This window comes from Antechinus flavipes, chromosome 6 (genome assembly GCF_016432865.1).
Source record: "Antechinus flavipes isolate AdamAnt ecotype Samford, QLD, Australia chromosome 6, AdamAnt_v2, whole genome shotgun sequence".
Classification (NCBI taxonomy): domain Eukaryota; kingdom Metazoa; phylum Chordata; class Mammalia; order Dasyuromorphia; family Dasyuridae; genus Antechinus; species Antechinus flavipes.
This window is the reverse complement of record NC_067403.1, coordinates 13735090-13879268: the sequence shown is the minus strand read 5'-3', so window position 1 is coordinate 13879268 and position 144179 is coordinate 13735090.

Sequence of the window (144179 nt, the reverse complement as noted above, 5' to 3'; positions counted from 1 at the left end):
CAAAGTCAAGTGGAATCATTTTCTTCCTTTCTGAACATTCTGCTCCTCAATACTGTCTGTGTTAGAATTAATTTTTTAGGATGCTGTGTTACTGGGTTAGCGCTGCATCTTTAGGATGCCTAGGTACTCTGTTCATTCATAGTGAAACTTCAGCCTTTAAAACTCTCAGATGTTTTTCACAAAAACTATTTTATCTCTTACTTTATACTTGCCAAGTTGGCTTTTTGAGCTCAAATTTGACCTCCAACTTTATATTGCACCTTTAAATTTTATGTTATCTCCAATCTTCATCTAATATACATATTTGGTATTCAGTAATGATGCATTTTGTACCTTTATCCATAGCATTGGTAAAATGTTGCATAACCTAGGATCAAGGATAAATCTATGGGTCATCCCATTAAAAACTCTCCTCCAACTTAACATCGAGCCTCCCCACCAATTTGGTTTTACTCAGCCAATACTAACTGGAAATAATTACATTTGCTCCTTATCTTTCTACCTTGCACACAAGAACAATGTGAGAGACAGTAAAAATGCTTTGTTAAAATATAAGGTTCTTATATTTCCAGAATAACCCTGCCAAAAAAGGAAATGAGGTTAGTATGGCATAATTCTTGGTAAAGTCATGTTGGATTTTAATCCTTACTGCTTTCCTAAGTGCTCAAGAATCAGCCGTTTAAAAAATGTTTTTTTGAATTTTGCTAGGAGAAGAAATTAAGCTAACTACCCTATGGTGTACAAATTACACTCTCTTCTATCTCATAAAGAGGGGGATAACATTTTTTTCTTCTCCAGTGCTGTGACACTTTGTCTGCTATCTATCATTCACTGAATATCAGCAATGGAGAAACTACTTGCCATTTCTTTTAGTAACTAGGGATTTATTTCAACTAGAAATAGTAATGTAAATTTATTGAAGGTAGCTAGATGCCATCTATTTATCTTGGCTATCCAACCAATGCTCAATTTTATTATTCTATCTTTCCCAGTCTAAATATAGTTTTTTTTTTTCCTTAGAAAGGGGGAGAAGCAATATCAAAATTGTTCTATTTTTAAAAAATCATGCGAACCCCCAAGCAGAATTTATTTGAATCTCCTGCCTTGTCCCCCAATTAGAAAGAAAACACAAAAACCTTCTTTCTTTTTATTATCCTGTGAAGTCATTTATTAATCTTAGATCATTGGCAGAGAATGGGTATTAGTACCTATGGGAAGGTGGCATTCATATTTAGCATTAGTTACTTGTCTTTGTATCTATCAATTATTATATATACCTTTATGATATGAAATGGTTCATCCATATTGGTTTCTATTCATTTCGCCTTTTCCCTCCTCATCTGTCTCTTCTGAATTTCATTCTTAAGAGCTTCCATTCTTCTCGGATTGAATCCCTTGAACAATATTAAGCCATAAAATAATATTCCTATAAATGATTTGAAATCTGTCTTCATGCAATATAAACTATAGGTCAGAATAACCCGTGTTTCCTTTCTTTCTTTATCATGAAGACATGCTGCATATGATAGATGGATGAATTGACCTCTTAGTCAAAGAATATCAGGTTCAAGTCTCACCACTGATACCTACTGGCTGTGCAACCTTAAGCAAGTCTATTAATCTCCCAGTGGTCAAGGTGACTCTCCCAAATACTAAATAACAGAAAAATTATGACCTGTGTGGTAGAGAGAGGTCACCGCCTTTCCAAATAGGAATCACAAGATTATTCCCTAACTCTCAATCATCAGCTCCATGAAGTAATTTTTATGTTCACTGTTCAGTCATGTGTGACTTTTTTTGTGACCCTGTTTGGGGTCTTTTGCTTCTCTAGCTCATTTTACAAATCAGGAAACTGAGGTAAACGGAGTTAAGTGATTTGCCCATGATCACACAGCTAGTAAGTGTCTGAAGATAGATTTAGACCTTCCCATTACCAGACCAGCACTCTATCCACTGTGCTACTTACCTGCCCTGAAGTAGTGTTTGCTGGCCCTAGGGTTTTTAGCATGTCTACTTCATTAGCTTTCATTACTTCTTCAGAATGAAGTTCAAATTAACAGTTATCTCTGTTGCTTTCCATTTTTTAAAGGACTAAGCTACTATTAAGGTAAATCATAAATTTATCATATGTTCTATTGTGGTTTCTGCTATTATACTTCTATCCTAAGTTTATGATCTTTCTCCTAGGCTCTTTATCTAGCTCTTTTTTCTCTCTAGCTGGTATATTATATACTCCAACAATGATGAAAATTTTTCTCTTCTTTCCTGAGAGCCAAATGTTCTACAGAATGCTTGTTTGATTGCCTCACATGAATATACAGTTTAAATATACAATTTGATATATTTTATTTTCCCTAATTATATATTAAAACACTTTTTAAAACTTTTTTTTAATTGAGATACAAATTCTGTTTTTCTCTTCCTTCTTCCCTTCCCTCCCTCTCTGAAATGTATAAGCAATCCAATATAATTTAAACATGTACAAGCATGTAACATTTTTCCAGTTTAATATACAATGCTTCCTTCTAACTGTTCTATTCCTTCCCTCATCTGCAAGTTCCCAAAGATAATCTCTAGAGCCACATTCCAGCTGTGAGAACTACGCAGTAGGTCAAATTTGCCTCCTCATGTTAGCCCCTCTAGTTTTACTTACTTATTAGCTCTGCTTTGTGAATTTGTTTATAGACATCTGCAGTCATTTGGGTTTATTGTTGTCCCTTCTCGGGGGAATTTATCTGCTATGAATTTCAGGCCCTATCTTCAGCTATCCTTTTTCCTATTTAGAACTTGCTATTCTTTATGCTACAAGGCTTGTCATATTTATGTGGGCATTTTTCTACCTCCCCCGTCTTCTTGATTGAATTTGCAAGACTTCAGGCAAATATATTTTTACTGGCCCTCATTAGGTGCACATCATCCCTGGCCAGGAGCCCATCATTCTTATATATTAAGCCATGGTCCAGAAATCACAATCTCCATCTCAAACATATTCTTACTAGTCTGATCAGCTTTCAAAATCTGCTTTTCTCTTTTGAATTTCTTACCTTCAATTGGTAATAGACACAAACCCACCATCTATGGACCCAAAGTCTCTTTTACCCCAGGGTTTCATAATCCTTAGAAATGCTATTCTTTATCTTCTAGTAATATCATTTCCAACCACATCTCCTCCTTCCCTTCAGAACTCCCATGAATCACCAGAAGTGGATAATCGGATTAAATAATTTTAAGGAAGAGTGCCATCATGCTCCAGGAATATACCCAAGGAAAACACTATGCTCCTGTGTGGTCTTTGTATCCGGCTTCATTAGATGGCATAGTAAATCACTGTTGTTGTTGGTTCTTCGTCTTCAAAGAAGACCAAAGATATCATGGGTACCATATTGACTTATACCAGAATAGGGACTCAGAGTCAGAAAGATCGGAATTCAGATCCAGTCTAAGGTACCTGTTAATTGTGTGAATGGACAAATCACTTAACCTTTATCTGTCTCATTTTCTTCATGTACAAAATGGAGATAATCATAACATCTAGTCAGTCACTGACTCACATGAGATAACAGTTATTAAAGACTTTGTATAAATGCTACCTATCATCATTAGATTTTTTATGCTGATCATTATTGACTGACTTTGTATTTATTGTTATAAAACAGAAACCAAGGTGTACTTTTAATATATCACCTAAGATGGCTGAACTTTTTTAAAAAGCTAATTATTTTTAATATAATTGGTTACCTCTGTAATTACATATTTTATTTGATTTATTTTAAAAAGATTATCCTGAGAGAAGGACTATAGGTTTCACCAAACTGTCAAAGGCATCCAACACCAAAAAAGGTTCAGAACCTCTGGTAAATCAATAATCATTTATTAAATACCTATTATGTGCCAGGCATTGGTCTATATGTGTAACATATAACATATACTGCTAGTTGCATTGTTTTACATATAACAGAATACTGATAGCAATCACCAACATAACACATTGCTTGAAGTCACTAAAGAATCTTATTGTCCATATTTGTTTAAGGAAAAATCAACAATATTTTTCTTGTTTTTTGAGAGTTTGCTTGTGGCTTAACTGCTATGACCAACTGTTTATGAGAAGCTTAAATTTGATGACATCCACCTGCCTTGTTTTAACTTGCTGCTATTCTCTAAAGCCATTCTTCTAACTCCTAGTATGCTAGACTCTGTGCCTACTTAGTGAAAGAAAGGAGGCTTAAGGTATTTGGAAGCAGAAGTACACAAGACACAATCCATACATAATTCTGGGATCTCCTCTAGAAGCTTGTACCCTAGTGAAAGAGGCAAGTCTGTATCATGTCTTGAAAGTGAACTGGCTGTTCTAACTGACACCAAGAAGTAGCTTAATTCAAGTATTCCCTGATATCACAAAAAATGGCATAGTGAACTTGTTTGGATTGGAAAAAGGATCACCTTCTAAATGGCCATATTCAGAGTTTATAGAATACACACACACACACACACACACACACGTGTGTGTGTGTATATATATGTACATATATATATGTACATGTTAAAGTTCAATCGGATGAATAATCTGAAAATTGATATAGAGTACTTTGTACTTTGGAAGGACTATATAAATGTATATAATTAATATTGTTGGTTTTGTGCTTTAAAAGATGATGATAATGATGATGATGTTATAGGAAAATAAAGTTAAAATTCAATTGGGTGAATAATCTGAAAATTGATATAAATTACTTTGTACTTTGGAAATGCTCTATAAAAATATATATATATATATATACATATATATATATATATATAATTATTACTGTTGTTGTAATGCTTTAAAAGATGATGATGATGATGATGAAGATAATATAGGAAAATAAAAATGAGCTATGTATCTGTGAATCATAAGATATATAGATAAGGGGGTAGGAAGGGTATGAGGGGTGATGCAATGATGGAGAAGAAAAAAAGTTTGTTATTTTGGGGAACAGGAATCTTTTCATTTAAACATTATCAGTTTATAAAATAAAGTCCATTAAAAACAGACTGTGGGTAATATGAGCTGTTTATCCAAGTAACTTCAGGATCCTTGAAGAGGGACTATATTCCCTTCTTATTTTTCCTACAGCATCTATAATATGCTCTTTCAATTTAGTAGGTATTTACCAAGATTGGATCTGGTACAAAGTAGGCGCTTAATAAATGTTTGTCAGATGATGAATAAACCATTCAGGAAATGAAGGCTTACCTTTGCATATATTTAGGGCTTATTCTCCAGCAAGATCAAGAGTTCCTTCTTGGCAGGGAGAAGTTTACAATCTGCTTTGCATTCCTCCCTGCACCTAACCTCATGCCTTGCACATAACAGGAGAGCAATATATCTTTGTTGATTGATTAATTGATTGATTGAGAGAAGTTAGAAGTGAGAAGCGGGGCAAAAACAAGCCAGTTTGATCTGGCAGTTGTCTAGATTTTTTAAAGATGTTGATTTCCTTTTGGGCTGAACTCCATGATTTCCCAGGCCTGGATCCAGCAAGCCAGAGCCACTTCTCAGGTTATATTCATACAGCATGGAACAAAGCAGAGATAGCAAAACTATCTAGTTAATTCGATCAATGTGGACAAAAAGTTCTCTCCTGTCCTCCCACCCTCTATTCTCCCGCCCCCAACCCACCCTCCATGATATGTGTTACAGCCAAAGTCCCAATGTCCAAAACAAACCGGAGAACTCTCATTGTGGAGTTTGGAAATGATGAATGGAAGGGAAGGCCCAAAATGAGCACTGTGAGGTCATTGGAAGCCTGTTAAAGTAGAAAAATAGAGCTGAACCTGATATCTGGAGGGATTGGATTCAAATCCTTCCTCTGATCTAACTTGGATGCCTTACCATATAGTGCTTAACCGTTCCAAGCTCAGTTTACTTATCTGTAGAACTGAGACAATAAGTCACGAGGCAGATATAAGGCAAAAATGAATGAATGTAGAATTTATTGTAAACCCCAAAACTTAGATAAATGTTAGCTTTTTGCTATTCGCGACTCTAAGGCCAGTGCTTACAGTAGAAGGAGTCATTTTTGGTGGCTTCATGTTGAAGTCATATAGCTATTTTGAATATAATCTATTACTGCTTCTATATTGGTGGTGATGGCGGTGGGGGGGGCAGCGATGCAGGATGGAGTTGGGAAGGAAATGTGTTAGTTTCTGGCATGGAGATCTTTTCATTTAAGCATTATCATTTTATAAAATGAACTCCATCAATCACCGACCTTGTGGAATGGGAGCTATTTATCTGAGTACCTTCAATCATAAAAATGAACAGGGCTCTTTGAGAGGCCTCATTTGGGTAAGCCTATTTAGGAGATGCAGAAAAACAGTCACCCTGAAGGCGTGTATTCCTTTGTACATGCTCAAATGCTCCCTGACCACTCCAACTGTGCTAAACCTTTGTGTCCTTCTTCACCCAAATTATATCTAACTAACTCAACTTTTGACCCTACTCTCCCAAAGTTATGATGGTCCAAGGGAGAGAAAACTGGGGAATTATTGAACTAGTCAACCAGCTGATCTCCAACTGTGGTTCTGTGTGATGTCTTGGAGAAGACGTCCAACCTCATTCTCTGGGTACCAGAAAGACGTCCGCCCAGAGGATGCCCAGTGCTTTCAGGAGAGGATCATAGGATCTAAAAGTGAAAGAACTATGTGTTCAAAGCTGAAGAGTATCTCAGAAGCCATCTTGCCATATCTATTCATTTTACAGATAAGGAAAATAGGGAGTGTGGATTTACCCTAAATAGCTAGGTCACAGAACTGGGGTTGAAGCCAGGAAATTGACTCCCAATCCGATGCTTTCTACCCACTATTTCATTCTGTGACAGATTCAGGATTTTTTTTTTCCATCTTTCTCTCTGTTGACACAAAGAAGCCATTCCAGACCTATAAACTGAGTGCCTCGGGATGCATTTTTAACTATATTTTGTGACAAATCTGAGCATGCCCCAACCCAGCCACCTGGATAAAGAAGCTTTGGGCAATTTAGAGGTGAATTTTTATTTATTGATAATTTTTTTGTTTGTTTTTCACATATTTTCCCTATATCTCTCCTTCCCTTTGCTCTTCCAGAGTCATCTATCCATTATTAGAAAAAAAAATCTTTTAAAAAAGGAAAAGATATTCAGCAACATAAAGTTCAACAAAATAATCATAAAGCATCATATAAATGTGTCACAGTTGGGAAATCTCACCTCTGCAAAAAGAATATGGGGAAGTTTCGGCTCAAATGTCTTCTCTCTGTATTTTTACCACATAAAATTGTGAATGATTGAGGTGTTCTTTTTGTGATGGTTATTGCTGTTGCTTTTCCATAGCCTAGGATGGACTGCCAGGCTAGGAATTCAAATCCAACCTTAAATATTTACAAGGTATATAGTCCTAGGCAAATCATTTAATTGCTCTTGGCCTCAGTTTTTCCATCTGTAAAATAAGACTCATAATAATAGCATCTTTCCAGATTAATGTGAGTATTAAATGAGATAATAATTATAAAGCATTTTACAAACCTAAATGTATTACATAAATACTATTAATTGTTATTGTTGTCATTATTATCATTATGTATATTGTTTTCTTGGCTCTGCTTACTTTGTAGCAATTCATTTAACTCTTTCCATATGTTTTTGTATGGAAAACTAATTAGTTCAATGGATGGAGTTCTGGGCTTCCATAATTTCTGGGTTCCAGGAAGATTCATCTTCAAAACCAGCCTCAGAGTCTTCCTAGCTATATGACCCTAGCCAAAATTCCATGTTGAACTCATTTCATCTTCTATAAAATAAGTGGGCAAGAAAATGGCAAATCACTCTAATATTTTGGGCAAGAAAACCTCCCAAAAGGAATCATGAAGAGTTGGACACCTATGATATAACTGAACAATATTGTTCTCTGTATGGATAACAATAACTATATCCAATAATATCTATGCACTACAATTTGTTTAATTACTCTTCAACCTATGGACATTTTTTTTTTTTTTTTGGTTCTAGTCCTTTTTACCACCAAAAAAAATATGGCTGCAAATATTTTGTTGTATATGGAGATTTTATTTATTTTTATCAATGTCTCTTAAAGGGCTTGGATATGTTAATCATTTATTTGCATAATTCTAAAGCACTTGCCAGAATGGTTATACCATACACAGATTCCCCAGCATCTGTCTTATTGGATCTCCTCCAACATGAGCTACAGCTACCTCTGACATTTTTTTTTTTGCTGATGCAATTGGGGTTAATTGACTTGCCCAGGGTCACACAGCTAGGAAGTGTTAAGTATCTAAAGCTAGATTTGAAGTCAGGTCTTCCTGATTTCAGAGCTGATGCTCTATCCACTGCACCACCTAGCTTCCCCTACTTCTGACAGTTTGCTGAGTCCGGGGATCTTGGTTTGTCAATTAGTCTGGACATTTTATTCAGTTGAAAGTAATCTTTTTTTTTTTTGTGGGTTTTCATCTTGTTGGCAATTTACTGAACACAGTAGTTAGGTTCTGATAATTCTATTTCTTCTGGTTTTGATGTGATTTCACTTTGTTTATTTATTTTTAAGTTTGATTTTCAAATACTTTCTTTTTAATCAGGTGGGCTTAAGGTTTACAATTTTGTTGGTCTATGAAAAATATTGGCTTTTAAAAGTTTTAATAGTTAACAAGTCTTTGGTTTTCAATTAATTGATTTTTCTAATTTTCAAAATTAACACTTTTGTGCTTAATTATTTTGGTCTACTTTGTGAGCTACATTTTAAAAATGTATATATAGAATTCATTTACTTCCTCTTTTCTATTTTGTTAAAGCATTTAAAAAATATATGTGTATGCTTATATATGTATACATAAATACACATATGTATTTGTATGTGTATTTCTGCATGAAGACAGTTTCACTGCATATGAGAAATTTTGGCATGTTCTCTTCTCATTATAATTTTATTTCATACAATTATTCATTGTTTTTATGATTTGTTCTTTGATTTACTTGCTATTTAAGATCTCATTATTAAATCTCCATGTATGTGCATTTTGTTTATGCACCCTAAATTGATTACAATTTTTAATGTTTTATAGTCTATGAAGAATGTTTTGACTTCAACATATATTTGCAAATTGTGCCCTAACACAAATCACTTTTTATAAAAGATGCTACTCAATGATAAGAAATATGTGTGTTGTTCAGAGGTCCTAGCAAGAGGTCACCCTAAAGTGTTTTTTTTTTTAAGCTTTAAATTCTTGGATAATTTCTTCAATTTTAGAATTTCCTATTGTTTATCTTTTCTTTTTCTATTTATAGGAGAAACAGTATCTCAGTTTTATTTTGTTATTATCTAGGACTTTTTGGTCATTTAGCTAATTTTTCTTTTATGATTTCAGATTACTATGTCTTTTGGAGCACATAAGTTTAATATTGACATTACACTTGGATTTACATAGCACTGTAAGTTTGGTGAAGTATTATACAAATATCTCATTTGATCCTGATAGAATTCCTGGGGAAAAGGTTCTATTATTATCCTTATTTTACACATGAGGATATTGAGGTAGACAAAAGCTAAGTATCTCATCCAGTGTTACATAGCTGGAAATACTTGAAACCAGGTTTAAAACCAGATTGTCCTAATGGTAGGTCTAGCATCCTACCCACTACACATCCTATCTGCCCCACTGTCACTCAAAGCAAAACAAAATATAAAACTTCAAGGAATATACTGTGATGTTGTGATATCTTAGTCAATCTGTCACTCTTTTCCATTTTATTGGATTGTTTAATTCATTCACATTTAAAGTTATGAGAGAGACATTTTTGACTATCTGTGTTTCTGGTATTTATTTTTATTGGGAATTTTTGTTTTAGTCTCCTTCTTGCTCTAAGTTAGGATTTGTCACTACAATTATGTTCTAAAATGTGTATTTCTGTGTGTGTGTGTGTGTAAAATGCATGTATATTTATACATACTATTCACACACCAGTGTGTGAGGACACTTTAATGCACATACTTTCTTCTTCCATTGACTACTTTTTCAACTGTTTGCCTAATTTTTTTGTAATGTAAATTAATTTACATTCATAATTTATTTTTCTTTCTTTTTTGTGTGTGTTTAGCTGTCAAATTCTTTCCCTGTTTTTCTCCTCTCAGTTTTGGTTAGTTCAAAATCCCCTTTCCTCATCTTCCCTCCAACTTGCATTTGTTGTTAATTATTTTTCTTTTTCCATACATTTCCCTGTGATTTCTGTACCTTTTTCCTCTTAGTTCTCTCTTAATTTTTTTATTCTTTGATTGATAATTTTTATTTTTATTTCCTTCTTTAACATGTTTGGAATTGAAGCTTCCAAAATACTGAGGTTAAACTCTATCTTCTAACCAATTTCTAAAATATTGCTTTTTTTATATCTTGCTGATCATTTTTAAATTTTTTTCTATTTTTCTGTTTTGCCTCAATCTTGGAAGTATAAATTCATGAAGGAAATAATGAGGATATAATCATAACCAATAATAGTTACTTTGCATTTTAATTCTGAGCATATTTGCATTCCCTTCTCTCTCTTCATTGATCATTTCCTTTCCCATTTATCATGAGATCTCATCTCTGTCTACTTGTCCTCTCACCTTCTGAATGTTGTTGCCTTTTTCCACTCTTCTAAGAGAGACTATTATTATCCATGGATGAATAAATTTGTCTTAGAGGAAATGGTCTACCTGTATACCTTTTTGTTGTTTAGTCATTTTTGACTCTGTAACCCCATTACTAGATATTAATGATACCAGATACTAGAGTGGTTTGCCATGTTTGTCTTCAGTTCATTGTAAAGATAAGGAACTGAGGCAAATAGGGTTAAGTGACTTAGTAAAAGTCTGAAGACAGATTTGAACTCAGGAAGAAGATGAGTCTTTTTGACTTTAGGGCCAGTATTCTATTCACTGTACCATCTAGGTGCCCATCTGTATACCTACTCTTTCTATATTAGATCCATTGGAAAGTTTCTCAGTACAGACATATACCTCTTGAGTGTACTTTTTGTTGTGACTCTTTACTCCATTGGATTGAATGCTTACCCTTTTGCTTCACCTGTTTATATCCCTTCTTCCATATTTACCATTTCCTATTGCTTCTTTTCTTGTAGAAAACTAAAGGAGTTTTCTTTCCTTTGTGTTCACTCATGTATTTAAAAAAAGTTTTATCTATCTAGCTTTCCCTTTATATCTGCTATATTTCATTTTCAAATATATATACTGATTTAGTCTATGACATTTTATACCTTCTTTACTGCCATAACTTCTTAGATGTTTTTAAAATTTTATTTTCATTCTTATCTTCTAATATACTTTAAAAAAATCTAAACAGTTCCTTTTAATTTTTAGTCAAAAGGTCAATCTGTCTTTTTCTTTAAAAAAATAATCTCCAGAGATTGGGCAATTTATTTCCTAACTTATTTTCCTTAGAAATGTTATCATCTGCTTTGTATTATTTTTGTTTGAAATATTTATAGGTCAGGTATTCTTCTCAAGTCTGTTTATACCTCCACAAGAATGTTTCAAGTATTTTTCATGCTCTTTTTAAACATACAACTTTTCCCTTAAGTTCTTTTGCTTTTTTGAGTATGCAATGCCATTCTTTTCTATGATTTCTTGTGAGTACAGAATAGTCTTGTTTTAGTCAAATTTCCTTTCATTTGTTATGGGAGGGTTTTTTTTATTTAAATACTTGTAGAATTTGAAGTTTGTTGTTGGAATTGTTATGTTTAATCATTATATGCCTTGGACTTTGAAGCACGAGTTTTTGTCTTGTTTTTGTCTTTTCTTAAAGTTGACTGTGGATTCTTTCAATTTCCACTTGTTTTCTGTATTCAGAATTTCTAGGGAGTTTTCCTACATTATTTCCTGCATCACAGTGTTCAGATTTTTCAATTTGTCATGTTATTTTGGGAGACTTGTGATCTTTAAATTGTCTCTGCACATTCTGTCTTCAAGATTAATGGTTTTTGCTTGAATAGAGATCATGTATTCTTTTAGGGTTTTTGCTTTTGCTTCTGTTCTTTCAGATTTTTATTCACTTCATTATATTTCTGTTCCAAATGTGTTGTTCTCCCTTTTATTTTTTTGGAGAGACATCTCTGGGGATTCATTTTATTCTACTCTCTATATTATTTCTGCTGTTATAAGTCATCAATTCTTATATCTGTTGTCTTCTAACTTCTACATTTTTTCATTGATCCTCTGAACCGGTCTGGAACATCTAATTATTTCTTGTTCTCTTGGGATTTCACAGGATTTTCTGTTTCATCAGGAATTGGTTCAATTTCCTTTGTTATATTTATTTAGAGAAGTATATAATCTCCCCTACATCTTAGTATTCTTTCTTCTTTTTAACTTTAGTTATTCTGTTGGTTCAGTAGTGTCTGAACTTTTATGACCTTATTTAGGACTTTCTTGGCAAATATATTTAAGTGATTTGCCATCATTTTCTCCAGATCATTTTACATATCAGAAAACTGAGGCAAAAAGAGTTAAATGACTTACCTAGAGTCTAGTAATAGCTAGTAAATGTCTGAGGCCAGGTTTGAACTTAGAAGAATTCATTTTTTTTTTGACTCTAAGTGTGACAATCTATCCACTCTATCATCTAGCTGCTCCCAATTTTAGTATTCTATTAATTATTCTGCTTGGACTCTAAGTTTAAATGAGCTTTTCTTCCTCTTGAGATCTTTGGTCACTTTAGATTTTTTTTTACCTCCTTATTTCCCCATGTTACTTATTTTCTGACTCCTTCTTTTGATGGGAGGTATATCTTGGGACTAAACTGCAAAGCTTCCTCACCCTCCTCCTTTATTCAATTAGGTAAAAGGGAAAAATGAAGGTAATGAACCTTTATTTAGTTTTTTTTTTAAACTACATTCAAGGCACCACATTAAATGCTTTACAAATATTTTCTCAATTAGTCCTCACAACAATCCTCTGATGCTATTCTGAGCCCATTTTATAGTTGAGAAAACACAGGTAGACAATACTTAAATGACTTATCCAGCAACACATAGCTAATAATTGCCTCAGGTTTATTTTCAATTCAGGTATTTTTGACTCCAGGTCCAGTCCTTTATCTGTCCCACCTAGATATTACCTTTATACCAGTCTCTGCCTTAGGTAGTTTATGGGGAATCCAAGACTGGTACTAGTTGATTTTTTTTTCTTCAGGCCTGGTGGAGTCACTCATATTGGTTCCATCTAGCAATTTCCCCCCTTGTCTTTTTATGTCCTTCTCTAGGTGGGCTGAATCCACTCTACCACTTTTTGAAAAATTGTAGGAAAGTGGTTTGAGTGTTCTAGGGCAAATTTTAGGCTTGGAATCCCTAATCTAGGAGCCATTTCAGAAAGAAGGAAGACCAATTTTGTCATTTCAGATGCCTCTAGTGACCCCTTATGTGCATGTACAGTCAATATAGATTGTTTGTTGCCATGGGATAAGGGATGGGCAGCGAGTGCCATGCCATAGTGGAGTTTCTGAAACAAAAGGGGAACTCTTGCATAGGTCCCAGGTACAAACCTAGGGATCAGGGTGTGCACCTTGAAAGAATATGGAGTATGGGGAAAGGGATAGAGGAGCTGAATGAATTACACATTAATACACTACAATGTCAATTCATAAGGCTGTTACATTGTTGGGTTTCTTGTTTTGTGAAGTCAGCTGTAATTATTTTATCTGTGGTGTACATAACATTTTCATTGTCTGCTCCTCTTCTTCTCTCCCTATTCCTTCTCCTCTTCCTCTTCCTCCTCATTATTATCATTAGTAGTAAGGACTGAAAGAAAATGTCTAGCCAGCTATCTTGTTGAACACTGACCTTGGGGATTTTAAAATCTGTCTTTTGAATTGCTTTTCTTTTTCCCGGATTTGAATCCCCTGATCCTATTCTCTCATCTGAATTGGATTTAGAAAATTCCATTGGACTTCTGCTGTGCTCTTAGTTATTAATCTGTATTCTTTCACAGCATCTTTAGCACTCCAATTAATGAAATGATAAAGTTATTATATATAATTGGGGTAAAAGGGTTCTCTTCTACTCCCATGATTCCACTGGTGGCCATTTATGCTCTTTTAAAGTGTACAAAATGCTTTATGTATATTATATCAACCGAGTCTCACAGCATCCTATGGCAAATACCCTGGTTACAAACATCTCTATTCTAGATAAGAGGGAATAGACTTCCAGATTAGCTCATAAAAATACAGCAAGTAGGAGCTGGGATGGGGAACTAAGACCAGATGTTTTGACTTCAGATACTGTGTGGTCTTTCCATTATACTATGCTTCTTCTCTATCTAGGAAGAAAGTTTGGTCAGGTCGACGGAGGTGTGACAACCTTGAAGCCTTGCCCAAACGTCCTCCATGCCACGGGCACAAAGGTAATAGCTTTGCCAAGGGTGCCTGCCCGCCCAAATGCCCCCCTCCCAGATTCTGAGCATTAATAGGAATAAACTGGCATGTTGGTCAATACCCAGGCTCTCAAGGAAGTAAAAACCAAAATTAGTGAAGCCAAGTGATATTTTTCAAAGCCTCTAATGATGGATCATATTTCTGTGGACGTGAAAGATTTATAACCCACGCACCATACACCTGGTGCTTTCCAGATGAGAGAGTGCTAGGTGCTCAGAAGTGAACAGGGAAATGTGCAGCATTGAATTTGATTGATTTTCCACTTTGCTTGTATAGCTTTTATGATGTTCCATTTTCCATTTCTCTTAGTTTGGAAATTGTGGTTTTAGTTATTTATTTTCTTCTTTCACTTTACATTTACAATGTATATTTAACGCTACCCCGGTGTGTCTATTTACTAACGTTTGTGTTCCCGGGCCAGGGGACCTTGCCTCCCTCTGTGTCGGCTGAATACTTTATTTCTTTGTCTTTGGCCCAATCGTTCAGCCAAGCAAAGGAGGGGTTAATTCTCTCAGCAGTTAGCTGTCCCTCCAATTCTCTCACGGATTCATTATTCTTACATTGTCGGAATGCGTTTATAATTTGCTTTTTCATCTCATCACTTTCTAATTTTTAGCCCTGAAATCTCACTTTCAGAGATTATATATTGATAGCTTTGAAATTTTTCATTCGTATTCTGCACCAGTTCCTTTGGATGTGAACTATTTCCTCCTCCAACTTCTTGATATAACTCATCTTGCAATAAGACTAAACAGCTGAATTATAATGGGAATGGGGCTTGTTTCTGTGGACGCCCGGTGACTGATGAAGACCAGGCTCCACAAACAAATCTGTTGCTGCTCTGTTCCTTGTTCAGATCTCCCTGTAGTTTTAATTATAATATTATTCCACTTTGTATTATAAAGTGCCTTTTCTCCAATCTCAGATTTTTGGATGCTTCAGCTGATTAGAGACTGAAGTCATATTTGGGCATGTGGCCCATGGCACAGAGTCAGCTTCTAACTTTTCAGGGCCCTTTTAATATCTGGTGAGTTCATATGATAGATGAGAAAACCGAATGGTTCCCTACTGGATCCAGGGTTGGGACTGGAGTGAACACAGCACTCTTTGTTAAAGTAAATTATTTGAAAACATAAAAAGAAAAAGAAAGATGGGGGGAAAAAGAGTTTCTTACTGTCAAATGCTTATTCTGTGAATTGAAGGCCATTGTAGTGGGCACATGATACATAATTTTCTGCTTTGGGCCAAGGAGGGCCCCCCGATTGTGGAAGCTAGTCATATCTCCCCATGCCATTGTTTAGTGTTCGGTCGCTTAGAAGATTGAACCGGAGGAGTTGTGATATAAAAGAAAGAGGTCTGGATCTGTAGGCAACAGTAGGCTCAGCCATTCACTAGCAGGTGACCTTGGCTAAAGTACTGTAAAATGGGGATAATAATTCTTGCATTACTAACCTCCCAAGCTTATTTCAAGAAAAGTGCTTTGTAAACTGAGAGGCACTATATAATTGTGAATTATTATTATTACCTCTATAATGGAGATTCATGTCTGCTCAAGGCCCATTATGGGACCTGACCAGAGTACTGAGGTCATCCTGGGTTTTTGAAGGCTATGCTGATAAAGTGCAAGGTTTTGTGGGGCTTATTAACTTAGAAAGTCTTTGGAGAGTATTGCACCTGGAGTGCAAAGGGACATCTTGCAAGGGCTAAGTGAGGTATTGCTCCAAGGGCCAACCATTCTGACCTTCTTGATGCAGGACAATGGACCATGCAGCTGTCCCCATGACACTCTTTTCTCTTCACCGTGACACTCTCTTACTGTATCTTTATTTCTCCTCAATCACCCTGTCCCTGGTGTGATTGAATCCGTGGTCAAACTGTCCACTGTACCCCTAATTACACTATCCCCTGCACCGCCAGAACCTCTGATAGTCTTTTCTCCCCCTCCCAACTATTTTTGTCCCAGGGAAAAATAATCCTATTTAATAGCTTGGACAGACAATATATCTGCTGCCTGAAGACCATTAAGGTAACTGAATCTTATTATTTTCGTTATGAGAACATTGGCCCCTAGATGATGGATTTTTTTTCAGCCACAACTCACGAGGGTCACCCATTGAAGAGCTGTGATGTGCATGAGTGAAGAGGTTGAATATGACAAGACTTAAGGAAGGAAAGGAAGTTATCTTTTAGTATTTGTAGGATTGTCATCTAGAAAAAGGAATTAGACTTACTCTTTCTTATGCAGAAATAGTAATAGTGGGTGTAAATTAGAGGGAAGCTGATTCCTGCTGAAGGTAAAGAAGTGTTTCTATCTATCTATCTATCTACCTCTCTCTATCTCTGTCTTTCTACCTATCTATCTATCTATCTATACCCCAGTCTATAGTAGGTTACATTGTGAGGTACTGAGTTTCCTTTTACCAGAGGAATGCAAGTGTCAGATGAATACCCAATTGGAGTAAAATATTAAAAATGTTGAGCTGGGTCAGTCAAAGGAATCTTCTCAGTAGAGGCAACATTTATGGAGATAGGAGCATTGGTTTTGAAATCACTTGATATCAGTTCAAAATCCCATTTCTGAGCCTTTACTATATAGGTAACCTTGAAGAAAACACATTACTCCTCTATACCTCAGTTTCCATCTGTAGAATAAAAAGTTTGGAATGGACGATCTCTAAAATTGCTTCCATTAACATTGCTTCCATTTCTATATTCCATGATCCTATAACAGGTTGAACTACCTGACTTCTAAGGCTCCATTCAACTTTATGATTTTTACATTGTATATGCTCAAAGAGGACGCTGTTGTTCAACTATTTCAATTGCATGTTTGTGACCCCATTTAAGGTTTTCTTGACAAAGATATTGGAATAGTTTTCCATCTCCTTCTCCAGCTCTTTTACAGATGAGGAAATTGAGATAAACAGGGTTAAGTAGAATCACCAGCTAGTTAGTGTCTGAGATTGGATTTGAACTCAGCAAGATTAGAGACTTCTTGACTCTATTCACTCTATTCACTGTTCCACCTAGCTGTTCTGTCTTATATAAAACTATCTCCAACAGTTTTGCCCACAGACTTAGTTTGTTGATAAAATGAGTAATGAGTGAATGAATGAATGAATGAATGAATGTTTCTGTGACTCAAAGTCTCCCTTATGATAGGACCATTCTAGGCTTTCATTCCATACTACCAGAAGCCTCCAAGCACATAGGCAATACTTTTTTTTTTTTAATAGATGGAATAGTCTATCAATCAATTATGAATCTATCCAACTATAGTTTTATCTAGGCCATGAATTTCTTGTCTGAAAATGATCTTTAAGAAGCAGAAAAAAAATTCTCAGTCTTTTTCAGAAACCTTAGAGGTAACTAGTTCAAGTTCCCCCTTTATAGATGAGGAACTATAGAGACACGAAGAGACGTGACTACATCACACAGTTGGCAGACCAGAACCCAGAATCAGAGTTTCCTTAATCTTAGTCTCAGGCTTTTTTCACCATGAAGATCCTGGTTCTAGATTGAAGAATATAAAAAAGTGTGAAAAACCAAATATATCGGCAAGGTCAAATAGAATAGTGAATCTAGTTATCACTATGGTATCCCTCCTACTTATCAAGGACTCAATTTAACCCACAATCCATATGTGTAGGGTTCTGTGGTTTTTGCTAAAGTGAAAAGGCTGGGAAAAAAGATGTAGTTCCTGCCCTTAGTGAGCTTACATTGTCACAAGAGAGATGTCATAAGTACAAATAACTGGAATACAAAGCAGAGTGTAATTGGAGTAAAATATTAAAAATGTTGAACTGGGTCAATCAAAGGAATCTTCTCAGTAGAGGCAACATGTTATGGAGATAGGAGCATTGGTTTTGAAATCAGTTGATATCAGTCTAAAATCCCATTTCTGAGCCTTTACTATCTGGGTAACCTTGAAGAAAACACATTACTCCTCTATACCTCAGTTTCCATATCTGTAGAATAAAAAGTTTGGAATGGAAGATCTCTAAAATTGCTTCCATGAACATTTCTTCCATTTCTATATTCCATGATCCTGTATGTCACCTGAGCTGGACCTTAAAGGAAGGGAAAGTCAATTGGTCAATATAAGAGTACTCCATTTTTGATATGGGAAATGACATAAGAATGGCCTAAAAGAGGAAAAGGTGAGAGTGGGGAAGAGCATTTGCCTCAATTATAGAGTAGATGAAAGGAACTAGTGTGAGATAAGGCTGAAAAAGGCAGGTTGATGTTATTGTAGAAGGAATTGAATGCAAGATAAAAATATGTTTTTTTTGATAATCAATGGAAAGCCAATGCAAATCAATAGATTTTTAGATATGATTATACGAGGAGTCGCCTATGTTCAAAAGCAACTATACCCCATTGGTTCAGGGAGCAGGGCATTGATGAAAGATTAAGAACTTATAGATAAGAAGGCTAAAGGAAGGAATCTGGGCTGAGTCAATGAGACTTCACAACTTGTTTCAGGGATTTGTTTTAGAGATGTTCAAAGGCTCCTGGGATGCTATGAAAAAAGCCTTTCCCTTCAGAAAGGAAGACCAGTAGAATGAATGTCACTAATGAAGATTGACAGTTTAATTATCTAATTGTATCTTTTATCATTGTATTATCAGTTAAGCTATTTCCAACTTAGTCAAAATCACAATAGGCACTTAGGCAGTACCTCAAAGTATGGGAGGTATGGACCTACATTATACCATTTAAGCCTCGCAAAACCCTCTGAGGTTAGTACCATAACTTATAGTCTGTGAACTTAAAAAAACAAAAACAAAAACTGATGGCTATATTTCAATATTATTTGCTCTTTTAATCCAGCGTATTTAATTTTATGCATTTAAAAACAATAATCTGAAAAAGGGACCATGCTCTTCACCAGATTGCCAATATTATCCATGTCATAAAAAAGGGTAAAAAGTTCAAATGGAATTATTTTTCCATAGGTGAAAATCAGACTTTATACAAAGACTTGCCTCTGGTACATACCTGCCAAGTGTCAGGTATGAATTTCAAATTCAGGCCTTCTCAAGATGGTACAGAGACAGTAGAGTTTCTTAACCACTTGTTTTATTTTTTTTTTTGGCATCATGGACCCCCTTTTAAAGACTAATGATTCCCCAAAAATAATGTGCTGAGTGCATAAAATAAAATAAAGAAGATTATTAAGTAAATCAAGTTAGTGAAAATGAAGGTTTAATTTTCCTCTGGTCCAAATTCACAGACCCCCACATTAAGCTCCCCTGATGCCATGAAATGACCCAGAGTCTAGAAAATCTGTGTCCCAATGTTGTGTCCCATCCCGGCAAGTTTCCTATTCTCTCTGCTTCATTTTCCTTATTAATAAAAAGGGGATAATAATATCAGCCTACCTCTGAGGGCTGTTGTGAGGATAAAATTAAATAACACATGTAAAGCACTTTACAAATGCTAAGGCAAAATAGTCTGGTGCTTTATCCTCCAGGTGCCTAATGTGAGGGAAGAAATTTGGGGGAAAGTTCTTTGTAAAATGATCAACTCTTTAGACTTCATAAGTATTTGCAATGAAATGGTCTGGGGATAAAGAGGCCAGGCTGCCCAGACTGCTGATGATCTTTAGTATGGCACTTCTTACATTCATTAAAAAGACAAGATCACTTGACTGAGAGAGTACACACGGCGTCACTGGCGCTAATGCATTTTGGAGATTGTTGAGCCCAATCAGAAGATGGAATCAAATCAGATGACATTGCTATTGCACACACACACACACACACACACACACACACACACACACAAATTAAAATCCCACACCTGAATATCAAGCAGCCTTTTCAGCTTAAGGCTTTGAATAAGCTGGATTTACAGTAACAAGGTTTTAGAAGACATCCTTTCAGGTACATGTGGAAATAGAACTAATATGTCTTAAAATAACTCTCTCCATAATCACAAAGAGGAGCCATTTTGGTTTGAATCTTGTATGATTCTAGAGAGGAGAACATGTTGACCCTCCTTTCCAAGACTGAGCGGGTCACCCATACTCTTGCCCATCTCCCTCTCCCAACCTTGCTCCTTCAAATCCATCCCCTCCATTTAATATATTAAATCTCTTTCTACCCACTAACTCTTTTCTTCTTTGTCTACAAACATGTCTAGCCCTCCCCATCTTGAAAAGCAAACCATTTGCTTATCTCTGTCTCTCGGAGTAGTTCTTTTTGACCTTTTTCAGATTTCTGAAGCTCACATTCATTCCTAGGTCCTGGAATATTAGTTTCTGTTCTCATCACTTTATTGAGACTACAAAGGCCTTTCTTATTCCTCATGTTTATTCTTTTTGACTAGCAGCTGGATGCTACAGGGGACAGACTGTTGGAGTCAGAAAGATGCAAGATAAAATCCACCCCTCAAACACTTTCTAGTTGAAAGTTTGGCTTTGCCACTTCATTTCTTTGTGCCTCAGTTTCTTTATCTATAAAACAGGGATAGTAACAGCCTCAACCTCCCAGGGTTGTGAGAATCAAATAAGATGACATTTTGCAAACAATATGAGAAGCAAATGCAAACCTTAAAGTGGTAGCCAAATGCTATCATCCTCATCCTCATCCTTCTCCCCTCTCTCCTCATCTAACCCCTAAGCTTGACTTACAGGACATGACTTACAGGACAATAGCAGTTTCTTGAAACTCTCCCTCCTTGAGCCCCTGGGACATTGTACCCTTCTTATTCTCCTTTGACTTCACTGCCCATTCATTTTCTGTCTGTCTCTTTTCTATTCTTTCTTTCCCTATGGGTGTCCCCCAGAGTTTAATCCTTAGCATTAGCCCTTCTGATTCTAGCCTGTATGTCTTGGAAAATTCATTATATCTAACCTTTATGAAATTATCCTAAAATGTGTAGGTCCAGGGGTGTGCTAGAGTCAGCTCCAACCAGCTTGTGTCTACCCTTAAAATTTCACTGTATTTACTCTTCACCAATAGGCAAATGCTATAAACCAGGGCTTGTTTTTATTCATTATCTAGACTTCAGAAAGTGCTGGAGAAAATATTAATAATAGACATCAAACTGAAAAGAGCATTATAAATACATTCACTCTCTCCTTCCCCAGAGAGCCAGTTGTTAAACATTTAACTTCTCCATAGGTCCCCATCTAACCTCTCTTCGGAGTTCCAATTGCGTATCTACAACTACCCACCAAATACTTCCACTTAAATGTTCCATCAAACTGACATGTTTCAAAATGAATTCATCATCCCTGCACTGAAACGATTTCCACTTTCCGGCTTCCATCTCTTTATCAGCAGTACCATCATACTCTCTGTCACTTGGGCTCAAAATTTCAGTCATCTTTGAGTCTTTTCCACCAATCCAAAATCTATCTGTCATTTTCAGTCTGACTCAAACCCTACTTCCCCCCATAAAGCTGCATCTGACTGTCTAGGGGATAGTGATTTTCCCCTCTTTTCGATTTATTCATGGAAAAAGGGAAATATATAATAAAAGATAGGACCACTGTTTGGGGTAGATGGGATGATGTGAAAGGAGAACTCTTGTGCTGTTATTTTATTTTTATTTTCAATGGAGAGGAGAAAGGACAGCTAGGTGGCAAATGGATAGAGAACTGAGTCTGGAGTCAGGAAAAAAAATGAGTTTAAATCTAGCCTCAGATACTTCATTGCTGTGTGCTCTGAATAAGTAACTTAACTGCTGTTTGCCCCAGCTGTGTGCCTTGAATAAGTAACTTAACTGTTGTTTGCCTCAGTTTACCCAATAGCAAAATAGTGAATGATAAAGGCATCTACGTCACAGGGTGCTGTGAGTACCAAATAAAAGAACATTTGCAAAATGCTTGGCACAGTGTCTGGTACACAGGAGGCTTCTTCTTCTTAAATACTTCTTCTTTTCTTTCCTTCTCTTTGATTCTGGGTTCCATATTTAGGAAGGATATTGAGAAGTGGGAGAATATCGAGAAAAAAAGGTGACCCAAGTTGGTGAAGGATCCCAGAATTTTATCACATGGTATCTAACTGGGAAAAAAGAAGACCTAAGGAGAACAGGTCCTTGTTTTCAAGTATTTAGGAGCCCTCATGGAAGGAGAATTTGTGATGTTTAAAACCTGAGAGAAGGGACAGCTAGTAGTACAATGGAATGAGCTCTGGCCCTAAAGTCAGGAGAACCTGAATTCAAATCTGGCCTCTGATGCTTAACATTTCCTAACTGTGTGACCATGGCAATCTCATTTCCTTAAAAAAAAATACTAATAATTAATTAACATCCTAGAGAAGAGCTCTAAGCAATGGGTAGAAAATGTGAAAGGGCACATGAATTTAATGGAGGAAAATTTTCCTGACAATTAGAGCAACTGCAAAGTAGACTTGGCCATCGCAGAAAGCAATGACTAGAAACCCCCGAGTAGAGACAATTTCAAGGAAAGCTGGATTGTAACTTGTCAGGTATGTTTTATAGAGACTTCTTGTGCACACCTTGCTTAGACCTCTGAGATCCTTGCCAACTCTGAGATTTTTTGATTCTCTGACTTTTTGATATGTCAATTGGATTTTTTCCCCTGTACCATTCATTTGGAACTTAATCATATATTGCTTTGTATTTTATTTGACTTGAGATTGATTTTGCCATCCATATTGAAAAAAAATAAAGTGGATGAAGAACACGTATATGGCCAAGATTAAAATTTGCAGTGGAGAAGGCAAGATGGGGAGGGTGTGGGGAAAGCACTGAATTTGGAGCAGAAGGGCCTGATGTCAAATCCCACCAAATGCCTCTGTGTTCATGGGCAAACCACTTGAGCTTCAGTCTCCTTGTTTGTTCAACGAGGGGGTGGGATTTCATGATCTCAATGGATCCTTCCATTTTAAAATCATATTGATGTAGAGTTAACATGTTTCATCTACAATCAGGCATCGATAACTGTATATAGAATCATCCTAGGTTTGGTTCTGCCTTAAAATGTACTGTATGACCTTGGATGAGCAAATTAACATCTTCAAATCTTAGTTGTTGTTGTTGTTTTTCAAATTTTTAAGCAGGTTGTAACTATACTAAAAGTACATGCGTCACAGTACTGATTAATGAGATAATCTATGTAAAGCACTTTCCTACTCTTAAAATAATAAATAAATGTCATTTGGTAATATTAGACTACTAGTAGTATGAGCCCACTGAATTAATCTGCCTGTCTGCTTCTATCTATCTATCTACCTACCTATCTATCTTTTTTCCATCCATCCACCCACCCATAAGTAGCTTGTATTGATATATCTTGAATACATTTAACAGATTAAAAAAAATCACCCAGGTCAGAACTGAATAGGAGGAGGAGATTAGTCTGGGTTTCATTTGAAAAATCGTACAATGATTCCAATTATCTTAGTATCTCACTGCAATAAAAAAGTCCATCATTTAAATGCTAATATTTTCCTAGGGATGTCAGATTGCTACAAGTGGTGATAGAAACTATATTCTCCAGCCCTCTCATTTTACAGATGAAGAAACGGAACCACAGATTGGTTAAATGATTTGCTTTTGGTCGGACAGGTGGCAAGTGATAAAGATGGTATTTCATCTCTGAAGATTCTAGTGGTCCAGCAGAAAAGGGAAAGACAATCTATATATATACACACACACATACATATATATATATATATATATATATATATATATGTATGTATGTGTGTATACATATATGTGGGTATACATATGTGTGTATATACATACATGCATACATACATACAGATATGTGTGGTATAAGTAGACCACAGTGTGTTAATGATGGTCCTCTGCAAAAGAAAAAAATCATCACCAGGGAGAATGGATGATAAAAAAGAGGCGACTCCCATATTACAAAATGTCTATGAAAAAACAAAAGAAGCAGAGGAAGGTATTCCTCATAACTAGTAAGGCCAAAATAGTATGTTTGTAGAAAGGCATGACTCTGAATTTAACAGAAGGAGAAGGTGTGGTGAGGTTGGGACTAAAATGTGTAGGTTAGTGATCCAAAGAAGCCTCTCTGTTGAGATTTTTAAAAATCCACTGGAGTATTAAAATACATTGGATAGAGTGCTAGACCTGGAGTCAAGAAGGTCCAGCTGCAAATCCAATCTTAAATTCCTGCTAACTCTCTCTACCTCAGTTTCCTCAACAGTCAAATGGGATGATAATAGTTTCTATCTTCTGAGGTTGTTGTGAGGATAAAGCTAATTAGTATCATAAAACTCTTTGCAAATCTTAAAAGGCTATATCAATTTCAGCTATTATTATTATTAATTGGCAAAGAGACAACATCAAATATATTCAAGATAAAGAAAGAAGTATTTCTTTTCTCCCTGGACATATCAGATATTCTCTAGGTGAGAAAAGGAGCATGGCTTTTGTTTGATGGAGGTTAAGTCAGCAGCTGTGTAGCTTTAATAATGCAACTTCAAGGTCTCTGAATTTGTTCCTTCATAAGAATTTTGTTTCTTGAACTTATCATATATCATAAATCAGAGGATGCTAAAGATGGAAAGGACCCTAGAGATCATTTTGTCCAGCCCTCTCATTTTATAGATTCTGAATGGGTATGTAACGAAACTCTTCTGCTGACAGCAATATTAAGCTGCCAACAGCTGGGAGATTATTATCCTTGTGGTCTGACACAAATGAAGATTCTGGGGGTGCATGAAAGCCAGTTTTCTCTATCAGTTCTTGGTCATCCACAGGGACTCGCAGTCCCAAAGGGGAGAATGAAATTGTTGGTTGTCAATATCCTTCTCTTAAAATAAAATGAGTTGGTCTAGGGGGACTTGGGGTAGTATATTCTGAATAGTTTGAGTGGATTGTTGATAGTGGAGTCCAAACAAATGCTTTCCCCAAGATGCAGGTCAATGGAAATGGAAGAGTTATGGAGTTTCAGAGCTAGATGAAATCTTTGAGACCATCCAGTCCAATCCTCTCCATATTACAAATGAAAAATGTGGAGAATAAGTGAAGTGACTTCCCCAAAATAGCCATAGCTGGCTATTGACAAAATTGAAATTAGAGGTCATGTTTATGATTCCTAATCTGGGATGATAATTATCCCAATTTAACACGTGTATATGGCACATTAAGGTTTGCAAAATGCTTTAAAGTATTATCTCAGTTCCTCCCAATAATAACCCTGGGGTAAGGGGTGGGTACTATTATCATCACAATTTTATAATTGAGGAAACCTTGGTGGACAAAGAGTGTGACTTGTCTGATGTCACCCAGCTAATAAGTATCTAAAGTAGAATCAGAATTCACTTTCTTCCTAAATCCATGTCTTCTTCTCTATCCCTGGTATCATCTTGATGATTCCCTTTAACTGGGAGTGAAATTCAAGTGCTTTGGGGATACTGGTATTTATTCTTATGGCTGAGATATCCGGTGAGCTGGAAGAAAGAGCATCCTGCTATTCCCCAAGATCAGAATGGGTGACACTGCTGAAAACACCCACAGCAGTGTTCATTTACAAGGACCCAGGGGCACTCAATAGAGTTTATCCTGCATGTACACCTTCCCATGACTTGAGCCTTGTATTTGATGTACGATGTGTTTCGTTAGTCTGCAGAATATTAACCACCTGGCTTGCCATCATGAGTCTCGTGTATTATAATAACATGGGGCTGACTGGATCTTTAAATTACAACTCTTTTAGTTATCAGTAAGGCAAGCCGTATAGATTTTTGAGCTTACTATAGCATTCTGACATTAAGGAGCAAAGACTGGTATTGGGGTTTAGTTGGAACAATAGCACCAGTGCCATGAATTTCATTTCAAGGTCATGATTAACTATGGATTAACTTAGACTCTGAGAAGTCTTCTAGAATGTTTGACTAATGTTAATAATCATGGTATGTAATACATCAGAATGTTTATTTGGGCTTATTCCATAAACAAATAGACATCAGGGAAATGTGACAGCCATGCACATTATTAAGAAAGTAAATTCCCTAATGTGGCAGCAGGGTAATAGGCTATGGCACAGAGAAAGAGATGAGTCTCTAACTTGGGGATGAAGTCTGTGAGAGACTGAACTCAACTGTATTCAACAAGCATTAAGCATCTATTATGTGTCAGGTATTGGGGCAGGCTCTACGGGTATGGGGGCAACTATTTATTAAGCAGTTATGATGTGCCAGGCACTGTGTAAAAATATTGTTATCTCAGTTAATCCTCACAACCACTCTAGGAGATAGGTACTATTCTGATCCTCATTTTACAGTTGAGGAAAATGAGTCAGGTAGAAATTAAAATGCATTTTTCAGGTCATACAGCTAGCAAGTACAAACCACTGGACCATCTCTTTGTCTCTAACCTCAAAATGCTTACATTTTACTAAAGGTGGTATGGGTAAGGATTCAACATGTAAACCTATATGTCAATATAAATATAATTTGAGGCATGGGGAGAACTAACAACAAGGAAAAGGGGATCAGGAAGGGTGTTATATATCAGATCACCTTTGCTTTGAACCTCCAGTAGAGCCAGGAACTCTAGTGATCAGAATTGGGGAGGCAGATATGGCAAACAGCCTGACCAGTAGAGGACTGGAACTTTTGTATTTTGAAAGTGATAAGCTGATTTTGTTTTTGAGCTTCTTTTGTACTTTTGAAAGTGATAAGATGTTGAGACAGAATGGGATGTTAGAGAATTTTTCTTTTACAAAGCTGAATCTTCTTAGCATTATGGATCCCTCTCAGGTTGGAAAGCCTAGCTTGTTTGTCCAGAATTGTTGGTATATTGGCTTCTCCATTGGAACGCTCCCTGAAAGGGAGAACTGCCTCTTACCTTTTTTTTTTTTTTTCCTTTTTGTAACCTCAGCACTTAAGGGCAGGGCTGGAGATGGGCAAGATATTTAATAAACAACAGTCAGCAGACTGCCAGATTGTTCCTCTGGAGTTGAAGTTGTCACCACAATGCTTAGAGTGTGTGATTCTTTCAAAGTTGTTTGTTGCTACATAAATTGTTCTCCTAGAGAGCCATTTGCTTCCAGAGAGAGGACTGAGTAGAGATCATAAGATAGTATTTGCATTCTTTTTGTTGTTGTTTGCTTGCATTTGATTTTCTTTCTCATTATTTTCCTTTGTGATCTTTTTTTGTGTGTGTGTGCAGCATGATAATTATGGAAATATGTGTAGAAGAATTGCCCATGTTTAACATATATTGGATTGTTTGCCATCTGGGGATGAAGTGAGGGAAAGGGAGGGAAAAATTCAGAACACATGACTTTGCAAGGGTGGATGTTGAACATTATCTATGAATATGTTTTGGAAATAAAAAGCTTTAATAAAAAATTATTCTCCTAGCTCTGCTCACCTGACTGTATCAGTTATCATAAATAGTCACTAGTTTCTCTGAAACCATGCCTTTTGCCATTTCTTATAGCTCAAAACTATTCCATTGCAGTTGTACACCTTAATTTATCCAGCCATTATGCAATAGTTGGATACTCCCTTAGTCTCTAGCTCTTTGGAAGTATAAATGCTACAGCCTTCTCTTTTTAGCAGTATGGTTCCCTATGGTGATACAAGAGAATCCCAAGGTCCTCAGCTAATGATGATATAGAGAATAAGAGTAACAAGAACAATAATGACAGAATTTTAAGTTCTCCAAAACACTTTACACGCGTCGTCTCATTTGATTAAGTGAGAGAAATTCTAGAGCAACATGGAGGCACCTGGAATGTGGTGAATGAATTCAAAGTCTTCAGATCAAAGAGGAAAGGGAGGTGGGCAGGGGTGAGAAAACAAGGTTTTGTGGAAGGAATACAGAAATACAAAGAGACTTTTGTACATTGGTCCTACATGGGGTTTTATAACCATATAAAAGCCAATAAGCTTGTTTCATTGCAAGCAGGATGCTGCTGTATAAAAAAGTAGGAAAACAGCATGTATCTCATAAATGGCCTGCAGTTTAACTTTACACAGGCATCCATCATGGGATAGTGCAAACCAAAAGGCAGCCTGAGACATTTAATGGAAATAAGAGGATGCCTTCTTGCCCTATCGTAGGGGACTCTTCAATGGATTATATTGCGTCATTCCTGAACCTTTGACACCAATAGAGAGCATTGATTCCCATAGGCTAGGTCTTGGCTGTTGAAAAGGGAAGAGAAAGTGAGGAAAGGATGCTGGGATATTTGGAGGGATTGTAATTCCCTTCCCCCTCTACCATCTTGTAGTCTGAATTCCCCCAGATCTGAAAATGTCGTCTTCCTGGTCTCCATCTATTCGAATGTCTAGTTTCCTTCAAACCTCAGGTGCCTCCTTCTCTACTCAGGGATAAGCTAGAGCCAGCTCAAACCTAAGGCATCTCTTTAGTTTTCAGTAGAGAATTTATTGATAAATGCTACCTATCAGGGCTTGATTTATGGCTTTGTTGGTTGTTCAAACTTGAGAAAATGATGGACAAAATGTTAATGCATGTTAAACTTAAAAATACATCCTGTGTACATCTATTAACACGCCTTTATTATGGATATCTATTTTTTCTCTCTTCTAGACCAGTTATTGACTCTTATCATTTGTATCCCCATTTCTCTTCTGTTTTCTCTCTTCTCTTTCTCTCTCTCTTTCTTTCTCTGTCTCTCTATCTCTGTCTCTGTCTCTCTTTCTCTTCTCTTTTCCCCTTCTTCCCTCCAACCCTCCTTCTCTCTCTGTTTCTCTGTTTCTGTATGTGTGTCTCTCTCTGTCTCTGTGTTTACTGATCTATCTATTTATCTATCCTCCTCTCTCTTTCTCTGTGTCTCTGTCTCTGTATGTGTGTGTCTCTTTCTTTCTCTATGTGTCTGTCTGTCTGTCTCTCTTCTCTGTTTACCTCTCTACCTATTTATCTATCCTCCTCTCTCTGTCTCTCTTTCTCTCTCCCTCCCTCCCCATGTTGTTTTCTCTCATAGAATGTAGGCTCCTTGAGCAGTTCTGCCTTTGTACTCCCAGTACCTAGCACAGTGTCTGCTATTTAGCAAATACTTAAATGCTTATGATGGATTGGTTGAAAGCTAGATAGTAGCCCAAAGTATCAGGGGAAATGCATTTTGACAGCAAAGCTATTTTTGAGGAGAGACAAAAATATACCCCATCTCTATGGCTTTCTAGGGCCCCCAAGTAACCCTGGGATTGGGGATGAGAGGGACAAGCAGCATGAAGAGAAAAGGCACTAAATCAGCAACCAATTCCCCCTTATAAGATGTCTAAGCTGCTTCTCTAGGATACCCTCTCCCTCCTATACTTGGGCTCCATCACCGAGATGACCTCTGACTGTTTGCTCCTGAAGTTTGCACCCTAAGCCCTATTCCCCAAGGATACCTTTCATCATGATTTGAACCTGACAGGTTCTTTGTGACAACGCTGGGACAGGGGAGAGACGGTCCTGGAATGATGTGCAGGATGCTCAATTCTGTGTGGCTCCATATCAAAAGTTGGTGCTTTGGGGCGGGGTGGGCAGCGCTTCTTAAATCAGCTTCTGTACTGCAATGCTTTAACTCTGGGCAACTAAAGGATAAATCAGATCATTTGCTCAAATGATGCTTCCCTTTTTCAGAGCAAATGCTTCTCGCCTGTGTCCCAGGGATAGTCTAATTTCGGAGATTAAGATTGTTGTTAGGTGATTGTAGGGGAAATCTGAAACCTGCCAAAAAGCCAGCCCGCTGTGTGAGCCCTGAGAGTAATGTCTTCCCTGTGGCATGAGGGAATTTCACTCACCAGGGAATGGAATGAATTCTGTCGCATTATGTCCAGAGACAATCTTAATGTCTCTGCCTTTAAATCACACTCTATGGATGCAAACGGTCACCAATGAAGGGCACATTGATTTTGGTAACGGGAAAGAGCAGGGCTATCTTATTAGGATTATCAGATCACAGATCTGGAGCTGGGGCGGGGGTGGGGGGAGTGGAACTCTGAAGGTCTCTGTACAATGTGAGGACTATTGTTTGCATTTAGTAATTTCCTTATTTTGTTGGTTGGATTTTATTTTGAGAAAGTGCAAGATAAATATCAAACGCAAAGCCTTCAAATCCTTCTTCAGGCAATTATTAGTTATGTGACCTCGGTCAGATAGCTTAACTTCTATTTGCCTCAGTTTCCTCAAATGTAAAATGAAAATAAGAATGAACGTCTGCTTTGCAAAGTTGTTATAAAAATTAAATAAGTATTTATAAAGCACTTAGCACAATGCCTCCTGGCACAGAGTAGGTACTATATAAATTCTAGCTATTATTGTTATCATTATTCATTATTAATTTATTCAGACTATTTTTATTAACATTTCTAATGGTAATTATGAACATCACCAATGTAAATAATAATGATAAACTGAGGATTTGCTTTCTCCAGAGAGGTTTCTTTTCTTATTTCACATCCCTGCTCACAATGCTACAATGGCTCTCTAATACTTACAAGTTCAAATCTAAATGATCATATTTGTAAAATTCAAAGACCTCTATCTGTCCATCTATTTAACCTTTGATCCTATTACCCTTCAACCTAAATGTGAACTTTTTTACTTTATGACTTAGGGGATGATAATTCTACCCCCTGAATTTAATAGATTTTATTTTTCCAATTATATGTAAAGATAGTTTAGGAGATAATAATTCTACCCCCCCCAACTTAATATATTTTACTTTTCCAATTATATGTAAAGATAGTTTAGGAGATAATAATTATACCCCCCCAAACTTAATATATTTTATTTTTCCAATTATATGTAAAGATAGTTTTCAACATTATTTTTTGTAAGATTTTGAGGTCCAAATTTTTTCTCCTTTCTTCTAATCTTTCCCCTCTCCCTAAGATAACAAGTCATGTGATATAGGTTATATATATACAATCATTTAAGATATATTCCACATTAATTATGTCATAAAAGAAACATTACAACAAAAGGGAAAAATCCTGAAAAAGAAAAAAAAAATGAAAAAACTATGTTTTGATCTGTATTCATTCTCATAGTTCTTTTTCTGGATGTGGATGGCATTTTCCATCACATGTTTACTGGAATTGCCTTGGATCACTGTATTGCTGAAAAGGGCTAATCGATCAAGATCATAGTTACTCATGACTCAAAGTTTCTGTTACTGTGTACAATGTTTTGCTGGTTCTGCTCATTTCACTTAGCATCAGTTCATGTTCACATCAAGTTTTTTTCTGAAATCCACCTGCTCATCATTTCTTAAAACACAATAGTATTTCCATTACATTCATATGCTAATGCAGCCACTGTCTCAATTTCCAATTCCTTGCCACCAAAAAAAGAGTTGCTACAAACATTTTTTTTTTGCACAAGTAGATCCTTCCCTTCTCCCTTCCTCCCCCTCCCCCCTCTGCCATTTTTTCCCATTATTTGGGAACAGTTGCAAATTGCTCTCCAGAATGGTTGGATCAGTTTACAACTTCACCAGCAATGTATTAGCATCTCACTTTTTCCACATCCCCTCGATTATTCTTCACTTTTCTAAAATCCTCCAGCATCTTATACAACTGTGGCACCAGGTGGTAAGTTGAGATTTTTAACCATCAGGGGCTAATGACCATCTGACCCACATAGTTTATATTATTGTGATATCCATAATTTTGTTTGCATTATAATCATCTCCTCACCAATTCTGCAACTTAATGATTAGAAACATCTCATATACATTATCTAATAGGTGTTAAAAAAATACTTGAAAGATGACAAGATTAAGAGAATATCAGTACATAGTCTAGATTTTCAACCTATGGGGCATTATTTATGTGAATAGGGATGGGAAAAAAGGTACAATTCTCACTTCCATATTGTGACTTTCTCCATCATAACTTTTCTCACTGCTACTTTCTCTGGTTTTGATTTATCCCAGGCAGATAAAAAAAATTAAATGGAAATTTGGGGGGATTTTGCAGAAAAAGTAAACCATATAAGAAGGCCAGCAGGTGACACAGAGTCTATGACCAAATGGATACTGTAAACACTCCATAAGAGAAAAGGAAAGAAAAAAATCTGACTTTTTTTCTGGCATGAGGGGAGCACCAAAAATATACAAGGATTTTACAGATCATGGGGGAAGTGCACCCTTAACCCCTGAAATGTGAAAAGGCTAATTGGTACTTTTCTTCCCCACTAAATTCTATCTGAAATTTAGCCTTTCTTCAATTATGATTTTTAAAAAAAGCTATTCTGAGAAAGAATCCATTAGCTTCCCCAGACTGCAAAAAGGTTTAGGACACAAAAAAGTTCCATGTTCTATAGTAGGTCACAATTAATAATCCTGCTACCATGGGGATGCTGAACTGAACAAAAGTCCAACCCTCATGTCTCAGGACTCTTGGGATCGCCAATTCGGGACATCAAAGCATTTTTTTTTTTACCAGTGTTGGTTGTTACTATTGCCATTTCATCATTGTTGTCACCATTGCCGTCATCCTCCTCCCCTTCCTTCCTGAGTGAATGTTCACAGTGATGCAGCAGAGCAGGTGACAAATAATGGGAAATGAAAATGGTGACTGTGACTGATTTCATCTTCTTCTCATGTCATTCGGACCTCAGACTGAATGATCGAATCCTCACCTCCCTCAGTAAATAGAGCCAACACCTCCTGCCACTTATTATGTGAGGGTGGATTTTGGATACTTTTCCCTATCGGCTTTTACTTGCTGCGCTGGCAAACAGAAGCAAAGCATCTCAGAGTTGGAATCTTAGAGCCATTATGTCCAATGCAAGTCTGAGCAGAAAGTCTCTTTCCTCCATCCTCTGCCCATGATGCTTTGGGCTCCAACTGAAAACTTCTAGGGAAGTAGAAGTCTACTGCCCATGCTTGTCCATTCCCTTTTGGAATAGTCCTAATTATTAGGAAATGTATAGCTCTGGGGATATATTATGATAGGATTAAAGCTAGAAAATATCTTAGAGACCATGTCCCATTCATTTTTAAAAAAGAGATTATCAAGTATGTCCTTACCTCCCTTTTATAAAATTCCTATGCAGTCTAATTCACATACTATTTCTTATATGGAATCTTTCCTGACTTTCCTTCCCCCTAACTCTAATGAAGGAAGAAAGGAAGGAAGGAAGGGAAGGAGAGAAGGAAAGAAGAAAGGAGGGAAGAAAGAAGGAAGGAAGGAAGGAAGGAAGGAAGGAAGGAAGGAAGGAAGGAAGGAAGGAAGAAGAAAGAAGGAGGAAAGAAAGGGGAAGAGTGGGAAGAAGGAAGGAAAGAAGGAAGGAAGAAAAGGAGGGAAAGAAGGGAGGGAGGGAGGCAGAAGGAAGGAAAATGGTCTTTGGTTTCTAGAAGCTTATATTATATAAGGAGAGGGAACTCACACAAACACACACACACACACACACACACACACACACACACACACACACTATTCAATGTAATAAGGGTTGAGCACTAGCAATTGGGAAGGGATCAGGAAAGGTTTCATGTAAAAAGCAAGACGAGCTGAGTTTTGAAGGAAATGAGAGATTTTAAAAGACAAAGTTAAGAGAGAGTATGTTGAAGAAGTGAGGGGGACAATGAATGCAAAAGTTTAGAAATGGAGTTTTGTTTACAATTAAAGCAAGAAGGGCAGCTTGGCTCTCTCTCTGACATCTCTAAAATCAATGATCTTATCAATTTTACAGAGGAGAAATTAAGACTAAGAGAAATTAGGTGACTTGATTCAAGTCAGGATTCCAGCCCAGGCCTTTAGTTTCACAGCCTGAAGCTCCCTTATTATCCAAGTTAGTTCTGGCCCAGAAGATAGCAGGTCAGAAGCTGACCTTGGCCACTTTCTAAATCTGGGTAGGTAGAACATACCTTATTACAAGTGTTTTTTGTTGCCTCCAGACCTTTTCCCTTTGATGTCATCTTCGGTCCAGACTAGAGAAAGTCGGTTTGTCTGCTCCCTGTGTCCTGACATTGCTTCTTGAAGTCTGCTTGCCTTCATGTCCCCTCCTAGCTTTCAGCCACCATGATGGGCAGTTCTGAGACTGAAATGCACTGGTGAAGAGGACTCAGAGCCGAGCTTCCACAGAAGCAGCAAAACTGGCCACTTCAAACGGGCATAAAGGCCCCAGGGAATAGGTTTCAAAACCAACAGGAAGATCACTTCACAGCCTTGAGCCCTACTCTACATCACAGCAGCCAGGAACACAACTAACCTTGGAAGAGATATTAAGGGGAAACCACGAGGTCCCTAAAAAAGTACTCCGGGAATAGATGAATAACACAAGAATGTCAATATTTCCTCAATGACAACATCAGAATTTACTGACAATAAAAATAGGCCAGACAATTCTTTTTTTTTTTCCTTGTCATATAACTATCTGGCAGCTGGTGGGGAAATTTTCTGGCCTCCAGCTAATTCATCTTTTAAAGTGAATTTCAAAAAAAAATTAAAAACCAAAAATATTCATTCCAAGAAAAAAAAAAGTTTACCTCCTATGTAACAAGCCAGCAGGTAGTTTTCTCTAGGACAAGAAAAGCTCTAAGTGTGTCCCTAAGAGAGCAAGGGAGAATCTGCTAGTTATTTTGCAGATAAGAATAAATTGGCAAACTGGAAATCTCTGGAGTAAGTCATAATAGCCAATCTAATATGAAGATATAAGAAGGTATTTCCCATATGTGTGTGAATGTGTGTACTGTTTCAGATGCATAATTATGACTAGATCATTATATCAGGGAGTTACTGAAATGAAGAAAAGGTATTAGTTGGCTTAGTCTCATGGTAAAGGTCTCATTCGGCTCTAGCTGTATTATCCAATGTGTCATTCCACTGCTCTGGGACCTGGGCCACTTGGACCTGTGCTTGCAATCCTTTGTTTTTACTGCTATCCACTTCAGGACTATGGCTCCAATTCCATTTATTAGCATCAGTACTAACTCAGATCAATCTCATCCTCTGCCTCTTAGGATCACTTGTTTTCCTTCAAAACTCTGTTCAACCTTTCTGATACCTCCCCAATCGTTCCTCTCCTCCCTAACCAGCATCTAGTTGAACTCTGTATATTTAAGAGCCAAACTTGGTAATGTGCAAGACAGATGCCATTATTATATCCCTACCTCCCTTCTATAAGCATTTATTTTTTCTTCAATTTCCTTAGGAGCCAGCTCCACTCTTCATGTCATTCCGGTGAAATCTGATCGAGAGCCTCTGTCTGTTTCTTTTATATAAGAGGGAGGAATTGTGGGATATGAGAGAGAGGGATTATGGGTTTTCTCCCATAGTGCTCTCTGGCCCAAAGAGCTTTAAGGGAGGTGTGAATTCCCAAAGTTACAAAGTTTACTTTGTGAAGCTGGCATACTTGTGAACTCCAATGAGTAAAGGTGCAAACACAAGCATTGTACTAATTAGTTCTACTTAGAACCTTGTTTCAGGTTCTGCCCAAAACATCTTCTTGTAAGATTAGATCAACTCTAATGAGTTAGCAGTTTGTAAAGATTTCAACACTTAGGATCTTTGCTTTCTCCCTATCCGCCTGCTCCACCCTATCACCTCCCAGGTTTTGGGGAAAAGTGAAAAATAACGAAGTGTACTACAATGGAAGGAGCATTTGACTTGGTATCAGAGAAAGTTAAGTTTGAATCTTAGTTCTGCTATTTACTGTGTCACTTTAGCTAGCCACCTTTCTGTGCCTCCTTCCACATTTGTGCCCTGAAAGCACTGAAATTAAATTATCTCCAACATCCTTTTATACCCGATGAATTTCAATCTTATGAAAAACTACCTATGAACCATCCCGTCTTTTCAGGATCTCAAAATTATTTATCTTCCTTCACCTGGAAGGTTATCAAGCCTGGACCTACTATAACCTTCTAAATACTTCCTTTCTGATTCTGAACTCAAAATCCTGCAGCAATTTGGACTCCTAATATGTTTATCATATAGGAAGGATTTCATAGGCAAAATAGGATTCCCAGATTGTCAATAAAAAAATCTGACATATAAGCAATGCTATATTCCTTCATAATATACCGTGCTTGTCAATGAAAGTTATGTGAAGAAGTATCTGGATCTTCTCTTGAAGAAACCTGAAATCTAATTGGGGAGATCTCACACACACACACACACACACACACACACACACACACACTTTGTAACTTTGGGAATTCACACCTCCCTTAAAGCTCTTAGGGCCAGAGAGCACTATGGGAGAAAACCCATAATCCCTCTCTCTCGTATCCCACAATTCCTCCCTCTTGTATAAAAGAAACAGACAGAGGCTCTCGATCAGATTTCACCGGAATGACATGAAGAGTGGAGCTGGCTCCTAAGGAAATTGAAGAAAAAATAAATGCTTATAGAAGGGAGGTAGGGATATAATAATAAACTATAAAAGTTAAATTGATTTATAGTCATAGGGATGGTATTAGTGGTAGTATATTTAGATTACATCCAGTTAGCAGGAGAGTCAGAATATAGTTGAATTGCATCATTAGATGAATGAATGAATTATTTGGAGGCAGTAGAATTATTTTTAGTTTTAATTTTATCATCTGCATCATTCTGATGACTGAAATGACTCAACAAAAACAAAAACAAAATCCAGGCAAATGTGTACGTATGTTTATGTATCTAATTTGTCATTATCATTATGGAAATGTCAATCTACTCTATGTATGTATGCATGCATGTTTGTATGTATGTTTGAATCTATCTACTTATCTATGCATCTATTTGTCTATCTAGCCATCTATCTATCTATCTATCTATCTATCTATCTGTCTGTCTGTATATCCATCTATCTATCTATCTATCTATCTATCTGTCTGTCTATCCATTTATCTATCCATCCATCTATCTATCTATCCTATCTATCTATCTATCTATCTATCCATCTATTTATCTACTTTTATGACCTTCAGCTGCTTCTGAAAATGAAGAGTTTACGATATATGATCATCATCCCAATAACTCTAGTGCTTTTCATTCTAATACATTTCATGATAGAGATTGCTTTATTTTGTCTTTGTATCCCCAGAAGCTTATGCATAAAAAGGACTTAATCAATGTTTCTTGAATGAATGGATGCATGGTTGTTTTACTGTTTCATTTTTGAAAAACAAAGTTGAAAATCACTTGATGGAAAACTCAAATCTTAGGGGGTGGATAAGGAGTATTTCTCTGTCTCTCTATATCTCTGTCTTTGTCTCTGTCTCTGTCTCTCTATATCTCTGTCTTTGTCTCTGTCTCTGTCTCTGTTTCTTTCTCTCTGTATATGTTTCTGTCTGTCTCTGTATGTTTCTTTCTCTATGTCTCTGTCTCTTTCCATGTCTCTCTCTGTGTCTCATTTTTTTTTCATAGATGAGATGGAAAAAAAAATTTAAGAAGGCAAATACCTGTGGGAATTCTTTTTTCAGTTTTATTCTGTTAAAAGTAATAATTAGAGGAGTAATTCCTTATTCTGAAATATTTATAGTTGGCAATTGTGAGAAGTTACAGAATCTGAAATCCCAGGAGGAACTTAACTGCGAAATGATTTCAGGATTTGTCTGAAAGAAGCATTCTAATCAAAGTCTGAGGATACAATAAAATCAGTTAAATTGAGTTTTGATAACAACAGTTAAGATTTTGAAAGAAATGTACCAATTTATACTTAGGTGATTTAGAAAATATATATTTTTAAGGATTAATAGAAGTTGTACATTTTTAGTTCTACTAATAGTAAAACTATTCAACTAATAGTAAAACTACAATATTCAAAACTAAATGTAAACTCGATTAGTAATGAAAGTTTACATTTAGTTTTGAATATTGTAATCATTTTGCTAAAATTGTATGGTGATTTAAAAAAAAAATCAAAAGTATAATGGGAGATTTGCCAAAGAAAATTTCAACCTCAAAGAAAACCTCTCATTTGCAGTTTTAACTCCCCAACTATCATTCGAGTGCCCTCTAGTTAAAGTGCTACATAATTGCAGGAAAAGCACCTGAAAGAATGGAATCATTTATCTAAGGGCTAAACTCAGCAGTGTATAATTTAAAAGGTGAATGCAGACCAAGGCTTATTGGAATTTAAAGAAGGCAGAGATTGGTGTGTGTTGGAGTAGATGAATAAGGTTTTGCTGAGGAGGTAAATCAGTGTAAATCTATAAGTTCAACTTCAAAATGATAAAACATATTGTGAGCTAAGGTTATACTGCCCAGAATTGGAATGGTACTTCTTAGGAATTATAGTTAGCCTATAAGAGTTAATGATGCATACTTGACTTATTTCTAGGAAGTAACTTCCAATAGAATAAGCTAAATCTTTGGGCGCTGACCCTCGATCCTGTGGGCTGGAGGATGGACTTGAATAAATCTCTTGGAATAGAAGATTTCTTTGTATGGCTCAGTCCGTATTTTGCTCCTGTGCTCTTCAGAGATCTCCAGTTAGTAGCTACAATAATACAGAATGACCAGAGGATGAGAGAATAACTGAAAAGTTGAGGAAGTCAAGATATTACTTTACTGACTTTTATGCTGTCTAATTTTGTGATGTACTTTTACCATCCTGACTGAAGTCCACAAACTGGCTAATTTGTTAATTATCAGCATATTAAGGAATTGTGGCTACAATTATAATTAAGTTTCTAAATTAATAGTATCTAACTGATTTCTGATGTCTTCATGAAATGCTAATAAATTAAAATGAAGCTTAGGGAATCTGTGCTCATTGAGGGTAAGGATTGTCTCACTTGTATTTGTATCTCAGGGCCCTGACAGACAGCTTGACTCATAGTAGGTGATGAATAAATGCTTGTTGGTTGGGTTATTGATTGTAAAAGTGATAGATTGTGCTGATATTAATTCCTCTGTTAATTAAAAAATATGAGCTCTTTGATATGCTTTAAGGCACTAGTGCTATTAGTCAAAGAAACCATTAAGTGGGGAAAAAACTCAAATAAGTACAATTCATTAATTTGCCAATCACTGATAGATTGATAATTCTCTGCTATCTAGTTATTCAGAATCAAGTAAAAGGACCAAGATAACAACACGCTCCTCTTCATACTTGAATCTCAACCAAAACAATAGGTTTCAGAACATGGAGCCACAGTAGGTTGTGTGACTAGACTGAGAAATCAACATTCTGTTGATAATAGGGAAGGGATTTCCTAATTTAAAATTGCCCCTGAAATAAAGGGAGAGCTTTCACTGATAGTCACATGGGACATAGGACTTGTAAGGCACAAGGTATACTATGGGAACTACAGCAAAGGAGGTAATGACATTTGACCCATTGAGTTGGAGATCATGGAAGAGCGTATGGAAGGAGGCAAGAGTACACCGATTAGCTGTTCTTCTTTTCTCTCTTCCTTATTCCTTTTCTGACAGCCATGTTAAATAACTCTCCTTTCCTCTTCAGAAGCAACTGGATGGTTCAGTAGAGTGTTGGGCCTGGGGTCAGGAAGACAGGGTTGGAATCTTGTTGTGATTTAGGGTTAGTCATTAGGGCAAGTCATTTTTGCTTCAGTTTTCCCATCTGTAAAATGGGAATATTAATATCCCCTACTCCTTATACTTCTTGTGGAGATTAAATGAAATAAAAATTGTAGAGTACTTAGCATAATGCCTACTGTATAATAAGATAATAAATGTTTATTATTATTATCATTATTATTATTATTATCTCCTTTATTCTCTGGCAGAGAGAAAATAAGTAGCAACTGTCTTTTCTTTTTCTGGTTGGATGGTATCTGGTGACAGTTACCAAACATGGCTATTGATTTGTAGTCTAATTACACCCTCTTTGTGGGAATGCTTGTGTGACTATATCTTTAGAGTTACTGTTAAGAATTCTAACCTCATTTTATAGCAGTCATTTCTAATATATCTTCATGTTTGTACTGAGCTAGATATTTCCCTGAGTGTATGTACTTACAAAATCTTACTTACCTCTCTCTGTTTCACTCAAACAAAGTTGTTTTTATCATTCAGATTCAGTCTACCATGGCATTCCATCAGCCACCGCTTAAGGAAGCTAAGTGACATATGGGATACTGAGAGAGAGACCTTTGGTGGGAGGGCTCGCTGAGCCCTTTCTAGGCTTTCTCATCCACCTTTGGTGTCTACTTGGCATCCAACTTTCATCTGGGTCTCCAAGAAATGGTAGCATACAAAGCAATCACACTCCACTAAGTTGTTTGGGCAAAAAGACTAAACCAAGTTGAGGGTAACCAACAGCAAATTGGGGGGATATATACTTCAATTATGTGAAGACTTTCAACAGAATGGGCAAATGAGATTGATTTGTCTCAATGGCTTTTTAAAGCAGGTGATGTGAGCCTATGGAGCTTGGTTAGTCATTGAAGACGCCAAGGTCATCCACTGAATCCTGGCCATCTATCATCGTCTTGACTTTTGTCTTGCCTCTGGATTTTTTTTTTATTAAAGCTTTTTCAAAAGATATACATTAATAATTTTTCACCATTGAACCTTGCAAAACCTTGTGTTCAATCCCTCCCCCTTCTCCCCTAGATAGCAAGTAATCCAATATGTGGTAAACATGGTAAAATGTATGTTAAATCCAATATATGTTTATACAATTATTTTGCTACACAAGAAAAATTAGATCAAAAAGGGAAAAATGAGAAAGAAAATAAAATGAAGAAAAAACAACAAAAAGAGTAAAAATGCTATGATGTGATCCACACTCAGTTCCGAGTCCTCACTCTGGGTGCAGATGGCTCTCTTCATCACCAGGTCCTTGGAACTGGCCTGATTCATCTTATTGTTTAGAAGAGCTATGTCCATCAGAATTGATCATTTTACAATCTTGCTGTGGCTGCCACAATGATCTCCTGGTTCTGCTCAACTCACTCAGCATCAGCTCCTGTAAGTCTCTCCAGACCCTTCTGAAATCATCCTGCTTATCGTTTCTTATAGAACAATAATATTCCATAACATTCATAAACCATAACTTATTCAGCCATTCTCTGACTGTTGGGCAGCCACTCAGTTTCCAGTTTCTTGCCACTACACAAAAGTTCATCACAAACATTTTTTGCCATTGGATTTTAATGACTCAGAAAGAAGATGACAACTTTGAGCAATTCTGTCTCACTTAAATCCAAATCATGTAAAAGTCAAGTCATCATCTAGGATGTCATTGGTCCTCTTCAAAATGAAGGACAAATGACAGTAACAAAGAACCTAAGAATTTCTACTGGGAAGAAGAATTGATTAACAAGAGTTGTGATCAGTTTGAATCTCTCAGAATTATTTCTTGCTTATCCTTCCTATTTGGACATTTTTTAAAAGAAATCCATGTCCCAGTAGTCCAGAGTACTTTCAATCATCATTTGCTTTCAGATATCTTGCTCTTCAGGAATCGCTCCTCTTAGCGATTCTTAGACATCTTTCCATAGACCTTACTGGATTCTGGTTCTTGAGGTCCGCTTACACAGATTGCTTCTGCCATCCAGAATCATATTCTTGGCAGTTCCCAGAATAGACAGTTTTAGGATGCTCTTTCTGATTGATGAATTAAAGAAAATCAGAGCTAGAAAGAACCCAAAAGAGCATTTGATGATGATGATAATAACTAGTATTTATATAGTGATTTCAGATTTACAAAGTACTTTACATATGATCCTCACAAGAGTCCTCTAAGGTAGCTCCTATTATTATCCACATTTTAAAGACAAGAAAACTGAGGCTGAGAATGCTTCAGTGATTTGCCCAAGATCACAGAACTTTTGGGGCTATGAAGGAGTATTTGTACTCTCTCTGCTTGACTCTATGTTCATATAGTAGGCTTATACACTGCATTACCTATCTGCTAATTTAGTCTGATCGCTTAGTTCAATGCTCTTATAGTATAGATGAATGAGCCAAACTTAGGAGAGAGAGGTTAAATGATTTTCTGAAGACCACAGAGTTAGTCAGTGACAGACATGGAATGAAAATCCAGGTGTTGTAGCAGAATCCAGTCATGGACCTACACCACTGGTCAAGAATCCCTGACCATGGGATTTCATGTTTTTGCTATTGGTTTTGTGATGACATACAGTTTAATACTGTATTGGACAGTCCTTTCCTTGACTTTGGTGTTTTTCACGATGGCTTGAACTAGAGACTTTCAAATTAATTTATTAAGTACCTTTAATTCTAGGCTTGATTAATAATTGAAATAAATTTTAATTAGTTTATATACTCTAGGGTATCATATTAATAACATAAATAAACTAGCTGCTTTTTTTCTGAGAAAGGCTCTAACTGTATACCCATCTCCTGCTCCCTGATATATTCTTTTTTTCTTGAACTCTGTAATTAAACCTGATTTCATCTTTACAGTTTTAAAGATTTTCTTCTGCTTTGAGACCAGGTCATAGAAATTTCCTGCCTGGGATGCAATGTCTTGAAGTGTCATTATTTTGATCACTGACCACATCATTTGCCAGGGAATTAATAGCTTTACATGCCAAACAGAACATTTTATATTTGATCCTGAAAGTAATAGGGAGCTGCTGGAGTTAATCGAGGAGAGAGTAGCATGGTCAGACCTGAGCAGCTGAGTGGAAGATGGATTGGAGCAAAAACCAAGCAGAAGCCTATTATAATAGTCCAGACATAAGGTGAGGAGGACTCTAAGGTCATAGTGATTGAATAGAGAATGGGATTTATGGGAGATATGCTGGGAAAATAGAGATGACAAAATGTGGCAAAGTATTGGGTATAGGGAGTGAACGAGAGAGATTTGTTGAGAATGCCTCCAAACTGGGATGATGACGATGCTCTATACAGCAGTACGCAGGTTTAGAGGGAGGACAGTTTAGAGGGAAATCCATAAGCTCCATTTTGTACTTAGTGAATTTGAAATAATCTTGGGAAATCTGCTCAAGGTGTCTATGAGATAATTGTGATGTGGGACTAGAGTCAGGGAGGAATTCAAATCCAATCCAATACTTATTAGCTGGGGGACTGAGCAACTCGTTTTGTCTCAGGCAGCCTAAGGTTCCTCAACTGTAATAGAGGGATAATAATAGTACTTTTATCCCAGAGGTGTTAAGAAAATCAACTAGCACAGTGCCTGGCACATTGTTGTTATTGTTGATGATGAGGATGTTGTTGTTGTTGCTGTTGTTCCTCAGTTGTTTCAGTGAATTGCCCAGGGTTACATGGCTAGTAAGAGTCTGAGGCCAGATTTGTATTCAGAATAATGAATCTGGAAACATAGTGGGCATTTAAAATGTTAATTTCCTTCCTTTCTTCCTTCTTTCTTTTCTCCCTTTTCTCCTTTCCTTCCTCTCTTTTTATCCTACCTCCCTTCTTCCCTCCTTCCTTCTTCTTTGTCTCTCTTTCCCTCCCTCCCTCCCTCCCTTCCTTTTCCCTTCTTTATTCTTTCCCTCTTTTCTTCCTTCCTTCCTTCCTTCCTTCCTTCCTTCCTTCCTTCCTTCCTTCCTTCCTTCCTTCCTTCCTTCCTTCCTTCCTTTCTTCTTTCCTTCCCTCCTTCCTTCCTCCCTTCCTATGAATCTAGAAGCACAAATACAGATACATAAAGAATTTAACCCTATAAAACATTTGGATCTTTTCTACAACTTCTAATCTTAAAGGACTGTCTTGGTCATTGCAAAATTAAATGACTTGGCCAAGATAATGTAGCCAGTATGTGAGAAGTGGGGCTTAAAACTGGTCCCCAGACTCTGAGACTGATTTACTATTCACTTTTTTTATGATCTCCCTTTCCCTTCCTGTCTCTCCCCCCTTTCTCTGTCTGTTTCCCTCTGTGTCTCTGACTCTCTGGCTGTCTTCCTCCCTCCCCCATCTCTCTGTTTCTCTCTCTCTCTCTCTCTCTCTCTGTCTGTTGCTGTCTCTCTATTTCTTTTTCCTTCTTTATCTTTATCTCAGTCTCGCTCTCCATCTCTATCCTTACTCTCATTTGGGTTTTGCTCAGACGTCTATGTATTTGTGAATCTCTATGTTTTCTGAGACTCCATTCTTTTCAAAGACTTTCTACCTCAGGCCTGACCTTTTATTAAAATACAGGTGGAGGGAAAGCAGAGGCAGGGGGAATCCACTATGCAAATGAGCTGCTAAACCTATGCTTAGCATCAGCATATAGTGAACAATTCACCCTGGCAACGATACTTCTGGCCCTACCATGTGGACCACCAAGAATTCACAAAGCTCATGGCAGAAAATATTGTTGTGCTTCAGGTAGGCCATTTCCCAGAACCCCAGGCTGCTCAGAACATCACAGAGCAGCTGGCACGCCTGGTAAGTGTTCCCATTCTCTTCCAGGGCCCCATCCATGGCCATTTCATTACAGATAATGGGGCTGCAAAGCTATAGAAGGAAACTGTGGTAGGCAGCCTTGATGGGCAATATTGCCATGACTTTGGCGCAGATCTGCCCTTGACTTCTTGCTAATGAACTCTGACTGCCAGTCATGGCAAGGGGTATCAGAATCCTTTCTAATAACTTGTGACTCACTTTTTCACATTCAGGTGGTGTCTGTACTCTGGAGATTGGCTAGAAACCAAAAACTCTTTTCACTCTATAGCTATTTGGGGACTGAAAGTCTCAGTCATTATGATTATCTGGTAACAAGGACTCCGGGATCTGCTTAGGTGGCATTTTGTTCAGTGGATTTGGACAGACTCTTTCTGCCATCCTTGAACCTTCCACCTGGGCAAAGCATTACTTCTGTTGACTTTCCAAAAAGAGAAAAAGTCAAAAAGAATTATCTGTTCTGATATTATGTTGTACTTGTTTCAGGACTTTTTGTGTTTATCACCTTACCTATTACAAGCTCTCTGGTGCTTTGGGGATCCTGTCTTTTCTCCCTCAACACTCCCCTGTGATGCTGTGAGTTCACATACACACATGCATATGTTGCATAGGTTGGGGAAAAACATGACGTATAAGATCTTTGAAGACAGGAATTCTAGTAAATATTTTTTTCCTTATATGCTCAACACGTAGAACATGTGATTGCAGATAATAGATCCTTAAAAGGGATTTACTGAGTGAACGAACAAACAAATGAATGAATGAATGAAAATTTTGGATGCTACATGTTTAGGTATCAGCTTGTTTCTATCATTTCTAAGGACCAGAGAATCCAGTTCCTGAATGTTTTAAAGAAAGGCTCAGCTCTCATCTTGGTACAGACTTCATTAAGGTTGATCCATTCATTCATTTAATTAGTCATTGATTCATAAATTCATTCATTCTACAAATATTTATTAAGCCTTAATGTTACAAGGCACTGTGCTAAGGCACAGGGGATTTCAGAAAGCCATAATATAGGCCCTGTTCTCAAGGATCTATTCTTTCTGTGGGGTTTGGGAGGTGGAGAAGGAAGACACCTATATAAATCACTGTGATCTGTATATGATCCAGGAGGAAGTGGGGAAAAAAAAAGTAGAGGAAAGATGGCAGCTTTCTCCTCTCCCTGTTACTGGTGGGAAACTTTGCCTCCTTGTTGGACATTGACTTGTCTATCTTGACTCAGCTATGGACTAAATTTTGGTACATCCCAGAGAAGGAGCATGTTGGGAAATCTGTACTTCTGACCTTCTAAACTTTCTCTACAATGCTACAGAAATCTTTTAACGTTGGAAATTTATTTCACCCCCACACTTCTTATACCCTCCAGCCCTGGGGTTTTCTCCTCTCACCTGGATTTTTCTATTTCCTAGAAGTTATTTTCTAACTGCAAAAAACCTAAGAGAGAAAGAAGACTAGTCTGAGGCTAAAGTTGTGAAGGAAGGTAACTAAAGACATATAAATAGGTTAGAAACAGGGAAGATATTTAAATTAAGATGTGAAGGAAGAATCAACAGGACTTTGTAACCATGTTGAATTGGGAAGGAAAAGAAAGGATCAAAAAATAACAGTAAAGTTTGGGGTGTTAGAAACTAAATGAATAGGGGTCCCGTTGACAAAAATAAGTGTCAGAAGGAGGAACTGGCTTAGAGAAAATATGATAAGCTCTGGCTTTGAACTTGAAATGATAGAGGTTTCTAATAGGTGATTGGATTTGTGAGTCTGGAACTCCAGAAAGAGATGTGGGATAAAGATATAGAATTGTTAATCATCTGGATAGGACTAATGTTTGAAATTGGAGGCATGGATGGAATGTTCATTATGGGACTCTTTAAAGCTGAATGGAAATGAAGAATATCCCCTCTTATAAGTAGGTTTCAGTAAGGACTCAACAATACAGTAAAATGAGTTTTCTGATAATAAATTTGTATTTATTATAACAGTCACATTTCCTTTGACTTTTTCCTTCTGGGACCTCAGGATCTGATCTAATTCATTCATTCATTACACAAGCACTTATTAGGCTCCTACAGTTTGTGGAACACTGTGTTGCTTGAAACTAAGGGCTTATATATATACTAAGGTGATAAGAAAAATATAGATAATTATAATAAGACAAGTTAAATGGATAGCAAAAGTATATAACAAGGCTGATGGGGAAGATTATTGCTGGCAGTTTGACAGAAAGGGCTTCATATGCATTTTAAAGAATAGGCAGGAATTCATTTGGAAAGGTAGATTTTAGGCATGGGCAACAACAGGAGAAAAGACATGAATGTGAAGACATTATGGATTTTGGGGGGAAGTGAGGGAATGGTAATTTAGTATAATTGGGGGGAAATAGTGTGGCATAAATGGAAAGAGTAGTGTTTTTGAGATCAAATTCCAACTTTTCTTTCCTCCCAACTCTAACTCTAGGCTCCTTTGGCTGAAAATGTCTAGTGGAAGAAATTTGGAAATTTGAGGGAAGAGATTTGAATTTAACTTGGGAGGTGAGGAAGCCACTGAAGTGAGATTAGCAGAGGAGTGACTTGAGAGATCCATAGGGAAAGAGAGGATGGAGCAGAGAGAGGGTGGAAGTGAGAGACCTGTTACGAAGATATCACCATAGACCTTAGCAATGGTAATATGGCCCTAGGGTGATGGTGGTGGAAGGAGAAGGACCAAAATAAGAGAGCTGTTGTATTACTATGACTCTAGAATTTCACTTATTAAGTGCCTACTAGGTGTTTGGTACAAGGATAAAAAAAGACAAAGATGAAAGTCTCTGACCTTACATTCTATTGGAGGCAAATAATATGTTTTTAGAAAAATAAGGACCTAAAAATAAAAAAAAAGTAATTTGAGTATTTAGAAAAGAACATTAACAGTTAAAAATGTGGTCCGTCACTTAGCCATTATTATATGCTAGGAACTCTGCTAATTCTGGGAATTAAAAAAAAAAACAAACAACTCCCAACTTTGAGGGGTTATTAATTGAATGGGTGGGGACGCACATGGAAACTATATATGGGAGAAATTATAGATGAGAAATTAAATGGCCTGGGATAGAGTAGAGTTAAGAGGAGCTGAGTTCTAATCTGATTTCAGAAAATAGTTTGTAATTCTGGATAAGTCACTTAACCCTGTTTTCCTCAGTTTCCTCAGCGGTAAAATGAGCTGGAGAAGGAGATGGCAAACCACTCCACTATTCTTGCCAAAACAAGAAAAATCTAAATGGAATCATGAAGGGTCAGACGCAACTAATTGACAAAACAACAATAACAAATTGCAGATTAGATGTGAGGAAAAACACTAGAATTAAGGGCCAATCAGCCAATAAGTACATATCCAATTTTGGACCATTGGTTGTTGTGATAGAGACAGAGTGAGGAAGGAAGACCTTCCAGGCAAAATCAGGAGAAGAGAAGAAGGGATGCTTATGAGAAGTAAGGAAGAGGACAGAACCAGTGCTTCTTGTTATTTGTCCTTCGTTCTTCAAGAGGACCATGACTTCAGGGAGGTGATGCCATAACATGCAAATGAATTGGATTTAAGTGAGGGAGAGCTGGGCAAGATCCCCTGCTTAGATTTTGAATGAAGGAGACTGAGTGAATGGGAATGGGAATATCTGTGACAGAAAGAGCCATAGCAGAAGCAGAAACAAATTTAGAGGGGAAAATGATAAAAAAAAAATTTGGGGAATCGAATTCTGAATTTGTTATAAACAACTGGACTTTTGCATCAGAAGCTGGTAGAAGATCTTGCTCACTTCAGAACGCTTTTCCCATCTTCAAAGCCCCACATGTGAGAAGAGCAGATGTTACTTCCTTTGCTGAGCACTGCTGAGACAGCAGAGCCAAGCTCTCTACATCTGTGAAGAGCGCTTTGATGACTTTAGAGCAGTTCGTCAAAAAGAACTTTCCATTTGTGCCCAGCTCCCACTTCCTGAGAAGTCTATCTCTGTTCATTTCAGGAGAGTATCGTCAGCACAAGTTGGCTCACCCTTAAAAGAAAGCCAGCCTGAGACCCAAATTGCCATGTGTGCACTTGTTTTCCCCACCCCAAAGCCCACTTGATGTAACTCCCTGTGGCTCTCAAAAAAAAAAAAAAAAAATCTAAGACTTCCCTTAGCTATCATAATCTCTTGCTCTTAGTTCTTCATAGATTCATGTCCCATTCCTCTCTGGTCACCAGATTCAGAGTCACCAGCTCTCAGGGGCCATTTTCTTCAATCTGTACCTGGACAAAAATGTCTTCTATAATAAACCGAGTAAATCATTATCCACCCTCTGCTTTGAAACTCGAAGTGAGAAGGAAGTCCACCTCCCCATCGCAAAAGATAGCTCTTTTAGACATTCTGATGGTCAGAAAATGTTCCTTTCCAACTTTCTGCAATTCCCACTATATTGCTACTCAAGGTGTCCAACAGCCTCCTTGTGCAAGGCAGCTCTTCGAAGTCTGAAGAGAGCTTTCCCTCAAATCTTCTATTTTCCAGATGAGAAGCCCTTAGTTCCTTTAGGAAATTGTCATCTAGCACAGTCAGGAACTAAGGTTCATCCTCAGATTAGGGGCTTGCTCTGAAGGATTGTGTATCTTCAGATGGCGGGTTGCTGATTTCTCATGAGGGGAGGGTAACGGTACTCCTAAATATGATGATCTGCTAGAGGGAATAGCTTAATTGATCATTTTTCATGGATGTAATGCCTATGTATACCAACATATCATATCTTATGTAATATATATATAGATTATATATTATGTACAATATGAGATATATTAGGTAAAGATATGCTTGTATTTAATGATTATTAGTAATACTTATATTAATGTATTTAGTAATATTTACTTAATATGTATATTATTATATGATAGAGGACTGTAACTGCAGGCTCTATATACATAAATATTTATTTATACATAATATGTAAATTACATGCTTATATGGTAGGGGAATATAGATGAGTGTCCTATGTATAAGTATTTCTTGTAGCATAAATATTACGTAATAAAATTTTGCATTGACCTGGTCAACTCTCCTCTGATACTCTCCATGCTAGAAATATTCTCCTTAACATGTGATACCTAGAACCCAGCATATTTCCTTCTCCAGTGGGTGACACAAATCAAGGCAGAGTATATATATATAAAACATTATTTGGGGATAGAGCACTAGACCTGGAATCAGGCATATCTGAGTTCAAATTCAGCCTCAGGCATTTCTTAGATATGTGACTCTGGCAAGTCACTTAACCTTTGTCCTTATTTTCAAATGAGAATAATAATAGCATCTACCTCTCAGGGCTATTGTGAAAATCAAATGAGATAATATTTTAAAAGGCTAATCACAGTGCTTGGCGCATAGTAGGTAATTTATAAATGCTGATCCCTTTCTCACCCATGCACCCAGAAAATGACTAGTTAATCCATTATCCTCTTGCCATTTCAGTTTGGGGCACCACAGTTTCAGAAAGATTTTGATAAATTGGAGCATGTTCAGAGAAAGGTAACAGAAGTAGTGAGAGGCTTTCAGAAAGGTGGTTTTCAGACCATATGAAAAATAGTTGAAGAAACTGGAGATCTTTTGCCTGGATAAGAAAAGACTTAGTGTAGAAATAAGAACTGAGTAAGACTTATCACACAAAAGGATATAAATATTTATCTTCTGTTAATTTTCTTCTGCTTGGAAAAAAAAAGAGGGTAACCCTAGAAGCAATAGGTAGAGGGAAAAAAAAACAAAACAAAACAACAACAGATATATGGTCTTATGTAAACAAAAGCTTCCTAACAATTATAACTCTCCAATATGGAATGGGAAGTAGTTCGTAAGCTCCCCATCATTGGAGGTCTTCCAAGAGGCACTGCATGGTTGAATAATCTTTTAGTATGTTAGAGAGGGGATGTTTTCATGTGTCATGATGGTTGGCTTCTGGGATGCCTTCTAAATCTCAGTTTCTGTGAATCTGGAAAGTCCCCAAGGCAGAATTAAGGTTAGAACCAATATTTTCTCAATCTTTAACCAATAGCCTTCTTGCTATTTTATTCTCTCAAAAAATATCCTAATGCCAGAGGCAGAACCCAATGAACTCAACTAGTCAGGTTACAAGGAACATCCTGTGGTCTGTATAGAGAACCCATTCACCAATGACTTATTGGAATTTATATAGATTGGGAGATAACTAATTCAGTAACTGAATAATTTCCCAACCCTACTTCAAACTGAGTTCCTTTTTCTTACCCACCCACTCATAGTAACTTACCAGGACTCATTATAAACTCATTTACTCAGGAGCTCATTATAAACTCATTTCCTAAAACTTCTGAGTTAAGTGGTCTGGGCTAGAACTGGCCAGTGGATGGAGTGTAGTCAAGGGTACATTGTTCCGTTGGCTTGGGGAACTTCCCTAATGATCTGTAAATGCTCAGAATGTGTGTTTGTCTCACTTTCTCTCCTTTTCCTAAGGTAAAAGTTGCTGTCCCTATATAGTCCTTCCAAAATGTTACTGAGACTTCCAAGGGGTTAAGTCAGCACTTTCCCAATGTGTTTCTCATGTTTTTTTTTTTACTATGTTGTTATTCACTTCCTTTATTGCTCAATTGGAGATGTCCTTCCCAAGTATCATTATTTGATATGGGGAAGAAAGTGCTTTTCTTTATTTATTTTTAAGAGTTTTTTTTTTTATGTCACCCTCTAAGTTATAGAATTCTAAATTGTTTTTCCCTTTGTTTTTAGGGTTCCTGATTCACCCAGAATTCTGACTTTTCACTTGTTCTGTTTGTGCATCTTCAAATGACAGTTCTTATTTTGGAAGTCTTTTGAAAGTGAGGCTCCTTGAGTTTTCTTCATATCAATCCAAAAGAAAAGAAGATCTAATGAGAAATGAAGAGCTTCCTTTAGGTGTCTGAAGAATGAAAATCTTTGACTAAACATGCTACTATGTTGGTCTCATTGTAGCAGAAAGAACACTATATTGGTAGGAGATAAGGGCTTTCTTTCTAACTCCATTGTGACTAGGTGACTTCTCAAAAAATGTAAATATAAAGGGGAGTAGAGATATAAGATGATAGAAAGGATGGTGAGATCAGGTAAGGGTTTGTTTGTTTGTTTGTTTGTTTGTTTATAAGAAGAGATGGACATCCTTATAGGCATCAGGATAGATTAAAGATTAGGAGTAGAATAGATTAGAAATAGATAGTGGGGGTAGTCCATTTGAAAAGATGTGAGAGACTGGGATCAAGGAAACATTTTTGATGGGATCAAGGATTAGCCTTGGAAGAGAGAAGGGTTATCTCATCATTTAAAACCGGAATGAACAATATAGTGAGAAGATATTTCTGTGATTGGAGATGAGCAGGAAATAAAAAGAACTTTTGACAATCAGACTCATTTTGGTTTGTTTGCTTGTTAAGAGAACTAGTCTGAAACTGGAAGGGTATAATGATGAGGTCAGTTGATATATTGCTACTTTTCAAAGGGGTTCCACTAGATCTGGCTGCACATGTCCTAGGGGAACATCAAGGTCTAGGGGAAGGACAATATAGTAATGGTATCCTATGCGGAAAGTTGAGGAGAGATTAGAAGTTTAGAACACTGTCAACAAATGAGTACCTCCCATTTCCTTTCCTCTGGATCTCTTTTTAGGGCAGCTAGGTAGTGCAGTGAATGGGGCACTGACCTGAGAATCAGAACAACTCATTTTCCTGAGTTAAAATCTGGCCTCTGATACTTATTAGCTGTATGATCCTGGACAAGTCACTTGACTCTGTTAAATATTATTGAATCTAACTTTAATATCTTTTCTCTCTTTCCCTTTCTCTCTTCTAACCCTTCTACTACTATCCTGGTGATGACACTTATCAGCAGGATTACTGAAATAGCTTTTTGGTTGGTCTTTTTGTTTCAAGTTTCTCCATAGTCCAGTCCATCTTCTATTTAGCTCTAAAAAGTGATCTTCCTCAAAGGATAGGAACAGACAATTTTCAGATGACAAAATCAAAGTCATCTATAGTCATAAGAGAAAATTCTCTAAATTATTATTGATTAGAGAAATGCAAATTGAAATAATTCTGAGGTACCACTTCACATCTCTCAGATTGGCTAAGATGACAGAAAAAGATAATGAGGGTGTTAGAGGGGATGTGGGAAAACTGGGACACCAGTGCATTGTTGATGGACTTCTCAAATAATCTAACCACTCTGGAGAGCAATTTGAAACTGTCCCCAAAGGGATATAAAACTGTGCATACCCTTTGATCCAGCAGGGCTACTTTTGGTTCTGTATCTCAAGGAGATCATAAATGAGGAAAAAGGACCCACATGTGTAAAAATGTTTGTAGCAGCTCTTTTTGTGGTAGCAGAAAATTAGAAAATAAGAAGATTCCCATCAACTGGGATATGGTTGAACAAGTTGTGGCATATGAACATAATTGTTCTATAAAATATTGTTCTATAAAAAAATGATGAACAAGCTCATTTTAGAAAGGCCCAGAAAGATTTACAAGAACTGATGCTGTGTGAAATAAGCAGAAACTGGAACACATTGTACATAACAGCAGCAAGAATGTGCAATGATCATCTATGAAAGACTTGGTTCTTCTCAGTGGTTTAGTGATCCAAGGGAATCCCAATAGACTATGGATAATAGAAAATGCCATCTGCAGCCAGAAAATCAACTATGTAGATTGAATGTAAATCAACAAATGCTATGTTTACTTCTGTTTTTTTTTCTCCATAGTTTTTTTTTTCCTTTTGTTTTGATTTATCTCTGCCATTATGCTTCACAATGAAATGTATGTATTTAAATGTGTATTTAAAATATGTATTTAAAAAGTTAATATACATGTATAGCCAGAAAAACTACAACAATTTATAAAAAATGTGGTCTTCCTAGAGAGCAGTCCTGAACTTGTATATAGTAAACTCTAGCTACATCCTATTACTTCCTAAATCAAATACAAAATCCTGTTTCATTTTTAAAGCCTTTCATAACCTTTCTTCTTCCTATCATTTTTTATATTATATCTTACTGCTCTCCATATACTCTATGAGTCAATGGCCTCCTTATTTTTCTATGTAACAGACAATCATTTTCCAACTAATTGCATTTTCAGTAGCTGTCTCCAATTCCTGGATTTTTCCCCTTCCTCTTTTCCCCCTCCTGGTTTCGCTATTTTCTTTCCCATTTCAACTTAAAATCCCACCTTCTTCTATAAGGTTTTCCTCTTCCTCCTTTGATGCTAAGGCTTTCCTTTGGATACTGTCTCCAATCTCTTTCAAGTCCACCTTTGGACATAGTTATTTGTACATTTTCTTTCCCATTAGGCCCCTAGATCCTTGCAAATAGCAGCTATTTTTGCCTTTGTTCTTATCTCCAGCACTTAGCACAGTATCTGGCACAGAGTAGGAATTTAATAAATGCCTGTTGACTCGATTTGTGGAGAGTGGAATTAGTTACAGAAGGGGAACCTGGAGTGCCTTGGTAAAGGAAGGTCTCAGATAACATATATTTGTAAGGGTCACAATCAACATAATTTGGTGATTCCATCTCTTTCTCATCATCCTGATTTGTCCATTGGCCCACTAGTAGTCAGAGACAGAACTTGATTCTAAAGCAAGCCTTCGATGCACTAAGCCATGATGTCTCCATATCTTTGAATGCCAGAATTGGATCTGTTATTTCATTAAGGAATTCCCATGTGAGGAAATACTTTCTACCAATATCTGTCAGCACCTTTTGTGCAACTTTGGTCTCAGAAAGGCTCTAAGAGATCTGAAAGTGAAATAGTTTGTCCAGGACACAGCTACTTGAACCCTTGCCTTTGAGACCAGCTCTCTGTCCACTATGTCAAAGTTTATGTCTTTTCCCATATAAAATATGAATCATAGTATTTTAAAGAGCACTTTATTCAGCCACTCACTTCAATGCGAGGATCAATTTAGAGTGTTGTTCCTGTTGTTGTTGAGTCATTTCAGTTGAAAATGACTCTTTATGCCTCCAGTTAGGGAGTAGTTTGTCCCTCCCTCTTCCAGTGGATCTACTGTGTCAGGCAATAAGAAATTAAGTGATTTACCTAGGATCCTACAGTTTTAGAGCATTAACCAACAAATTGTCATCCCATGTTTTCTTTAATGATGGAGAGTTTGTCATCCAACAAAGAAGCTCATTCCATTGTTGAACAGTTAGAAAGTTCATACACCAAATCCAAATTGGTTTTCCTTTCTTCCTGTTTTGGAACTCTAGAGAAACTAACTCCTCCTGTTTTTTTTTTTTTTTTTTTTTTTTTTTTTTTTAATGAAACCTCTTCAAGACAATCAGAAACTCTGTCTTGCTTGTTGGGTTGTTACAAAGATAAAATAAATCATAGAAGGAGAACGTGTTTTATAAAAACAGATTTGCATGTGTGTATGCACATATGTGTGTGGGCACATGTCTGTGTGTTTTTAAAGTGGATTGACCCTGTCATAGCAACAGGGTTGCCATTCTGGAGAAAAGACATCAGCCAGACTGGCTGTCTAAGGGTTAGGGTTACTATCCGGAAATAGCTTCCCAAGTCAGTCATGAGTCAAAGTGGAAATTCAATATGGAAAGCACTTTGGGTCATTCATAGATCTTGTCTTAAAAATCATTATAAATGCTTATGATCAGAGGGCATCTTTTTTCGGAAGGTTTTAAGCTTTTTTGGACTACTTTTAGATTGATGACCTTACCCGATCCAGGGAAGCAGGCTGGGTCCGTGATTATTCTTTCCATTTGATAGATGAGTAAACCAGTAATCAAGGAGGACCTGCTAGGTAATTGCAGAATGAGGATGAGATCCCACGTAGCCTGGCTTTCAGCCCAAGTTTTTTTTTCTTTAGGAACTATGTTCCCAACACTTTGGAATATCAGTATCAATAATCTACATTAATGCAACTGTTGCATTGCCAGATCGGTGTTTTTAGCTGTTGTACTCGTGCATGTACATGTACACACACACACAGACACACACAGAGATTCAGCTGTTTATTCTTTAAAGTAGTGAGGTATCACTTTTGCTAGAGTGCTAGATATCAAGTCAGGAAGATAAGGGATAAGCACAGATTGCCATGAGAATAAAATGAAATTACAAATGGAAGGCACTTTGTTAACCTTAAAGCACTCATGCATGTTAAGTATTATTATTATTATTATCAAATATTTATTGATCATCTAGTATGATCAATGTGTTGTCTTAGGCTCTTAGGAAGAAAAAAAAAGGCAAAGAAAAATAAGATATGATCCCTGCCCTTAAAGAACTTCGAATCTTGTAGGAGAGATAATGTATTCAAGCAAATAAATATTCTACTCCAAATTAGAACAAGTTAAGGGCATATAAAACAAGCACAAGAAAGAGTGAAAACTCTATGAGGATGTCATTTCTTTCTCATATTCAGTGTCTACTGATGTCAACAAATTAAAGGAGGAGAATGTAGTGTTAGGAGATACTTTTTCATTCCAAAGCCAAATTCTCAGTCAATTATCCAAAGTGAATTTGAACTCTGAACCATCTATGGCTTCCCCTGTTCCAACTGGACCTCCATGGCTTTGCTCTAGCTCAAAAACTGTTTACTGCTTCCTTTTCAAGAGGTTTCCTTGAACCTGGCCACATGTGTCTTAGGGGTACATCTGAAGGAAGAAGAGCCCAGGCCGGGGTGCTATGTACACCAGCAGGCTATAGAAAGATAGCCAGGGAGATCTCTTCTGAAATGAGATTTTTCTGAAATTGGGGGAATTGAATGATCTAAATGGGAATTGGAGTCCTCAATCTGGCAGGGCAAGGTGGGAAAAGAAGAGTCCTGTTACAGCTCACAGGTAGGGAATATCCTAAGCCTCTTATCACCCTAGTGGGTGATAGGAAGGGAAGAAGGGGCAAAGGGAACATCAAAGACCATGGAGCAGGTTTTACCAACTCACTGGCTCTCCAGGCTCGGCAGCTAAAGATGCAGGATTTTATGGTGAGTTAGGGAAAGGAGAGGATGAAAAACCAAGGCAAACTTCCCTACCAAGTAGACTTAACCAAACATAACCATCCAACAGGAAACTCATCCACATGCACTGACACATATACATATGTGAACATTTCCACATCAGGTTAAGGGAGCAGTTGTGCATCAGAGTGAAATCATCAGTACAGTATCTGAATATTTCATACACATGTGTTCTCTCTCTCTCTCTCTCTCTCTCTCTCTCTCTCTCTTTCTCACACACACACACACACACACACACACACACACACACTCAATTCCAATGGATCTGTACATAATCTTATTATGATAGGTTTATACTGCAACTCATCCATGACTCCTCTATGGTAATATGATTACCTCTTATATCTTTCCATAAATCATCCATAGGGAATATATCAAACATACTGAAGGCCTTTTTCTAGCCTTCAAATATTTCATGGAGTAGATGTGATATTTGGGCCATCCATCCATCCATTATCCCCTCGTCTCGCTACATGAATGGTCCATCTCCTTTTTTAGCCATACATGGGACTCTACACAACTCAACTGGAACTCTACACAACTCAACAATGAGAGCTGTAGTGATTTAAAAGAGATTGACATAGCTACCCACAGCACAAAACAAAGGGAGAAAGAATGCTTATTGCCAATTTGTGACATGCCTCTGTATCGAGCAAATTAACCAGCATTATACATTTATTTTGGACAGGTATGACAAATGGACAAGGAATTGGGATAAGACCTAAGTTGGAGGAGATTAAGTTAGGTCATATTTATTTATATCTACATGGATTTTTTTGGTTAAGTTAAAGAAAAGTAATTAATCAATTAGCAAAGACCAATAACATATAAAGTATTAGAATGAAAAGACTTTCATTTTTTGCCTCCAAAACTTTGTGCCTAATATTATGTCTAAAACATAGTAGGTGAATGCTAAACATGTTTCAACTGATTTGCATGGGGATTAATAGATGTCTAATAAATTCTTGTTGAAAGAACTGATGAATTTTCATGATGTAGTTAACTGAGTTTTGATTATTTGTACATACGCATTCACACACATGGGTGAGGTGTGTATGTGTGTGTATTTAGACATATTATATATACCTCTCTATATAATATGCATATGTTTAAATATGCATATATACGCACAATATAATGTATACATACATCTATATGCAGACACAAAAGCACAAAGATATGCTTATGTATATATCTATATCTATCTATCTACATATTTTAGGTATGATTAATACCTAGAGCTCTGGTTTGACTATATATGATTACATATATTTTTGAAAGGTAGCTAGATGGCACAGGATTAGTTTCACGAAGATTCCTTTTGGGTTTAAATCTCATCTCAGATATTTAGTTGGATGATCCTGGGCATGTTTGAATCAGTTTCTTCATCTGTAAAATGATCAAGAGAAGAAAATGATAAACCACTGTAATATCTTTGCCAAGAAAATCCCCAATAGGATCACAACTAAAAAATGACTAAATAACAGCCGCATATTTATAGATACAACACATACTCACACACACAAACTCACTTGCCTCAGCTCACATGTATCCTAAAGTAATCATGAAATTGAACTACAGAGAAACTAACATGGCACCTGTACAAGAATGACATCCACCTTAGTGACGTATTTCCCTTTCTTTAGTTTTACTCCATGACCTCATTAGGAATGGAGAAATGGGGAGATTCTTGAGGACTAGCACCAAAGAAAGCAAGCTCTATCAGATTCTCCCTCAGAACTAGGAAAAGACAGACTGGATACTGTCCATAGCCAGCCTTTCTCTCTTCAGAGGAGTTCCTGTCTAGTTTCACTTCAGGGGAATGAAATTTTCAATCATGGACACTAATATATCATAATATAATATTATATTATATAGTTATATAATATAATATTATAATATAATAAAGTTAAAGCATTTAGATTTAGTTAGGACTGAGCAAGGACCCAGAGTGACAAAAGTCACAACTCTGGCGTATCAAAGTATGTGATTTGTTAGTATTTTTGCCTGTATTTCCCTTATGATTAATGTTCAGTAACAAACCATGCACATGGCTGAAACTCGATGGAAACTCAAATATCAGAAAAGACCCCGTTGAGAGATATATGTTTATTTTGGCTCTGTTAATGTAACTTTCCAATTGAACTCATTAAATTGCTTGTGTGTATATATGTATATGGTGGTGGTTAGTGGGGTAGCTCTAGAGAGATATGATTGTGTATGTTTGTGTGTGTGTGTGATGGTAGTTAGTGGGATAGCTATAAAGAGATATGACTGTGTGTGTGTGTGTGTGTGTGTGTGTGTGTATGCGCGCGTGTGTTGTGTGTATACAAGTACACACTTGCATTGGGTGATTGGATTTGTGCTTGGCTTGGCTCATAGTGAATGTTGATCTGCACTCAAGCCCTCAGGCTAATGCTGTTGAACTATTACCCTTCACAGGCAAGCATAACTCAAGGCAATGAATTAGTGACTTTCCATTAGCTCCCTGAAACACTGAAAGGGGGAGAATTTTCTGTCCTCAAAGGGACAGTGCCATCTGGTGCATACCCTAGGTTAGGCAAGAGGGGTGGCCTGAGCACTTAGCAGATTGCTTCTGTTTGCACTGGAACTGCTGCTTTTCTGTGTAAAAGATGTCAACCCATTCATTGTATGGTCTAGAAGCTATGAGGCCATTTTATTTCCCCAATTGGTTGGAATAACTATTTGGACATTTATGAAGTGTTTTAAAATTTCTAAAGCATCTAAAATGCATATTCCATTTGAACCTCATAAAAATCCTATGGGGTAAATAGTCAAGGAAGACGGGTTCTAGAATTTTATAGATGAAGAAATTGAGGTTTGAAGAAATTGATTGCTAAACCCTTTGACTTTAGAAAATGTTAAATCATTTGTTGAGAACACTATTTGACTGTTTTGGAAGTTTATTCTAATTTGACCATTCACATGATCAGTGAAATAGATATCACTCATCTGGGCCACGGTTGAATGAATGTGTACTTTCTTACTGTCCCTCAACGTCCTTCCCCACACCTCACCTAGACCATTTCAGGATAAATGTTATTTCTTCAAGGTAGACTAACAACAAGATCAAAGATTTGTTAATGTGACATAAAACATTAAACCACCCAACTCCTAGCCTAATCCATAGCCACAGCATTTTTACAAGGTTTGGCAGGAGGGAGTCATTAATATTTTAGAAGATTCCCTGCTTTTTGGCCAAAAAAAAAAATCTGCCCTCTGCTTTCCAATTAGCATGTTTTATGATGAGGGAGAAGCTGATTTCTTCCTTTTAAGTGCCTTGTCTCATGGAAGCCATCACCCACTAGATAAATTATAAAATGATAAACAACTTTCCACGTACTTATACTCAAGCCCAATATGAACACAAAAATGGAGGCCTCCCAGAAGTCTCTTGCCGGGCTCTTTGGAAAACACGCTTCATTCTACCTTCCAAAGGCTCTGCTTTGTTCATAAAACATTAAATGCCGTTCTTGCCAAAAGATGTGGGAAAATCAGCACAATTTTCTCCAGCAAGAAATTGAGATGTGACATACCATTAGGGAATGGGAACAAATGAGTAACCAGGGCACAGCCTGACTTAATTTCTACTAGATGTATGTTTAAATATATTTTATATATCTCGGTCTGTGGAGGGCTGTGCCTTAACCAGAAGAGACTCCACCAAAGGATCTCTTTAGTTTTCCTGTCAGTGTTCTTCCCATGACGTCCCTTAACATAAAGAGAATATTTTTCAAACTAAACAAATGTCTTTTTACAGATATTTTCAGCAAATGATCTAATATGATTACCTTCGCAAGTACATATTTAGGACAAATTGTGATGATAAAAGATTCTATATTTTCTCCCAGCATTAAAAAGGGGGAAATGACATGGATCTACCCTGAGTGTTTCTTTTCTTTTCCAATTCACATTCTAGACAGGCTTTTCCATCAGCATCAACTAGTATTTACTGAGTGTCCATAGGGTGCCTGGCATTTTGCTAGGTGCTGTGAGTCTGCAACATCTAGGTAGAAAATGTCGCTTTCACTGTGGAACTTTAAAATCTAATGGGGAAACAGGACTGATAAACAGAAATGCCTCATGAATACTGGATATTGAAATATCTTTGGAGGACCCCTCTCGCTTTAAAGTCTATAATTTTCTGATTTAAAATAATGCTGCCCTACGATGCAAAGTGGGAGAGTAGGAAAAGCACTGGCTCTAGAAGCTGGGTTCAAATCCTCTCTGAAATAATGATTATCTGAGTGACCTCAGGAAACTTCTATAACCACCTCCATAAAAGGAGGCTTCTGACATCCTTTCTAAAACTTTGGCTTCTTCTTATACTGCCATACTCAGTTGATGTATTAGTTTTGCCTAAATGCTTCTTCCCCCACCTCTCCTTTCTTCTTTTTGTGCTTGTTCTTGTACTTGCTTTTTTTGTTCTTCTCCTCCTCCTTCTTTTTCTTCTTCTTGTTCTTGTTTTTCTAGTTCTTTATGATCTTGTTTTCCTCCTCCTCTTCCTTCTCCTCCTCCTCCTTTTTCTTTTTCCTGTTCTTTTTCTTGCTCTGTCTTGTTCTTGTTTTTCTTTTGGGCTTTGTTGTCTTCCTTCTCCTTTTCCTTCTTCTTGTTCTTGTTCTTCTTGTTCTCCTTCTATTTCTCCTCCTTTGTTCATACTATGTATTTACTTTCTTATATGTATGTTATATATCTTTAGTAAAATATGACTTTCTTGAGTTGAATTGAACTGAATCAATCAAAAACCCATCTATCAAACAGTAATTATGTTCTAAGTACTGTGGTAAGTTCTGAGGAATGACAAAAAATGAAATACTCAACCCTTCTGTCAGAAAAAAAAATGTATATAAAATAAATAAAATGCAATATGGAGGGGGAAGACCAAGACAATTTTGGTGATTTCATAGAACTTGTCTTATAAGAGATTATCCAGAAAGATCAGAAGAAAAGAGATAAGTGATGGTAGTTGATATCTTTCTGCTTAAGCATATCAATGGTACCACCTGATTAATTAGTCCTTAGACAGGTTCTTTATTTCATGAGGAACTTTTAGCCAAACTGAATTCATTCCTAGCTCATTCACTTTCTTCACCTCACCAGCTATGTTGTGCCCATAAATATGCTTCCTTTGTGTATCCTTCCCTCATCTTTTGTCTTATTCTATTAGACCATAACTTCTTGAAAGCAGGGACTATTTTATCATATTGTATTTGTACCCCCGTTGTTTAAGAGATGTTAGGTACATTTCATTCTATTAATCTATCTATCTACATATTTACCCATCTACCTATTTATCTATTTACCTCTCTCTCCCTCTCTCTCTCCTTCTCCTTCTCCTTCTCTCTCTCCCTCTCCCTCTCCCTCTCCCTCTCCCTTTCTCTCTCCCTCTCCTTCTCCCTTTTCTTCTTCATCTCCTCTCCCTCTTCTTCTTTCCCTTTCTTCCTCTCTCTCTCTCTTTCTCTCTCTCTCTCTCTCTCTCTCTCTCTCTCTCTGTCTCTCTCTTTCTTTCTCTCTCCCCTTTCTTTCTGGGGCATGTATACAAGATATGATAAAGGATGTGCCAAATCTTGTCAAAACTGATGACTCTTAGCCACTTCTGGAGATTCAGATAAGTAGAAATGATATTGCCAGCAGGATTCTAGATAGCATTGCTAAGGATTATGAAATCTTGGGCCAAAAATTGAAGACCTTAGGGACACAGGTGGTGTTTTCATCTCTAGTACAAATTAAAGACATGAGTTACAAAAGAGAAAGGCACATTAGAGAACTGAACAGCTGGTTAAAATGATGTGTCTGCATATGGGTTTTAGATTTCTGGACCACAGCTTAAAATACAATAATGATAGGATTTTGTTGCGGGGTTGAGTAAATCTAGCAAGAGCTGGGGGGAGAAATCTGCCAGTAGCACAGTGATTCCACTCAAGAAAGTTGTCCAAGTTAGACATCATAGATTCCACAACATGGTACGGGAGGAGAGTGAATACAAAGGAGAAATACTCAGAAATTCCCAGGAGGTAAAAAATAAACAAACAAACAAATAAAAAACCTACCAATACATTAACACATGGTCTCAGATCGTATACATAAATGCACTGGGAAAAAAGAACTGGCAAATGAGATCACTAAGCAACTGTAAGTGATCCTTGAAAGATGGGAATTATAAAAAAAAAAAAAAAAAAACAGAAGACAAAGTAAGATTTTAATTTAAAAAATAAAGGGAATATTATTTGCATTCTATATGGAATCTAATGAACTTTTTTCCATTCTCATCTACCAAAAGTCATAGACTCTATTAATAAGACTCTATTATAATGGTTTGTGAATATCTGGCAAAGAAAAAGTGATCATCAAGGACAGATCACATCAGACAAACATATTAAGATTATTCGACCAAGTTTCTTAAAGTTTCTTAATTTTGGTTACAATGGAGAAACCAACTAGATGACAAGACACAAAATTTCAAATTGAAGGACTTATCATACCTTAAATATAGCTATATTTCATATCAACTTGAAAACAGGTTTTTAGAGTAATATCCCAAAGATCTCTACTTGGCCCTAATTTTATTTTTGTTTTTCTCAATGAATGGTAAGTAGTATTCTTATCAAATAATAGATTTCCTAGAGCTGGGAGGGATGGATGCCTCATTGGAAAGAAGAGTCTTGATAGGCAAGAACATTGATCTGATTGAAATTGAATGGATTGTAAACTGTTGTAGTAATAAATCTGAAAAAAAAAAAAACAGATCTTGAATACAAACTCAAAATTTGTCAACAGAGTTATATGATAGTCCCACCTCCCCCCAAAAACCCTACTTTTAGGTTAGTAGCAGAAGAATGTCCATACTTAAAGAAGTGATAGGCTTCTTGTATTCCACCTTGGTCAGACTCCATATGGGCACTATGATTAGTGTCAAGTTGTACATTTTAAGAACATTGGCTAGTTGTAAAACATCTAGAAGAAGAAAATTGGGATGATCACATTAGGATTAATAATGGGATTATTTAAGCCTAAAAAGAAAAGACAGCAGGGAATAAAGTAGCAGTTTTCAAGTACTTGAAATATGTACTAGAGTTGTTCTGATTGGCTTCAGAAGCCAGAATTAGCAATAATGTATAGAAATTGAAAAAAGGCAAGTTTTGGCTTGATGTTAGAAAAAACATTTAGAGGCATTCAAAAGTTGAATGGGATTCCTCAGTAAGAAGTGGTTGGCTTCCCACACACGAAAAGCCTTTATTTTGGTAATGTTATAGAAGGGTTCTTGGTTGAGGTATGGATTGGAATACATGGTTTTTTAGATGTCTTTCAACCTTCAAATTCTGTGTTTCTGAGAGTTCAAAACAAATCACAATGAGATACATGTGAGAAAATATGTTAAGTGAGTAGGGGAGAGGGCAACATGAAACAAGATTCCAAGAGGATCTAGGAGCTGAGCTGATCCTTTATGGAAGGGACACCTTTCAATATGTAGAGATGGGAAGTTGCCTTTTTTAAGAATAAAGGATAATATAAGAAAAGGCTCATAGATGGACAGACTGAATAAGAATGGGGAATGATGAGTATACTAATTAGCTCTATGTTATAATGACAATTGTGGCTAATATATGAAAGCAAAATATCATGAAGTAAGTTTGGAATTTGATTTTCTTTAGATTCAGATCTGACCTTGCTATTCCTTTAGTCAATAATTAGTGGGTTCTTATTGTCTCGAAAATAAAATATACTTTCTTTGGCTTTTAATGTCTTTCACAATTTGGCCCCTCTAGTTTTCCACACTGATTATATACTGCCATCCTTCCTTTTCTTTGTCAAATTTTTGTTAATTTGTCAAATTATCAAATTATTGTCAAATTAAATTATTCTTTCTCTGTTTTTCATATATGACATATCTCTTGTCTCTGGGCCTCCTGCATAATGACTCTCTTGATCACCTCAACTTCTACATTTCCTTTCCAACTACCTTGTATTTATTTTACATGCATATTTTTTTATTTATATGTTATCTTCAACAATAAAATGCAAGATTCTTGAAAACAAGTACTACTCCACTCTTGGCTTTATCTTTCTAGCACTTAGCACAGTATCTGGCATGTAGTAAGTGCTTCAAAAGGCCTAGGGATTAAGAGATATATTATAATTTCATTTGAGATGGCTTTTAATAATTATGTATTATTTGGTGCAATAATAAAATAGCTTGAAATTGTGTCCATTGACTTTGTGTCCTCAGTATGTTTTGTAGCTCCTGGCACACAGTTGGCATTTAATAAATGTTTATTGATTAATTGATTGCTATAATATTGGATAACTACTGATCTCATAGCAAGGGGTTTCACTAAGTTCAGATGTAAAGCATGGACTTCCCTACCAGTGATAGTAATAGCTGAGAATTCTAGCGAGCCTTCTTAGCCTCCTGTATACTTAGAGATAATTATTATGATTGATAATAAGTATTATTATTAATATAGTGCTTTAATTATAATACTTTGAGGTTTATTCAAAGCTTCACAGATGTTATCTCATTTGATCCTTAGTAAGGAAATTGAGGTTGGTAGAGTTTAAATAATAACACACTGATAGTGTTTGAGATAGGAACCAAACTCGTCTTCCTGCCTTTAAGCTCCAACATTATTCACTATACCAGCTTTAGTTGTCATATGATAGGGAAAGTCAGAAAGTCATGGGAAAAATTGTGAAGTTGACAGAATTTGTGGTGCTTTCCACCTCCTCTTTTGGGGTCCCTTCCCACTTTTCACTGCTCCTTCCCTTGTTACCAATATTGTTTTCTCAAAATCTTTGCGGGTAATCAGTACCTATAAACATAATTCTCCCTTTTTCTGCCTATGCTATGAAGATACAGATCTAGCTGACTTTATGACCTAGTCTTTACTGTCCCTTATTTTAGTATAACCTATACTGCAGGCTTGGGGCAACATAACATAAGTATCTTCCAGGAAATATATTGTATAGGGAGACTCTGACACAAATGAAAAGAATTCCCTGGATTTGTCTCTCAGTAATTTCTTATAGCAATGCTCCAATTCGATTTCATTGCCTTTCTTGCTGTGCTAACAATGCTTCTGTTCTGTAGCAGCATTCTTTAGATAAAATGGGTGATCCAGTCATTGCCTAAAGGGATGCTCTTTCTAGGACATATGGGACTGGATTCTAATTCCATTCCAAAAGAATGAAAACCAGAGGCCACATTATTCTAGGAAACAGTTTCTCAGACATATAAAAATCCTTGGGGCTGAGAAGGATGAAGCACCCTGGGAGCAATGCCAAAGTTTTAAGCTAGAGTTAAGGGGTTGTTTCTGCAAGAAAAAGTCAGATTGCTCACAAAACCCAGGGGTCTGACAGAATCATGATTGTCCAACATCTTCTTTATGCTAGTCGGGGGTTAAACTTTTTTTTGCATGTTATGGAACTCTATCATTGGAAAAGCTTTGGACCCTTTCTCAGAATCATAAAGGCATAAAATAAAATACAAAGAATTACCAAGGAAACTAATTATACTGAAATGCACTTATTAAAATAGATTTTTTAAAAATAACAAATTTCACTCCATTCTACCTCAAGAACCTTTAAGGTTTCATGATCTTCTGGGCAACAATGTGCATTATTTGCCCTTCCTGATTGTGATGTTGTCACATTTTCGTGAGTCAACACGTACATCATTCCAGTGTTACTATGGGATAAGACATAGTGTCCCCAGGAAGGAAAAATCCTTCCTGAAAAAAAAAAAAAAGTGAAATGATTGTTAGATACATTTCTTACCCAAGTGTTTGAAACTGAAAGCAAATGAAAGCAAAATTGCCTCAAATATATGTAAACAGAGAACTGAATACACTGGTATTTGAAGAAATATAAAAAGAATTGATTTCACCATGTAAGAGAATGACCTTCACTACACCCTAAAAGCAATCTCCCTTTTTCAGAAACTGAACGGCCCGTCTTCAGTTTAAACAAAAGGTACTAATCCATTGCCTCCCATTAAGCATGGCGATGGCTTCCTTTGACACAATAAAACTCAAGCCAATGTAATTTGTGCTGGGGAGTAGACTACTTGCCAAAGGCGTTTACCCCGCTGCAGGAGAGAAGTGCTTAGCTTGTGTCACACTTGGAAGTGAAACAAGGAATCGTGTACTATCCACGAATGTATAAGTAATTTCATGGAGTGTGTCTTCTCTCCTTTGTCCCTGGAGACCTGAAAGTCCCACTTCTCCATTTCTGAGTCCCTGAATCTCTGTGAAGTGCAGAACATAGAACATTTCGCTCGACAGAAGCATATCATCCCCAGTCTGCCATTCGTGTGGGAGGAACGCAAAATGCCACAAAATATACCATTAAAGAGCTCCGAGGTCGTAGTGCATAATGCATTAGTAGAATAGACAACTGTGATAATAAAGAGTGAGTTTCTCTATGCCCACTCATCTTTAAAGCTAAAACAGGCCAATTAGCACTTGGGAAAGGTTTTGCATAATGTGAAATCTGCAACTTTCAGATCTCTCTCCCATCCTTGATTATCATTGTGCGACCAGAAAAAATACACATGCATGGCACCGAGACTAACAAGAACAGCAGAATGTAAGGAGCCGCTGCATATTTGCATCCGTTTTCATTCAGAATCACCTTTGTGGAGAGATCTGTGCCTTTCCAGGGGGGAAGATGTTCATAAAATTGCTTGAAATTCTGCGACTCGATATCTGGTGGCTTGTGTATGTGATGGGAATATTCTCACAGTTGGATTGTATAGCATGCAAGTCTTAAAATTTGCGCGTATGTGTGTGTTTATATATACATATGTATGTATGTATGATCTAGTTCTCTTAAAGGTCTTTTCCCCCTTATTTGGAGAAAAATCAAAATATCACATTAACCATTTTGAATTAAGTCCTCATCTTGACTCAATTCATCATGTGATATAGCATCCCATTCCCACACTCTTGCTCAGACTAAAAATGAGCCTATAGCTCATGAAGCACACTTATCTAGCTAAGGAAGAGGAAGCTTTTTGAGGAATGACACAGGAAAAGAAAGTAGATTTTCATTCAGAATGAGACATTGACATCTTGGGACAAATTAGGAAGATGCAAGAGTTGAGGATCTGGAATTTGGAGGCAGAAAAATTCCCAGTTCAATGATAATGGAAAAAAGAATCACTGGCAAAGAGGATGAGGGCAAGATTGTATCCAAAGAGATATCTAATTCTAACCATACTAGAACAGCAGCCCGTTGTTTAATTTCTCTCCCTTCAAGCTCCTAGGCTTTCAAGTTACTTATCATAATTCAAGTTCCATCTCTCTATTCTTCAAAGACTTCCCAAGACTTTTTTTTTTTTTTTTTTTTTTTTTTTTTTTGGCAAAGCTTTCCATGAGTAACACTGGGGCCTCAGAAGACTTGAAGGCAAATATTTCCCATATTAATTTGGCCACAGAATATCTAGGGGCATGAAAATTATTTCTAGAACCCATATCAATATGAAATTTCTTGGTTAAGGCCATGGGCCTCTGAAGGAGCAGGTAGCAGAGTCAGAGGATGGGTGCTTATGAAATTAAGTCACAGGGTTTGTTTCCTATCTCTTCTTCCACAGCTACTCAGGACCATTTTCCACAGTGCAGAGAACATCAAGGTTCCACAAAGCATCTCTTGGAAAATACTGATCTAATTCAAGATGGGAAGATAGCTACATTAGATCAAGTATTCAACGAAGAGGTCTGTTCTGGAGGTGACATAATTTTTAGGGACTAGGAAGGTTGGTTCTCTTGATATCTGAAGGGGAAGAGTATACCAAAAACTTGAGAAAATATATCAGACTACAGTATTACTTTAAAAAAGCAACTGAGAAAATATTAATAACTAATAATTCATAATTTATTTTCCCAGAGCTACAAAATCTTTAAGAAAACAAAAACAATCTATGAAATCTAGGGGATATCCATGATGAAAGTTGGAGAGGGGAATAGGAAAGGAAATGTCTCTCACGGATGATATTCTCCAGCAGATAACATTTTTATAGTCATACCACTGACTGAACAATGCAGAGAATGCAAACTCCCAATGCATTTTTTGTTGACTATAAAAGCAAAACAATCCATTTCATTAGTAGAGTAAAAAGCAGCCTTAAAGTCTCATGTATAAATATTAAAATCAAATGAGATTTCTTGACAGGTATAACAAAAGGAAACTTTAATAATTATCTCATTATTAATATCAAGCAAATCACAAAACACGATAACATATGTTCACCGAATATATGACCCTCCATCGTAAAAGATGTCCAGTACAGATGCTAAATGGGAATGGGACTCTCTACAGATGATGATACTGGCAGCTGGGTGGTACAAGGCATAGAGTGCTGAATCTGGACTCAGGAAGACTCATTTCCTGAGTTTAATCGTGGCCTCCAACACTTACCAGCTATGTGATGATGCTAAGGAAGTCACGATCTTATTTGCTCAGTTTTCTCATCTGTAAAATAATCTGGAGAAGAAAAGAGCAAGCCACTCCAGAGTCTTTGCCAAGAAAACCATAAACAGAATTAGAAATAGTCAGACATGACTGGAAGGGCTGTGTACCACCAGAGAGATGATGACATCCTCTAGATGTTCTCATTTTTAGATAATATTGTGCTGATTGTATCCAGCTTTTGAACATTGTAGCAACAATGAGACTCATTGTTACTGAGAAGATTTTGGCTGACCTATCCACATGGGGGGGGGGGGGGCAGGGAGAGGAAACAACAAATAGACAAAGAATGCCTATTGTTTACAATACTGGTCCCACAGTGGTGGCAATGGGTATTACTTCCAAGGGACATCACTTAAACCTAAGAAGTATGAGATCCATCAGTTAGAGGGTGGGTGAGAGAAAGTATTACATCATACTCTCTTTTCCACCTAAGGCTTGCTTCCAATATAAACACACCTGCCTTCTACCCATTAAATTCCTTTTTTTCCCCTCAATGCTATTCTATTCTATAGAGATACAAATTCTTAGCCTCCTCACTTTTAAGCAGCCTATTGACCCTTTTGGGAAGTCATAATATAACTTTAACTTACTTAACTAAAGAAGTTATAGTATTATATATATATATATATATATAAAATACAAATTTTATAATACATAATTTATATATACATATATAACATATATGAATATAGATATGTGAGTGTATGTGTGCGTGTGTGAGTGTGTGTGTGTGTAAATATATGTATATATTTATGTATTCTCACAGGGACATCATTACCCACCTGTGTACAAGAGTCAGTATGGCAAAGTGAATAGAGAATTACTCTCAAAGTTAGGAAGATCTGACCCTCTTTCCTAATTTTGACAGATGTTGGCTCTATGACCTAGTCACTTAAAGGTTCTATCCTCCAGGCAATTCTCAGAAACTATTAAGTAGTTGACTTACACTGTTAGAAGGAAATTCTTCATTCAGGAGTTCCCTATGCCAATGAAATCACAGGTTTATTCCCTATTCTACGGCAAGAAGCACTGAGGGCACTTGTTGACTGATTGCCCAAGTGATTTTTACAAATTGAACCTATTTCATTTTAATTGTAACAGCAGTTACATTAGACTCACTGAGAAAATTTATACATTTTCCCATTCCCCTTCACCCCTACTAAAGTAATAGCAGGAGAAATAAGGTAGTTATGGGTACATAATGAAAAATTATTGGAAACCACTAGTCGAGATTATGAGATCTTGTTGAATAAACAAGCAATAAATCCCATCCATGAATACATCCATCTTGGACTATACTAGACAATGAGTTTCAATCACTGAATAGTGAGAGGAAAATGGGTGAAAAAGCCCTTAGGAAAATTTTCAGTACTTCTAATGACCCCAAGATTTTTGATAAAACAAAAGGTCCAACCCCATCATAAAACAATATCAGCAACAACACAATGTCATGGCTGTGGTACTACATAGCTAAAAGTCAGAAAATGTCAATCTTTGAAGAATTAAAACGTTGGTCACCAATGAAGGGAGATGTGATAAATAGAAGTACTTTATAATGTGTTGTTAATGAGAAATCACAAGGGAGAAACAATGCAAAAAATATTATGAGTATAAATTCTTTGTAAGATGTATATTTGGGTGATTGGAGAAGGAAGATCAGTCATCGGATGGGAGGGGAGGAAAATCTTGATAGATAGTTCTTCTGTTTCCCTGGTGATCTTGAGGAAGGACATTAGGTGAGTCTCCCTTGGAGGATTTTTTTGGAGAGGATATGAACAAGAGTAGAACATAATAAAAAGGTGATCTGTACTATTGGAAAGGACATCCACCTTGGTGAAGTCACAGATATATTACAGTATTGATTTATCCATCACTTTCTAGTGACATAAAGAGAACAGTGCCCTCAAGGAGCTTATAATTCTACTGGACAGGCACTTAGATTCAGATATAAGTAAAATACAAAGTAATTTGTGAAGAGTAAGGCCATTATTAATTAGGTCAATAGTTCTTAAACTATTTTTGTCATACTTATTTGGCAGTCTGGTAAAAATCTTAGGACCCCTTTTCAGAATTTTGTCTTTTAAATACATAAAATAAAATACATACAATCACCAAAGAATTCAATTAAGTTTTCAAAAGGTTTATTGAACTGTTTCATTGAATCGTTTCAATATTTCATGGGGTCTGTGAATGAAGCTATATATGCCAAAGCTTGGGGAGGGGAAATAATAATTCCCTGTCAGTCCTGAATAATACCATATTTTAGGAGCCCTATATGGGCCTAAGTTGCTGCAATGTAATTTTTAAATGTTTTAATTACTTGGGATCTCTAGTTTTTAAGGTATCATTTATTATGTTTTAACTGTTAGATCATAAGTTACTTAAAGATAAAGTCCATATCATGCAATAAAAAGATCATAGCTTTAGAATTGGAAAGATCTAATTTCTCACTTTATCGATGAGAGCATGAATGAATAAATGCTGAATGAAACATTTATTAAGAGCTTACTATATACATAGCACTATGCTAAGCAGTGGAGATGCAAGTAGAAGAGCAAGGCAGTCTCTACTTTCAAGGAAAAATGGATTATTAAGGGAGAAGACAAAATATATGGAAGGTTTCAGGTAAAAAAAAAAAAAGTCCCACAGTCCTTTGGGTACAAAGGACAATAACTTCAGTTGACTTGTTCAGAGTTACCTGAGTAGCAAACATCCTTTGTTCCCTGACTCCAAATTCAAGATGGTTTCATATGACTATACCTATCTCCTATAGAGTATAGTAAAATCCCATAACCAAAGGGAGTGCTCAGTAAATATTGTTGACTGACTGAAATAAGATGAAATAATTCAAGACCTTTTTGAGTCTAGATGCTAAATACCGAAGTTGAAATTGTTAGAAGATAAAGATGAGCAGTTGTTGTTTTTTTGTTTTTTTGTTTTTTTGCTTTTGGATATGAAAACTAGTTGCAGAGATATCATCACTGAAATGTTATTGAAAATGACTGTATTTTGGAACAATCTCCTCCGAGTGCTCTCATTTTGGGTTAGGATTGTTCTTTTCCCAATAATATCAGACAATTTCTGGAATGCTCGTTCTTTAGCCTTTTTATTGATTTCTTAGCCTTTAAAAAAATGTATGAATTAAAGTCCCAACAGTATTCATCATATTATTTTCCATAGGGCAAGAAATTCACTTCTGCCAGTTGCGCTATAGTGCTCAGGGTCTGTCAATTCAATTCACCTTCAATTTCGATAATGACATTGGCATGACAAGGTAGATCTAAGTTGCCAAAGTCAATCCATCAATACTTCCTATTCAAGGGTGAGTTTTTATAGCTGGTTTCATCTTTACTCTTGCTGTTCATGTATGATCCAGTGATAACTTTCATGGATGTTCATCTATTCAGCATTTAACAAGCAAATTAACAAACCAATATTAAGATCTTAGCATAATGGTTAATAAATGTTTATTGATGGATTGATTATTATACATGAAGCACAGTTCCGATACTGCCTCTGTTTTGGCCTCTGATAAAAATAATACAGAAAGATTGAGTCTCCTCTTTAGTCTTCCATAAGAAACCTTTCCTGTTCCTCTCTAATGCAATAGCCTTCATTCTATTGATTAACCTCAATATATCTATCCTGTATCAATTTTGTTTATATCTGGTTGTTTTTATATGTTCTCCCTCCTTGCCAGAGGGAGGTAAGGTATTGTTTTTTGCCTTCTATATCCCCATTGCTTATATGAGTTTAGCTCATAGTTGGTCATTAATAAATGTGTATTAACTGACCAGCTGTTCTACATTAGGAGGCAGCTAAGTGACTCAATGGATAGAGTGCTGGACCTGGAGTCACATTCAGTCTCAGACACTGCCTTAACTAGAATGCTGGGCAAGTCACTTGATCTCTTTCTGCTTCCATTTTCTCAACTGAAAAATGAGGAGAATAATAACCCTTACCTCCTAGGGTTATTGTGAGGAACAACTGTGATAAAATTTGCCAAGTGCTTGACACAGAGCCTAATACATAGTAAGTGCTTAATAAATGCTTCATGCCTTCCTTTTTTTTCCCTTCCTTCTCTCCCAGGGACCTGAGAAAGTATAGTTATCCTAATTCTTTTTAGATCTATGTTTCTTCTTGGGAGCCATTTTTGGCTATGCCATTCATAAATCTGTTCAATCCTTTTTGGAAATGTGGGGCTTGAAGAAATAAGTCCTAGAGGTTCACTATTGTGTCTATTACTTAATTGTGTTTGTCCTAAACTTCTTCAATTAACTTTCAAAGGGAGCCTCTCAACATGGGATTTTAGGTTTTACCAGTCAAGGTTAACCATGTCCATAACCAAAGTCAACTCTAGGAGTATCATCCCAGGTCATGTACTTTTTTTTTCCCTTTATTGGTGCTGTTTGGGAGTGAGCCAAGAAAGAATAAGGTAAGGGATAAAGGGAATGGCTCTGCAAATTGGTACTAAAAATGAAATGAGGTTCAATTCGTAAAAGTCACTTGGGTAGGCAGTCAACAAGTGCCCTCAGTGCTTCTTGCCGTAGGATAGGGAATAAACCTGTGATTTCATTGGCATAGGGAACTCCTGAATGAAGAATTTCCTTCTAACAGTGTAGGTCAACAACTTAATAGTTTCTGAGAATTGCCTGGAGAATAGAACCTTTAAGTGACTAGGTCACATAGTCAGCATCTGTCAAAAGTAGGAAAGAAGGTCAGATGTTCCTAACTTTGAGAACAATTCTCTATCACTTTGCCACACTGCCTCTTGCACACAGTAAATATTTATGGTTAGGTAGTGATGCCCCTGTGGGAATACACAAATATACACATATATTCACACACACTCACATGAACACATCTACATTCATATACATATATATACATCTATATTCACATATATTATATATGGGTGTATATACAATATACATATATTTATTTATGTATAAATTACATATTATAAAATTTGTATAATGTATATAATTGCTTTTGACCCACACAAAAACCCTAATAACATTTGGCTTTGGTATAAGACTTTATAGTTTGTAAGATATTTGACATTATCTTCAGTGACACTCATTGGAATGACACCCATTGGAAACAGAATTGCTTATGTCATTTCCATTTTAAAGAGGAAGGAACTGAGGCTTAAAAACATTTTAAAAAAATACAAGAACAAGTATCTTGCTAGGGTCAAAGCAATGAGTGAGAAATAAAAACAAAATTCATCTCAACCTCATAAGATCATGATTCTAGTATTAGAAGGGACCTTAGGACTCTGAGAACCCACTTCCCACAATTGTTTGATGAGTAAAAGTCAATCTAGGTCTTGATGACCCCATGTCCAGTGCCATATCCACAATCTCATGCTTCCTGCCTCTCGATTCTGTCTCATTTTGAGATTATAAAACATTTTGTTCACTCAAACATTTACTTGAATGATTTTGAGTAGAGGCAGTTAAAGAATGAACCAACAACAGAAAAGATTTTCCACAAGATGCTTGGAAAATATCTCTATCTTCCAACAGTTTGAAGATAGAACTCGCCATCCAAAAGTAGTCAGTCATGAATGTGCCAGCTAAAACTTTTAATAAACACAAATGGTGTACTCAAAACTCAACGGTGATATCCAACAACCTTGTATCAAATATCCTATTTAAAACCCAATGAAAAGAAACTCCATCACTCTAGTTGAATGAACATAGTCATCACCAGACTGAAAATGGAAATTAGTTAGCAGAGGGTCCCTGGAAACCTGTGGAGAAATGACTTAATAATCACTGGGACCGAGACAGAGCTTTCTTTTTTTACCGCTCCAAATAAAAAGAAATGTGAAAAATATACTTCCTTGGGTTTTTAGAAAGAGCTTACTTAAAACTTACTTACTTACAATAGATACTTACAACCAAAGGGCAGCAATGAAAATCTGGATTTAGCAGAGGAGCAACAAGAGCAGAATTCTTTATTAGTGACATTATATAAGTGTTATAATTATGGTAGATGGTCTGTTGTCCAGCAAGGTCAGGGGAGGAAGTGTTTGGCTCAGTAAATATTCTGTCCAAAAAAAGGAAATTCCATCAATTCTAAAAAAAATTAATTTTTGTGCTATTTCTAACACATGGCAGAGTTTTCTATTTAAACTAATTGCTCTTGCTAACTGGGTGCTAATCTCTGTTGCTCTTATGTGCAGAAGGAGTACAAGTGGTATTAACACCCTCCAAATTCTGACATCCTGAGACAAAACTGTAGTCACCTGGCCTTAGTGATGGCTCAGATAGCAGGTTATTGAGTATGTGAGAGTTTTCTGGGAGTCATCAAAAAAAAAAAAAAAAAAACAACTGCTAGTTAACAATTATGAATGTCTTCCATAATTTGCTTTAAAATTTGAAAATCTAAATGTGGAATACAAGGAAATAATGGGTAGTGAGTTCAAATTATAAGCGATTCCTTGAAATGTGGAGTTGTTCTAGGATTTGCATTAGCTTAATACTTAACAGAGTCTGGATTGTAGCAAACCAAAATCTAAAAGGGAGGAGATGGTCAAATAGATATTGATCAGAAATGAAGATGGACTTAAAAAAAAATCTACCTATGATGTTAATGATCAAATGTGATTCATTGTATAAACACTAGATATACTAGATAATATTTTAGGGATATGGCTATTTTAAGAAGCAAGAAAACCCACATAATTTGCTCTATGAAATCTCACCAATGTGTAAAGTATGGTCGATTGTCATTTTAAGTCATTGATTCTTTACAATGTTCCTTCATCTAAAAGATCTTGATCACTCTTCTATTCAGCCTTCTGGGTTCACTTTCAAGTTTCACCTCTTTCTTAAAGCTCCTGGACTCTGTTTTTCCATGTTTAAATCTTTCCTTTTTGAAGTAATTACTTTTATCTATCATAAATGAAACAAGAAGACCTCACACAACCTTGATAAATATTGCTGTGGGGCCAAATCATTTAACCTTCAATGTTCTAAACAATTTTTAAAGATTGTAAATTGCAGAATAGGTACTTCTTTACTTGTATATTTCCCCTAACCTATGAAATCATGTGTTCCCATCTATCATTCAGAAAGGCCCTACTGCAATGAGGTTAGAGTGTAAGATCAGATATCAGAAAAAAGAGCTAGGTTCAAATTGTGCCTCAGATAGTCCCTCTGATTCGACTTCCTTGAGCTTCTATTTCCTCATCTGCAACATGGGCTTGATAGACCCCTTAGTTCTAACTCAGAAGCCTCCTAAGGCTCAAAGAAGCTAATGTATACAAAAGGATTCCTGTACCTTAAAGCACATAATATTGGTTATTATTTTCTCCACTATATTCAAGATCTGTACAGATGGAAAAAATTGTCACATAGATAAAATTATAGAGTATGACCTATATATCATTTGGTAAATTTCTTTTTTGCTTTTTATTTTATTTATTTATTTATTTGTTTGTTTATTTATTTATTTATTTTGATGGGACAATTGAGGTTAAGTGACTTGCCTAGGGTCACACAGCTAGGAAGTGTTAAGTGAGGCCAGATTTGAACTCAGGTGCTCATGACTTCAGGGCTGGTGCTCTATCCACTGCACCACTTAGCGGCCCCTCATTTTTATTTTAATGTGATTTTTTTTTCTCTAAGGAGAATATACTCTCAAGGAGGGAAGAGACCATGCTTTATACTTCTTTGTTTCTTACAATTGCCTAGCCCAGTGGCTAGTTATTAATGGAATTATTTATTATTAATTAATAATCATTTATTTAATTAAGTTATTAACTGAATCACATTAATCAATTTGCTTATTTCCTGTCTGCTCAGTTATTAGAGAATGATTCCAGCATTAAAAATTCTAAAAAAGAAGAGGAAGAGGAAGAGGAAGAGGAAGAGGAAGAAGAAGAAGAAGAAGAAAAAGAAGAAGAGAAGAAGAAGAAGAGAAGAAGAAGAAGAAGAAGAAGAAGAAGAAGAGTAATCTAGCTGAAATTCTTCACATTAAAAAGTAGGAAACTGCATTTAGTCCAGAGAGGGAAAGAACTGTTCAAAGTACAACAGCTAACAACTGATAGATTCAGGGTTAACTTCCAGGGCTCCTATCTATTACCTGCCCCAAATCCATTGAGTTTATGTAGCCCAATGGTCGGTGCTTTCATATTGTTTAGTTACTGGGGCACACTGCTGACATACACTTTCATCTGCCCCTCACATCTACCTTGCAAATCCTGCCAGAATGATCTAAGTACCATGAAAAAAAAAAAAAAAAAGGAGAGAGGAGCACTTGGTCTTCGGATCAGCTCTATGGAGCAGGTTATGTATTAGGCATTTTCCTTTGGAGTGGTTTAATGGGAGCCCTGGGCTTGGGCACTGCTCCAACAGAGTAAGTAACCCATCAAGGTATCTATTAAACTCTGGAGATTTGCATCCTTGTCTCACTCCCTTTCCCGCTTGAAGGCATCCGTTTGAGTGTTACTTATTTCCATCCTTCAGTTGATGGATTGGTCCAGAAATGTAATTACGTCATCCGTTCTCCTCCAGGTTCATTCCCTATTGTAGCAGGGCTAGATTCATTCCTGGTGCCAGATGGAGTTCTAGGCGATTTCCAAGTGTAATAAAACAAGGCATGTTCCTTCCTCGCTTGGATTTCTTTGTACATGTTTGTTAATATGCAGCAAGCGGGGACAGATGAAGTCTGTAGTTCATTTTCAAGGGAGGAATCCAATTTGGCTTTTATGGATGTCGCTGTCATTGGTCAGATATTGCTTTAGTCTTTCACCAAGGATGCAGCCTCATAGTTTACTGCTGCTGCTGCTAATGCAGATATCTGGAGCTGTTTGGGTTGAGAGCATTTCAGTTTTTATGTATTGGAGTAATTAGTCCTCCTGACCATATCTCAGGAAGTGTCTGGATTGGAGGATTAGGATAAACATCTTCAGTCAGGCTTCCTGAGCATGATCAATGCTGGGCTTTAGCATCTCATTTGATATGTTGCTATCTGGGACACTGGCTTTCCAAGACCTCCTTTTTGAGAGGTTCTTATTCATTTCTGGAAGGACAGAGTCATAGATGGGTTGGAGCTCTGAGTCCACAATGAACTAATTGTATGACCTTGAAACACTCATTTAATTTTTTTTATTCATTTATTTACTCATGTAGGATTTATTAAATGTCTACTCTGTGGAGAGCAGTATATTAGTCAAGGAGAGAGGGAACTTCAGAGTTTACATAACATCAGTTTCCTGCCCTTGTGATGCCTTCAATCTAGAATGGGGATAATGCAAAGAAATAACCTTAATGTACATTATTATATGATAAATCATTAGAGAATTAAAAAAGAAAATACTCTGTAAATAGTTCACAGAAAACTACTGATATGGGAATCAGGAATGCTTCCGGGAAGAGGTTGCATTTGTATTGGGCACACTGAGATTGATGGGTCACTGAGAGGCTTCCCAGGTCTCCAAAATTCTCAGTACTGGTAAGTAGTCTGTGCAGGAGATGATTTTCTTTAAGCTCACCTCCTCAAGATCATCCATCAACTTATTTAGTCTCTTAGAGTATAAAGGTTTAAACCTCCCTCAGATTTGGGCCTTAGACTAGTCTTCTGCCAAAAAATTGAGGTGGCCATATAACAAAAAACCTCCAAATTAAGATCAAGTGTTTTCTTTTTGTTTAGAGATCAAAGCTCTCTGCTACAGATAGCAATCTAACTTCTGAATAGAAAGTCCCTCGATCTTTTCCAGTTTAGCAGCCAAAGGAATCTGATCTAGAACAAAAGATATGCTAAAAAGGCAAGATAATTATTCCCTACTCAATTACTCAACAATCTGGTCTTTATTCTGAATACTTGTCACTGAATGCCTGTCAGCCTTCTATAGCTAAGGTGCTGTATTTTGGCCAGAGACAAACCTTGCGATGTCTCTACAAAGCAATCTTTTACAACACTTTTGGCATGCAATTTGCCTTTTGTAGCGTGCTGCAGCCTATTTAAACCCCCCATGTTTCTGTCCGTTGCCCTTGGGATGACTCACCATTTTAATTCCTTGGAATATATGGTATCCTATGATTTGCAGACATAAAGCATCACTAAGAGAATATTGGTTTTAAAAAGATGGGATTTTGCTCCAGTAAGAATTTTGGGGGAATTGAAAATGCCATGCAATTTTTCTGAGACAACCCAGCCTACTCTGCTCTCCTTTTTCAATTCTGTATGCAATTAAATGTCCACCCAAAGTGCCTATACAAGTTATATACAATGATGGGCTAGTTCTCCACTGTCTATCTAGCTGCATATCATACACTGGACATTATGCAGTCTTTCTCTACTTTTTTTTTCTTTCCCTCCGTAAACAGTTCATTTAAACTCTATTGAGTTATTATTTAGGAACTCTGCAATGTTCTAGGCATTGAGGTAATTGGCATACTGCCATCTGTAACCAGGAATATCAGTGTTAAAACCTTGCCATCTCTAAGGTATTCTTATACCACTTTAACTCAACACTGGATGTCCCTCATGACAGTGGGAAAATGTCCCTAATTATCTTTGGATAATTAGGTGATGATAATAATCAGTAACCAAATTATCACTTTCATTGTCTATAAAGGAATTTTTAATGATCTTATATGGGACCATATATATGGGAAATATCTTGTTGGGGACTTTAAGGTAACATTTCCTTCTCCTGAATCAAGTGCTGTTTTATAATCAACAAATGTTCATGGGAAGATTTTGTATTCTCTGTACCCTTCAGTCAATTATGTAGCTATAAAAATGTGATCTGCTATAGAATATCATTTGCAAAAGCCTGCCTGTGCCTTTCTTATATCTTCATACCCTTGATACAAGAATAAATCTCATAAAGATTTCACAGAACTGGAAAGTAAGCCTTTTGGTCAGGTGATTAGGTAATAAGACCATAGATTATTATTTTTTTGGTGTTTTTTTTTTTTTTTTCTTCTTTTTTTTTTTTCTTCTGCTTAGTATGAGGAGAGACTTCTATCTGGCAGGAGACATTACATTGCTGATTTTCTTTCAAGGCATGATGACACCAAGTTTATTGACTTCTTCTTTTGGCCTTTTTAGAACCTGGGCGTCGTACTTCCATTTAGCTGCAACTTACTTGGTTTCATGTTCTTGAAAAGATCTATATTGATATGATTTCATAATTCTAGTAGTCTATTGACTTGCTCATTAGAGAAGGTTCTCACATTGAGAGTTGCCAACAATTGAGTTAACATTTTTAATCTGTGTAAAAACTGTGATCCTTGGAAGCTTCTTCTTCCCTTTCTTCCTGTTATAGTGCCATTGTCACTATAGAAGTCAGAGGCAGCTGCACAGGATTATGGGTCATTTTGTATTTCTCATTTTATTACCATAACCAAAACTTCAACAATTAGTGGCTAGTTTGTTACAAAAGAATGTTTTTTTTTTTTTATTCTCAGCTAAGTATATCCTCAGAGAATAAAGTCCATTGCTTAGATCACAACTGAAGGGTTTTCATTAAGAAGAACCTGCTAGTCCATATTCTACAATGACATTGATCTTGAAGAATGCAATGTTGTTAATGGACAATAATGAGACACAAGAGTTGGTCTTTCATTTAGGACTGAGTTACAATAAGAGCAATAAGAGGTCATATGTAAAAAAAAATCTTGTTTTTTAGTCATTTGTGACTCTTTTTGACCCCATTTGGGTTTTTCTTGACAAAGCTATTGTTTGCCATTTCCTTCTCCAGCTCATTTTAGAGAGGCAACTGAGGCAAACAGTGTTAAGTGACTTGTCCGGGGTTATACAACTAGGAAGTGTCTGAGACCAGATTTGAACTCAGGGAGATGAATACTCAGGCTTGATCTTCTCTCCACTGGACCAATTAACTGTCTTTGAACTACAACAGTCTTTTTTTTTTTTTTTTTTTTTTTGTAATGACAAAGAATTGGGGCTTGCCCTTTGATTGAAGAATTGCTGAACAAATTATGGTATATGAATGTAATAGCATGATAGAAAATAGGGTTTCATACAAGCCTGGGAAAATTTGTATAAAATGATACTGAGTGAAGTGAACAGAGCCAGGCAGACAATTTACATAATCAAAATAGCATTATAAAGGCAAAGAGATTTGAAAGACTTAAAAATCAATGAGATGATCAAGTATGATTCCAGAGGATTGAAGATGAAAGATGCTATTCATCTATGAGAGACCAGATGAACTAAAGATATAGATAAAGTAAGAATATAGAAAGATATAAAGATATAGATATTTAGATATGGCTGATGTAAATATTTGTTTTACTTGACTATGATTATTTGTTACAAGGATTGTATTTGTTATGTACAATGTTGGCAGCAGCTCTTTTTGTGGTAGAAAATAATTGAAAAATGAGTACAAATCCATCAATTGGGGAATGGCTGAACAAGTTGTATACATAATGGTAATGGAATATGATTGTGCTACAAAAAAAAAAAATTATGAACAAGCAGATTATAGGAAGGCCTGGAAAGAGTTACATAAACTGATGCTGAGCAAAACAAGTAGAACCAGTAATACATTGTACAAGATTATGCAATAATCGGTTATGAAAGGTTAGCTTCTTCCCAGTAGCTGAGTGATATAAAGCAATACCAATAGACTTTGGACAGAAAATGCAATCTGCAACCAGAAAAAAAAAAAAAAAAAACTAAGGACCTTACAAAAGACTAAGGTCTGAATGTAAATCAACACAGACTATGTTCACTTCTTTTTTCTGTACTTTTTAATCTCTCCCATGATTTTTTCCCTTTTGATTTGATTTTTATCTCCCAAAATAATTTATGATTCATAAAACAATGTGTATCAAAAATAAACTAAAAAAAAAAAAAAAAGGAATTTGTAGGAAAACATGATGAAAAATGCTATCTACCTTCAGAGAAAGAACTGATGGACTCTGAATGCAGATTGAAAGCATATTTTTAAAATTTTATTTTTCTTAATCAAAAAACAAAACAAAACAAAACAAAACAAACAAACAAACAAACAAAAAACCCTCTTTGCCCCAGAAACAGAGCTCAACCATCAAGGTTAAAAAAAAAAAAAAGAAGAAGAAGAAGAAGAAGAAATATCAAAGGAAATAAAATGAGCAAGAAACAGGAAAGAACTTTGTCCATAGAAAGTTACTCAGTAATAGGGAAGACCAAAACACCAACTCAGATGAGGACAAAATATCCTTGGAGAAAATCTCAAAAGAATGATATGAATTGGTCTCAAGCCCAAAGAAGCTTCTTGAATATGCTCATAAAAGACTTTAAAATGCAAATATGAGAGGTATAAGAAAAAAAATGACAAAAGAAATGAGAAGTACACAAAAAAGAGTAAATAGCTTGGAAAAGGAAAGCAATCACTTAAAAAAAAAATACAATTGGCCAAATGCAAAAAAAAAAAAAAAAAAAAAAAAAATCCACTGAAGAAAATAGTTCCTTCAAAAATAGAATTAGGCAGATTAAAAAAGAGAGATAAAAAAGCTAATTGAAGAAAATCAGACATTAAAAATCAGAACAGGGTAAATAGAAGCTAATGACTCTATGAAACATCAAGAATAGTTAAACGAACAAAAAAAACATGAAAAATGGAAGAAAATGTAAAATGCTTCATTGGAAAAACAGCCAACCTGAAAAATAAATAAGAAGAGAAAATTTAAAAATTATTGGTCTACCTGAAATACATGACCAAAAAAAGAATCTGGATAGGATTCTTCAATAGATTTTCAAGGAAAACAGCCCTGATATTCTAAAAACAAAGTCATTAAAAGAATCCATCATTCACCTTCAGAAAGAAATCCCATGAGGAAAATCTCAAGGAACATTGTTGTAAATCTCTAGAATAACAATCTCAAGGGAAAACTACTGCAAAAACAACTTAAATATCAAGAAACAACATTCAGGATTACCCAGAATCTGGCAGCTTCTACAACAATGCATAGGAGGACAGAAGGCAAAGAGCCTGAGGTTACAACCAAGTATTAACTACCCAGTGAGACTCAGCATCATCTTTCAAGGGAGGTGATGGAGCTTCAATGAAGTAAGAGACTTTCAATAATTTCTATTGGAAAAAAAAAAAAACTAAACAGAAAATTTGATCTTCAAATAAAGGACTCAAGAGAAGCAATAAATAAAATCAGAGAAAGGTAAACAGAGGGAAATTATATACATACATACATATATATATATATATATATATATATATATATATATATATATATATATATATATATATATATATATAATTTAAAGGTTAAACTATTTATATCCCTAGATGGGAAAATGACAGCTGTAACTCTGGAGAACTGTATCTGTTATTGGGGTGAGTAGAGGGGGGCATCACATAGTTGGAGGGTATGGACTTTGATGTGATGATATCAAAGCAAAAGACATTAAGGAGTGGGGGAAAAAACTGTACTGGGAGAAGAGGAAAGGGGAGGTATAATGGGAAAAATTAGATCACATGAATTGGCACAAAAGACCTATTACAAGGGAAGGGGAATGAACATAAATCTCATCAATTTTGGCTCAAAGAAAGAATGATTCAAATAGATAATGATTCAGTTGCTAGAAGAAATTTATCTAATCTTATAAAGAAATAGGAAGATAAAGGTAAGAAAAGAGAGGGGCTGGATAAAAGGCAGGGTAGAAATACTAGGAAAAATAGTAAAAATAAGAGGTTTATAAAAGATAAGGTAATGGGTGGGATGGGCTAAAAATGAAACACTGCTAAAGAGGTGGAAAAGAGAGGAAAAAGGTGGAAAGAGAGAAAAAGGTATATACAGGGGAGAAAATACAGATGGAAGGAAATATAGAGATGTTAATATTAACTATGAATGTGAATTAGATGAACACTCCCATAAAATAGAAGTGAATATCAGAGTGGATTAAGAAACAGAATCCCACAATATGTCATTCATAAGAAACATATTTGACCCAGAATAAAGGTAAAAGCCAAGAAGAGAATTTATTATGCTTCAGTTGAAGTAAAAAACAAAACAAAACAAAACAACAACAACAACAACAACAACAAAAAAGGGGGGTAGCAATTCTGATCTCAGATAAAGCAAAAATAAAAATAGATCTAATTAAAATAGATAAGGAAGGAAAAAAAAATTTTGTTAAAAAGTGCCTTAAAAAAGAAGCAATAATAATATTACATGTATATGCACCAAGAGATAGAACATACAAATTCCTGGTGAAGATTTTAAGATAGTTACAGGAAAAAACAGACCACAAAAGTATATTAGACGGGGGCCCTCAACTTTTTCCTCTCAGAATGAGATAAATGTGACCACAAAATAAATAAGAAAGTAAGCAGGGAAGTTAATAGAATACTAGAATACTCAAATATGATAGACATCTAGAGAAAATTGAATAGAGACAGAAAGGAATTCACCTTTTTCTCAGCAATTCATGGCACCTGCACAAAAACTGACCATGTATTAGGGCATAAAAACCTCACAATCAAATAAAGAAAGGCAGAAATAGTAAATGCTTCCTTTTTAGACCACAATGCAATAAAAATTATATTCAATAAAGGGCCAGGGAAAAATAGACTAAAAATCAATTGGAAATTAAATAATCTAATTATATAGAATGAGTGGATCAAACAACAAATCAAAGAAACTATCCATAATTTCATCAAAGAGAATAACAATGATTAGATACATATCAAAACCTATGGGATGCAGTGAAAGCAGTTCTTAAGGGAAATTTTATATCTCTAAATAGCTACATTGATAAAATAGATCAATGACTTGGGTATGAAACTAAAAAACCTAGAAAATGGACAAATTAAAAATCCCTAATTAAATATCAAATGAGAAATTATGAAACTCATAGGAGAGACTAATAAAATTGTAACTAAGAGACCCATTGGATAAATTAATAAAACTTAGAATTGGTTTTATGAAAAAAATGGCAAAATAGAAAAACCTTTGGTTAATTTGATTAGAAAAATGAAGAAAAAAAAACAAAAACAAATCACTAGCATCAAAAATGATAAGGGTGAACTTACCACCAATGACAAAGAAATTAAAGCAATAATTAGGAGCCCAACTGTATGGCAGCAAATCTGACAATCCAACTGAAATAGATGAATATTTACAAAAATATAAATTGCCCAGATTAACAGAAGAGAAAATAAATTACTTATTTTTTTAGAAACATTTTAGAAAAAGAAGTTTAACAAGGCATTAATGAACTCATAGGAAAATATTTCCACAGACAGATGGATTTACAAGTGATTTCTACCAAACATGTGTAGAAGAATTAATTACAATACTATGTAAATTACTTGGAAAAATAAGTAAAGAAGGAGTACTGCCAAGTTCCTTCGATGACACAAATATTTTACTGATATCTAAACCAGGAAGAACCAAAACAAAGAAAGAAAATTACAGGCCAATCTCCCAAATGAATATTGATCCAATAATTTTAAATAAAATATTAGCAAAGAGATTACAGCAATTTATCAGCAGGATATTATACTATGATCAAGTAGGATTTATACTAGGAAAGCAGGGTTATTTCAATACCAGGAAAATCATTATCATAATCGATCATAGCAATAATAAAACCACAGAAATCATATGATAATCTCAAAAGGTACAGAAAAGGCTTTTGACAAAATACACAGCCATTCCTATTGAAAACATTACAGAGCATAGAGATAAAGGGAGCTTTCCTAAAACTAATAAGCATATCTAGCTAAAACCACCAGCAAGCATTATTTGTAAAGGACAGAAGCTAGATACATTCCCTAAAAGATCAGGGCTGAAACAAAGATGCCCATTATCACCACTAATATTTAACATTGTACTAGAAATGTTGGCTTTAACAATAAGAAAAGAAAAAGAAATTAAAAGACTTAGAATAGGCAATGAGGAAATAAAACTTTCACTCTTTGCAGATGATATTATGGGAGATCCTAGAAAATCATCCAAAAACCTACCGAAAACAATGAACAGTTTTAGCAACGTTGTAGGATACACCCTGCACCCACACTCACACAACATCACCCACACAAATCATCAAGATTTCTATATATTACTGACAAAGTACAGCAGCAAGAGATAGAGAAATTATATTTAAAATAACTGGTGACAAAATATTTGGGTGTCTAACTACCAAGACAAACTCAGGAACTACATGAACACAATTACAAAACACTTCTCACACAAATAAAGTCAGATCCAAGCCACTGGTAAAATATCAATTGCTCAAGGGTTGGCTGAACTAATATAATATAAATGACAATTCTGCCTAATGGGTCTACTTATTCAGAGTTATACCAAACTGCCAAAAAATTATTTTATAGAACTAGAAAAAAATAATAACAAAATTAATCTGGAAGAATAAAAAATCAAGGATATTACAGGAATTAATGAAAAAAAATATAAAGGATGGTGACTTAGCATTACCAGACCTAAAATTATATTATAAAGCAGTAGCCATCAAAACCATTTGGTACTGGCTAAGAAATAGAGTGATGAATCGGTGCAATAGATTATATGTCTATATCTATATCTATATCTATATCTATATATCACTAATCAATGACTAATAATGTAGTAATCAATTAAAACCCCAAACTCTAGCTTCTGGGATAAGAATTCACTATTTGACAAAAATTGCTGGGAAAACTGGAAAATAATATTTCAGAAACTTTGCATAAACTTCCATCTCACAATCCATATAAAAATAAGGTCAAAATACGTATATGATTTGGGCATAAAGGGTGATAACATAAACAAATTAGGAAAGCAAAAGATAATTTACCTATCAGATCTTTGGAGAAGAAAGGATGACCAAAGAAAACAACATGAAAAGCAAAATAGACAATTTTCTCTTTTCCCTTTATCTTTTAAAGCTTTTCATTTTTAAAACACATGCACAGATATGAAAATTATCAACATTCATCTTTGCAAAACCTTTTGTTCCATTTTTTTTCCTTCTCTTCCCCCCACCAGCTCCCCTAGATGGCAAATATATATTAAACATGTGCAATTCTTCTACACATATTTCCATCATTATCATGCTGCACAAGAAAAATCAGATCAAAAAGGAAAGAAAAATGAGAAAGGAAACAAAATGCAAGCAAATAGCAATAACAAAAAAGTGAAAATGCTATACTATGATCCACACTCAGTTCCCACAGTCCTCTCTCTGGGTGCAGATGGCTCTCTCTCCATCACAAGACCATTAGAACTGGCCTGAATCACCTCCCTGATGAAAGGTGTCACAATTCACCAAATTGATCATCATATAATCTTGCTGTTGCTGTGTCCAAGTCATTCCCCAATTGATAAATGGTCAAATAATTTGAACAGACAATTTTTAGTTGAAAATTAAAGCCATCTATAGTCATATGAAAAAAAAATGCTCTGAATCACTATTGATTAGAAAAATACCACCTCATATCTCTCAGATTGGCTAAGGTGACAGGAAAATATAATGAGAAATGTTGAAGGAGATGTGGGAAAACTAATGCATTGTTGGTGGAGTTGTGAAATGATCCAACAATTCTGTAGAGCAATTTGGAACTACGCTCAAATGGATATAAAACTGTATATAAAACCGTGCCACTATTGAGTCTGTATTCCAAGGAAATTATGAAGGAGGGAAAATGACCCACATGTGCAAAAAATATTTGTAGCAACTCTTTGTGGTAGCAAAGAACTGGAAAATAAGTTGATTCTCATCAGTTAGGGAATGGCTGAAAAAGTTGTAATATATGAAGGTGATTGTATATTATTGTTCTATTAAAAAAAAATGATAAACATGTCGATTCTAGAAAGGCCTGGAAAGATTTACATGAACTGAACAAAACAAGCAGAACCAGGAATGTGTTGTACAAAATAATAGCAAAAATATGTGATGATCAAATATGAAAGGCTTGGATCACTCAGTGGTTCAGTGATCCAAAGGAATCCTGGTAGACTTTGGATAGAAAATGCCATCTGCATCCAGAAAAAGAACTATGGAGATTGAATGTAAATCAACACAAGCTAATGTTCACTTCTTTTTTTCTGGGTTTTTTTTTCCCTTTTTTTCAGATTTTTCACTCCCAACATGATTCATAAACAATGTGTATTAAAAATAAATAAGAAAAAACAAACAGGTATAATATTTCAGAGTAAGGAAGGAAGACTTATGGAGGAGGAGGGTATCAGAGTAGGATGAATGGAGGAGGAAGAATTCAAGGTGGGCTTGGAAGGATGAGTGGTATGATATCAACTGGCAAAAATAAGGTGAGATCATTCTTGCCATAGAGAATGTTATAAACAAAGGCATGGAAGGGGCATAGGAGGAAATATGTTCTGGGATTGGCGAAGAGTCCAATAGGACCCATGATAAGCACAAGCGTAAGACATGTCTGAAGGGTAAGTTAAAGAAAGAGTGTGAAGGAATTGAGATTTCATTCTATAGTTTGTCCATTGAGAATGTTATTTTGGTAGTAATCTACCATGAAGAAGTGATGTAGAAGAAACTGGAGATTAGACCAGTTAGATGGCTATCAAAATAGTGTAGACTGGAAGTCATGACCATTTGTAACAGGATGATGGCTGTCAGCTGGACGAAGGATGGGAGGGAGAACTCTTACAGAGGGAGAATCTGGAGAACTTAGCCATTGACTTGAGAGCTTGGAACCTGACTGACTAAGAAAATAGCTGGACCATCAAGAAAAGTTGGAAAGCCACAAGAAGCAAATTTGCAGGGCATTGGTTTGGGGCTGGAGAGGAGGGGGCACAGAGGAAGCAGATTGTTTTAGAGCCCCCTCTGCATGCAGTCATATACATTAATTATACTTTATCGTCAGAAGCAGAAAGCAGCAGAAAGCGGAGGTTCTCTTGCCCCACCAGACACCATACTTCATTTCCCAGAGTTCAGTCTGTTCTGTCTCTATTGAACTCAAACAGAACCACTGCAGAAGGGAGCAGACTTTGGGAAGGCTCATCTGAGTTTCACTCTCCCTGAAATTAAGTTTCCAATAAAAGAACAATTCTCTCTATGCAGGCCAGTGAAAGAAAGAGACATTGACAATGGCCTAAGTACTTGGGAGGAAGTTGGGGTGGAGAGTGAGCCCATGTGACAAGATTTCTACTTTGCCTGAGACCTTTTGTTTGGCATTTATAAAAGTTGAATGACAGATAAAGCATGGGGTTTGTGCAGCCAGGGGAAAAAAAAAAAAAACCAACGTGGGTATTTTTAATCATTCTCTCAAGGCTTTAAACATCCTGTTAAGCTTTCAGGCAAAAAGCAACCTTCCCATAGAGAAGAGAAAGCAGGCCAGGATGTGGTTACAAGGTGGAATTCTACTCCATTGTATTAAAGTGCCTTAATGAACATCAAAAAAAAAAAATAGATTTGCATGAATACTGTTTATGGAAAGCACTTAACATAATAGTTACTTGAGGCTCAGTTCAGTAAAAATGGCTATAACGGATATTATGCATCATCTCTGTATAGTATGAGGTAACTACAAGGGCTAGAGCTTTTAATTCAGCCTCTGGGAGTCCAGGGATTGTTTTTTTTTTTTTTTTTTTTTTTTATCACATTTCTTGAATGTTGACAGTACCCACGAATGACATTTTGGTGTTAGATACTGGATGGAAATGTAGTCATCCAATGTGCAGCAATCTGATCGTAAATATGGCTGAGGAGAGACATTGATCCAAAGTGCCCACTTCCTATTTCACTCTCGGTGGCTAGCCATAGGCCACACCCTGTGACATCACTCCAGGAAATGAGTAATGTAGACCCAAAAGAAAAACAATTGGCAGCAATATATTTCCATAGATAGATGGTCATCAGGGAGGCTGACTTCATCTTCTGGCATCAAGTCACTCTCTGAGGAGAGAAACAATTTTCTTCCTTGTCTTCTAGCTTTAGCATTCATATTAGAAGGAACCTTTGAACCTTGGAGAAATGGCCAATTAATCAACTAAGATTTATTGTCTTTACATGGAAAGTGACCCTGCTCCTTTCTAATGTACCATTTGCAGATCCTCTGTACCATTCACTTGTCCAACATGTCATTACAGGGCGATTGCAGAAGCAGAGCATAGCAGAATGTAGGTTAGTAATATACATTTAGCTGCAATGAAGGCTTACTAGAGCCAGAAGAAGAAATGGAAATCATCACCTACCCACAAGACCTAAGACTAAATTGCCGTTCTGTCATCTATATAAAGATGAAATATTTTAATTCTTCCAACCACATTGTAAGCTCCTTGAAGACATAAGATGGCTCCTTTACTTTTGCCTTCCTCCCTTCTCCTTGTTACCCATCCCCTTGCTTCCAGTTGAACCCCATCATAGGTGGCCGATAAATATATTTATTGATTGAAAACTGACAGTTTTATGATTTATCCTTAAGGCTACATGATAACATCAAAGAACAGTAAACCTGACTTGAAAGGTAATCCTTTTCCTGCCACTAAATAGCTGGGTGATCTTACTTAGATTCTTAAATTTCCTGAGTTTGTTACTTTATCTATAGAATGAAGATTGGATTAGATCAGTGACTCTAAAACTTTTAATGGATGAACATCTCTTTTGACATAAACAAAATCATAGACTTCTATATGGTCAACATTTTACTAGCATCTATTAATTGAGTAAAATATATAATGACAAAAAGCATTATGGGTTCAGTAACACTCAAGTAAATTTATATTTTATGAATTATAATAGTGTCTACATTTAAAAACTAGGAATATATATGTGAAGAAGACAGAATATATATAGACTTATTTTACTAAATAAATTAAAGTAAAATGTCAACTCCTTGAGTTGTCTTTACCTAGTACAGTGCCTGGCACATAATAAATGTTTGTCAAATTATTGAATTGAATTATACTCATTTGGTAAAAAGAACTAGTTGCAATAATTCTAGCATCCTCTAGGGGCCTGTAATCCATATGGAGGGTAGAATCTCTAAACTTCCATCCAGCTCAAAATTTCTAAAACTATTCTATATTAATTATAGTAGAGTATTGTGGTTATTAAATATTATGTAGGTAAATCTATATTATATATTATGGATATCTATATTCCTTTATATTCAACTCGAGGCAGACCTGTAGAAGGTAAGATTTGAACTGAGTCTTTAAAAAAAATGAAGAGAAACAAAGCTGTGATTGGTAGTGATGGAGCAGAGCATTCAAGCAAGAGACCGAGTCAGAAGAAAGGCAAAGAGTATCATGTGCAAGGGATAGTAAATAGATCAGCATAGCTAAATTGTAACACACAGGAAAGGAAAGAGAAATTAGAAAAGAACATTAGGAAGATAGCCAGGTGATGGGTTACCAAGAGTCTTAAATGTGACACAAGGAAGTTTCCATATGATGCTGTAGATAACAGGGAGACATTGGAGCCCACTGAACAAGGGGCAGAGGGTTTACATGGCTTGAAAGTGAGTAGAGGATGGATCAAAGTAAGAAGGGGCAGAGGCAGCAAGTGCAGCTTAGGAGATAGTTGGAAGTATTTAGATGAGAAATGATGAGGAGGTGATGTTTGAGTGAACGGAGAGGGCCACCTTCCTGTTAGGAGCTCCAAAATATCATTCTGCCATATTGCCATGATCCTTTATCTCCCAAAGGTATGTCCCAAACACGGGACATACCAAGGGAACCTTCCTGGATTATCTGCTCTCCCTAAATGGGTATCTCTGTTCCCTGGATCCCTGCCATCCTCCAAGATCCTCTCTCCAATTTGTCATAGTGTTGACATGAGTTTCCAGTGTCTGTGCATGTACATTTTATATTTTTGCTATGTTGTTTCAGTCATGTCTGACTGTGACATCATTTGGTGTTTTCTTGACAAAGATACTGAAGTGGTTTGCCATTTCCTTCTTCGGCTCATTTTACAGATGAGTAAATTGAGACAAATAAGGTGTCTGTGACAAAAGTTGAAGTCTTTCAGACTCCAGCCCTGGAGCCATACCCCTCTTTCATCTTGCTGCCCCTATCACAGATAGTAGCATTAATTTTTTTTTAAATAATACCCAGGGTTACTTGTAAATAAATGTATGAGGATAGATGGGAACTCAGGAAGACAAGCCCTCAATTCCAATTCTCAATTCCAAGCCCAGTTCTCTCTCCACTGCTTCATCTAGCTTAAACACACATTTGTAACTTAAGTTAGCAACAAGCCTAAAACAATAATGTTAAATGATTTATCGATGAAATTTATTGTGTCCCATCCCCCTTCTTAGAGAAATCTTCATTTAAATATGATCTCTAGGAACAACCAGACCTCTCCAACCTGATGATGTCATTGAGTTGATATAATGTCTGCAGTAAATTGTCAAATTCCCCAAATGTTTGCACAGTGAGTTTTATGTTTTTAAACTATCTAAATGATGGTCCCAAATGACAAATGTTCATTTTCAAAATCAAAGCTTATTAAGAATTATCTGTCAAGTTCAAAGTGTCAAGAGAGAGTGAATGAATTAGAAATTTTGTCTATCTACAATGAATGATCAAGAATAATATAAACCACATCCTAGAGGTACAGGTAAAGCTTATTGAACTTTGAATAAGGGCAATAATATTCATATTTATAACACATATTAAAGGAGTTCATCCTTAGCTTCAAATAAGCATTCAGTCTTAAATTTTTCAATAATCAATCAGTCAGTAAACATTTATTAAGCAACAAGGGAAAATAAGGTGATTTATTACCATGATAAAGTAAGTTTCATTATTTCAATAAATATAGGATGGAGATAAGCCTGTAATTTCACAGCCTAAATATTGATGTATTTAGCTTCCAGATAAGGGAAATCTCCCCTCCAAAGCAGGTTGTCATCTTGTATGCGATTTAGTCTTACAGAATTGTCTAGAACCCAAAAGTGATTCGGTCCAGGATCACACAGTCCCTCTGATTCAAAGGATGGACTTGAATCCTGGTCTTTTTAACTCTGAGAACATCTCTTCTTCCTCTCTGCCAAACTGGATTTCTTTTTAACAAATATTGGAAAAGCTACATATTCAAATGAGAGAGGTGTCCTTCAAAATTGATACCCACAAGGCTAAGCTCTTATGATATGCCTCTAGGTTTGAAGCACTCAAAATCTTTCTGAAATTCCTCTTTGAGAATTAGCTTTATGAGAAAAATTTAGAAACAAACCAACTTATTGCATTCATTTCATTTTATTTTTGATCACTTTGAAGATGATATTAGTCATCAGCAATTCTAACGTAATCTAACCTCAAAAGATGGAAATTTGCTCAACTGGAGTTACATTTATTGGCATGTAAGCCTGAATATTATTCTTTCTTGCCTCAGTTTCCCTATCTATAAAATGAACTGGAGAGGGAAATGGCAAACCACTCCAGTATTTATGCTAAGAAAAATATTAAACATCAAAGGACAATAGGTTTTCCTTCTGTCACAGGAGTGTTTACATCTGAACACCATCTAACATGGAAGGAGAATAAGTACAATTAAAAAAAAGTTGCTTTGATTGTTCTCTCTGTCTTCTCTTCTTTCTCACATTTTCCTGGAGCACTTTGTTTCAATCTCTTCTTTGTTCAATATTAACGTTAATCCAGATAGATATCATAATACCCTGTAGACCATAAATTTCATAATGACATGGACTTTTGGTTTTTATATCCCCAGCCGGTATCATACTTAGGAACTTAAAAAAAAATGTTTATCAAATTTAATTGAAAATTCCAAATGCTCCAGATTCCAAAGGCAATTGACAAACAAAAGCTAATTCTACCAATGTTTCTAGAAATGTCAGCCTGATTGGAATAAGGGCAGAGTTTTCTGGGGGTACTACTTGGAGAGACGACTCTCATTTGGATGGACATACTCTGGTGAATCTGTTTAAACACCATTGTCATTACCCTGAAATGGGGTCCTTTCATATCTCTTCTGGCAAAAGTTTTAAAAAATAACAACTTGTATTTGTTCCAGCTAAGCCCTTTACGAAATAATTAAATAAGTGTGAACTAAACACATGTTCTGGGAAAGGCATTATAATGTATGCCATGGGGAAAATAGTGAAGCCTAAGGCAGAATCCTGCCCTCAGAGTGCTTATAATCTTGTTGGAGAGATAAGGCATCCATATGGAGAATGGTATAGACTGGAACACAATTAATGGTAATAGCAATGATATATAGTGCTATGTGCCACACATTGTGCTTTACGAACATTATCTTACTCGATCTTTAAAATGAGCCTGGAAGATGTGTTATTGTTACTATACTCATACTCCAGATGAGGAAATTGAGGCAAATAGAGGAAAAGTGATTTGCCCAAGCCCACACAGCTAGTAAGAATCTGAGGTCAAATTTCAATTCAGATTTTCCTAACCACAAATCCAGTTCTCTGTGTACTATGGCACCACCTAGTTATTACATGTCAAATGGGGCTAGTTAACAAATGACTCAGAAAGCTAAATATGGATTAAAATTGAGGAAAGCTTCATGAAGGAAGTTTGATTTCCTGATAGATGCTGGATCAGGAGCATTATTCATGGACATATTTGACTTTTTTTTTTTTTTTTTGAGTCTGTCATGAATCACAATGATAGTTTGGTAAATTCTATGGCCCCATTCTCAAAATAATGGTTTTAAATACACAAAATACAATACATAGACTCACAGAAGAAGCCTATTCTATTGAAATATCCTAATAAAACATTTAAAAAATTCACGGATTCTCAAATTAAGAACCTTTGTCTTAAATGGACTGTACATGGTTCTGATTCTCTCTGCCCTGAATGTAATTTCTTTAGATCCAGAGATGATAATGTAAGGCTGAGGTAAACATATTGGACCTTACTTTTCTTTACATGGTGAAGCAATAACAGCCAGAGCTGCCATCTTTAAAATTATAATCAGCTGCAAGAAGCAAAGCAATGCTTGTGTCTCTGTTATAGGACTCTAAAGGCTTATTAAAGCATGCATACTAGCAAATGTTAGCGTTATGCTTGAAAAACCCATTTCCATTATCAGTCTCTTTTTTCAATTGATTGTGACTTTTCCTAAGGAAAAAAAAAATGCTTTTAGGTTAAAACTTTCTATGCTTGATTCAGCCCAAGGGGCATTTTTTTTTTAAGATGGGGAGAAACAGGGAGGGTGGATAGGCTGAATTGAATCACTTCGGCTGCCTTTGAGCCGTGGCCACGTGGATGAAATGCATGGCTTTGCCCAAAATTGTTTCTCTCCCCTTGCCCTCCCCACGACTTCTATTATTTAGAAATCGCTTAGTGTATATAATTGCAGCTAGCTGGTAGTCCAAAGACACACGGTTAAGCATTTCTGAAGTTATGAAGGTTTCAATGATGGGGCTAAGGGTGCTTCACAGACTCATCATTACTTAGTTTAAAAAGACTGCATTTGACCAAAACCTCTTCAGAACATTGAGGATGCTCAGAATCATTTTTCAAGAAACCTCCCAAAGTGGTCTAGCTGTTATATAGCGAAGGTCGTGATATATTCAACCTGCTGGACTCAAAGGGAGACTCCTCCAATCGTAAAATGAAAATGTTGCCCTGGTGTCCAGATCAGCTGCAAGTCTGTCCTGATGATTAGGGGAGAGATAGAAATGTTCAGAAGACACAGCTTCCACCATTCATCTAAGCTTCGCAAGCCCCTTTAGCGAGCAAGAGGCAGCGGGCGATCCCACGTCACAGACTTATGTCCCTGTTCCATCAGTCTTGCTGACTATATAATCAGTTGTCTTCTTGCAAAAGCACAAAGGTTTATGGAGCCAAGCAGGGAGGCTTAAAAACTTGGACAACACAATCTTCCATTAAGAAAAAAAAAAAGAATTAGACAAATAACGTTAGAACCACATGATGATTTTCGAGCTGTAAGAGACCTCCACATTTAAATTTCAATATATAAATCCCAATTTTTCCATGTAAAATTAATAATGGATTTCTCTAAAGCCAAACCTTTTCCAACCTTCACTGTAATTTTCTTAAGAAAGCATTAAATGAAAGCATTTCACTTTAGTTGAAAATCAATGACACTTCAATGAAGCATGCATCTCCAAAGTATTATGGAGTTGAGAATCATACAGTTCTTCAAGTAAGGCTTGGGACCCGGGGTTCTGAATTAATGATGCTGGGGCAGCACGAGAGACCTTGAAGGAATCTATACCAAAGCAATGGAAAATCTAAAGTGAGCTGTAGCTGCTTCTCCTTTGAAAGGCCACACGAGATCAAGTAATGAAATGAACAGCAAAAAAAATCAAGAGATCGATGATGAATGAAGATGGATTTGGAGGTGACCAGTCTGAGAATGGACTCAGGAGTTCATTTAAAAAAAAAAATCTGTGGTCAGGTCCAGACTTAATCTAATGGTATGATAAGTTGTGGGTCCAATCGATTATTCATAATAATAGCTTGTATTTTAGAGAGCATTTTTTAGTTTGCAAAACTGCTTTCTGCATAGCCCTATAAAGCAAGTATTGTATTATTATTTCCATTTTTACAAATGAGAAAACAGGTTCAGAACTAGGGAGAAAATAAAGTCTTATTTATTAGATGAAGAGAGAAGGATTGAAGAAGGGATAAAAAAAGAGAAACTCAGAGAAAGATTCAGAATGAACGAGAAGGAGAGAAGAAACAGATAGGAAGAATAAAGAGAAAAGGGGAGGAGATAAGGAGAATGAAGCAGAGAGTGAGAATGAGAGAAAGGGGCAGCAAGAGAAAGAAAAAGAAAAAAGAAAGGAAAGAGGAATGGAGGAAAGGAAGGAGAGGATAGAGAAAGGGATAGAGAAAAGAGGAAAAGACACCTTGAATTAAGGAGGTAACAGTAGGAAGATTTGTTTTGTCTATCTACTGTACTCTTGATTTCTTGTATTCCCAAAAGTTGTGAAATCCAAGTGCCTTCCAAAGCTCACCTGAATACCTGCATTCTAGATCTCTTGCTGTCTCCAATTTCCCTCTGACAGTAGAGACTTTCTCTGATAACAAGCTAACACTGCTATGTTCCAGGCATATACTAGGTACTATTATTATTAGCATTTACAGACATGGAAGTGACTTGATCAGGGCACCTAGCTAATAAGTGTCCATGACTGTATTTGAACTCAGGTCTTTCTTACTCCAGACCCATAGGTATATTCTTGTCTCTATTTCTAGGAACGGGGGCCACTTTTTGTTAGAAGAATTTTTTGGGGGGTTATTGATGCAAATTCTATGAATTAAGTCTGATGGTATGACAAATTGTGGGTCCAATCGATTATTCATAACAATAGCTTGTATGATTAAGTCAGGTGAGACTTTTCTATATTCTTTGAAGATCTATCCAAAGGTAATTGAGTCTCATATGGGTTTGTTTGTTTGTTTGTTTGTGTGTGTGTGTGTGTGTGTGTGTGTGGTTTTTTTTTTTTTTTTTTTTTTTTTAACCAATCAACCATTTCATTAACCCATCCTAAAAATGGAGATCTCACCTTAGTAGAAACGACATTGCCATTTTTCTTTGTTAGACTGAGAAACAATAGACAGAAATGGAGTAACAGTGATACAACATCTACAAAACTAACTCATCTTAATATGAAATTGTGTAGCACCCTCAAAGTACTGATTTACTTTTCCTCAAGCTTTATTAAGCAAGTATTCTGCATACAGACTGCTACTATTCTTCCATCCTTCTTGGCTCTCCATCCAATAGAATATAAACATCCTGAAGGCAGAGACTGTTTTAATTGTGTTTTCATTTTTCTTCTGTATTTCCTCCAATCCCCAAAGATAGTTCCTCATTTCCATAATAGGTGTTTAATAAATGAATGAACCTGGACAGAAAAATTTATTAGAATCATTGCTGTCCAATTACTATTTGAAAGAGAAAGAAGGGAGATGGGGAGGGATTTTGTAATTCATTCTTGAATGAGAAACTTGGCTTAAATGTTCCATCAAAGAGAGCAGATTCAATTGTACAATGGAAGAATTTTCCACCAGAAGTGTTAATAAGGATGCAAATGACATGGCAAGCTCCAGTAGGAGGCAATGACTCACTCATATCTCTTTCAGACTGACCACAGGGTAAGGGCAAAAGCCAATGTTCTCTGAGACTTGGAAGGCATGAGATGGTCAATGTAAATTATATCCACTCACATTCTCCTATAATTTACAAGGGTTTTCTTCACAACAACATGACAATGTAGGTGGGGGAAGTATTATTATTCTTGACTGACCATGATGAAATTAAGACTCAGGGAAGTTAAATAACTTCTTGACAAAAACACAACTATTAGTGTTAGTCAGCAGTGGAACTCAAGCATTCCGGTTCTATCAAAAGTTCTTAATCTATGATATGTGAACAAATACATACATACAGGTATACACACATACATAAAAATGTACATATATATGTTAACTGAATGGCCATATAATTGGTTTTGTTTGAAAGCCTGTGTATATTGTTTTAAGCATTTAAAAATATTATTCTGAGCAGGGATCAATAAGCTTTACCAGACTTCCAAAAGGATGCATAACACACACAAAATGAAGTAGCCCTATTTTCAGTCCATTATTTTTTTTCCATTAACCCACCAGTTGAGAGGTGGAGCCAGGTGCTGGTCCCTGGGATTCTCACTAAGTATGAATCAGAAGTAGGGACATCTTAACTTGGGGATTCAATGACTACATCTTAATTATTCATTGCTTGCTCAGAATGATTTCCTTTTTGACCAAGTTATGTCCTTCCCTTTCTCAAACTTTTCATATCCCTCCTTATTTTATGATAGATTTTCCATACCTCCCATATTGATGATTCCTCTATTTTCATCTATTTTTTTTCTCTCATGTTTAAAGTTTCTTTCTGGCAATTCTCTTCTGGGTTTCAGCCCACTTCCATTTTTTGGTATATTTTTATGAGTCATTCTCTCATGCTTCTTAAAAAATTCTCTCTCTCTCTCTCTCTCTCTCTCTCTCTCTCTCTCTCTCTCTCTCTCTCTCTTTAAGGAATGACTCCATTAAAACTCACCATTACTCTCAAATGCTGACTTGTACTAAGCTCCATTTGTCATTTCTAGATAGCAAGATTCTTCATGTAAGCATCTTGGAACAACTGCCTTGCTCTGCTTATTTATTGTTCAGTGCTCTGAACATAAGTCCTACTGTGTAAGTAAATATTACCCAATTATAAGAGTCTCAAGAGATGTGTAGATCCAAAAAATATTCAATATTATCAATAAAATGACTGTGTGGAAGAATCATTGTGGTTTCCTAGAGGGTTCAAATGCTAGGTCTGCCAATTTCCATATGTGACCTTGGACAAGTTATACAACTTATCTGGGTCTCATTTCTTCATCTGGAAAATGAAGGGCTTGAAGAAGATGACTTCAAAGATCCTTTCAAATTTTACATCTATGACCACGTGATATCTTAGTGGAATACACACTGAACTTGACATCATAAGATTTGGGTTCAGGTTTTGGTTGTATGGAGAAAAAGCCATGTGACCTTGAGCAAACAATATCCTTGCTGAGGCATAGTTTCCTCCTTTAAATGAAAGCCCTTTAAAAATTGGGGTCAGAGATTAATTTTTTTAACTTTTTGGGACTTGGATTCCTTTGGCATTTGGGAGAAGTCTATGGATCCCTGCTCAAAAACAGCTTTTTAAGGACATTAAAGAGAATTAAGATCACAAATGTAAGGCTGATTATTGTCCTTATTTGTCATTTAAATTCACTGATTCCTTCAATGTGTCCACAGGTTCAGAGGTTTGCAATCTCTTTTGACAAAGAACAACTCCCAAACCTTTTGTTCCTTCTGTAGAATAGGATAAAAAGAAAAAAAAAAGAAAAAAAAAACTACCTTAACACTCATATAGCTAACTGGAGATGAAAAGCTAATTAATAGAATGGATAGAAACTGGCTTTAGAGTTAGCAGATTTTTGGTTTAACTCCTGCCTCTGACCTATAATAGCTTTGTTGGTTTTTGTGAGCATCAGCAATAGATGCTACAGACAACAATGATCTTCACTGGTGGAAGAAATATCTGAGGAAGGAGTTATTGTACTGTTGAAATAATAGATCTAGAAATCTCTCCTTTTTGTCCCTTCTTCACTGAAAAAAAGATAACATTGAAAACCATCTTCTCTTATCTTCAAGATATTGTCTACGTGAATCAAAATGAAACTCATCTGGTGGTTAAGAATCTCAGGGGAAGTAGGATGGCATTTAGGAAATTTAAAGTTGAGGCTTCCCAAAACTGTAGGGCCTGGATAGGGAATAAAGGAGACAAAGAGATATCATCTGTATAAACTACTTAAAGAGACTTCTTTATTTCCTGTCTCCCTTGGTGCCTAATGTGATGTCTTGCATTTAGTCAACCCTTAGATGTTTACTACATAAACAAATCTGTGAAGGAATGAAACCAAAGCTGTGCCATTCTGAAGAGGTTTGATAGCCTGGACAAAGCAATGCTAAGTAGTTCCCCATCACATTCACTAAAGCCTCTGGTTTCTGTGAGTTCTAGTCTTTCTTTTTTGTTATCAAATGTATTCAATATTATTTTTTCCTGTCTCTAAAAAGGTGCTACTTTTAGGTGACTTTAGGTAATTTTTCTGTTTTTTTGTTTGTTTGTTTGTTATAATTGTTGAATATCCATGAGAAACTGTAATAACTGGAAATGTCAATGGAAGGTTGGGTTGGATAATGTAGATAAGAGATAGGAAAACAATTGGTTGGTTGTTGTCCTTTGTTCTCAACTAGGACCAAAATGACATCATTATGTTAAAATTAAGTCCTTGGTTGGGGCTGATCAGACCAAAAGGAGTTCAGAATACTCTGCCACAAGATGAATACAAATAGTCCCTATGAACATTTGGGGTGGGTTCTTTAACTTTGCATATATAGCATTTCTTTTGAGCTAATTCAGAGATTAATCCTTTTTTTCCCTTTCCTTTTTTCCCTTTTATTATATATATATATATATATATATATATATATATATATATATATATGTATGTATATATATATTTTTAGATAAAGCAATTGAGGTTAAGTGACTTGCCGAAAGTCACATAGCTAGGAAATGTTAAGTGTCTGAAGTTGGATTTGAATTCAGAACCTTCTGACTTCAGAATTAATACTCCATCTCCTGCATGGTTTAGCTGCTCCATGAGTTAATTCAGTTTTGCTTTGCTCATAGAATTCAGTACATTATGTGATGAGGGCACACACATCCTGTGTCAGTATCTCCCTTACCATGGAGTCAATTCTAAAGTCCTTAAAAGAGAGACCTTCAGAATGTCCTTGTATGGCTTTTTCTGACCACCTTGTGAGTGCTTGCCCTGTGGAAGTTCTCCATAAAATTGTCTTTTTGGCAAGCGTACATTTGACATTCAAGCAATATGGCCAGTCCAATGGAGGTGTACTCTGTGCAATAGAGTTTGAATGCTGGGTAGTTTAGTTTGAGAAAGAACCTCAGTGACTGGTAAGTGCTCCTGCCAGGTGATCTTCAGAATGTTCTTAAGACAATTCAAAAGGAAGCACCTCAGTTTCCTTGCCTGGACCTGGTATCTTATCCCAATTTCACAGGAATACAACAATGAGGTGAGCAAATAGTTCTGTAAACCTTCAGTCTGATAGTCAGTCTAATACCTCTCCTCTCCCACCCTTTCCCTTGGAGGCTCCCAAACACTGAGCTAGCTCTGACAATGTGTATGTCAACTTCATTATCAATGTGTCCATCCCTGGAAAATATACTGCCAAGGTGAGTGAACTTATCCATAGCATATTTCCTCATCATAAATAAGAAAATAAAGTAAGAAACAAAAATCTAGATCCTGGGCATTCTGCATGATTTTCTTAGACTTGGGGAGTACAATATAGGAAAAAAATATTTAGATAGTAGTCTGTCTGAAAAAGATCTGGGGTTAGTAGATGACAAGCTCAAAATGAGTTAGCAATGGGATAAAGTAGCTATGGAAGCTAATCCAATCTTACCTGCATTAAGGAAAAATAATTAACTTTAACTTTAAGCAAAAAGTCTCATAGTACTCTACCCTACTCAAATCTTACCTGGACTGTGATGGTTAGTTCTGATGAATTGTATTTTAGGAAGGATGCAGACTACTTTAATTTTGAAAAATTAGAGGGAAGATATGGAATTTATCCAGTTCATTTGATGAAAAAAAATAGTATGGGACTTAACTAGTCTCTTTTAGCAATGTACAGCATGCATGTATTGGATAATTCAATATCCCTTGAAGGTTGTGCTATATAGACATAGTCCTCAAGTAATTTTAAAGCTATCAGACCCTGGAGTTATTCAATCATAAATCCAAAAAACAAATAGTTGAGGAAAAAGGAAGATAGGGGAGGGAAAGAAAAGGGAGAAATGAGGAGAGGAGAAATGAAGGAAGGTAAGAGTAAAAAGAGGAAATGGAGGGAGAGAGGGAAGGAAGGAGTAAGGGAGTGAAGAAGAAAGGAAGGAAGGAAAGAAGACAGAGAGGGAGGGAGGCAGGGAGGGAGGAAGAAAAGAAGAGAATAAAAAAGGAAGGAAAGGAAGAAAAAAGAAAGGAAGAAATGAAGAAAAAAGAAAGGAAAAAAAAAAGTCTGTCCTCAAAAAGTTTGCAAGTACACTAGTAGTTATACTAAACTTTTTGAATTTGGGTGATGACTGGATACAAAAGTTACTCATCTGGGGTTGGTTTCAAGAAATGGCTTCATCCCCTAAGTGGTTTGCCAAGTTTCTATTAAATATCTTACATTATTGAGGGTACCAGTCAAAATCACTTATCAGCAGTTCTTCTAAATAGCAAGAAACGTGTATTAAAGAGGCCATGAAGGAATTTCTAATGAGAAAAAATGTTCCTACTTTTTGAGAAATTAACTGCTCCAATAAATTGCAAAGATAAAGTAGGAAAAGTTATCACAATAATGTCTGTTGTAATAAAACTAAACTGTCCAGCTGATAACAGTTAAAATGCCAGAAGGTGAGTTAATGAAATACCATTCTCCTAAAAGCCCCGTTGGTCCTTACACTGAGATATAATTCTGATGTTCACATATAAAGGTTATGGAGGACAGCTACATGGAAACTGTATGTATGCACACGCTCTACAGATTCATCGCCTATGAACTCTTGAATATATATAAAGTTTAAAAAGCAGAGTATATTAAATGAAACTTTCAGGCAGGTGAAATAAAATAATCCTGGAACCAAAAATTGATCCTTGAAGTGCAAAAGAGATGAAAGCCTGTGGGGGGGAAGGAATCAGTTTGAATGCTAGCTGGCATTTGGAAATTTCTATCAAAGTTCACAGAGACAGGGGCAAAGATTGAACCGCCATGGTCTCAAAAACCCTCCTATGATTTCACAACTATAAGGGAGGAAATAGGACTTCATTGTTATCCTCTGTTGGGGAAAAAAAAAAAAAACACCAGGCAACTGAAGAGAGCAATGCAGATGAAATCATTGGATTAAGAAGAAAAGGATGTGAAAGGTTTTCTTTTACTACAGGAGGAAGTCTTTAGTTGTGTGGGCCATGAAAAGGGAACAGGGCAAGAGAGTGTAGTAGAAACTGTAAAGTAACCTACAAGAGAAATTTTGTGCTAATCATTGAAATGTGTACACTTTTGAATCTCTCCATTCTGATCAGAATTTATAGGACCCCAAGAAGAAGAAAAGCGAAAAAGAGTCCCTATAAGCAGGTCAGTAAGGATGAAGCATTTAGATAAGTCAAAATAAGAAAGTCTCTCCTTGAATGTTCCAAGAAAAGGCAGAGAGAAAACTGGCAAAGGAGAAGCTGGTTACAAGTTCAAAAACAGCAAAACAAGCACCCAATAAACATAACTATATTCAGACTAATTAAGTTTAAAAAAAAGAGCAACTAAAGAAAGTAAACAATTATCTAAGGAATAAAAGAAGGAAAATCAGCCAAAACTCTATTTAAAAAAGGCATGAAAAAAGAATGAGAATCATGACAAAAACAGACCTCCAAGTTCAGCTGCCATCTGTCCCACCCATCAGCTGGTAATAATGTGACTGAATAGCAATGCATAAAAGAAGAAAAAAGTCCTTAAGAAAGCATGGAAAAGGGAATAGATATGTTTCTGGTGTCTGGTCTTTGTTTATGGAACATTGCAGTTTCATTGTCAACCGATTTTTTTTTTTAATTTAGGAATAGAAATTGTAATATTCAAATTGTCATTGGATTTTCCAATCCAACCGAATGAATATAGTAGGGGGAGAAATATGTAAGCAGTCAAAGAATGAAAAATTATGGGTTGATTTTACTTAATTTCCTTTTGCAGCAGGATTGCTAAGTTAGTGGATTGTGGGAATGTTGTTCACATGATATATAGGGCATCTGCATTTTAGCAGGGCATTTGATAAATTATTCCAGGATATTCTTATAGAAAGGTTACAAAGATGTGAGCTTGTTAATGGTACAGCAAAGTGATCTCATAACTGGTTGGAAGACTGGTCACAAAGAGTAATTGATGGATTGGGGTCAAGATGTGACCATAAGTTGTGTCACAGACATATGAATCTGTCCCTGTTGTTTAATATTTTATCAATGACTAAATCAAGGCATGCAATGATGTTCATCCAATTTCCAAATGATGTAGAAAAGGGAGACATAGCTACTCCTTGGAAAACATAATTAGAATTCAAAACATACTCTGGCAGTTTCGAAAACTTGGCCAAATCTAAAAAGAGCAAATGTCACCAGGATTCAAATAAGAGCTCCTTGATATGAATACTCCTTCTTGTAGGGCAGTCCTGACTAATTCATTACTTTCCATCACATACAATTTTGAAGCAGCATGGTTTAGGGGAAAGAGCACTGAATTTGAAAGAAGGGGTCATGGGTTTGAATCATGCTTTTGCTTTTTACTTGTATGACCTTGGGAAATTGATTTAATCTCTAGATCTTAATTTTTTCATCTATAAAAATAAGGAAGTCAGTTTTAAATTTCAGTTATATATCTATGATCTGGTTTTCTTCCTATAAATATTCCTACCCATAATGTTGGTAGTTTTCCTGACCTTACTGGGAAAATGTATCCATCTGTTCTCCCTTGCTCTAATTAAATATTAGGTTCATCTCCTTTTCTGGTACCATACCTCTTTGATAATATTTTTGGGTGATTTCTTATATGTAATGTTTTCCTTTATAATAAGCCCATCCTGGAGGCAAAGCCAAGATGGCAGAGTAAGAAGGAACTCGCCCAAACTCTCCCCCAAATTGCTTCAAATTCCTTTAAATAATGACTCTAAACAAATTTTAGAGCAAGAGAACATCCCAAAAGATAGAAGAGAACATTTTCCAGCTGATGGCAACTTAGAAGTTTGGCAGAAAAGATCCACAGAAACAGGATAGGAGCCCAGCACACAATCCCAATCAAGGCCATACCAATGCAGCCCTGGACCCCGGCATCAGCAAAGCAGGACTTAATTGCTTTAGCACACTAGATCTTATAGCTACAGTGGGGTATGGACATTTCTAACAGTTCCAGGGCAGAAAAGAGGGCTTGTGGTCAGGTCCCTAGAAGAACTCTTAAAACAGTTATACAAAATCCTTGAGGCTTGGGACAGTGCACCCTCCACCCTGAAAACAGAGCCCCACTTTTATAAAGATTGAAAAGTTGGCTAGCAAAATGAGCAGACAACAACAACAAAAAAATATTCTGACCATAGCAAGTTATTATGGGGACAAGGAAGATCAAAACACATTCAGAGGAAGATAATGAAGTCAAAGTTCCTACATCCAGCACCTCCAGGAAAAATACAAATTGGTTTCAGGCTATGGAAGAGCTCAAAAGGGATTTTGAAAATCAAGTAAGAGAGATAGAGGAAAAATTAGGGAAAGAATTGAGAGTGGTGCAAAAGGAAATACAAAAAGTTAATGAGGAAAAGAGTGCCTTAAAAAGTAAAATTGGTCAACTGGGAAATTGCAAAAACCCACTGAAGAAAATAATTCCTTAAAAATTAGAATTGAGCAAATGGAAGCTAATGACTTCACGAGAAATCAAAAAACAATAAAGCAAAACTAAAATATGAAAAAAAACCATAATATGCTGCATGCCATTTACATTCACCATGCATATTTATCTATTGCCTTTTGGATGATTCACAATTCTTATTCTTTAGGGATTATTGGCTTACAACCCAGCAATCACCCAGAATGCTACCTTCTTATCTTATCTTCTCTCTCTTATGCTCTAATACCACTAGTATTTTTCACCTCATACTTTGATTATTGCAATAGCCTATTGGTAGCTCTGCCTACATTGTCTCCCCATTTCAATATACCCTTCATTCATCCACTAAAGTTATTTTCCTAAAACCCAAATCCAATTATATCAATCCCTTACTCCATAAACTCTGATGGCTTTCTGTTATATCTAGGAGCAAATATAAAATTTTGTTTGGCACCCAAAGCCCTTCATAACCTAGTTCTCTCCTATTTTTTCAGTCTGGATAACCTTCCCAGACATATTCTTCCATCCAAAGAAATTAGCCTCTTTGCTGTTCTATATACCCTCTACCTCTTGATTCCAGGCATTTTCTATGCCTACCCTCCACGTCTGGAATACTATGGCTCTTCAGCTCTGAATACTGACCTCCCTGATTTTCTTTAAATTTCAACTAAAAATCTATCTCCTATAGGAAGCCTTCCCCAATTCCTCTTAATTTCAATGTCTTCCTCTGTTAATTATTTTCTATATATTCTGTATATTTCTTGCTTTGTATATATTTGTTTATGGGTTATTTTCCCCAATAAGTATCTTAAAGAAAAAAAAATGAAGCAAGTTTTTCTGGTGGAATGTTATTGTTCTCTGGAAAATGATGAACAGGATGCTCTCATGGAAAAGACAACAATAACAAATCTGGAAAATTCTCCACAAACAAAGTGAAATGTAGTATATACAAAGTAATACTGGAATGAACAACTGCAAATGACTTTGCTATTCTCAGCAGTATTATCATCCATGATTACTCTGATGGACTTATAAAAATCCTATCCACACCCAGAGAAGGAACTGATTGTGTCTGAATATAGAAGGAAGCATTCACTATTTCTCCCTCCTCTCTTTCTCTTTATTTTTAATTTAATTTTTCTGGAGGGTTTTTATTTTAATTATGGTGGGAGATCTATGTTTTCTTTTACAACTTGACATTTGTGGAAATGTTTCACATTATTTTATATGTGATTTCTTAATTGTGGATGGGGATAACCAAGAGAACCTAGAACTCAAAAATTCTAAAAACAAAGGTAAAAATATTATTTTGAATATAGCTGGGAAAATAAATTCAAAAAATTAAAAAATAAACATCTTAAAAATAGATTGCCTCTTGCCTTTTGCATATCCCCAGCACTTAATATAATATCTGGCACATAGTTGGTTGATTGAATGATTGAGTATATGGTCTGATATCATACAGAACCCTGGAAAAATAATGGAGTTAAACAGAAAATATTTAAACACTTGTGCTCATTGAAAGGATAGTACACTTTCCTAAATAAAATCCATTCTGTTATCTTCTGCTTTATCAATTTTGAGCTCAGCTCATTGTTAAGCTATAACATATGTCCATAATATATGTACTGATGCTTCTGCTTCATAGGTTGTCCATTCAATGGACTGGGACAATAAGCATTAAGTCAACCTGACGATGTCAACCTACAGGGAGCTCTTGATTGGACTGGCCCACTCCATTCTTGTTAATGTGAAATTTAATAAAAATAAATATAAAGTTGAGCAATTGGATCAAAAATTAATTGCATAAGTATAGGTTAAAAGTAGTTATAGTTAGTATTTTAAAAGATTCAAAAATTTTATTAGATTATACATGTCTATCAACAGTGAGAGTAAAAAAAACAAACAAACAAACAAAAAAAAAAACTAATGAAGTCTTGGTTATATTAATAGAAGCATGATGTCGAAAGGAGTTGAAGTAATAGTATCCAGAAAGTCTGTACTTTGTTCTGGGAAGATCACATTTGAAATAATATGCTGGTTTCTGAATAAAATTTAAAAGACTGCAGTGCTGGGGAGGAAAATGTAGACTATTCCATAGAAGGATTAAATGAAGGATTTCAGAACATAGAGAAGAGAAGACTTATTAGGGATATGATAGCTGTCTTCAAGAGTTTGAAAGACATAATATATGAAAGATTATTAAAATGGTTTCTTATTAAACTTGTAATAAATGGAAATTATAGAGGCAGATTTCAATTTGACATACATAAATCTTTTAAGTGTTTAGGACTGTCCAGAAGTGGAGTGGAATATAATTAGAAATGTTGATTATACCAGTAAACTTCAAGTATAGGTTAAACTATTGCTTGTCAGAAGAGCTGTCTAGGAATTTAGGTAGAATTGAGGAGCAATTTGACATTCTGTCATTATATTACTTATGCTTCTGATTAACCAGTTATATATATATATATTTTTTTAATATCTCCAATATATTTGATATCAGGGCAAAGTAGAAAGAGTTATCAGTCTTTGAGTTAGAAAGACCTGAATTCCAGTTCTGACTTTGACAAATATGAGGTAAGTGAGCACAGAAAAATCATTTTAAACCTGGCTGTGTAAGAATGCTGATTATTGGTATATATTAGATGCTTAATAAATGTTTATCAATTACTTGACCTGCAACTGAAGACGGTGTTTCCATAATAGGAGTTCCCCAACAGTGATGAAATTTGAACACAGGTACAATGTTCCATACCACAACTGAATTTCATTGTCATCTTCCCTGAGAAATTCTGTATTTTTTCCCCCTTTGCTAATATTCCCTGGACTTGAAAGGTTTTGTCCCTAATGTCATTTGATGACATCCTTCCTATCTTGTGAACCCAAAGCAAATGTTACTTTCCACTTCCACACCCCACTCCCAGGAAGTCTTCTATAATCTTTCCAGCAATAAGTGATTTCTGTCTCATCTCATCCTTTAGAGCTTGGTACTGTTATATAAATGTTAGATCCTAATTTATGTCTTATCTTTACTAGATTGTAAGTTCTAAGAGGGTGGAAAGTATTTTTTTTAATCTTGTTAAATCCTCTTGTGACTAGCATGGTCCACTGCATAAAGGCCTATTAAATCAATAGCAAGAGTATGATTAAGCTTTGGGGGATGATTAGATCTATCTCTAAGAATTTGCATAACAAGTAATATTATAATGAAGTTATTATTATTATTATTATTTTGCTATATTGGGAGTGAAATCTTATATAGTTTTGCTCAAGAGTATAAAAAAGGTTAAAAAAATGAGATTGGGCCATATTATTTCAAATTTTGGTCAATGTCCAAGTGCCAGATTGTAGAATTACTCCCTACAGCTTCCACTCCAGGGACAAATTATTCTGTTGGTATGCTGTCTAGGAAAAAGAGTAACCTAGTGAGAGGATTTTCTCAAAATTTGTGTTTTTCCCCCCAAAACTCAGTTGGGCAGGTGAGGGATTTCTCTGAGTATTGAGTAGTCTGAGAATGATTGCCTTGAAATGTGTAGTGTAAGTAGGAAACCCTCCTGTGCCAAGTCTTTCTTCTTATCAGTGTGGATCAATCAAAACTATTGATTATATTAATGTGGGCTCATCTGGCACACCATATGGAAGATGGGATGCTTTGAACAGAGGGTCCATTATAGTGTCAAAAATATACAATTGACTATAAGTCATTAAGTCAGTCCTCTCACTACACCCCTGTTTTCCTTTGAATTGAACTGTTGTCAACTCCAATCATTTTTGAATCACATTCAATGACTAAGATATTCTTCAAAAACAACAGCAACAGCAACAACACTCCTTGCGATTTTTAAATAACTTCTGAAATTCATAAAGGCTCTGCCCCCTACAGACTCCCATTTTGCTTAAAGATTCAGAGCCTAGATTATACATTTTGGTAACTAGCTAGAGAATTCTAGGACTCCAAAGTCCTTCTGGAAAGCATTGCACAGTGGGTTTCCTAACTGCCAAATATACAAGTGTGAAAAGGCCCAAGCATACAGGAAGGGGAGTTATTTTTGCTTTTGAAAACCAATTTATTTGGGAAGGATCACTAAAGCTGAATTTGTTCCCCAATGAAAACAATCATTATTTTCTCATATTTGTTAGCTCAATTCCTTATTTATGATCCCCAGAAGTTTAAAACAGCAACCTCTCATTTAACAAGGTTTTTCTTTATTAGACATGTAAACCGATTTCTCATTTTTTTGACTATAAAGCTCCTAAAATTGATTTTTATATGACTGTTGGAAGAAATTCTTTGAAAGAAAAAGACAGTAAAAATCTGGATCCAGAAAGTAATGGGATAATCTGAAGAAAGAAAAAATTAAAACTTTAACTTCTTAAATTAAAGTTGAGTTATACATGGGTGGGGTTACTAGGCAGAAAATTTTTAAGAAATTTATTCAGTGTGAAAAAGATATAGACATATATTTCAATATATATATTTCATTCAATAAGTATTTTGAATGTTATTAATCCTAAAGATACACAGAAAAAAAAAAAAAAGATAGCTCCTGCCCTCAAGAGACATACATTGTTCTTTTCCTTGCTTTTCTGAGGTCTAGAGGTGATAAAAAAAAATTAAGGAGAATAACCCAGACAACCAGCCAGATATGATGTAAATTTTATCAGTCTCTACATCTTTCACCCTTATCAAGCAACAATGCCCCTTTGAGAATATGAGCATTAGTCTCTAGTTGTATAAAACAGTCCTTGGCCACAAAGGAACAAATTAACCTACTAAGTCTTCCTCCTAGTCTATCATTTCTGATCCATATTGAACCCTAGCCACTCCTTTCTCTGTGCTCTGTGAAATTCTTGTTGCATAATTAACAAACTGCTTCATTTTGGGATTCTCTCCCAACCATTTACTAGACTTTGCTGAGTCTTGGTTTCCTTCAGATAATATTGAATCCCTAGCTATTCTCTCTGGAACTGGTCGGACTTTCATTTATTTACCTTTGAAAAATCAAACTTCTAGTGTACATGTTGATTCTAGAGAGTGAATCAGGATATTCGTTTCTCCTCCTTGCCATGTCAAGAATTTTCCTTCACCACCATTCAGCCACCTCTTCTCCGTAATCCATTAGCTTAAAAATTTCCAACCAACCCCATTAGAGTAGACAGTGTAGCCCACTACCAAATCATTTTCCTTTCATTATCAAATTCAATATTTTGTCAACCATTTTTTTTTCTCCTTTGCAATTCCAATTTTTTTACTGGGAGACTTCAGCATTCATAGGGATATATCTTCAATATTCCTAACCTAATTTCTCAATTTCCTTAAACCTTAGAAATACTCCTTCACTTCACTTTTGTCAACAAAAGAATTTAACACACTTTGCACCTCATTACCTACATGTTTTACTCATTTAACAACAACAAAAAAACTTTGTCTCTTACCATGACCTATCATTTCATTTCTCCCTATACCTCAACACTTTTGAAAATAGCTTTTTAATTTTTCCAAGTACATGCAAGGATAGTTTTCAACATTCATTTTTGCAAAACTTTGTGTTCCAAATTTTTCTCCCTCCCTCCTTTCTCCTTGCCCTCAGATAGTAAGTAATCCAATAAAGGTCAAACAGGTCCATCATAAGTGAAACACTTTTTTTTTTCCTGAAATAATTGGGGTTAAGTGACTTGCCCAGGATCACACCTCTATGAAGTGTTAAGTGTCTGAGACCAGATTTGAACTCTGGTCCTCCTGTTTTCAGGGCTGGTGCTCTATCCACTGTGCCCTTTGTTTTAAAAACAGGTTTTAAGAACAAATGTCCATATTTGTCATGCTGTACAGAAAAATCACATCAAAAGTGAAAAAAAAATCAGAAAGAAAAAAAACCCAAATATACAATAACAACAATAAAGGTGAAAATACTATACTTTGAATTACATTCAGTCTCTATAATTCTCTCTTTAGATGCAGATGGTCCTTTTTAGCACAAGTTTATTGGAATTGCCTTGAATCACCTTATTGCACCTCAACACTTTTAAATCCTTCCTTCTCTTTTCATGAAACTCCCATCTTTCTTTTACTCTTTTTAATATATATTTTTTTATTTTTCAAAATATTTCATAGTTGTCAACATTCACCCTTGCAAAATCTTGTGTTCCATGTTTTCCTCCCTCTCTCTACTTTCCCCCTCCTAGACAACAAGTAATCCAATATAAGTTAAACATGTACAATACTTTTAAACATATTTCCATATTTATCATACCATGCAAGAAAAATCAGATCAAAAAAAGAAAAAGAAAAAGAAAAAAAATAAAACAAGCAAACAACAACAAAAAAGGTGAAAATATTATGTCGTGATCCACATTTAGTCCCGTAGTTCGCTCTCTGAATGCAGAGAGCTCTCTCCCTTACAAATCTACTGTAATTTGCCTGAATTACCTCATTATTGAAAAGAGCTATGGTCATCACAGTTGATCATCACATAATCTTCTTGTTGCTGTGTATGTTGTTCTTCTGGTTCTACTCACTTCATTTATTGTCAGTTTATATAAGTCTCTTCAGGCCTTTCTGAAAGCATCCTGCTGATCATTTCTTATACAAAAATAATATTCTATTCCATTCATACACTATAACTTATTCAGCCATTATCCAGCTAATGAGGATTCCCTCACTTGCCAGTGAGAGTTGCTACAAGCATTTTTGCACACGGGGGTCATTTTCCTTTTTTTTTTTTTAATGATCTCTTTGGGATACAGACCCAGTAGAGACACTGATAGATCAAAGGATATACACAGTTTGATAGCCTTTTGGGCACAAGAACTCCATTCTTTCCATCCTTTCATCTAATTCAATTCTAACTATTCTTTTCTATCAGATTTTTCTCTCCCCTGTTTCTATTCCTGTTTATATTTTGCCAAATCTCCAGCTTGAATTATTCCCATCATCCCTCTCTTCTATGTCTTTCAACACACTATTAAAAAAAAGTTGAACAAATTCCCAAAAGCATCCTAGGTACATTATAACTTTGAGTTATTCAATTTCAACTGGAATGTTACTAAAGCAAAGGAATTCTTCTATTCTCCTTAATTTATTTCCTATTTCACTTCCATGGAGGCTGTTCCCAGATTCTTCTTCAACTCTCATTTTGTTGAGGATATTGAGGCCATTTTCTTGAATTTTCTTTTCCTGTTTCATAATCCTTTGATATGCTGCCCCACTCTCTCCTCCTTTCCTCTAGTCTCTTCATTCTAATCACTCAGCTGTAAGTAATCTTCAAAGTTATTAATTATCTTTGCTTTTTACCTGCATGATCACTCTTTCATTTTCAAATCACCTACATTGTTGCCCCTAATTGGGGGTGCTCCCCAAGACTCTATCTTTGATCTTCTCATTTCATCATATAGATTCTCTATTGGTGACCTCATCAGCTCCTAGGGGTTTAATTATAATCACTGTGCAGATGACTCATACAGCTCAATATGCATCTTCAGTCTCTCCCCTGAGATCCAGTCCTGTATCACCGACTGTGTATTGGGAATTTCCACATGTCTACAATAAAGCTCAAAATCTTCATCCCTTTCCCAAATCCCCTCTTCTCCAAAATTCCTTGTTTTAGTTAAGACACCCTCATTTTTCTAGTCTTACAGGCTCATGAATTTGGAATGATCCTTAACTTCACATTTTCATCACCCAACATATTCAATCAGTTGCCAAATCTTGTCATTTTTATCTCCCTGAGATCTCTTATCCTCCATTCTATTTCTCTAATCTCACAGCTACCATCTGAATTCAGGCCTTTGCTTATCATTGCCTTAGTCCCCTTATTGACTCCCTGTCTTAATTTTCCCCTTTCTGTAGTTCATCCTCCCCAAAGTTACCAGTTTATTATTTTTTTAAAAAAAATCATTGTTCTGATTATTTCCTCATCTGATAAGTAAACACCAATGGCTCCATATTGACTCTAGGATGAAAAAATAAATTCTATTTAGCTTTAAGTCCTTGACCATCTAGTTCTAATGTATCTTTTGAACCTCTCTCCTCATTTTGTGATCCAGCCAAACTGCCCTTTTCAGTGCTCTTCATACATGTTACATCTATCATTTCCATTCCTTCTTACTGGCACTCCGCAAATACCCATGACATATTTTGTCATTATGTCTGTGAGGCAGCCAGAGTCCTTCTCCTTTCAAAATTCAACTCAATCACCACTTTCTATGTGAAGCTTTCCTGACTCTCTTAAATGTTAGTGATTTTTTTTTTTTGGAGCTTTCTTACATTCAACCACTTTGTCCTTATAGGTATTAGTTTTCTTGATGTTTATTCTATTTGTACTTTTATATTCATTAGTTGTCTCCCTTGAGATGTTTCAGTCTTAGTATTTCTGTCCCCAGCTCCTAGTCTAGCACTTAGCATATAATAGGTACTTAATAAATGCTTGTTGATTGATTGATTGATTAATAGCCATTTAAAAATTACTGTCAAGCTCTAATGGAAAACTGGCTCATTTATTAATCCTTAGCTATTCACAATCACATTAGGTCTGATTCCCATTCTTGATAATGAAAATGTTAACGTTATTTGTAAGATTGCATTAAGCACAGAGCTTTATGGCTAAAGAGATTGTGAACATTTTTTTCAACCATCTATTGAATTTTAAATGGCCTGGTCTAGGCCAATGTTCTCTAAATGTTTTCAAGTGAGTGCTCCATCACTAAAAAAAAATTAAGCACATATTCTTATTTTATGTATATGCACCTACATGGAAATTACATTTAATATTGTACAAAAGTATGTGCATTTTGAAGTTTATGAAATTGTCATCAAAAGAATGATACAGAGATTAATATTTGATATTAGAGACTTGAAAACCATGAAGTTTATTGTTACTAAGGACATGGGGATATAGAACTGTATTTTAAGAAAATCATTTTGGTAACTATATAGGAGAGAGAAGAAAGTTGAGGCAGGGAGATCAGGAGGTTATTGCATTATTCAAAATGAAAGATGATGTGGGTCTATACTAGAGGGTTGGCTATGTGAGTAGAGAAGAAGGAAGAGATGAAAGATATATTTTGGAGGTAGAATCTACAATATTTATCAATTTATTGGGTATTTGGGGTAAAAGAAGTTGAGGTATCATAGATGATAAAGATGTAAAGTTGAGTGACTGGAGGGGAGACAAAGACTTTTAAATAGTTAGAAAGTTTGAAAGAGGATTGTATTTAGAGGGAATGATAAGATTCGAGATGATCAGTACTCCCCCATTTCTACTTAATCTGGGCAACTTGTTCTGTGTTATCTAAAATGAAAAGGGTGACAGGAATTCATACTGATTTGTCACTTTCCTTCATTACAGAGACTGTCCTCTGAGGGGAGCCAAAAGGTGACCAATGTCCATTGCAGGAGGGTGGAACTGGGAGCCTTTTATGTGAAGTACCTGGAGGAAGGTGAGGGCTTAAGGATGGATATGGTTGTGTTGGAGACAAAACCTACAACTGGCTCTTGTGAAAAAGGAGGATGTAACTCATCTTTCCTTCCTCTAGATGGTTGATCACATTTTCCTTTGGCATTAGGCGATAAAATTCCAGACAATAGACTACAGATCCAGACAAACAATCTGAATAATTTAAGCAAAAAGTGACAAAAATTATGCTTCCTGATAACTACACAAATGGCATCATTTTTTTATGACTTTCCAGAAGAAGTTTAGTGCTGCTTTCCTACTAATCCTCCTCCTTCAAATATCTAAGTATTCTAATTGGGTATCCCTTATAAGAGTATCTCATTAAAAAGATGAGCCTGAATTTCATTCAAAGCAACTCATTGTTTGATTAACTAAGACACATCTCTCAAATTAAAGTTAATGATGAAGAGTCTCGTCCTTTGGGGACCAATGGTAATGGTATAATTTTGAACATTTGAAAAGAGGGCCATTTGGATTTCTTTGTAAATCATCGTGTTTCCATTTTCTCGTATTTAATTAAGGAGTAAGAGTGGCTGTGTAGCCTCCAAGATCCTTTCCATTTCTAAAGTTACACTCCTAAGATCCTGTGTATTTTGTTACATCAGGTACAAGATGATTTGTTGACTTACCTTAAAAAGATTTAAAGGACTGTCATCACACCTAGCAATTTTCTTAAGGATGCTGACTAGAGACTAGGCCTGGAGTCTGACAACTTTTTGAGATTGTGCATTTTGTGAAGGGCATGTAGGAATAGCCCTGGAGAAGACAGGAAGATTACGTTACGGCCTTTCACCGCAAGCCTTCGTAATTTGTATACAAGTCTGTGGAAGAGCACTGAATCAAGAAAACTTAATTTTGACAGGCTTGATGTATAGTCTATTTTGGTTAACCAAAAGGAACACATGCATTTTGTACATTAGAGAAATTTCCATTATTTTTCTCTCAGCCATGAAAATCGATTTTGATGTGATTACACTCAGAGGCTGCTTGATGTGCTTCTGACAGTACAAAATGGATAGAAGCGGTGGGTGGTGTTGAATCTAGGATACTGTGGTTAAGCCAAACTCTGTCACAAACTGAAAATAGTAAGATTCAAATATACAATTAGGAGATCTTGTATGAGAATGAACCTGAGAAGAAAAATCATAGCATTTCAGAACTGGAAGAAGCCTGAGAGATCACTTAGTTGAATTTTATATTATAGATCAGGAAACTGAGGCTTAGAGAAAAGAAGAGTTACATGATATATCCAGTTGGTGGCAAAAGCAATTAATTAATCAACAAGTTTTGTTTTTTATATATTAAACAACTACTCAGTGATATGGTAGACATTAAAATACATGCATGTAAAAGTCAAAAGAAATCTACACTTTCAAGGGGATTTGATTCTAACAGTCAAAATTAAAACAAAGATTTTCTGGCCCCATTATCCTTTTTTTTTTTTTTTTTTTTTTTTTTTTTTTGGCTATGCTTAACAAAACAGTGATTATAATACTATATTTAGAAGTAAAGAGAAGTAGCAAAGATTATTTTTCTCTTGTTATGTACTTTGTAAAGTATGGGGAATTAAAAATGTTACAATGAACAATCGAAGAGGTCCTTTACAATCTGTTCAATTAAAACATATTTATTGGTCAGCTAGGACAGCTAAGCAGTGAAGTAAATAGAGTATTGGACCTGGAGTCAGAAAAACCTACGTTCAAATCTGGCCTCAGGCAGGTACTAGCTATATGGCTATGGGCAAGTCACTTAACCATTTTTGTCTCAGTTTCCTCATCTGCAAAATGAGCTGAAGAAGAAAATAGGAAATCATTTCAGTATTTTTTCCAAGAAAATCCCAAGTGGGGTCATGAAGAGTCAGGCACTACTGAAAAATGATAGAATAACAAATTGATCACATAATGGACTGAAGGTACTGTACTCTACACATGAGGAAAGGAAAGATGAATAAGACACAGTCCCTATTGGCAGTGGTCCTCCTAGTTGTTGGTTGTTAGCATTTTCTATTTAATGTATAGTCTATTTTACTTAGCAAAAGGAATACTTGCATTTTCTATATTTCAGAAATAAGTTAACAAAAATGAAGAAACTGAAAACACTTTTATTTTAGTCAATAATTATTGGAGCCAAATAATAGAAATATGGGAAGTAATGGGATTAAAAAATCTTTAGGGAATCAGGCTTGGAAAAAGGAAGGGAGCTTCTTCCTCCAAAGATGTAGGGTGAACAAGTAGATAAATTTTGAAGGGAAGAAAAGAGTACCTGAGCAATGCTGCATTGATGGTAATGATTTGCACAACAAAACCAAAAGAGATACTCTGCTAAAGGAGAGATGGGAATTCAGGGACAGAAAGAAATAGGTTTGAGAAAACTTGGCAAGTTTGATATGCAGTGGGGATCCAGCAGAGATGAATATAAGGATGGCTAATGATGGCTTTATGGAGTTTAGATAACCAAAAAGTAAATGTTCATGATTTTCCCCAGCAACTTTGAGAACTTGGGAACAGGAGCAAAAACTAAATGATGGATGTCATTCATATGTGGAGGTTAATAAGGTGGGTTCAACACAAGGAAAAGTGGCAGAGAGTTCAAGGGTTCCAGTAAGTCATTACTCAAATTTTTGACTGTGTGTTCTAAGTTTGAAAGGGAGGAAAATGTCAGAAAGGAACTAATGCATTGGAAGGAGATGGTGATATTGAAGGATTTATGCTGGCTCTTTGTCCATTATTCTTGAAAAAAGTGGTGACATCAGGGAGATGACGCCATGACATAGAAGTGAACTGGATTTAAGTGAGGGAGGACTGTGCAAAGTAGCCAGTCTTACTTTCTCCTCTGAAGCTATCTTGGTCCAAGGGCAAGTTACAGATAAGGACAAGATGACATAAGAAGGAAGAGTAGGCTCAGTAGGAATTGAAGGAGTGGTCATAGAGACAATAAGGAGAAAGTGGCTACATAGGGGAAACAGTTGAATGTCTCAGAATTAGAGAAATGTGATCCTAATCTAGGATCCGAAGTTCTGAGAGACAGTCATGTCCCTGTGTGGTTGTGTTAGTAGATGGTTGAATAGCATGATGAGAGAAGTCATAGGAGTTGAAGAAATCAAATAAATGTGAAGTTGGGGTATCAGATGGGTTGTTACCATGGAAACTGAAGTCATCGAGTCATCCTCTAAAACTGTATGGTGTAGTTTCAGTTAAGCTCTTATTGCTGCTTGACCATATTTTTACTCTTATCTTATTGATTTCCTATCTCATCCCCCAGTGACTTTACAAATATTTTTTTCTTCCAAATCTTCAAACTCCATACAAAGATTGTACTGCTTATTTCAGTGAAGAGAAGGGACAACTTTTCCTTTGAAATAACAGGAAAAAACTAGAGATTGGGCACAAATTCCAGACATTTTGAGTTAGAGGGGAGTAGTTGAAACATTCCCATTGGATGACATTGACCTCAGTAAAGTCAAAAGTCATCTAAGGTCATTTGGTGGCACCTTCTTCCATTCTCCACTTTCATTCCACAAAACTTCAGTTTCTATTATCTCTTCTTTTTCTTCTGTCTCAGAGCCAAAGGCATTCTGATTCTTTCCTATGACTAATCCCTTTACTTGTTCTCTTGATCCCATCTCCTAAATTCTCTTGGACGTAGTCCCAGCAGTCAACCCTTCTCTCATGCATCTTAAATTTTCACTCCCCCCCTCCACATGCTCTTACAAATATAACCAGGACTCCTCAATATTTGAGAGGGAGGGAAAAAGGGAGGGAGAGAGAGAAAAAGAGAAAGAGAGAGAGAGAGAGAGAGAGAGAGAGAGAGAGAGAGAGAGACAGAGAGACTCTTTCACTCATCTAAATTACTACCTATCTATCTCTTTGCTTCCATTTGAGACTCTACTTGAAAAAAAAATCTTTACCCCTGATCTATCTACTTCCCTAATACCAAAATTATCACTCTAGTAAAGGCCCTTGTCCCCTCATCATTGCAATAGATTTCTAACTTGTTTCCTTTTGTCAGGTTTTGCTTTCTTAAATCCATCCTCCACTTTTCTGCTAAACTGATTTTCCGAAAGTACAGATCTGACTAGGTCATTTCCCCACCAACCAACTCAATAAATGCCAGTGACTTCCTAATACTCTGATTTAATTACTCTGATGTAAGGTATAAAAATCTTAAAATTTTAAAAATTCTTCACAACCTGTTACTTCCCTATATTTCTATTCTTCTTGTACTTTACTCCTTTCCAAACTCTAAGATTCCATTGATGTAGCCTCTTTGATGTTTCTCATACATGACATTACAGATCCAATTCTTTATGATTGTAATGCTGTCTTTCCTCACTTCTGACTTCTAGATTCCTTGGTCTCCTTCAAGTTTTAATTCAAATTTCATCTTCTGTGGGATACTTTCACTGGTTCCTCTCATTAGCTCACTGTTAATAAGTTCACTTTGAGATGACCTTCCATACTGTATATTTACATATATGTAATATATCTATATACCGACACACACACACACACTCACACACAGACATCTTTATCGATCTCTCCATCTATTTTATCTATTATAGACACACACATACACACATATATTATCTGATTAATATCATTATATTTTGTAAATATATACATATAATCTGATTCATATTTTTGCTTGCTCTCTCTCTCTCTCTCTCTCTCTCTCTCTCTCTCTCTCTTTCTGTCTCTGTCTCTCTCTGTCTCTCTTTTTCTCTCTTTTCTCTCTCTCCTTCTCCACACATACATATACCTACATATTTGCTTTGCCTGATGCAAATTTTCAGAGGGTAATTGAGCAGAGCTATTTATGTCTTACATCTTCCAAAGAATCCTGAATAATTTTTATATATGGATGGGAAAACCTTTGCTCAAAAAGAGCTGGTAAGCTGGCAATTTTTTACTCAATAAATTTATTTTTCATAATCAATAAGTAATAAGCTTATAGGATTCCTTGATTTTTAAAAATCTTTAAGTTAATTGTGAGAAAGTAAAGATGTGGTCAATTTCCTTACTAATGCCCTCATCAAGAATGTCCTCAATTTGTGCACAGATGACCCTGATCATGATTTTATATAGATGAGAAAGTAGGAATAGGTTTATAGATATTAACTCAATTATCTTTCCTTGATATTAATATGTTCAAAGATTTGTTTCTGTGCCCTTTGGTATCTTGCCCTTCTTTAGATATCTAGCCTAATTGTTTACTAGTGTTCTCATGATTATATTGCCTCTCTTCATGTATACTTGCTAGATGTTTTTTCAATCATAGTTCACTTTAATACCATTTCTACCTTCTTATAAAACACCCCAGGGACTGAGATGTCAGGATCCAAGTGTGATAGTTTTCAATTGTCTTTGTTGGGAAAAAAAAGAGTTTGCTGAAGTGGTTTTGTAAATCTTCTCCATTTTTCTTCTGTTTGTAGTACTCTTTCCATTGTTATCCTTGAATGCCCTTGAGATGACTTTGCTTAGTTGGATCTCTCGCCAAGCTTTCTTTAAATTGGTTTTACCCTTCATTGCTTCTCTCTGCTTCTTGAGAGGACATTGTTGATGAGTAGCCATTAGTCTTTGTAAGATTTTAGAGATGACTTTATAGTCCAATCCAGTGTTGCCTTTGGCAGTTATGTCAAGTAAGCCAAATGTTTGCTAACCAAGGTGCTTTCAATCTCTTTTGTTCTCCTCATTGTGGTATTTAATTTACATTTGTTAAACTTCTGGAATAAATCATAAGAGTCAATGTCAATGTTGTTTATGTTGTCCATTGCCATTTTTTTTTATTTTTAATAACTCACATAAAGAATTCAGGATGAAAACTTTTCATTGCCGTGACGTATTTTTCTTATCATTAGTCTTTCTTTTTGTTTATTATAAATTCTGTCATTAACCATGACAAGCTTCTGACTTGAATGTGCATAGATTGCTGACTCCGGGTTAATGCCTGTGACCATAATGCCGGTTAAAAGGTAGTCAATGTCATTATTTGTGATGATATTTGGTGGCCATCAGAAAAATGTTCATGATGTACAAGCGAGATGTTTCTACATGATTTATGAGGTTTTTGGTCCATATATTTCTCCTGAAACACATTTGTCCATATATTTCTCCATATCTTCACCTTTTCCCATCTTTATATTCAAGGCACTAAATATCAGAGTGTATGCTGACTTCATTTGGAAGGACTTATCAAGTTCTTCATATAATTGCTTTACCATTTCATCTTTGGCAAATAATATGGTATGTCTTTTAATTATTTTCATCTTTTTGCAAAAACTTATCATTAGAACTACAATATTTAATAACCAAATGTGCCATAAAAGAACATTCCTTAGCAACCTTTGGAATATGATAAAACTATATATATATACACACATATGTGTGTATGCATGTATATACGTGTGTGTGTGTGTGTGTGTGTGTGTGTGTGTGTGTGTTTAAGTGAATGAAGTGAAGTCTATTAAGTCCCACAGTTGGTTAAATGTCAGAGGCTGGTCTCAAACCCAAGTTTTCTAAATCCAAGTAGAGTGTTCTTTCTCCCATACCAGACTGCTTCTCACTGACAAGATAAATGTTTCCCATGATCTGAGTGATCAGCATGGTAAAGAATGCAAAAGGATGTTGGGTAAGGATTGTTTGCTAGAAATGGAGTCATTTAACATGGAAAAGAGAAGATTTAGAAGAGATATAATAGGTGTCTTTAAATCTTGAAAGCTTGTCATGTGGGACAACACAGATTTTTTTTTTCTGGCCTTCTAAGCTTGAAGTAGGACCATTAGTGGCTAAAAATTCCATTAAGGCATATATTGTCTTATAAGAGGAAAACTTTCCTAATAATTCAATTTGTCTTAATATGGAGTGGGCTGCCTTAATTCATAGTGAATTCCTTTTCACTAGATGTGTTTAATCAGTCAGGCTAGCTGTAGGTCAGAACTATTGTAGATGAGTCATGTTTCCAAAAAGGGGGCTGATTGGATGACTTTTCATATTTAATAGTCTATAATGATGATAAACTTTGAATTTAGTGAATTTCCGTTGTTCACCATTTGGGTAAGTAAAAATATCATGTACCGAACCAGGTAAAAAGAGCCCAATATCCCTTAATTACATACTTGGTTAAACTTGAGAAGCATGAAGGATAGGGGGCCAACAAGAGTCAGGAAGACCCAGATTCAATTCCTCGTCTTATCATATATCTGCTGTCTGAAAAATGGGTAGGTCGTTTAAAATACTGTGCCCCAATAACACTCCAAGACCCGCAGGTGATCTCGAATGTGGAATAAGTTTCCATATTGGGAATTACTACACAATGAAATTATGGGGCTAGACAGAAAATAAAATCCTCTTATCCAGATATAGCATTTGGTACTAAGTGTCCTTCTCAGGACAAGTTCCTAAAATGTGTGCTCACTTACTCAGATTTTCAAATAATATATATTAAGAAAAATGCCACTAGAAACCTATAAATGTCAAGCCTGAATAAAATGTTTTAATAACCAATAGATATTGATTTAATATTCAGTAACTATACTACTCGTCTAAATTAAATATATTGTTGAGTCTATTTGGGATGCTCAGGGGTATATTTCCCCTTGATAGGTGCATATTAACATTAATGGGAGTTATGCACAGGAATAAAGGGGAAAAGAAAATCACCTCCTTAAGGTTATGCTTTTAGCACTGGGTGTGCAAATCCTATTATTGTGAATGGGAATAGCTCCTCTAATTCTCCTTGCCTGCCCTGCAAATGCATCCCTTGATATCAAGTGTTATCAAATATTATGTACTTTTGGACCATTTCTATGTTAACCAATTGCTTTGGGGTTTTCTGCCTCCCTTTCATTTTCTATACTTTGGAAAGCATATATACAATGAATGGCCCTATAATTTTTTCCTGGGGCTAATTAATAAAGTTCTGAGTTTTCCTTTCATCCTTTTATCCTCCCCCCCCCCCCCCGACTTTAAGGTTCATGTTTATTTAGTGAATGATAAGCTCTTTTTCCCCCTTTAAGCTTGAGAAAATCATAGCTATGGAAGACAGAGTGGACACATTGGAAAGGTTTTGGTCCAGGAATCAGAAGCTGTTTGTTTCAGCCCCATCCTCTACCAATAATTAGTTATATGACCTCCAAAATCTGTAACCTCTGAACCTTGGTTTCTCTATCTACAAATTAGGAGTAAAAAATACCTTCTATATTTACCACAAAGTTGTGAGGATTCAACAACATAATGGAAATGAATATAACAGCAATTGTGTTAGAGAATCCCCTTGTCTGAGAACAGCTGAATCACAGGTGCCATGTGGTACTCACCTCCCTTATGCACATTCTGTCCATGCTCAGTTAAAGTTTTTATGTTTTGACTAGCTAAGTTGTTTTTTTTTTTTCCCTGTGAGGTCATAGTACAATGAAAAGAGCAATGGATTTGCATTCAGAGGATCTGAGTTCAAATCCTATCTCAGCTAAGTTATTTAAATTCCTCAATGAAACTAGATGACTTTTAAAAGTCTATTATTGTTCTAGGCCTATGACTTATTGAAAAAAAAATATCTTTAGCTCATAAAGCAATGATGGACATCAGGATCACAAATGTCCAAAAGGCTTTTGGTGGCACCAAAATAATCAATTTCTACTTCATTGTAAAGTTCAATAAGGTATCTATTTTTTGTGTGCCATATACATATTTATTAAGTATCTACTATGGTTCAGGTATGGTCCATGGTGCTGTGGATAGATATTCAGCTTTACAGATAGGAAGACCTGGTTTCAAATCTTGCCTCTGACACCTAGTAATTGTGAGACCTGGATATGTCATTAAACTTTCAGGTAGTCCCAGGAAAGTCTATAAGACTCTAAGTTGCAAATTAACTATCATCAACATTGGTATACTGCACACAGTAGGGAATGACCATAATAATCTAGTATTTGGTATATCCAAAGATTCAAGCTTTGGGGACAAGAAATCATTATTTGGCAAAAATGGCTGAGAAAATCGGAAATCAGTTTGGAAGAAAATAGACCGTGACCAACATCTCCTACCTTGGAGCAGAAAGGACTTAAATGTTCAAAATTAATTTCTAGCAGTTCTTTTTAGCAGCCCATCAGTTGGGGAATGGCTAAACAAGTTGTCCTTTATGATTGTGATAGAATGTTATTATGTTCTAAAAACTGACAAGCAAGATGGTTTCAGAAAAACTTAGGAAGTCTTATATAAGTTTATGAAAAAGGAAGTGAGCAGAACCAGTAGATCATTGTATATAGCAATAGCAATATTGTAAGGCTGATCAACCATGAAAGACTTAGCTACTTTGCTCAAGATAATGATCCAAGACAATTCCAAAGGAACCATGATGAAAATACCATCCACCCCTGGAGAGAGAATTGATGAACTCTGAGTGAAGATTGAAGCGTACTTTTAAAAAGAAACTTTATATTTCTTGATTTTTATTCTTTTTTAGTTTCTTTTATAATATGGTTATTATAAAATATGATTTTTATGATATCACATATATATTTAACATCATATTGCTTGTTTTCTTAAAAAGTGGGGAAGGTACAAAAGGGGAGGGGAGAATTTGGCACTCAAAATTTTAAAAAATGAACGTTAAAAATAAATAGATAAAATGATTGTATGAGTTCTTACTTATAATTATAATTAATACACAGAATGTAAAGTCTTTGAGAATAACTGTTTTATTTGTTATTGTGTATACCTAAGGTCTAACATAGTGGCTGACATAAAGTAGGCTCTGAATTAGTGGGCTCTTAAAATTAATGTCAAATGGTTTTAACTCAATGGTAAATGGTTCACCTTCCAGGGGCTTTACTTTCTTTACCTGTAAAATGAAGATTTGGAACAAATTCCCTTAAAGATCCTTTCAACTAAAAATCTACCATCCTTATTTTCTGAACCATTTGATTAATTGCTTTTATTGAAAATGTCTAGCCATCGCTTCCCCTTTTTCACTGGCCTCTTTGCGCCATGACATGGCATCAGACCAGCCCTTTTTACTGGAGGAAACATCTAACTCAAAATGATTTAATATCTATACCTTTATAAGTCTTTTCATATAAATGAAATTCACTTACTTCAATGCTTTAAGGATTTGTGATTTCATCTCAGTGGATGCATCTTCCACTGAATAGATTATCAGTTTTCACCTCAGTCTATAAATCATAGACAAATCCTTTGAGGGAGTCCTGGGATTTGGGGGAAAATACAGTCACCAGAGTTGTAACAAGTAATTCCCCCATCTGTGGCAAGATAGAAACGTGGAAACTTAAGTCATGATAAAGAAAATAGGTGGATTGGGATAGATGTGCCAAAGGATAGTTCAACTGCTAGTGGTTTATACTTGGAACAAGGGCAAATAGCCCCCTCCTACCATACTCAGTAAGTTTTTTCTAAAGAAGGATGGAGGAGAACAAAGTATATCCAGAAGAGAGAATCCATGGCAATGAGAACTCCTGGGTGAATATGCAGAAGGGTGTGGGGTCTACTGAGGCAGTTCAATCACACTGAGGGTGACAAGGGACCCATTATGATGAGACAAATGCTAGTGGAGGAGCATGAAGCACCCAGAGAACACTCTCCAAGTCAACAAGTAAACTCCACAGGGCAGGAACCACTTTTTTAAAAAATAAAGTATATTGCCCAAAATGCTATAAACCTATGCATACTCTTTGGCCTAGCAATAGCAGGTCTCTATCTCAAAGAGATTTTTTTAAAGGGGGGTGTAATCTATTTTTACTATATATATATATGTATATACATATACACATATGTATATATGTGTATACATATACACATATGTATATATGTGTATATATATACATATATATATATATATATATATATATATATATATATATATATATATGTAGCAGCTCCTTCTGTGTTGACAAAGAATTGAAAATTGACGAGATGCTCCTCAATTGGAAATGGCTGAATAATTCGTGGCATATGATTTTAATTGAATATTATTGGGCCATAAAATATAACAAACAGGAGATTTAAAAACAAAATTCTGAAAAGACTTACATGAACTGATACAGATTGAATTCAGTACAATCAGAAGAACATTGTACAAAGTAACATCGATTTTGTATGATGAGCAAAGGGGAATGCCTCAGGTAATATAATGATCCAAGACAATTCCAAAGGGCTCGTGATGAAAATGCTTTCTGCCTTTAGAGAAAGAACTAATGGCATTTAAATACAAACTGAAACACAATATCTTTCTCTTGCCTTCTTTCCTTCTTTCTTGCTCATTTTAGTTCAAGTTTTCTTCCTCAAAATGACTAATATGGAAATGTCTGACAGGATTACACATATATAACCTGTATCAGATTGTTCATTGTCTGAGGGAGGAATAGAATTTGGAACTCAAAACTTTAAAAAATGTTTAAAATTATTTTTGAATATCATTGGGGGAAACTAAAATATAATTTTAAAAAATGAAGTGTACCTCTTTGAATATGAGTGAACAGCCTAGTATAAATTCCTGATAGTTCGATCTGAGTAACAATTCGGTTTGCTACTATATTCAATCACCAAAGGGTCCCTTAATATTTATAATTAAACTTCTAGTATTTGATGCCCTTGATAAAGGTGAGCAATTTAGTCCCTTCTTTGGATGGGATCAAACTAGAAGTCTGAAAAGTGCCTTTAAAATTTCAAGTGAAAGGCGTGCAAATATCAAATGTTATTCTTCTAATTTTGCAGGCTCCATTTTCAAGAATTACTGTATTTTTCCAAATTATCTTAGCTGAATTAGAATTCTTCTCTGTTCTCTTTGTCAAGTTAGACTTGATAGATATTTCTGACTATTCATTAAATGATATCTAAATCACAAAGTAATAACCATCATATGACTCTCTCATAACTATCTGTTTCTAAAAGAATTATAGCAGCAATGGCTCTTAATAGCCATTTCACCATGCCAAGATGCAGTGAGCCACTCTTAGGTAATCTCCAATGGGAACGATCCAAATTGGTTACCCTGTTGAATTGATCTTTAACTAAAGGTCAAACTCAATTTTACTTGCAACATTGAAGGTACTTTGATGTGAAAGTTGCCTCATAGAAATAATTTTAGTGTAAAATTCACTCTATATTCATTTTTGTAAATTTTTATGTTGCAGAAGAGGAATTTCACATCTAATTTTACCATTTAACTTTCTCCTATCTTTAATTCTACTTCTTAAAATCTATACTTTTCTTGTTGCTTGGCAGGAAGATTGCTTTCATTCAATGAAACAGTCTCTTGAGATCAGGGGCAAAGGAAATAATCTTTAAATGATAGTGAGGGGTGATTTTGGAAGAAGTAGAGAAAGCATTAAACTATTTTTCAAAGGCAAAGTTCTAGGCTCGGGGTCATTCACTGCCTACCTTTGTAACCTTGGTGAGTTATGGTCTCTCTGACCCTTATTTTTCTTATCTGTAAGGGGATTAGGCTGAGTAATCTCTAAAGTCCTTTCTAGTTTAAAAAATACATAATTTCAAACACTCTGATTTTATGTTAAAAATATGATCACTTGGAATTCTGTACATTAAAAGTTCATTCATTAAGATTCAAATAAAAATAAAATCTAGAAAGACAGAATGAGATAAATAGATTGGGATCTGACTTTAAAATCAATTGATGAGGGGAGTTAAAGTGCTCCTTTTGAACCATACCAGCTTTGTACAATTTTGGGAAAATTCATTTCTTCATTCTTTTCTGGGTGCAATTTTTGAATCTCTGGACTTTTTTCTCTATCACAACTCAGTAGCTTTCTCACTCTGGAAGATCATTCCATACCAGCAGTTTTCTCATTCATTCCCTATGCTTACCCAAAGACTTCAATGATCTCATCAGTTTGCACATGTCTCGCGCTCTCTATCATACCCCAAGGGAGTATTTCACAAGCTTCTAGACTTACAAGTAGAAAAATAAACCATCAAGGCAACAACAAAACAACCAAAGGTACAGGGGGAAAAGAGCTATAGAACTTCCTGGGAGGGAAACAGTTGAAAATCTAGGTGCATCATAGTCTGATTTCCTCACTAGTTCAAGTGTGGGGAAAATTTATTTAATTTCAACTTTTATTTAAACAAATATCACTAGGAATATTAGGAAATTTACTGTTATATATAGTGGAAAGGTCTTTCCCCAATTATTCATATGGTTTTGAGATGGTATCTAGGGGAGTAGAATGGGTTTTATAATCTAGGAAGCTGTAGTAGCCCAAATTACTGGTATCTGCTCTCAAAAAAAAAAGAGGGAGTCAGGTTACAACTTCAGGAAGGAAGGGAATTGGCCATTGTGGAAGCTGAAGGCACATTCAGCCATGTGCCAAGTGATCATACCAACTATGTGGTAATCTAATTCAATAATTCAGGTGGCCAAAAAGACTCATCAACCATATTCCCCTGTTACTTGACAACAACATGAATATTTATTTAGGGCCTTTAGGTTAACGGGCACTTTGCTAGGCCCAGAGGATATCAATCACAGAATTAACCCTGCTTCATCTCATTCTGCCCCACAAGGAAATCCAACTGCCAGTAGGTAATGTCCATCCTGTTTTATTAAGGACAAAGAACAGGTATACCGATGACTCAATACAAAGTATAAAAGAAAATGAAGGAAAGTGATTTTTGGAGATATCCTGCACTAATAACTGAGGGGACCTGGAAAGGTCTAATGTAGGAGGTGATACCTAAGCTGTGCCTTGAAGAAATCCAGAGACTTTATGATTCATAAGTGAGAAGGAAATGCAATCCAGACAGTTTCCATTCTTTAAGCATGTCCTCCACAGCTTTCTAGCCAGATGCTCAGGAGGCTGCACCAAGACTCTACCTAGGGGAACTGAGGTCCTGACGCCAAGCTCTCCAGATGGGTGGTTGCTTCTCACAAAAGGTTCTTTTGGGAAAGTTCCAGCCAGGCTTTGCTTTAGTCTCTTCAACAATCTCTTCCACACACTTCTCATTAACTGCCTTGCAGTGCCCTAAACCACTTCCTCCTCTCCCAGGCCTTGAGTCACTCCTTTTGGAAACCAGGAACCAAGGTCTAATAGGTCCGGCTACATATCCTGATATATTTATCAATCTATTCTACAACATTCCTTTTGGCTTCTCAGGATTTTTGCTGAGAAAGAAGATGAAAAAAAGGAAGGAAGGAAGGAAGGAAGGAAAAGAGGGAGGGAGGGAGGAAGGAAGGAAGGAAGGAAGGAAGGAAGGAAGGAAGGAAATAAGGAAGGAAGCAAGGAAGGAAGAAAAGAAGAAAAGAAGGAAATAAGAAAAGAAGAAAGGAAGGAAATAAGGAAGGAAGGGAGAGAGGGAAGCAGCAAGGAAGAAAGGAAGGGACAAAGATTTTGATTTTGAAGGAAGCAAGGAAAGAAACAAGGACGGAAGGAAGGAGAGAAGGAAGGAAGAAAAGAAAAAAAATTAAAGAAAAAAGAAATGAAAGAAGGAAAAAAAAGAAGAACTTATTAAGTTCTTGCTATGTGCCAGACACTGTACTCAGCACTGGGGATACAAAAATAAAACCAAAAAACCAAAGTATTTCCTGCCTTCATGAAGATTATATCTTGATGAAGGAAGACAGTACATTAAAAGAAGCTGAAAGAGCAGGGCAGGTAACCTGCATGGGGGGTTAGTATTTCTAGGTGAGAAGCCCCAGATACTAAGAAAGCATAGTTAATAGTCAAAGAGCCAGGAAGAAGGAGAGTTGTTTAACATTTACGTAGAGCTACCAAAATGCTAGATATCCCATAAAAGAATCCACAGCACATTCTCTCTCTTCTGAGAGTGTCATTTCCAAAGCTTCTGTCACATGTGATATCAGAAAAGCCCAGTAAAAGCTTACTGCTGAGGGTTTGGGAAGGGTAAAAGGGCGGGGGGAGGACAAGGAGAGAAAGGGAGGACAGTAAGTTTTTGCTTTTGATTTCAAGGTCTTCTTTTTAACTTTATTTTTATTCAATTTTATTTTTCTTATACTGACAGTCTGGATCTGAATCTCAATTGATAGAACATAATTAGGAGGACTTGAAGAGGAATCAGTGCCTGTTTATTCTTTCTGCACACAGACACATAGAACATCTTCTGATTCTTCCAGCCTAGAGTAACTAGAAAAAGAGAAATGGAGCAAGGTGGTCTTGGGAGGGAAGAGAGAGAATGAGTTGGGAGTTAGGAGGCAAAATAATAGTGCTAGCCTGTTAAAGTTGAAATACTGAACAGGAGAAGAGGGCCCTGGGGAAAGAGAATAATGAGCTGCTGAAGATGAATTTACTTGTTTAGTTATTTTGCATAGACCTAATTTGGGTATTTAGTCCTATCTCTTAAGGCAGTTTTTTTTTTTTTTTTTGAGGGTTGCAGAAATTGTGGCCCATTTTACATATTGGGGTTTTATATGGTTATATATTACCGATAGTTAATGAGAGATGAGTAAAGTAAAAGTATATATACATGTGAATGTATAAATGTAATAAGTGAGCAGCAATCAGGCAGAGATATCTGTGATGTCTTATTGGTAATTACCTTAAAATGGTTAAAAATATATGGCTGCCTAGAAAAGAAAAAAAAAGGTTTTGTTTCTGCCTCAGAAACTTACAATTTATTTAAACCTGGGCAAGTCATTTAAACTCTCTGAACATGAGTTTCCTCATCTATAAAAGGAGAATGCTAAAACCACTTACCATCCAGGATTATTGTGATGATCAAATAAGATGCTGCACTCAGAAGTTATTGGGCTTGGAGATGAGAGATGGATGGGGCCAGCACCGCCTTCTTTAATTGTTTCCTGCTCTTGTTTTGTGGAAGAGAAAATAAATGTTTGGTGGAAGGGAGGGGAGGACTTGACCTTGGGGCTGAGGATTTGCCAGATCAAAGATCAGCTGTGAGTCTATGCCTGGAGAAGATTATAATGACTATGTAAAGAGAGGTTCTCCCAACTTTGCAGAGGTGAACAGTAAAGTCCAAGAGACAGTGGTGCTGAACAGAGCATGGAAGACTAGAAACCAGTTGCTAAATTAATAATAAAAATGACTAGGATGTATGTAGTACTTTAAGGTTTGCAATGCACATTATAAATATTAGTTCATGTTTATCCTCAGAACAACTCGGGTAAGGAGGTGCTACCATTATCCCCAATTTATAGTTGAAAAAAGAAGACATTTAGAAATTAAGTGACTTGGCCAGGATAACTTGCTAGCAAGTGCAGGAGGACAGATTTGAGGTCAGCTCTTCCAGAGAGGGAGAGAAAGAGAGGAAAAGAGGAAAAGAGGAAGGAAAAGGAACACGAGGAGGAAGAGAAGAACAAGAACAAGGAGAAAGAGAACAAGTAGGAGGATGAGGATGAGGAATAAAAGTAAGAAATGGAAGAGAAGGAGGAAGAGGAGAAGAGAGAGAGGAGGAAGGGGGAGAAGAAGAAGAAGAAAGAAAGAAGAGGAGGAGAAGAAGAAGAAAAAAGGAGGAGGAGGAAGATAGAGAAGAGGAGGAGATAGGAAAGGATAAAAGAAGAGAGAAGAAACAAAGAGAAAAATAGAAAGACACACACAAATCCACTCACACAGAATTGATTTCATCAGCTTCTGGGAACAGGGAGAGTATTTTCTCTGCAGGTATCCTTAGGATTAAGGTTATCAGTTATCTCCGTAGTAACGGGCTAGGTGAGTTAGGCCCTTAACACTTTGAAAAGAAACAACGCCTTCTGGAAGGAGTGAGTAATTAGAGAGAAAGTTCTTGCCCCAAGGAGGAAAAAGCCTTGGCTTAGCTCCTCCCTCACAAAGGTGTTCTGGCCCTGGCTAAGATCCACTTTATTTTCTCATGGGTCAATTGGTCTTGGAAATTATTTTTTGCAGCTCTACTACCTCCTGCTATGTGACCTTCAATTTCCATGACTTCCAGGACTTGGCTTTTGATCCTCAGAATCCCAGCATCTGCTCTTATTCTGTTCTTATTAGTGTCACCATAAAACACAGGTCATTCTTATTCTATGGGAGAAATGAAAATTCATATTCTAAGCTGAAATTAGAGTTTATATTGATGCAATAATGATAAAACTTATGCAAATCTTGCTATTTGTGTGTTTGGTGCATTAGTACGTTATACTATTTATGATGCAGATGTGAAATATTGTTAAGTATTTGTATAAATCAAAAAGTATAAGCATCCTTTGCATATAGAGAGAGAATTCTGTGATCTCTTCTGCACAGCTGTCACTCCCACACTTTCACCCTGTTTGACTTGGCCAGAGCTTCCTCCTCAGACTTTTGCAGCAAATTCACAGAGACTTAGAAGTCTAAATATGGTGGGAGAAAATATATGCTGTCAAGATGCGACATGGCTTAGTCAGATAGAGGTAATAATTGTAAATTATGTAGCACAGTATCTGGCACACAGCAAGAGCTATATAAATGTTTGTAATGATGATGATGAAGATGATGAAGAAAATAACACTAGTCTGGAAACTAGAAAGAACTGAGTTTGAATTCCATATTGGACACATTCTGCCACGATGGGCTGGGAAAACTTCCTATGCTCTAGCTAGCTCTTTATAACAATTAAGTCACAGAGAAGGTCTTGTTAGTAAGAGTTTCCTCACCTCAAAGGTAAGGAAACTGAAATCACAGGTCTAGTCACTACCAGTATATTGTCTGTAACTTGTCTCTGAGGCTAAAGATTTGAAAAAAAAAAAGTGGTTTCCAATCTATAAAAAGACTATAATCTAAAAAAAAAAATATTAAGAATCAGTTGTTTGGATTTTGGAATGCAATTCCTCACAAATTATATATATATACATATATATATATATATATATATGTATATATATATAATTTGCTCCAGAGTTCAACTTTAAGAGTGACCTTCAAGATTCCAAGTCAGCAGAAGGACTCACCCACAGTTATCATACCTTATGTGGATATAAATTTGGGGGGACCAATGCTGTGCAACAGCTGAGCTAAGTTATGAGACTAATCCTCCTGATGGAATGAGAAGTGTTATTGAGAAAAAATACTCATAGTTTGTATTTTCTTCTTACTGTATCTTTTGAAGTGAATAGCTTTTTATAAAAGCTAATGATGTTAAATGGTTAAGTAGAATTGGGTTATGTATTCTTGGTCCCTAAAAATGAGAAAACAGAGCTAGTCAGGGGGAAAGGGAAGCATCAAGAAATGGCAGCAGAGAAATTGCCTTCAAAGTATTCAAGAACCTTGAAAGGACATTTAATTAATGTAACTCTGTGAGACAAGACCAGAGGATATCCTCTAAAATAATATTCTATCTTCTTTTTTTAGAATATAACCTCCCTTCTGATAAAGGTCTCATTTCTAAAATATATAGAGAATTGACTCAAATTTATAAGAATTCAAGTCATTCTCCAATTGATAAATAGTCAAATATTATGAACAGACAATTTTCAGATGAAGAAATTGAAACCATTTCTAGTCATATAAAAGAGTGCTCCAAATCACTATTGATCAGAGAAATGCAAATTAAGACAACTCTGAGGTACCACTACACACCTGTCAGATTGGCTAAGGTGACAGGAAAAGATAATGAGGAATGTTGGAGGGGATGTGGGAAAACTGGGACACTGATGCATTGTTGCTGGAGTTGTGAATGAATCCAACCATTCTGGAGAGTAATTTGGAACTATGCTCAAAAAGTCATCAAACTGTGCATACCCTTTGGTCCAGCAGTGTTGGTACTGGGCTTATATCCCAAAGAGATTTTAAAGAAGGGAAAGGGATCTGTATGTTCCAAAATGTTTGTGGAAGCCCTTTTTGTAGTGGCTAGAAACTGAAAACTGAATGGATGCCTATCAGTTGGAGAATCTTTGAATAAGTTATGGTGTATGAATGTTATGGGATGTTACTGTTCTGTAAGAAATGACCAGCAGGATGAATACAGAGATGCTTGTAGAGACCGACAGGAACGGATGCTGAGTGAAATGAGCAGGACCAGGAGATCATTGTACATGGCAACCAGATTATATGATGATTACTTCTGATGGCTGTGGCTCTTTTCAACAGTGAGATGATTCAGGTCAATTCAATAAATTTGTGATGAAGAGAGTCATCTGCTCCCAGAGAGAGGCCTGTGGAAACTGAGTATGGATCACAAAATGGCATTTTCACTCTTTGTGTTATTGTTTGCTTGCATTTTATTTTCTTTCTCATTTTTTTTTCTTTTTGATTTTATTTTTTTTTTTGTGCAACAAGATAATTGTATAAACATGTAAGCATATGTTGGATTTAACATATATTTTACCAGGTCTAAAACATATAAGATTACTCTCCATCTAGAATAAGGGGTGAGAGGAAGGGGCGGGGATTGGAACACAAGATTTTGCAAGAGTTAATGTTGAAAAATTATCCATTCATATGTTCTGAAAATTAAAAAGCTTTAATAATAATAATTTAAAAAGAATATAATCTTCTTGAGGGCAAGGAACATGTTTTTGATTTCCCTTGTACCTGAGAGGTTTACATAGTGCCTGACATTTACTAAGTATCTAAAACATATTTATTAACTGATTTATCAACAAATTTCTGAGTGTTCCTAAATCCTTAACTAGTTCCTTGGATTATAAACCCAAAGAAATAGTTTTAAAACTTGTGCAACAGGAAATCTAGTGTAACCCTTTCATTTTATAAGAAAACCTAAGCTGGCTGTAGTAAAGTAACTTGGTTAGGTCATGCAAGTAGGTTAGGCAGCATCTGAACCTGAGTCCACTGCAGATTCATTGTTTTCTCCACTATATCCCACTGTTTCTATATTGCTATGTCATTTACTTCTCCTTCTCACCTCATTTATAATATTTCCATGGGAATCTACATCCGTAGAATCAAATTTGCTATTCAAAACCAGATCTCCTTTGCTTTAGTCTTGAAAGACACATCAAGGATTCTCTCAATCTTGTAGGACTTTCTTAGCTCTGACCTACTGGAAGAGTAGAGATCTCAGCTGGATAGGAGCTTTGCCAGAATAAATGCACAGACACTATTCAGTCTAAATTGATCCTCAGTTTCCTGTCCTTTTTTTGAAGACGCCAGAATTGTCCTTTCTGCTTCAATTTTCATTTTCCTATCTACTGTTTTAGACCAAGACTTTTCTTGTTCTGTTGCTGACTGGAAAATCATCACAAAACATCTCATAGTCTCATCCCTATAGCAAGCCAATAGCTTTCAGGAAGTTCCAAAGTTAGTGTTTTTTGTAAAAACTGATAGTGAAAAAAGGCAGGTATGTATTAGGAACAATGAGAACTACTCAGATGTTCTATTGGGTACTTTTGAATACTAGAAGAAAAAAAAAAGAAAGTTCCAGATGCTTTGGAGAGATCCTTTGTGGAGAATTAATGGAAAAAATAAAAATGAGAAGGGCGTGGAAATGATAGTTTTCAAAGTGTTTTTGTTGAGGGAATACTCATCAGGAAAGAGAACAGTGAAAAGATTCCTTCTTAGTTAACCTGCCCAATATTTCAACATTTTCTGTTTGCTTTTTGTTTTTCAACTCATTAGCTTCAGGGCAATAGAAAAAGCCCAGACAGGTGATGATGATAATGAGTGTTAAGATCAGGAGGGACTCAAATGAGAATCATTTTAATTTTCTGAGAACAAGTACTAAGTAAGCTTCCAGAGTATTAATTCCTGGAAACAACAGAGAACAACACAGAAGACATAGACATGTGATGCTGCACACCAGACCAGTTTGGGAGCTAGGAAGGCAGCCTTCATTAGGAATAGAGTAGGAGGAAGACCAGAACCTTGGCTCCCATTGCTTTCTTCCCTCTCACAACCATTGATGGTTCCTGCACTGGGCAAGGTAACATGTGACTCAGGTAGGACCACAGATGACTACAACCTCCTCACTTTACAGCTAAATTCAGGTGACCTACAGAGGTCCCACAATTAGCAGGTAGCAGAGTTAGAGCCTAGAATTTAAACATGTCTTCTAACTAAAACCAGCTCTTTCTCTAGGAAATAGTTCAATTTATAGTGCAAGGGAAAGCTTTGTTGAACTTGGTAGTTTGTTTTATTTTGTTTTGTTTTTCATTTGCTTGTTTGTTTTCACAAATTAAAGATTTGTGACAACATGATGTAGAACAAGTCTACTGACACCATTTTTCCTACAGCATATACTCACATCCTGTCTCTGTGTCATATTTTGGTATTCTCATAAAATTGCAATGTTTTCCATTATGATTATATGTGTTATGATGATGCATGATCAGTGATCTCTGATATTATTGTAATTGTTTTGGGTATGAGAAACTTCACTCATATAAGATGTCAAGCTTATTTAATAAGTATCGTGCTTGTTCTGATGGTTCCATTGGTCTGATCTTCTTGAATCTCTGTCTCTCTCTCCTCTGGCTTCCCTAATCTCTAAGAAAGAATAAGAAATTGGGCCAATTAATAGCACTACAACTTCCTCTAAGTTTTCAAGTGAAAGGAAGAGTAAAACATATGGCAAACAAATTGTTTTCTTATTTTAAGAAATTGTTACAGCCATGTTGGGGACTCCATTTATTGCGATAGTCACTTTTTGTAATGATCTGATATTGAACCTGTGATATCTCCAAGCAAAAAGGCAGTCTCTGTCCCGATTCTATTTAGCAACCATCCCCCTGATCAGTCAGCAGTCATCAACATCTGGACAAGATCCTAGCTGAATGCTCCGATGATAGTTAGCATTTTTTAGACATAAATTATTTTTAATTAGAGTACATAGACTTTTAGATACAATACTGATGTGATTGTAATCTCTACATTGTGTTGTCTCAGGAACACAATTTGGTAGAGGGACGGTGTGATTGCAGAAACACTATATCGTGACTCCAAGTTGTCTTGATCATTTAGCTTTTCTTAAATATGTACTTTTTGACTCCAAAATGTCTGGTATTAAGAGTACTGTATTTTACTTTTCAATTATTTTCAAGTTATAATTTTATGACCTGGATATTGACTTCAAAAAGGAATACTGGATTTATCGACTAAAGTTGTGACTCTGACCCCACACCACAACTAACCTCTGAGCCATTAGCATATCAGTAGCTACCATAAAATTAGCATATCAGAGATTTTTCTTGAAACTAGGGAGTCTGAGCCATAAAATTAGCATAACAGTGGTTTTCTGTGGTATAGTGACTAATCTAAACACCCCAATTTTACCTCTAAGATCAATGCTTTGTAAAGGCAGTGTTTGTTCCCCACTTTTTTTTTTTTTTGCTAAATTCTATTGAAATTCAGCCTGCCAATCAATGTTGTAATAACAAACTTTTTGCCTCTTGATTTGGAAATGGTCTGTGTACAAATTCTTGAGACACCTTGTAACATCAACCCAAACCCCAATATATTTGGGAGCTTCATCTTCTAAACCCCAACAATATTATATTATAATTAATAGACCACAGTACATTGTAAACTTAACTTTCTTATGCACTGAGAAATAAAAAAAAAAAAGTGGAACTCCCTTTATTACAATACTCATTTTTTTGTGATGGTCTGGAATTGAACCTGCGATATCTCCAAGGTATGTCTGTAGAAGCAAAAAGGCAATCTCTGTTCCCATTCTAATGGGGGAAGACAATGCATAAAATGGAATGGAAATATAGGTGGGGAGATGGAGATGGTACCTACTCAGGGCAGAATGCAAAAAGAAGTCCAGAGAATCTAGGGTTGAGTCCAGAAGGTAATGAATCAATGTACATGGCTCATCTGGGAAGTTCTAGGAGGAGCTGCCTAATCACAAGAGAAGATTCTAGAAGTATCCTGACATTCCCAGGGTTGTTGTGTGAAGTTCACAGAATTAGGAATACAACCAGTTCTTCTTTGAACATATATCTGAACTCAAATCAGAAATAATTAATTAGTTGAACTAGAACTCATCAAATTAACAATGGTTTTGTTTAACGTCAAACTGTAAGTATAATCAGTTTAGGGTTAAAAATAAAACATGAAGATATCTGTATTACTTTTATAGATTAATGAACTGAAATTCCCTGGCTGTCAGTTTCCTCATAGGCAAAATGAAGGGGCTGGATCCAGGGGTCTCTAAGATCCCTCCCTTTGCTAGATCTTTGATGCTTTAATAGAGTTTTGTTTGCCTTTTTCTTCCTAGGATGATTACTGCCTGGTACATATGGACTCTGAATGGGCAAGCATTGAATGATATAAATTTCTGAAGATACAGATGAGAGGAGAAGGAGAAAGCAATGGAGGGCTGCCCCATGTCCTCTTTCTGGGGTCCTAAGGACCTTGAGGTTCCCAGTTCAGTTGGCCATTGAGTAGCAGCACAGCTACAGCAATGCAGAACACCATCCTGCTGCAGCAGAGCTTGCAGATGCGATGGAGTCCAAGCTCCTTCATAGCCTGCCCTGGCTCATCTCCTGCCTTGGAGCATATCTCTTCCTGCTACAGACATTACTGACTTTCAGACCCAGAGGACACTATGTTCCAGTGTTGATTGACAGATTGTTATCCCAAAGTTTGCAGCTTTCCACAGTGACCTTGGTGCTGGGACCAGGGCCAGCCCCAAGAGCCAGGACCAAGCTAAACTCACAACCTTGCATCTTTAGGGAGTTGGGAGAAGATAAGGTTATTGGCTCGGGGCTATGGGTGTGGGGAGTGTTTGCTGATGTGGATTTCCTCAGAATCACAATGCTTGCCATTGTGAGGAAAGTGTTCTTGTTCTCCACTATCTGGGTGATACCTCAGTGGTGGGGTTAACTCCAGACAAATTTAAACTGAGGGAGACTCCAGTGGGGTAGGAGTGGGGGCTGAGCCAATAGAGCGACTAGAATCCTGAATTATCAGGAAATAGGGGATTGGCTGTAACCGTGACTCCCTCCTGAAACCTATTTTTATAGAGACTCAGAGGTAAAACCAAATGGTCTAGGAGTAATTTAGCCTACCTAAAAAGAAATCCTGGTGGGGTAGTGGAAGAAAGCCTGGCCTGGAGTCACAAAGAACCTACTGCAAAGATGACTGTACCTGGTTGCCTGGGTAGGTCCTTTTGTTAACTCATTGCATTGCTGTGCTTATATAAAGCCAGGAGGAGGGAGGGTTACTACAGAAAGGAATGAGTTACCACATTTGTGGAGTACCCCTGCTAGTCTTGCTATTCATTCTAGAGGCAGAAAACGGAGCGGAGCTGCCTCTTAGCCTCCGTGGAGCACTGCCTCCGAGAAGGAATTACAAAGAAAAGGCAAAAAAAAAAAAAAAAAAAAAAAAAAAAAATCAGGTTGACTTTTTCTTTAAATGTAGTCACTATTTCCCTCTATGCAGCTTTAAAACAGCCATAAAACCATTTCCTTTTACCAGAATATTTAATTCATAGATTAATTCATAAAGAATAAATGAAGACATTTTTAATTTTATATGAAAGTGTGAATGTGAATTATTACTTTACATTTTTAGTGCATTCATCAAAATTAGTTTTAGGAAGCCTCCCATATTTCTGATGGTCTATGTTCACTCCAATTTGCTCTCCTCGGTGACTCTGTTAACATATTTTTATTTCATGAGCAAAACACATCCCTATATGCATGGATGGAAATAAAAATATCCCTTTAATATTATTGCTATTTTCCCTCTTCTGTTAGAGGCAGCCTTATTTCAGTTAATCAGCCCTAAAGCAGGTATTCCAGAGCAGAAGTCTCTAGAAGTCTTGGGGAGGTAGCATTGGTGGTAAATGCATAGATTTCAGAGCATTTATGAACTTCAATGGGAAGAAAAAAAAATAACCTCTTTGTTTTCTCTACAATATTATTAATCTTATTCTATGCATCTAAAACAAATGTTAGGAGAAGGGGTGAATAAACTTCATCAGAATGTCAAAGGGATCCCCATCACAGAAAAGATCAACGTTGGTGGAAAGTACACAAATGTCAGAAAGCTAGCTCATGTAGATCTCCTTCAGCAGAACAGCAACGGTCATGTGTTGGCAAATATGAACTTTTATATTAAGGTATAAAAGTCTATGATTTCACATATTTACTGAGCCCTTATTATGGACCTTATAGGCAGTCAAATAGTATTTATTAAGTCCCAGCTATCTAGGCACTGTGCTTATGGCAAGAGATGCAAAAAGAACAAAACCCAGGCTCTGCTCTTGAGGAGCTTAGCCCAGCGCCACTCATTAAAAAATATAAATGGGAGCAGCTAGATGGTGACTGGATAGAGCACTGGTCCTGGAGTCAGGAGGATCTGAGTTCAAATGCAGTCTCAGAGAGTTAACACTTACAAGCTGTGTGACCCTGTGATAGTCACTTAAACAGAACTGCCACACAGAAACAAAGAGAAAAAAAAAAGAGTACAAAAAGAAGTGAAGGATCAGAAGAGAGTGGAAAGATATTTTTTGTTGTTGAATCATTTCAGTCATGTCTGAGTCTTTGTGACTTCATTTGGGTTTGTCTTGACAATGGTACTGAAGGGCTCTGCCATTTCCTTCTGCAGCTCATTTTACAGATGAGGAAACTGAGGCAAACAGGGTTAAGTGACTTGATCAGGGACACACAGCTAGTGGATGTCTGAGGCCATATTTAAATACAGATCAGTCTTCCTGACTTGGCGTGGCATTCTATCCACTGTGTCACCTTGCTGCCTCAGATAGACTGCTAGATTTGGAAGTGAATGACCTGGATTAAAATCCATCTTCACCATTTATTATATATAGGATGATGAGCAAAGTCAATCTTTTTATGCCTTATTTTCATCATGTGGAAAATGGAGAATAAATAGTCATCCTATTCACTTCATAGTGTTGTTGTGAGAGTTAAATAACATAATGGATATAAAAGCATTTCACTATCAGAAATGACAATGTAGATATATAAATATTATCATTATTTAAAAGATCTTAGTGTAGTTAAGGAATTAAGATATATCTGGATGAAATAATGAATGTAACAATTATATATCAAAATAGGATTTTGTAGAAAAAAATCAAGTGCTAAATTAGATTGTTGCAGCTATCCAGAAGATTTAAATATATATGTAAATAGACACACAAAACAAGAACAAGAACAACTGTCATTTATATAGAGTTATAAGGTTTGCTACTTTTATACTTACACAATCTTGAGAGGTCAGTGCAATTATTGTCTATATTTTATAGATGAGGAAACTGAGGCAGCGGAGGTTGTGATTTGTCTAGTATCACATACCTTGTATCTGAAGCAGGATTTGAACTCTAGTCTCCCTGACTTCACATATGGAAAGGAGGCAGCATGGTCTGGTGCACAGAGAGCAGCCCTCAGAGCCAGGTAGTCCTGGGTTCAGGTCTCACCTCTGGGTTGTGACTTTGGCAAGATGTCCCATGCAAGTCTATTAATTGCAGAGAAAATGGGCAGCTGCTTTGGTAAAGGAAGTTCCATAACTGGTGTTCTCTGGACAGATGGAATCAGAGTTCTGGGGGGAAATGTAAAAGATATATACTTAGAACTAATGAAATGCAAAATCACAGATCATTTGAAATATCAGCATAAATATTCTATGCACACAAATTCTCCGTTGGCTCTGGGATCTTGTTGAAGTGAATGATTGATGCAGATTGTAACCCATTTTTTCCTTCCCATCTCATGTCCATGTCAAAGTTTGTTCTAAATCTGTGATCTATGTCTTTCCTCCAGGACCTCTGGATCCCAGAAGAACTCCAGTTGTCTCCAACTCCTGGAGCCTACCCATTTATCCTCCACTCGGGATGCAGGGATCTTGCCAAGGTCCCAGTCATGGTGAAGGCCCCTGAAGGAGCAGAAGCTAGGCTTTCCTAGCCTTGATTTCTCTCCATGGAGTGAGCATAATTCAGGGCTTTGGGTCCCACATAAGAGGAAAACAACCTCCCAATGAGAGCTCTCTCTTCCAGCCCCAATTCCAAGGTCAGCCACCTAAACTTGAATACAATCTTGCAGTTTAACATCATTGATTTTATCTGGAAAGTTTTTCATTTTGCAGCTGGAGAAACTGAGGACTTCACAGGGTAAATGAATTGCCTTGGCTCATACCTTCTCTTAGCATGCATCTAAAAGAAATGTGAATCCAAGTGTTCTTGATTCCAAAGCAGTGGTCTATTTACTCTACTATATTGCCTTACTTGGTCAAATCCATGCGCCATTTTGACTGCCATAAAATTTGTCATCTGGGACTAGATAGTCAATAAGCATTTTTAAAGCAACTCCTGTGATATAAATCTGGCAGCGCACAGTGGGGATACAAAGAAAGGCAAAAGTAGCCCTTCTTTTTCAAGGAGCTCTAAAAGGAGAATCAACATAAAGCATCTAGATATTAACAATATATATGTGGGGGTAGCTAGGTGGTGCAGTGGATAGAGCACCAGCTCTGAAATCAGGAGGACCTGAGTTCAAATTTGACTTCATATACTTAACACTTCCTGGCTCTGTGACCCTGGGCAGGTCACTTAACCTCAATTACCAAAAAAAAAAAAAAAAAGCATTAAATCAAAACATGAAACATCTATAGAATGGATGCAGGGGAATTAGATGTAAGATTATATTAGAAAGATAGAAAGGGGACAAGTTATGAATGGCTTTAAAATTCAAATAGATATACTTATTCCTGGACTCAATAGGGATCCCCTAGAATTTATTCAATAGGAGGGGTGATATGGTCCAACCTATGCTTTAAGAAAATACTTTTGTAGCTAACTGGAAGATGGACTAGTGAGGAGAGATGATGTTAGAGGCAAGTCAGCTATTGTAATATTCAGGTGGGAGGTGACACAGAAGCTGGACCAGTAGTATAAGAAGAAAGAAGGGGGGCATATATTAGAAATGTTTCAGTGACAGCAGAATCAGAACTTGGCGATAAATTAAATATAGGGGTTGGGAAGAAAGGCAAGTCAGGGCTGATACCTAGCCTCTAAAACAGGTGACTAAGATGATTATTGCCCTTAATAAAAAATAGGAACATTAGAAAGAAAAGATTTTTTTGGCCATCCCATTGAGTTTACCACAAGTATCTTACTAAATGTTTTTGGAGCTTTCTTCATCTTCTCCCAACATCACAAAAATATCAGTGGAGTATTAGAGCTATCCAATAGTGATCCTTCCCTCTTACCACATGACCAGCCCATCTTATTTGCTAACAAATTATTTCTTTGATACATTCTTCACTATGCCATAGAGTTCTTTACTTTTTTATATACTGTAGTCTGCTCATAGTCACTATGTATCTTTATGTTGCCTCTGAATCATAGTTAATTTTTTTTCCTTCATGTTCTCGCATGTTTGTATTTTGCTGTCTTGATTTTGTTTAGTTACTTTTTATTCTATCTTTGTTTTTTTTTTTTCACTCTAATTCTGTCCCCTTTTTATTGGAATTTCCTATTATTAATTGGTTTCTTTTTTGAATTCTCTAATTCTCTAAATTTTGGTGGCAAGATGGATAGGGAGGTGGGTCTTGCATCAGGAAGATCTGAGATCAAATAGGACTTCATATTCCATGTGATCATGATTGCAAGCCACTTAACCTCTTTGTCATAGTTTCTTCATCTATAAAAGTGGGATAAAAATATCTAACTCAGGATTGTGGTGAGGATGAAATGAAATAATAACTGTAAAACACTTAAAACAGTGGCTGGCACATAATGTGCTATATAAATAATATCTATTATTATTAATTTCTTCCTTAAGAAG